This window comes from Pyrus communis, chromosome 10, assembly GCF_041283825.1.
Source record: "Pyrus communis isolate YQ-2024b chromosome 10, ASM4128382v1, whole genome shotgun sequence".
Lineage (NCBI taxonomy): Eukaryota > Viridiplantae > Streptophyta > Magnoliopsida > Rosales > Rosaceae > Pyrus > Pyrus communis.
Genome location: NC_142574.1, coordinates 22,714,233 through 22,846,140, shown reverse-complemented (window position 1 = coordinate 22,846,140; position 131,908 = coordinate 22,714,233). Strand labels below are relative to the sequence as shown.

At 37.0% G+C, this 131,908-nt stretch overlaps 16 protein-coding genes, 1 long non-coding RNA gene and 1 pseudogene across 44 annotated transcripts; 9 read left to right on the top strand and 9 right to left on the bottom strand.

Annotated features, from left to right (window-relative positions):
* Nucleotides 1-12,085: 12,085 nt before the first annotated feature.
* On the bottom strand, nt 12,086-15,978 carry LOC137728920 (uncharacterized). 12 transcript variants are annotated; one of them, XR_015952614.1, is made up of 7 exons: nt 15,510-15,949; nt 15,282-15,355; nt 14,894-14,975; nt 14,492-14,584; nt 13,572-14,259; nt 12,975-13,382; nt 12,086-12,864 (listed from the first exon to the last, which is right to left on the bottom strand). XR_015952614.1 is itself a non-coding variant. In XM_088678482.1 (5 exons), the coding sequence occupies exons 1-4, from the start codon at nt 15,607-15,609 to the stop codon at nt 14,505-14,507; spliced, it is 336 nt and encodes a 111-aa protein (XP_088534608.1). In that variant the 5' UTR covers nt 15,610-15,949; the 3' UTR covers nt 12,086-14,259; nt 14,492-14,504. The 12 variants fall into 12 exon arrangements, 3 of the variants coding, with proteins under 3 accessions (XP_088534608.1, XP_068323823.2, XP_088534607.1); XR_015952613.1 differs by having other exon boundaries at nt 12,086-12,855; XR_015952612.1 differs by having other exon boundaries at nt 12,975-14,259.
* Nucleotides 15,979-17,470: 1,492 nt separating this feature from the next.
* Nucleotides 17,471-22,156, top strand: LOC137728051 (putative methyltransferase PMT3). 6 transcript variants are annotated; one of them, XM_068466931.2, is made up of 8 exons: nt 17,471-18,002; nt 18,743-19,126; nt 19,243-19,407; nt 19,522-19,704; nt 19,819-20,413; nt 20,659-20,771; nt 20,884-21,104; nt 21,523-22,156. In XM_068466931.2, exons 2-8 carry the CDS (start codon nt 18,884-18,886, stop codon nt 21,839-21,841), a joined length of 1,839 nt encoding a protein of 612 aa, XP_068323032.2. In that variant the 5' UTR covers nt 17,471-18,002; nt 18,743-18,883; the 3' UTR covers nt 21,842-22,156. The 6 variants fall into 6 exon arrangements, with proteins under 6 accessions (XP_068323032.2, XP_068323029.2, XP_068323030.2 ...); XM_068466928.2 differs by having other exon boundaries at nt 17,482-17,768; XM_068466929.2 differs by having other exon boundaries at nt 17,483-18,204.
* A 4,319-nt stretch (nt 22,157-26,475) lies between these two features.
* Nucleotides 26,476-31,273, top strand: LOC137729751 (putative methyltransferase PMT3). 2 transcript variants are annotated; one of them, XM_068468769.2, is made up of 8 exons: nt 26,476-26,752; nt 27,698-28,064; nt 28,180-28,344; nt 28,457-28,639; nt 28,754-29,348; nt 29,796-29,908; nt 30,021-30,241; nt 30,641-31,273. In XM_068468769.2, exons 2-8 carry the CDS (start codon nt 27,822-27,824, stop codon nt 30,957-30,959), a joined length of 1,839 nt encoding a protein of 612 aa, XP_068324870.2. In that variant the 5' UTR covers nt 26,476-26,752; nt 27,698-27,821; the 3' UTR covers nt 30,960-31,273. The 2 variants fall into 2 exon arrangements, with proteins under 2 accessions (XP_068324870.2, XP_068324871.2); XM_068468770.2 differs by lacking the exon at nt 26,476-26,752 and having other exon boundaries at nt 26,768-28,064.
* Nucleotides 31,274-31,442: 169 nt separating this feature from the next.
* Nucleotides 31,443-38,596, bottom strand: LOC137729752 (dolichyl-diphosphooligosaccharide--protein glycosyltransferase subunit 2). Of its 2 annotated transcripts, none has more exons than XM_068468771.2 (20): nt 38,329-38,596; nt 38,067-38,217; nt 37,558-37,750; nt 37,356-37,445; nt 36,800-36,862; nt 36,471-36,540; nt 36,138-36,202; nt 35,578-35,632; nt 35,274-35,401; nt 35,046-35,161; nt 34,840-34,909; nt 34,249-34,353; nt 34,035-34,124; nt 33,801-33,949; nt 33,491-33,602; nt 33,330-33,413; nt 32,852-32,932; nt 32,544-32,768; nt 32,193-32,315; nt 31,443-31,848 (listed from the first exon to the last, which is right to left on the bottom strand). In XM_068468771.2, the coding sequence occupies exons 2-20, from the start codon at nt 38,213-38,215 to the stop codon at nt 31,732-31,734; spliced, it is 2,085 nt and encodes a 694-aa protein (XP_068324872.2). In that variant the 5' UTR covers nt 38,216-38,217; nt 38,329-38,596; the 3' UTR covers nt 31,443-31,731. The 2 variants fall into 2 exon arrangements, with proteins under 2 accessions (XP_068324872.2, XP_088533720.1); XM_088677594.1 differs by having other exon boundaries at nt 35,046-35,170; nt 38,329-38,527.
* Nucleotides 38,597-44,951: 6,355 nt separating this feature from the next.
* On the bottom strand, nt 44,952-46,417 carry LOC137729593 (H/ACA ribonucleoprotein complex subunit 3-like protein). 2 transcript variants are annotated; one of them, XM_068468573.2, is made up of 4 exons: nt 46,288-46,417; nt 45,932-46,010; nt 45,778-45,820; nt 44,952-45,264 (listed from the first exon to the last, which is right to left on the bottom strand). In XM_068468573.2, the coding sequence occupies exons 2-4, from the start codon at nt 45,983-45,985 to the stop codon at nt 45,167-45,169; spliced, it is 195 nt and encodes a 64-aa protein (XP_068324674.2). In that variant the 5' UTR covers nt 45,986-46,010; nt 46,288-46,417; the 3' UTR covers nt 44,952-45,166. The 2 variants fall into 2 exon arrangements, with proteins under 2 accessions (XP_068324674.2, XP_068324675.2); XM_068468574.2 differs by having other exon boundaries at nt 45,932-46,007; nt 46,288-46,351.
* A 387-nt stretch (nt 46,418-46,804) lies between these two features.
* On the top strand, nt 46,805-49,090 carry LOC137729026 (uncharacterized protein At1g03900-like). Its single transcript, XM_068467844.2, has 3 exons — nt 46,805-47,567; nt 47,645-47,908; nt 48,764-49,090. The coding sequence occupies exons 1-3, from the start codon at nt 47,076-47,078 to the stop codon at nt 48,830-48,832; spliced, it is 825 nt and encodes a 274-aa protein (XP_068323945.2). The 5' UTR covers nt 46,805-47,075; the 3' UTR covers nt 48,833-49,090.
* Nucleotides 49,091-50,110: 1,020 nt separating this feature from the next.
* On the bottom strand, nt 50,111-55,411 carry LOC137728388 (protein CHROMATIN REMODELING 8-like; annotated as a pseudogene). The gene is made up of 8 exons (XR_015952705.1): nt 55,213-55,411; nt 54,969-55,095; nt 54,283-54,816; nt 53,750-54,154; nt 52,708-53,551; nt 51,872-52,481; nt 51,141-51,611; nt 50,111-50,940 (listed from the first exon to the last, which is right to left on the bottom strand). The product of XR_015952705.1 is annotated as a protein CHROMATIN REMODELING 8-like (transcript).
* A 3,144-nt stretch (nt 55,412-58,555) lies between these two features.
* On the top strand, nt 58,556-63,169 carry LOC137729759 (uncharacterized). Its single transcript, XM_068468779.2, has 14 exons — nt 58,556-58,880; nt 59,007-59,306; nt 59,508-59,682; nt 59,942-60,025; nt 60,109-60,350; nt 60,460-60,676; nt 60,833-60,912; nt 61,276-61,360; nt 61,522-61,653; nt 61,749-61,862; nt 61,961-62,008; nt 62,172-62,256; nt 62,471-62,527; nt 62,625-63,169. Exons 2-14 carry the CDS (start codon nt 59,080-59,082, stop codon nt 62,753-62,755), a joined length of 1,677 nt encoding a protein of 558 aa, XP_068324880.1. The 5' UTR covers nt 58,556-58,880; nt 59,007-59,079; the 3' UTR covers nt 62,756-63,169.
* A 12,250-nt stretch (nt 63,170-75,419) lies between these two features.
* Nucleotides 75,420-77,621, top strand: LOC137729281 (scarecrow-like protein 23). The gene is made up of 2 exons (XM_068468156.2): nt 75,420-76,407; nt 76,618-77,621. Exons 1-2 carry the CDS (start codon nt 75,610-75,612, stop codon nt 77,362-77,364), a joined length of 1,545 nt encoding a protein of 514 aa, XP_068324257.2. The 5' UTR covers nt 75,420-75,609; the 3' UTR covers nt 77,365-77,621.
* A 324-nt stretch (nt 77,622-77,945) lies between these two features.
* On the bottom strand, nt 77,946-83,336 carry LOC137729282 (uncharacterized). Of its 2 annotated transcripts, none has more exons than XM_068468157.2 (12): nt 83,139-83,336; nt 82,552-82,727; nt 82,205-82,300; nt 81,796-81,899; nt 81,069-81,268; nt 80,418-80,540; nt 80,249-80,337; nt 79,282-79,387; nt 79,106-79,203; nt 78,684-78,929; nt 78,507-78,587; nt 77,946-78,277 (listed from the first exon to the last, which is right to left on the bottom strand). In XM_068468157.2, exons 2-12 carry the CDS (start codon nt 82,657-82,659, stop codon nt 78,263-78,265), a joined length of 1,266 nt encoding a protein of 421 aa, XP_068324258.2. In that variant the 5' UTR covers nt 82,660-82,727; nt 83,139-83,336; the 3' UTR covers nt 77,946-78,262. The 2 variants fall into 2 exon arrangements, with proteins under 2 accessions (XP_068324258.2, XP_088533707.1); XM_088677581.1 differs by having other exon boundaries at nt 80,249-80,286; nt 83,139-83,279.
* A 1,192-nt stretch (nt 83,337-84,528) lies between these two features.
* On the top strand, nt 84,529-86,191 carry LOC137729246 (large ribosomal subunit protein eL14z). The gene is made up of 4 exons (XM_068468115.2): nt 84,529-84,754; nt 85,052-85,181; nt 85,287-85,399; nt 85,935-86,191. The coding sequence occupies exons 1-4, from the start codon at nt 84,650-84,652 to the stop codon at nt 85,989-85,991; spliced, it is 405 nt and encodes a 134-aa protein (XP_068324216.2). The 5' UTR covers nt 84,529-84,649; the 3' UTR covers nt 85,992-86,191.
* Nucleotides 86,192-86,649: 458 nt separating this feature from the next.
* On the bottom strand, nt 86,650-92,575 carry LOC137727881 (serine/threonine protein phosphatase 2A regulatory subunit B''alpha). Its single transcript, XM_068466717.2, has 13 exons — nt 91,813-92,575; nt 91,230-91,472; nt 90,956-91,061; nt 90,704-90,803; nt 90,250-90,355; nt 89,996-90,086; nt 89,450-89,591; nt 88,991-89,138; nt 88,781-88,890; nt 87,939-88,095; nt 87,705-87,830; nt 87,462-87,612; nt 86,650-87,206 (listed from the first exon to the last, which is right to left on the bottom strand). Exons 1-12 carry the CDS (start codon nt 91,963-91,965, stop codon nt 87,472-87,474), a joined length of 1,623 nt encoding a protein of 540 aa, XP_068322818.2. The 5' UTR covers nt 91,966-92,575; the 3' UTR covers nt 86,650-87,206; nt 87,462-87,471.
* A 1,083-nt stretch (nt 92,576-93,658) lies between these two features.
* Nucleotides 93,659-96,521, top strand: LOC137727665 (vacuolar protein sorting-associated protein 2 homolog 3). The gene is made up of 11 exons (XM_068466486.2): nt 93,659-93,853; nt 94,023-94,067; nt 94,342-94,376; nt 94,464-94,514; nt 94,636-94,740; nt 94,845-94,916; nt 95,155-95,226; nt 95,323-95,403; nt 95,700-95,735; nt 95,833-95,888; nt 96,223-96,521. Exons 1-11 carry the CDS (start codon nt 93,820-93,822, stop codon nt 96,272-96,274), a joined length of 639 nt encoding a protein of 212 aa, XP_068322587.1. The 5' UTR covers nt 93,659-93,819; the 3' UTR covers nt 96,275-96,521.
* Nucleotides 96,522-96,912: 391 nt separating this feature from the next.
* LOC137727664 (casein kinase 1-like protein 6) lies at nt 96,913-102,497 on the bottom strand. Of its 4 annotated transcripts, none has more exons than XM_068466485.2 (14): nt 101,676-102,497; nt 101,540-101,580; nt 100,889-100,958; nt 100,652-100,800; nt 100,473-100,568; nt 100,204-100,274; nt 99,872-99,933; nt 99,692-99,755; nt 99,467-99,551; nt 98,892-99,018; nt 98,701-98,774; nt 98,559-98,622; nt 98,077-98,210; nt 96,913-97,542 (listed from the first exon to the last, which is right to left on the bottom strand). In XM_068466485.2, the coding sequence occupies exons 1-14, from the start codon at nt 101,749-101,751 to the stop codon at nt 97,294-97,296; spliced, it is 1,362 nt and encodes a 453-aa protein (XP_068322586.1). In that variant the 5' UTR covers nt 101,752-102,497; the 3' UTR covers nt 96,913-97,293. The 4 variants fall into 4 exon arrangements, with proteins under 4 accessions (XP_068322586.1, XP_068322585.1, XP_088533572.1 ...); XM_068466484.2 differs by having other exon boundaries at nt 99,686-99,755; nt 101,676-102,477; XM_088677446.1 differs by having other exon boundaries at nt 98,523-98,622; nt 99,686-99,755; nt 101,676-102,451.
* Nucleotides 102,498-104,660: 2,163 nt separating this feature from the next.
* On the top strand, nt 104,661-106,070 carry LOC137727454 (glycolipid transfer protein 1-like). Its single transcript, XM_068466311.2, has 6 exons — nt 104,661-104,846; nt 104,944-104,999; nt 105,116-105,246; nt 105,325-105,460; nt 105,597-105,731; nt 105,822-106,070. The coding sequence occupies exons 1-6, from the start codon at nt 104,723-104,725 to the stop codon at nt 105,852-105,854; spliced, it is 615 nt and encodes a 204-aa protein (XP_068322412.2). The 5' UTR covers nt 104,661-104,722; the 3' UTR covers nt 105,855-106,070.
* A 2,894-nt stretch (nt 106,071-108,964) lies between these two features.
* On the top strand, nt 108,965-110,622 carry LOC137727402 (uncharacterized). 4 transcript variants are annotated; one of them, XM_088678623.1, is made up of 5 exons: nt 108,965-109,148; nt 109,413-109,519; nt 109,609-109,715; nt 109,851-109,947; nt 110,043-110,602. In XM_088678623.1, the coding sequence occupies exons 2-5, from the start codon at nt 109,414-109,416 to the stop codon at nt 110,444-110,446; spliced, it is 714 nt and encodes a 237-aa protein (XP_088534749.1). In that variant the 5' UTR covers nt 108,965-109,148; nt 109,413; the 3' UTR covers nt 110,447-110,602. The 4 variants fall into 4 exon arrangements, with proteins under 4 accessions (XP_088534749.1, XP_068322371.2, XP_088534748.1 ...); XM_068466270.2 differs by having other exon boundaries at nt 108,969-109,148; nt 109,337-109,519; nt 109,612-109,715; nt 110,043-110,596; XM_088678622.1 differs by having other exon boundaries at nt 109,014-109,148; nt 109,337-109,519; nt 110,043-110,622.
* Nucleotides 110,623-111,907: 1,285 nt separating this feature from the next.
* On the bottom strand, nt 111,908-113,913 carry RIC7 (ROP-interactive CRIB motif-containing protein 7). Its single transcript, XM_068466332.2, has one exon. It carries the CDS (start codon nt 113,478-113,480, stop codon nt 112,083-112,085), a length of 1,398 nt encoding a protein of 465 aa, XP_068322433.2. The 5' UTR covers nt 113,481-113,913; the 3' UTR covers nt 111,908-112,082.
* Nucleotides 113,914-124,735: 10,822 nt separating this feature from the next.
* Nucleotides 124,736-125,949, bottom strand: LOC148693737 (uncharacterized). Its single transcript, XR_015952145.1, has 2 exons — nt 125,687-125,949; nt 124,736-125,477 (listed from the first exon to the last, which is right to left on the bottom strand). It is a non-coding gene; the product is annotated as an uncharacterized LOC148693737 (long non-coding RNA).
* Between the last annotated feature and the right edge of the window lie 5,959 nt (nt 125,950-131,908).

Genomic DNA, 131,908 nt, shown 5'->3' with positions numbered 1-131,908 from the left:
CAATGAAAAAGCATAATAGAAATACAAAAGGGTTTTTAGCTAGAATCGTCCTGAAATTGACATAACTCTTTACTGTGGTCCCTAACAATGAAAATTGGTAAAAGTGATCTCTGAGTTTGTCCACCGTAAATCATTTTGGTCATTCTTTGAAAATATGTCAAATCCTCGTTAAATAGAGGAGTTGATTTGACAAAAATACCCTTAAAATGTGACCACTTGGTCGTGACAATTTAACGAGAATATTGACAAATTTTCAATAAATAACTAAAATGATTTACAGTGAATAAATTTAAGGACCACTTCTATTGATTTTTATTGTCAAAGACTAAAGCGAAAAATTATGTTAATCTCAACCACTACAAAATTTGCAAATGCCAGTATACCCCCTGAATATCCTTTGGTTGCACATAGAAAAGTGGGCCTAACCCTAGTTTGTATCATTGTAGGTAAGGCTCAATCCAGTCACTAGTTTCCAATCACATCCCTTCCAAACGAGTTTCAGCTTTCAAGTGTGCATTGATGCACATGTGATGAATAATTAGATATATATTACTAATCAATACCATATCATTTCTTTGGCCTACAATGTAACATTTTAGGGTTATTATGCCATCGCTCATTGGTTAATTATAACAAAAATACTGTGAGAACATAATAGTCTTCGATCTCTTCCCTTCTTCGTCCATAATTTTCTCCTATAAAGTAAGGAAAAATACACACAGACATATATATATATATATAGGAACTGGATCTCCTCCGGATCCAAAGAAACTGAACTCATTAATCAATGAATCTGGGCCGTTGACTTTGATCCAACAGCTACAATTATTATAACTTTTAGAGAAGCCCCCTGTTTGTAGTTGTTGGATCAAATTTCAATAGCCCGAATTCATTGATTAGTGGGCTCAGTTTATTTGGATCTGAAGGGAATCTGGTATAGTTACTAATTGAAAGTCTAAAATGTTATTAGTTTTCAAATTTTTATTGAAGTTTTTTTTACTTTATACACATCAGCATTTTTGCATTTAAAACATATATATTGGCCAACCAATATTGGTGGCTAAAGATTGAATCCTAATTTATTCATATATTATATGAGAAAAATTAATTTTAGTTCAATTTTGTGAACTATTATTAGGTATAGTTCAATTTTACTTGATTATTGAGTTATGTGAGATGACTCATGGTCGACATCAGTTTATTTTTATCCTCTTGCCAAATTTATCACTAAATTGATAATATTATCCCTTATTGATAAGATTATCTTATGCTTAATGATAGGATTAATTATAAAAATTTAGATCTCTTTCATCTTCTTTCCTGCTCCAAAAAGTTTCTTATTTCTTCCTTCTCTATTTCTCCCTCACGATGTCTCCTTCTCCCTCAAGATATCTTCTTTTTTTCTTTCTCCTTCCTGCTCCCAATCAAAGATGTCCAAGAGAATTTTATAGGCTGTAGGAGTGGAGCTGTGCATGCTTCCGTAGTTGCAGCAGAAAAGTCGCTGTCTAAATATGGCAAGATGGTCAAGTGATGCTCAATTTTAGGAAATTGATTCTTCGACAACTTTACCTTTAATAAAATTTTTGAAAATTTTGTTGTTAGATTCCAGAACCAACCACCTTTTCGAAAGATAAGTATCCTTCCTTTACCCCCCTTCACTTTTTACACTTTAGAAAAAATTGCAATCTACGATGAGACCTGATGGGGCTAGCAATATATGACTAAAGTTTCCCACGTAAAATTTTTGCTTTTGGAAACATTGATTAATTTACAACTCAAGAAAGAGACCCCATCAATTGAATTTTAAAACAGTAATTCACAAACCAATTAACGGTTCCGGTTATTTCAGTTTGTTAAAGGATAAAGTACTGTTGTGTTGTTAACAAATCAAAGAAACATATGAACAATTTTTCCTATCCCAAATATAAAAATTATTAATACTGAATTCAGCCCTAGTGATTGCATCCGCTAAGAAATTTGCTTCCCTAAGCACATGCTTCCAGGAAATAGACTCATATGAAGACGCCAGCCATTTTCTGTCTTCAGTGACGTTTTTCAACCTCCATGGTATTGCACACATTTCTTAAATTGCATCAATGACCAGTCCTGAATCTCCCTTCCACATACACGTTCTTGAATCTCTTTCCTTTTGCAGTCCAGAGAGCATCCCTTAGAGCCAAAGCTTCAGCCACAAATGGTGTTCTCTCACAGGTTTCTTGCACCAGAAATAATGATTGGGTGCCCCTCTTCATTTCTGATCACAAACCCCGCAGCCGCTTTAAAATCCACCCCAAAAGCCATCAAAATTGATTTCAAAATATCTGCTTCTGGTGGTTCCCATCTTATCTTCAGTTGATTCTTCCTAGTAGCTTTTTTTTGAACTTTTACATGCAGAATCATTTCCAATATCCGCCCAAAATTGGAATGTACGTGTGGAGCATTTTTCAGGTTAATTTACCAGTAAAATTTGTGGTTAATTTAGAATCTTTGAAGGTTGATTTCTGTAATTAATGCTGAAAGGGCCGTATTGTCCTCACGCCCATTATTGGAATTGAGGATGATACACTTACACAATTTCAAAAAGGCACACACCTCATTTTACTTTTCACACACCCTTCTAATTTTCGATTGTCGGATCAGATGAATTAAAGAAAATCAATGAATATAAATTAACAAGGGTTGTGTAAGAAGTAAAATGGGGTGTGTTGATAGCACATCTCTTTCAGAAATATCAAAATTTAATCAAAAGTATTACCAATATTTTATTAGCTTGGAAAAATTTCTTTTATTTCTAACCCCAAAAGCTACGGCTTTACCCGTTATTGTAAAAAGTGCTTTCTCAAGAGCTTTCGTATGGAATTGCATGTTAGTTTAGTTATCATTAAGTACCTGATTTAACACGAGCTTCGACAACAAGCTAAATTCTAATTTTGCTCCTTGTCAAAAAAGTTAGCTAGCTAGCTATACATATTATATAGTCCTGTATATGAATATGATCTGGAATAAAATGGCAGTCTCAAGGTTTAATTATGTGATTAGTGTCAGATACACCCAATTAACACGGTATGTCTTTATCATAAAGAACTTTAAACAAATTAGAAAAATGGAACCATATCGAAAAGATTCTGATGCTTGAAAACGTGGATATTGTTTTCTACTAGTATAAGCAATTAAGTTTGACAAAAAAAAAAAAAAATGCAATTAAGCATCGTTTCACACATAGCTTGATGTGATTCGGAGTTAATTATATATAAATTACATTCTGATCGATGGGACACAATTAATCTTTTCTTCTTTTTTTTGTTTTTCTTTTTTTGAATTTGAGAGGATATTTATACTTGTTTAAACCAAAAGTACAGGGAGAAAGTTCGAACTTATTTAAATACAAACATGAGGTATATTGTTCTAACTAACTTGATTAAATGTAGGTATGTGGTCGAACAAGGTTCATCTAAAACCAATAAAGATGCGGAAATAATATTGAAGATCATGAATTACTTGTGAAGGTATGGAATATTTAGTTATGGTTAAACATGACTTGACCTTCACTGTTATTGACAAGGTTATAAATTAGATTCTTCAGCTTCCTAATAAAAAGCAAATACTTCAGTGCATGTTCATGTGTTGGAAATCAAAATAAGCATTTTAGCAATTTAGTTTATTTTTATGTTAGGGTATGTTATGTTATTAGGGTTTTAGATTGCTTTCCATTTTCTTTCATGATTACATCTTTATAAGTACATACACCATGTAACTTAATAGAAAATTTTAGTAAGATCTTGTTGTTTCGTGATGAAATCTTCTTGGTAATTTTGTAATATTTATCTTTAGTGTGTATAGAATAAGATTCAAAATTTTGAAATCAATTTGTCTTCTATTTCGTAAACTAACTCACCATCTGATCCAGGTTTTGAGTTGGTTTTCATGAGCTTCAGCATCGTGACTTCGTTTGTTCTGCAATAGTGTGCCAACTAGTCGACAACACCAATATAAATATGTTAACTTATTAATTAGTAATGTTATTGGGGGCAAAACTGTGGAGCCACAAAATAATTGTGCTTCTTTGGATGTGACTCAGAACGCATCTTCTAGCAACAGGTGGCAGCCGATATTTCTGATTTGTATACAGAAAAAGAAAGAGCAAGAAAGCGTGTGAGTGGAGGTTGAAATTTGAGGTGGAATAAGTTCGACCATTTGAGTTTAGGTTTATTTTATTGCAATTGATTAGCGCCGCCGAGTAAAAGAGCGAGCCCACGTATATGTCGACAGAGAAGCTATTGGAAGAGAAAAAAAAACCCATGCATATATAACTATCACATGAGGCAAAACTTTTGAACAAAACTATTTATAGCAATCATTACCGAATACCAAGCTTACAATATTTCATCCATTCTCGATATTTGATTAACAAAGTATCTACCAAAGATCGACATATATTGAAAGTATATCCATAAAGTCTTACGCAATATGTATTAACAATATATCAAATATTACTGTAAACATCAATCATTGAAGATGCACATTATCATATCAATGATATGTAAATCAAGTATAAAAACCCAAGCCACAGCTTGTCATCTAAGGGCTAGTTTGGGATTTTGGTACTTAAAAAAAAAAAAAAAACAACTTATTAAAAATCTCGAACATCAAATGTGTTTGGTAAAACAAAAAGAAAATACTTTTAAAAAAAAACCTGATGCCAATGCCAGTAGAAAAGCACAGAAAAACAAAAGCATAATCTACCATGCTTCTAAAAAAAGCTTTTTTTTTTTTTTTTTTTTTTCAAAGCATAATAATCAATGTCCATTTCATGAATTTTTCAAATGGCAAGTATACCCGCACATATTTTATAAAATTGCAATCATTACCCCTACATTATGTTGTTTAAAAATTATTATATCACATTAAATATCATATCATTTTTAGTCATTTAACATATTCACAGTAGTTTATATAAAAGTTTACCAAACATTTGGATACTTTTTTTTTTTTGTTAAAAGCACTTTTACCAAAAAAAAAAGAAGAAAGTTTATCAAACACTCAACAATTTTATTTTACAACTGTTTACTCTCACAGTACAGTTTTTTTTTAAAACACAACAATATCAAACTAGCCCTAAGTACGTAAAGGCTGATTGCTCCATGCATTATTTGCTTGGAAATCTAGATTTTCGTAGCTGTGGTCGGCCCCTCTCTTCAAACCCTAGCCTGTATGATCCCCGAGCTACGATGTGTGCTTGAACGTAGAAATATTTGAAAGCTCTAGTTCAACCAAACTTTCTTTGAAGTAGTGCAGATTGTTCTTTTCCTGATAAGGTAATATTGATCTTTGAAAACCTGACAAGGTAACATTGAACTTGGCCTTACTGATTAATTACTCATTGTTTGTTTCTCATTTTCCCCTTTTTACTTACCTTCCAATAATTGAGAGAAAGCAAACCAGTGCTGTCACCGTGATACCGATCCCTAGCTAGAGTCCGTGATCTTTAAGCTAAAAGCAGGCAGTAGACGTCGTAGAGAGATCCCATATATACTGTTTTGGAGCAAATGATAAACCTTTTTTTTTTTACCAGAGTAATTAAGCGTTATTCTACATTAAATTCATTTAAATTATTAAAAATGAGATTCAAACTTGGACATAGAAGCTTAAGTGTAGAGAAAGAACGCTCGACTCTGCGTTTATTATAATTAAGTTAGACAAACAATATGAAGAGAACCAGTTCTTTTATTTTCTTTTTTCGAACAAAAAAAAGAGAAACAATTCTATGTTAATTTTTGTGAGACAAAAAGACCCGTGTCTGCCTTTGGCTGTCATCCATGAAAAATGTGATTCACAGATTAAAAATTAATGTAAGACGTATACGTATTTATAATTGTCAATCATGTCCACGTATTTCTCCATCAATATTCTGAGATTCTACGTTTGATAGGTCACAGCCTCGTCCACATCAGGAGTGCAATTAATAATTCATGAGTGCAGATACTTGGGTGAATTGTTCAAGAGTACTTGCATGCCAATCGGCTCATAATTTACCAGGATTCGGTTTGGGGTTCGCACGTTGGCTGGCTGGAGAGCCACGTATATCACATATGCCTAAAAAAAAATTTCAGAAATTTTTTGTGTTCTACAAAGAGTTAGTAGTCTACTCATATTGTAACATATATTATTATTTATTCATCTTTATATTAAATTTATAAAATATCAGCGTTGTCCACTACATTATGACACGTAGATTAATAACAAATCATGAATATACAAACCACACGCCAATTTGTTTCCATGCATGTCACCAGAATGTTGTCGACCCCGTTTGTGTGGTGGGCATGGGTATAGCTAAGCTACTGCTAAATCGAGCACTTGCATCGCTATCAAGACCAAACTATTACTGTAACAGTATACTGTACACATGAACTTCATTATATCTTAGTCCATGCGCATGGGATTCCACTTGATAATACACACACACACACATATATATATATATATATATATATTCGAAGTTGTATGCTATATTCGAAGTCGTAACAACTGATGATGGTTAATTAACTATATTCGTTATTGTTGTGTTAGATATTTCTTCAATTGCTATATGTTCAAATATTAAAATGATAACTCCTTTTTTGAGTCAGTTGTTCTCAAAGATATTTTGTAACTGCGTACTGGTATGACAATGACAAAATTAGGGGCGACAGAAATTCGAGAGCCTCATATAATCGGGGTTTGTGCGGTAATACGGTACTACCTTCATTCCAAGGGTTGGCCCCCTAAGAGTCAAGTTCATTGAAATGGTAGTACATGTTAGGTCTGTATTTGATAGTTTAGGATCATTTGTTTGTAAATGAAATGTGTGTGTGTGTGTGTGTGTGTGTCTGCTTGGTCTTATATATATCACGTACAATATAATGTAGACCCAACAACAAATTAAACAGTTCGAGGACAACCTCCCATGCATGCATCAATCTAGCTAGCTAGCTAGCTAACTTATCCACTAATCATCGACTGTGTGATCCACATTTTTTATAAAGGCAAACAAAACACTGAAAAGGAGAAAAAGGATGATCGAATTATAAAGAAAAATACGTATTAGTTAACATCATGGTGTCTCTTTGCTAGCTAGCTACTCAATTATTGCCACCAAAGACGTTTCCATGTTAAGAAATAATGAGGTGGCTAACTAGATCAAGTAAATATACCATGTTTTATCATGTAAAATGCTACCATCTTGGTAGCTAGCTACTCAATTATTTCCTGCCCCACGCCGTCCCGCTAATTTTATGGACCTGCCCCATCTCGGTAATTTTGTGGTCCTGCCCCATACTCATCTCAAATCGCATGGACCGTCTCAACCTGCAGGTCCAAGACTCGTCCTGACCCGCAGGTCTAGGACTCGTTTTCCCAAACCTACCCAAAATGTGTAAACCAACAATATGTGTAAAATTGTAGTAAGAGAGCAGATCACATGCATATATATTGCACCTGTTACTTTGCTTGATATACCACCCTTAAAAGTCCTTTTGTAAACTGTGTGTTTGTTTTTTTGTTCCCTACTTCAGACAACTCCCTTCACATCAGTCCTGTCTGGAGGACTACAACGTCCATGCCTGCAGCTAGCTTCTCCACACCAAAATATTGTACCCCTCTTGGCCACTAACTAATTAATTAGTAGTAAACCCAATAATTCCTTGCCATGGCATCCTCTATTTATGACATTTACGTACCCTAAACCCTAATTAGCAAGGACTATTCAATTTAACTGGAATAATGTTTATCTTTTTAAATATTGGTGAGGCAATTAAGCTACATTAACTCGAGCAAACCATGAAAAGAGAAAGAAAAAGAAGAAGAAGAGAGGATCTAGATTCAAGTTGCGAAATCTAGTTATGTTAAGCTGTTAGAATTGACCAGTTAATTGAATTGATTCACAAATGAAGAAGACAATGTCGAAAACGTGTTTGGCTTTCCATCACGATGACAAACACTAACAAGCAAGGACAATAATGATTAAATTAAGTCAAAAATAAATCAAACACTCCTTTATTTAGGCAGGGCCGATTGCCAAATGATTAAACTTAACACATTATCATTTTGCACCACGATTTCTTGAGAGTGAGAAGTTTTTAGACTAAATTCTCGTAAACGAATTATTATAATTGTTGTATTGCGAGGTAACTGAAATTTCAAACTCCCTCAATATAAATATTATCATGTATGAATAAATAAATAAATAAAATAAACCACTGAACCCTAATTTCAACGTTACGGTCCTATACGCGGCTGAACTCACATCAACCTATAAAAAGGTTATAAAATACCTAATTAAAGTAAATGTTATCTGCCTAATAAATTAACCAAAGTTAAGCGTGATACTTAACTTTCACGAAAAGGATATAATCAATATGAAGTTCAACTCCAAGTCCGAGTTCAAAAGTGCCTGCATAACAATTAATGCAATCGACGTCGTTTCAACTATGTACGTAAATATTCTCTTCATTGGTTTCATTCGTGTTGACCCTACACTACCATTAAACTTGTTTGGACCAAAGTACATAATCGCTTCTGGACATATTATTAGAAGTAAATTGATTTTCATGGTCCAAAACCTTCTCCAGATAATTTACATATTTTTATAAAGTGGAAACTTCCTGGATGTTGTTCGCAATTCCTTTTGAACTGCTAGTGTTTTAATTTTTGTCTTTTCTTTAATAAAATTTGATTTTACAAAAAAGAGCTCAATCAAACAAGGATATCCAAACCTAGCTACCATGATACACATACCTGCATGGACTATAACATCCAAAATAATCAACTATATATCTACACCCAAAAGTATATCATTTAGTTGAGATCATGTTATTTGGGAGGAAGACTTAACATATGGGTGCCATGTCAACTGTATCCCAAGGCCACGTCACAATGACACAAGTCTATAAATGAGAGGTCAGAGATTGAAGGAGAGAGATCATATCATATGGACACTATCGTTACGTTATAGCCTCGAGAAACAACTAACATAAAGTATTGTATATTCACAAGTATTGAAATTATTTGATAATTTGTTTAGTCTTTCTCCCATATTGATTGTTTTATTTGCTTTTGTCACCCCTTTCCTTTTTTTATGGGACCAATTTGCCTTAATTTGCTATCATATTAGGCTTATCATGAACACTACCATAAAGTATTGTTATGTTTTTGATGTGGATATTTGATTACAGGATTGGTATCTATTAAATTATCATGCGTAAGTTGAACGAATAATATTTTTTTCATTGATGTAGATGGATATTACCATTAACCGATGAGGAATCTGTTACTCGGTGGGTATGGTTATGGATAATCCTTGATTATTAATTTGGGGTCATGGATGTGGTTAATTTTTATGATTATGGAGGTGGATATGTCATTTTCTTCCCAAACCGAACCGTTGCCTTCCCTATTTGGGAGGAAGACTTACCATGGGTGCCATGCCAATTGTATCCCAAGGCCACGTCACACCGACACATGTCCATAAATGAGAGATCAAAGATTGGAGGAGAGAGAGATCACATCAAATGGACACTATCGTTACGTTATAGTCTCGAGATACAACTAACATAACACCCTTGTTTTATGTAAATTATTGTTCATATTTGAATATCATTTTAAACGCAACAACTTGTCTGAAACAAGTTGAGCACACATTTGAAGGGAGAAGAAATAACAAGAGGGTTGCATGCGAAAGATCATGTTATCTTCTTTGAGCTAGCTAGTTCTAGGGTTGGTTAATAGCAATTATGTACTCTGAAATCTTAATCTATAAGAAATGTATAATATTACCCAAAAAGTGTCACATCCATGCCAAAGATCCATCTAAAGTTAAAGTGTCCGATTAGATATATATTTCGTTGTTAGTTTACTTGTATGACTAATTTTGCAGTTGAATAAGTTAGAATGTTGAGATTAATTAACAGATTAAATTGTGATTGAATATGGCCCACTGAAAATCATTTCTAAGTCCCTATTTATGTAACTTTGAGATTTTTAAATGGAACATTCTGAATGATCTAGGACTTGTTTAATATTACTTTTAAAATAACTGAAAGCGCATTATGTTGAAATATTTTTTAAATCAGTTTTTAATAAAAATACAAGTGAATCATGAAAAAACTTTTAAAGTATTTCCTACAATAAACACATAGCTGGTGTTTCTTGCAGGAAACATTTTAAGTGTTTTTGAAACTCAAAACCGTTTTTCTAAAAGCACTTTTTGTTGTTCTAAAAACAATTCCAAATAGTTCTTAATTAGTAATGTCAAGGCTTTTAGCTTTGTCGTTCGATTCTTTGAGTTGGCGTATTCCCCTTTAAGCTATATTTGGCCCATTTATTCTTGAATTTATTTCTTAGCATGTATGTCATTCTAATTTCAAAACATTAAGTTCATAAGAGTATTTTTTATTTTTTATTTTTTAATATAGAAAAGTGATATTGAGAGAGGAGAAGTCAGGGAACACCGAGTACACAGAACAATAAACTTAATCGACAGAATAACAAATTTTTTTATATAAGAAAAAATCAATACTAGTCAGAAATTATTTTCGCCTTAAAATTTTCACTAAGTGATTTATTTAATGTCCCTAAGATCTCCAAATCGTGGTTAGGCAAATAAATAATAATAACAATAATAATCTCCAAATCAACAGCAAGAAGAAGTAATTAGGATGTCGATCTGTAGTCCCAAACAATTTAGCTTGAGTGTTAATCTTCTAAGTTATATCCAGAAGGGAACAAATAGGATGACAAAAGAAGACAATGATCGGTTGGAGTCCAAGATTACGAGAAATTTTTAATTGTGACAGTAACACAAGTGATACACCACGTGTTTTAATAGAAGTTGTGGGAAATTTTATTTTTTAAGTTGTTAACTTTTTAACACATATATCTCATCATTTGTATAGTGACATATGGTATACCGTCAGTGTACCGGTCACACTGAAAAATCTCTCCAAGATTACCACTAAATCTGGCTGATTAGGTCCAAATCCATGGGCTGAAATCCAAACATAAATTCTTAAAGCAAGGATTAACCAAATAATTGCCTAGCTAGCCACAAGAAACCCAAAGATTCTGCTCGTGACTTAATTAAGGATATTTAATTAATTAAACATTGCACGGACACAATAGTAGAACTGGAACTTTATGCATGTCGATCCTTAAACACGATTACGACCAAAATTATAGAATTGACCCTCTCAGATTGCGTCGAAAATATCTCCATCCTTGAAGTTGAAGCAGCAACCGATGATAACATGAGAAATATTGATTTAACGAACCAACAACAGCACCAGAATACTCCAAGCTAGCAAGAACCCACCAAGACGTTCATGTTTGAGCACCAAACATGTATTAATAAGTACAAAAGACACACCTAACACTTCCAAATTTCACAATGATTAGACAAAGCTTGTTTCCTGAAAAATCTAAAGGCTCGTTTAGTGTCTAGGATAAGAATGGAGCCATGTTGAAGGAAGAAATGAAGAAATTTTGTCTAAGCTAAAAGTAAAAGATGAATCATTGATCATGAAGGAAATTGATCGCTTCTAATTCCGCAAAAAATAGTAGGATATAAGTAGCTTATAGATTATCCCCTTTAATCCCTATAAAAATGAAAATTTTCACACATCTGCCTCCATTTCTTACTTCAACAGACATGAATCTAATGATTTATCCTTCATTCCAAACGACTTTATCACCAAATGTCTCTTCCAATGCAATTGACCCAACACCTTCACCGCAGAAACATGCAAAGGTTTTGGGATGGTGGTGGGATTGCGGTACTGGTTAAATAATGATGCTTGTGCATTCAAGCATTTCTTGTGTATATCGATTGTCCCATTATGCATAACCAAATTGTAGTAAGCTAGGCCAAGTGGTTAGTACTTAAAAATACGAACTTTCAAATCATATTCTCTCAAAGATTGCAATAGTTTAGAATATCACATTGTAGGGGGGGAAATGGTAATATGAAAATATAGTATTTCTCACGTCAATAAGAGTTTAATCTTTTAGAACTAGGAATAATAGAAATTAAATAGCCACAATAGGGTGAATATGAATGTAATCAGAGAGTAATCTTCTAATATCGAATGTCAATCTACAGTACCTAATACATATTGCTCGTATTACTAACAACGAAGTAGGCTTGTACCTGGTACCCAACAATCTTTTCCCAATTTGATTTTGAAATTTTTAGATGTTTCTTTGGTCCTACAACTAATATTAGTCGTTGTCCATTTGTTATAATTCACATTCATGAGAAGAAGCCCAGATTCAATTCAATAAAAGCAGTATTATGGAAGGGCTATCAGTTCGTTGTATTTCTTTTGTCTCAAAGTCTTGTTGCACAGGCTCTCCACCAGCCCTCCTAAGTCTAGCATGCCACCAACTGTTGTATTTTGTAGTCGGACCAGTTGCTTTCAGATCATCCGTGACAGCTCCCCGCTGCCTCGAACATCCCACATACTCTGAAGAACTATGAGGTTTTGGTGAAATTCCAATAGCAGCTGTTGAGATTCAAAGACGCTAGCACAGCCTTTTTCTGGAAAAAATTGACTTGCACACCTGGTAGTTCTGTCCTCAACCTTCACCACTGAAATATGCAAGGTTGGGATGGTGGTGGCATTGCAGTGGTTTATGGTGGAATTCCATGGAGAGTGTGATGCAAAATTTCGATTGAGATTTGTTATAGCTCTCTGAAGGTTAATATAATGAACTACTGGGATAAAGCATCGTAGGTAGTAGTTCGGTGATAGCAGCGAGACGTCCAACAAAAGGAGCTCCGAGTGTACTCTACTGTAACTCATTTTCCTACCGTGCTTTCAACTACAACGTCTTACAAAAAATGGATAATCAAATCAGAAGAAATGAACTAAGCATGAATTCACATGGATGCTGTAGAACTGAAAAAATAAATATCAGTTATGAAATGAATAATACAAGACCTAGCAGATCTTCTATCCTTCATGCTCGTGCGGGTTGGCTGGTTTGCTGATACGATGACTTTGTTTGTTCGTCCACATTGGACGGCCTGCAAAACTTCTGGTCATGTACCTAGTAGAACGTATATTCAGCAGCGCTGGTATACCTATAATAAGATAGACAGCCAAGAGAAGCACAACAATCTTATGAATCCATGGGGCTGCTAGTACTATTCCTGTTTTTCAATCTTTTGAGACTCGAACAACTAAGCCTGTCAGTCTCTTGGCAGTTTTGAGATGACCTGAGCCTATTAGATCACAAAGGTGAAATCTCATAAGTGGAGAAAATCGAAGACCCGTCTTCTCTAAAGGAGCCATCATCATTTATTTGTATCTCCTGGGGTTTAGAAGAGAAAGAACTTGCTTTCTTCCCTGAACAAAGAGGATCTCGTGATTCAAAATTTAGACAATTTTTTCTGTTCAAGCTTTAAAAAATTGCAGTAAAATGCCAGAGAAAACTCAATCTCCGTAAGTGTCAAATGTCTAACATTTTGAATACCAAAAGCTATGTCTCTAATCTAGCAGCCTACAAGTTTACAAAGCTAACCTTTTATTATATACCTGAGAGAGGCCTTTTAGTACTGAACCAATATTTGGAATTGCAGACCAGTGAACATTTCGATAAATAAGTTGCCGAGTCTAGAAGTAGATTCCATAGTTAGAAAGCTGGACACCGTCAAAAAATTCAACAGGAACCCAATAAACAGAACTAAGGGGAAGCATTCCCCATAAAAGGAGCTGCATAAAATCTTTAAGAGGAAGGATTTAAATCAAATCATGTTCAGTGTGAACTTATTTCACTAGTTTCCAACGCCACAGACAAAATAACCATAGAATGTACCATATAATCAATGAGGGAATTCAAACAGCTGCAACATATTATACTAATGAATAAGTAAAAGTGCACTTACAAGAAAGCCAGAATTGATTAAGAGGGAGATGTGTTCATCCTTCACCCTTCCTCCACGAGATAATAATTTACACCGCTGCAAACCATTTTTCTGTTGGATTGTAATTGTATTGTATTGTATCTACATAGCGACTTGTTCAATCATTATCTTGTTAAGCGCATTAAACTGCCTTAAAAGAAACCTTCTCCGAGAAGTACACAGATACTCCCATCACTCACAAGTTCTTGATGTACAATACTGGGTTCCAGTTTCAAATAAATAACGTGTCATTTAAACCACTTAAAAACTTCAAGAATATCTTCGTCCTTTTCTTCGAATCTTTTCACAACCTTTTCCATCTACATATATATACAGACAGTAAGAAGTTCATCAATGTACTGCCATGTCCTAACAAAGTTTTGACAAGGCACAAAATTGGAGGAAGCACAGACCCAGAGCACGTTTAGTGGATATTCATTACTTCTTTTTACGACAAGATAGCAAGATGGAGAAGCATTTCTCCCTTAGAAAATATATGATAAAATGCAATCCTGCTTCTGAATAAACATCTAAATATTCTTGTAAACAAACCTGGCAAAGATAGTTATCCAAAAAGATTATTGCATGATCGTCTTGTCCAGTATTTAACTTGAAAACCCGTAGTACTTTCTCTCTTCTTAGACTCTGCAAAATAATAGTAACCTAGGTCAGTCATAAGAGACTCCTGAAGAACGAAGGTGCGAACTATCTTAAAGTGACATTGCACCTAATACCTAGAATCGAATTCCACTGTTGATGGAAAGAAACAAAAGTGTCAAGTTCTCACAAATTTTGGGATAAGTTCTATATGTACTGATCAGTAACTAAGATCATTGATTCAATTCTCAAGCAAAAAGGCTTCACAACAACATTACTACTCTTGTAAAAAGCAGATTAAAAATGTATTCAAAGTTCAAACAAATTTCTGTTATCTTCTTTCAAGTTCTCACAGACCTCTAAAATCTCGGTCCACCTGTGTTCTGTCGTCTACAATGCCATACAACTGTGACCGCAAAATGAAAAGCTGAACTGTTACCTGAAAAAGGCATGAATCAAACTAAGCATATTCAGAAAGATATCATTGACCAAGCCAAGTTGGCTAGAGCACCCAAGTTCGAATCGCTCCCCTATATAATTAGATTATAATATCGCTCAAATAAAACAAACAAAAATCAAATTGCTGCGACGAATACAACTGACTAACCACCACTTTAAACAGTAGCAAAAACTTAGGAAACAAGAAAAGCTACAAATTCACAACTATTCAATTAACTCAGCTGCTTGTGAACTCTGAAACGTTAAAAAAACAATCACATCAAAATCAAAAGTTTAGAATCCTAACCTTTTCGAAGTTCGGAAACTGAGCTCGCATCATCCGAAGCCCGACCAACGTGCTGCTGAATGTAAGATTTTCCTCTGCATTTGCCCAACAATTAATAATTGCTGATTAATATGAACTACCCAAATGCAATAAAAAATTTCCCAGATTTTCAAATCCCTAAAAATGATCAACTAAAAGTGAAAAAAATACAAATTTTAATTCTTTTTTATGAAAACAGTGAGGATATACCTAATCTTGGAATCTGATCGAAATCGCCGGTTGGGGCATCAATGTCCGCTTCTCGCGGGCGTTTTTTACCTTTCAAAGATTCTGAAATATTATTCGCCATCTTTTTGCTTGTGGGTAGGATCCGAAATTCGATTTGGGATTTTAGGTCAAATAAGAAAGAAAAAAAACCCTAAATCGAATTGTCTGATTTGGGGTTTTGGGAAAAGTTTGAAGCTTTTTGCTTTGCTTGTTCATGTCGGTTGGAGGAAACCGCGTAAATATTGTTTTTTTTTACCGCGCGATGTACAATTAAATTGACCAAAAACGACATGTTGTCTGAGTGGGACAGTCATGCTAAAAATACTTCAAGATATTCTTTAATACAAGAGATATTGGTGGAAGAGAAAAAAACCATTGATGAAAGATTTTGGTATTCACTTGTAAGGGAAGAGATCTCATTCGGATCTCTCCCATCAAGTTTTAAGGATCTAAATATTCGGACTTTTAAAATTTGAATTATTATAATTTTTAAAGAGGTTCTTTCTTTGTAGTCGTTGAATCAAATTTCAAAGGTCCGAATTTTCAAATTCTTAGGATTTGGTGAGAGAGATCGGGATGGGATCTCTTCCTCACTTTTAATATACAAATTCCTTAATGTTAAGGGTATAAGATAAAGTAATGGGGAATTCTAATTTAATAATACTTGACCTCTCTGAAATAGACCCAAAAACGCCATCTCATGCAATCACGTCGAAGTAGTTGCATCATAACCGATCCAATTCAATAGCTTAGTGACCTCCAATTTGATCCACTAGTAGACAAAGAATTATGTTGAAAATATCAATTGATAATTGCACATTAAATAAGAAATGTTTGGTGAGGACATGCTGACTTCAGTTTGACGCGATATAAGTTTACATGACAAATTCAAAAATGTTTAATGAAAACTATATATACAATATGAAAAAAGTTATCACGGCAAATTATATTGTTAAATTATAAATATATAAATTAATCACTTAAGAGTATATTAGTTTATTTGAAATAAAAAAAGTAACATGAAAGATACATGGTATGAGATTAACTCTTTGTGTCACTCTAATTCCTATTTTGCATGTAGTACATTATAAAGGAAGTCAAGAATTAGGCTAATTTGAACACTTACGTGTCGTAAAGATAAATAAGAACGTTGTGATTCTAATTCATTATTTTGCAGTTATTACATTACAAATTATAATACGTGTGTAACTAAACACAAAAGATTTGAGAATTAGACTAATTTAAATGCATATGTGCCATTAGACGTATATTGAAAAATCAAGAATAAGGACCTAATCGCAAAATAACTGTGATGTCTCGGATTAGAGGACTACTTTATATTGTTCCAAATATGAGTTTTCATGTGAGAACTCCTTGTTGATTGCATTCAATGGACTCACTTCCTATTGAGCACCTACATACTTGTCTTAATGTGATTCTAACCAATGCCTCCAAACCAGTTACTCTGACACTATCCATGGAGAGAAAACATAATATGTGTTAATCTATATGAATTAACCAATTTTCAATCTATAATATTTAATGAGACGACTTTAAACAATAATACTTACCTTTATGCTAAACCAAATTAATTTAATATGTGAAATGTTCATAAAGACTTGGTGAATGTGTAGATTTACACAATCAGCCTCTCACAATTAAGACTTTGGCACTTGACTTCACTTGTAAGTAAGAGGTTTTAGATTCAATTCTCAGCAAAGGTAAATTTGAATCATATTATTGATAGGTTATTGTGAGACCGAGTCCATCCCATGTAGATAATATCATTTGTCAAAAAAAAAAATAAAAACTGGACACTTCCCATCCCACTTGCCACCATTGCTTTGTCAAAAATAGTGAAAAAAGCTGAGGACTTTCACTTTCACGCGCCAAAATCTCCCATGGGACGTGTAAATGCCGCGTATTCACTCACTCGTCTCTCCAAACAACCACCTATATCTGTCGTGTTTTCTCACCGTCGCCGTCTCTCTCTCTCTCTCTCTCCTCTGTAGATCTCACTCTTTGTTTATTACTCGAATAGATCTCACTCTCTCTCTCTCTCTGAGTCAAATTCTCACATCACACATTCTTTTTCAAGATTCTCACTCCTCACTCATAAGAATTAAGGACCCCATCTCTCTCTCTCTCTCTCTCTCCCCCCCTCCCTCCTCCGAGAAAAATCCATCTCTACAAGGACCGTCCTCTGGTCAATACTCATCCAACAACGGACGCTATCTAACGGTTCAGATCCATCCCCACTCTCCAATCTCACTTACTCTGTTTATGGCCCATCTGCAATTTCGAGTCTCTATCCAATAAAGATCTGATTTTTTTACCGTTTTTCTAAAAATTTTCATCTGGGCAATTTCAAATCGGACGTTTTCAGCTTTGGGAATTAACACTGCCGACGATTTTTGCGATTTCACGAGCTGGGTCGTATCAATCTCTGTCAATTTTTGTTTACTGAAGTTGAAGGTCTCACGTTTATCATGTATATGGCAGCTGTCAACTGTCAACTGTCGGTGCTTTTGCGTTTGCTAATGCCTTGCATCTTATTTTTTGGGTTTCTTGTTTCCAGTTTTATCCTCCTTCCTCTTCACTCTTATGCTTTCTATTGGTATCATTCATTTTTATATGCCATTTATTTCAGCTGATTTAATCTGTGCAGACAAATCAGGTAGTGGTACTTTTTTTTTTTTTTTTCCAGATTTGTTCCTCTTTGAAGGAACTGGGTCAGACTGGAATTCGTTTTTTGATTGCTGGGATTCAATTGTTGTTGTTTTTTGTACTTGTTTCACTTGCTTTGGTTTGGTTGGTTTCGGTTTGTGAGTATCTAACATTACCTTTTCGCTGTTAGTTTCTGGTTTTCCTTTTCTGTTTTAATTAATGAGGTTTTCCTTTTCTGTTTTAAACTTTTAATCAATGACATTAGGTATTATCTCAAGTCACAAGTTAATATCTTCTTCTTTTTCGTATAATATGGATTGGATTAGGATGATTCATTGTGAATCTTTGCGATTTTACTAAATCGAGTTATGGAAATACAGTGGAGTCATAGAGAAACTTTCATATGGATTACTTGAAGTGATGAGTTGAATGTCTTAATCTTATATGTTAATTTTCAATGTTTGAATTCGTAGTATCGCAGATCATTTTCTTTATGTACTGGCATTGTATCTGTAATCGATGGAACTAACCAGTTTAATGTTGTTTAGGTGATTGAAGCTGTTTCTGAAGTGAAACATCGACTGATCTTCCTTTTGGAGTGAAACTGGAGCTGGCATCTTGTAGCTTGATTTTGAACTCTGCATGTTGAAGTCGAAGTAGAAGGGTGATTTTCTTGTTGGTTTCCAACAATGTCTCGGGGGAGGGCTGACGGGAGCCAAAAGAAACGTTTGGTCACCTCAGTTCTTGTTTTGGTGATCATTTGTGGTCTCCTATATTTGTATTCTAAGAAAAGTGGTTCCTCCGCTCTCGAGTATGGCAGTAAGATTAGAAAATTTGGTTCTACTTACTTGGGTGTGGATGAAGATGTTGACGAATCACCTCCCAAACTTGGTGACGATGAAGAGGATGGCGTTGTATTGAAGAGCATACCGGTGAGATGCCTTCGCTAATATTTACCATGTCGTTTCACTTCATGGTGTACTTATGAGTTATTTATCTGAGTTATATATATTTTTAGACTAATATAAGTATGTTTTCAATGATGAAGGTTTGTGATGATAGACACTCAGAACTGATTCCTTGCTTAGACAGAAACCTTATCTACGAAACAAGATTGAAATTGGATCTGTCTGTGATGGAGCACTACGAGAGACACTGCCCAGTGCCTGAAAGGCGATATAACTGTTTGATTCCACCTCCTCCTGGATATAAGGTGAGATCCTGCTTAAGTCTTTACATCAAATGGAATTGAACGAGGAAAGTTTGTATTAGAAGTTTCGCTTGAATAATATAGTCTGAAGCTTTTCTGCTGTTTTTATGTAAATAGATCCCAATCAAGTGGCCTAAAAGCCGAGACGAGGTATGGCAAGCAAATATACCTCATACCCACCTTGCAACTGAGAAGTCTGACCAAAAGTGGATGGTTGTCAAAGGTGAAAAGATTGGATTTCCTGGAGGAGGTACTCACTTCCATTATGGAGCTGACAAGTACATCGCATCAATGGCTAATGTAAGACAGTGGCCCTTCACAGGGTAAAAATTGAATTAGTCCGTAGAAATTTAGTAAATCTGTAATATTTTCTTTCATGATAAAACAGTGACTATTTTTGGTGTGGATTGGCAGATGCTCAACTTTCCTAAGAACATTTTAAATAATGGAGGAAGGCTCCGAACAGTCCTTGATGTTGGTTGTGGTGTTGCTAGTTTTGGAGGATACCTGCTGTCTTCTGATATTATTGCAATGTCCTTGGCACCTAATGATGTTCATCAAAATCAGATCCAGTTTGCATTGGAGAGAGGAATTCCTGCATATCTTGGTGTTTTAGGGACCAAGAGACTCCCTTACCCTAGTAGATCTTTCGAACTGGCTCATTGTTCTCGCTGTAGGATTGATTGGCTTCAAAGGGATGGGCTACTTCTCCTTGAGTTAGATAGGGTGCTTAGACCAGGAGGTTATTTTGCCTACTCATCTCCTGAAGCCTACGCACAGGATGAAGAGGATCTTAGAATTTGGAAAGCTATGAGTGCCCTTGTGGAACGGATGTGCTGGAAAATTGCTGCTAAAAAGAACCAAACTGTTATTTGGGTCAAGCCGTTGACTAATGATTGTTACATGGAAAGACCGCCTGGTACTCAACCACCTCTTTGCAGATCGGATGATGATCCAGATGCTGTCTATAATGTGAAAATGGAGGCTTGCATCACACCATACTCTGAGCGTGAGTCCTATTTCCTCCATTTTCTAAACGATTTCTATAATTTCTGTGCTTTGTTAGTTGTCTTGAGAAGTCTCAAAGTAACAAGTCAGAACCTTTTTTTGGTCTATTACATTGTTATTTGAGAAATACTAATGTAGAAAATGGACTCTCCCGGAACTATAGGTTGCTGATACTTTTGCAGTATCTAGTTGTTTAAATAGCAGAGTTGAGAAAGCATTTACATTTTGTTGGTGTGTTCTTTTCAGAAAACCATAGAGCAAGAGGAAGTGGTTTGGCTCCTTGGCCTGCTCGATTGACTACGCCTCCACCCCGTCTTGGTGATTTCGGATATTCCAGTGACATATTTGAAAAAGACATGGTAATTCTTAAAAAACCTGCATCTTTTTTACCTACTCTGCTATGGTAATATTCACTTATATAAATTACAAACATACAAATACTTGGTGTATGACAGTATTGATGTGTTGCAGGAAGTTTGGCAAAAAAGAGTTGAAAATTACTGGAATCTTTTGAGCCCAAAGATTAATTCCGACACAATAAGGAATGTGATGGACATGAAGGCAAACCTGGGTTCATTTGCAGGGGCTTTGAAGAACAAAGATGTTTGGGTTATGAATGTGGTGCCAGAAGACGGACCTAACACACTAAAAATAATATACGACAGAGGACTGATAGGCTCAGTACATAATTGGTACGTTGGACAATCTTTATGAGTTAATTTGCCTTTTGTTTTTGATATTCACTCCCTGTATGATTGCGACAAATGGAAAGATGACGATGAGGATGCTACTACTCACTGCTGGCAAGGCAAACTAGCCCATGAAAAGTTTTAATTGGAAACTTGTAGAACCTTGAACCGTTGAGGTAGTTGGTGTTTAGAACGAGAAATTCCCACCTATATAGTTATGCTGCCATGTATAGATTTGTTGTTACTCTTGAAATATTACTAGGCAAGATCTCAGGCTTACTTTCAATCTTAGGAACGAGAGAACCTTTCGTTCGATTGCATTAGGCATAAGTGCATGATGTATAAACATGATACTAATTTTTCTTTGCCATTGTAACATTGATCAAATATTGATATATTTGTGTGGTGCAACTTGTGACAGGTGTGAAGCCTACTCGACCTACCCACGAACTTATGATCTACTTCACGCTTGGACCCTCTTCTCCGATATTGAAAGGAAAGGATGTAGCGGAGTTGATTTGTTAATTGAGATGGATCGCATCCTGAGGCCCAAAGGTTTCATCATTGTGCGTGATAACCGAAAGGTGGTGGAGTTCATAAACAAATATATGAAGGCGTTACACTGGGAAGCAGTGGCTACCGCTGATGCAGAGGGAGGCACCGAGCAGGATGATGATGTGCTGTTTGTTATCCAGAAAAAGATTTGGCATACGAGCGAGAGCTTTAGAAATGTAGATTAGCGCAAAATGATCCCGGCATTTCACAGGGCTGAAGGTGCTGCTGGTTTTATTTATAATTTTGTTGCATTTGCTCAGGTTACATTTTTGTTTTCCTCAGCTTTTCCAATTTTCTTTGTTCCTCTAACTAATACAGAAAGGTCACAAAATATGTTTACATTCTATTTATAATTCATTGGGAAAGTGTAAGATAATCACTTTCTGCCATTGATTGGAGAAAAATAGAGGCATACCCCATCTGCCTATGAGAGGATTGAATCTGTAATCTTTAGCAATATATATGATACTAACGGAAAAGTATACGTGTGTTTTTCTCTATGCACTCGAGTTCAAATTTCATCCTGCTCTTTAATTTAACTGAAGATAATGTTTTTTGGAGTTAGGCCATTCTTGGAACTTGCAGAGGACGTCCTGATCTTTAAAACAAGACCATTTGGGTTGGATTTGGTGTTGGTTTGGTCCAAAAACGTGAAAGATATCTGACTGGGCATATTGTATTAGGATTGTAATTAAAGGTTATCATTTTGTTATTTTGTTTCCTAGTTTTCTGGAAGGCCTTATTTAGGCAGGATTAGGAATAAGGTGCTGTTTATAAGCGCCAACCAGCCACTAGGGTTCCACTACACGACTTGGCGAAACTCTGGTGAATTGCAAACTACAAACTACAAGGGTGATTTTCTTTTACTTAACTCTAATGGTGTTTGTGTGTGTATGTTTATGATTATGCGTAACTAATTCTTTTTGTTAGGACGATACCACAAGCCTCCACATGAATATGTAGTCTCTTATCAATTTACTTATAAAATTATGCATGTTTGCTTTGAATTATTAATCACTGCGTTTAAATTAGGAGTGTGATATCCACACATCATTTTTTACTTTTCCCACACCTTTTTGGTTTTCGGCTGTCAGATCGGATAAATTGAAGAAGATCAACGGACATAAATTAACAAGGGGTGTGTGAGAAGTAAAAAGGGGTGTATGGATAGTACACCCCTTAAATTATTATGTCTTAATGCTTAGCTACCATTAGGATATTTAAACAAGTACTTTAATGCAATTTTTGTTGAAACATCCCCCTAAAATTGAGGAAGGCTTCTTGTAATTGATAATTGTATTTCACTTAAGGCGAATATCACATTCTTAAGGGTTGCATGGTTTTTCAAAATGTTTTCGCAAAGCTTATTTGAGTCTTGTATATTTATATTTGATATAAATATTACAGATGGATTGCATGTTAAATATAAGTTATTGGTTGAACATCACGAGGAGAATATGCATTAGAAAAATCTAACTTTCAAAGCATGTATGTAGTAAATTCATAAGTAATTGATAGAACTGTATATGACTGTTAATGGCGACGACTAAACTCTAATGCCTTTTACATTTGATTTTTCCAAAAATTGTTTCCTTTTCCCTTTGCCGCCGAGTTCTTTACAAAAACAACTCCAATTATTTTATTTTCAGTTTCTTATTATTTTAATTCACAATTTCAAATCTTTACTAAATCTTGTGTTGAATAGTTAGCTAAAAATTGGTTTTAAATACGAATTATTCATATCAATCTTTGTAGAGAACGATCCTGTTTGAGCCATTTATACTACAATTATCTTGTTCTCTTACAAGTATTTTTCTTGTTCTCTTGCAAATATTTTTAAGTATTTTTCTTGTTCTCTTGCAAGTATTTTTAAGTATTTTTATTCTTACTTTTGCAGGTGATAAAACTCCTATTAGTGCATTTAATCAAGCATAGTATTCACTTTCACCTGATTAAAATTTCTAGTACAAATCACTTAAAATAATCCTGAACATAAGTACTGACTTATGTTGAATGAAAAACTTAACGGAGTTATGATAAGATGACAAATTAATGATTTTAGAAGGTTGATATGGCAAATCACTTAAAATTTTAGTTCTATAATATTTTAAAATTTTTCCTCATTGGTAAATAACCAACTCACTTATTATAATGAAAACTATGACATCCTACATCGCCCAGGGGAGTGATCCTTATATGTATATTCCTATCCCTACCTAGCAGGAGGCATTTTGGGAGCTCACTAGATTCAGGTTCCATGGGAACTCCGAAGTTAATCGAGTAGCGCGCAAGAGCACTCCCAGGAAGGGTGACCCATCGGGAAGTTCTCGTGTGAGTTCCCAGAAACAAAACCTTGAGGGCGTGGTCGGGGCCCAAAGCGGACAATATCGTGTTACGGTGGTGGAGCGGGCCCGGAAAGTGGTCCCCCCAGGCGGGATGTGACAAAAACTATATATACAATATGAGAAAAGTTTTCACAACAAATATTTATAGACTTTTTGGCCAAAATAATGTCTGAGATTAACGTAACTCTTCACTTTGGTCCTTTATATTTGAAATAAATAGAAGTGGTCATTAAGTTTGTTCACATCAATCATTTAGGTCATTTATTGAAAAATATATTAAATAAGCATAAAATGACAAAAATACTCTAATTTTTGTCAAAACATTTTGGCCAATTGTTTATTAAATTGAGAGTATTTTTGTCATTTTGGTCCTTATTTAACAAAAAATTTCACGAAAAGACTAAAATGATTGATGATGGACAAAGTCAAAAAATATTATATTGATTTCAAATCTTAGGAACTAAAGTGATGAGTTATGTCAATCTTAAAGATCATTTTGGCTAAAAAACCGTATTTATGTTGTTAGATTATAAATATGAATTAATCACATATAGTATATTAGTTTATTTGAAATAAATAAAGATGGAAACATGGAAGGTAACTCTCTCGTATCACTCTAATTCTTATTTTGCATGTAGTACATTACAAGCGAAGTCAATAATTAGGCTAATTTGAGTAATTACGTGTCGTAAACGTAAATAAGAACGTCATGACTCGTAATTCCAATTCATTATTTTGCAGTTATAACATTACAAATTACTGCATGACTCACTTTAATTTTGTGTGTGCAACAAAACACACAAAAAATCGAGAATTAAACTAATTTAAATACATATGTGTCATTAAACGCATATTAAAAGAATCAAGAATCATATTAATTTGGATACATATTACAGATAAGTAAGGCTATCTCCAACCGAAGGATCCACAGGGCCGAAAATAGTCCGAAAATCGTCTCCAACTAAGGGCTAGGCCAGAGGGCTCGTGGGCCCCACGAAATCTGAAAAGGCCAAAGGGTTGGCTGTAGCCAGCCAGCCTGGGATTGGCCAGAAATTAAAAAAATCATGTTGGTTATAACCAACAAGAATGCTTAAACAAAAATTTGAATCCAACGGCTAGTCAGCTAGTCGTTGGATTAAAAAAAAAATTGTTTTTTTTGGTTTTTTGGGCCAATTTTTTTTAATTCTTAAAAATTCTATTTTTTTTTTCTATAAATAACTAAACCATTAATTAAATTTACGTTTTAATTTTTTTGGTTTTTTGGGCCAGTTACCGTTGTAATATTTAAATATAAGTTGTAGTTTTTAAATTTAAGTTGTTGAATTTGAATTTAAGTTGTTGTAGTTTTTAAATTTAAATAATAAATTATGTTTGGCCCTATGACCCTCAGTTGAAGACGATTTTTTGTGACATGACTAAAACGAGCCCTAAGACCTTTGGTTGGAGACAAAGACAAATATGACCATATACTATTCATTAAAATATTAATATCCTAAAAAGTCAGATGGCTAAAACGAACTATCTGGCCAACCCTCAGTTGAAGATGACCTAAACGTGCCATGATGTAAAAATCAACCCGGTGAATGTCTAGATTTACAGAGTCAGCCTCTCACAATTAAGACTATTGCCACTTGACACTCCACTTTCGGCCAAGATTTGGACATTTCCAATCCCACTTGTCACCAACGATCTGTAAAAAAAAGTGAAAAACGTAAAGGGCTAGGGGTGGGCATAAAAACCGCCAAACCGCAAAACCGCATCGAACCGTAAGAAAAAAAAACCGAAAAAAACCGTGTTGACTGGAAAAGTCAACTTTGAGTGAAAAACCGAACCAAACCGTTCAAACCGGTTCCGGTTCCGGTTTCGAATGACCAAGAACCGGCCGAACCGAACCGAACCGTTTTATTAATAATAAATAAATAAATTATATATACACACACATGTCATGGTATAATAGGTTGAAAAATAGGTTGAAAAATAGGTTGAAAAATTGTGTACAGGAGCTGCTGCTTCTTGCTTGCTCTCTGAAGTCTGAAAACTTGCAATTTGTTTCATCATTTTTTTGTTTGTTGACTGATTGACCAATGCATATGTATTTTAGTTGTCTCTTTTTGTTGACTTGGTGCCACTACCAAAGACATTTGCATTAAAAAAGATGTGTTGTATGCAACTTTATGTAATCAGTTTTAGAAGATGTATTTGAATGCATAATGATTTGGTGTTCAAATAATTTATTATTAGGAACCGTAAACCGGCAAGAACCGAATCGGAACCGGTGTAGACCGAACCGTAATGTTCTAGTCATAAATTTAAGTGGAACCGCACCGAATCGAACCGTTAATATATTTCGGTTCCGATTCCAATTTAGGGGTGGAACCGCACCGAACCGCACCGTGCCCACCCCTATAAAGGGCTTTCACTTCCACGCGCCAAAATCTCCCATGTGACGTGCAATGCCGCGTATTCACGCGCTCGTCTCTCCAAACGACAACCTGTATCTACGTGTTTTTTCACCGTCACCGTCTCTCTCCCTCTCTCCCCTCTGTAGATCTCACTCTTTGTTTATTCTCTCTCTCTCTCTCTCTCTCTCTCTCTCTCTCAGTCAGAGTCAAAATCCTCCCATACTGTTTTTCAATTATATTGTTTCCATATTTATGCTTTTCACTGATCGGTCACAAGAACTAGGGACCCTCTCTCTCTCTCTCTCTCTCTCTCTCTCTCGCTCCTCTGAGAAAAACCCATCACAACCAGGTACGTCCTCTTCTCAATCCTCATTGAACAATAGACCCCATCTGACGGTTCAGATCCAACCCCACTCTCCAATCTCACTCACACTCTGTTTCTGCATTGGCCATCTGCAACTTCGAGTCGCTCTCCAAAAAAGATCTGATTTTTTTGCTGTTTTTCTTACAATTTTCATCTGGGCAAATTCAGATCGAACGTTTTCAGCTTTGGGAATTAACGTTGCCGACAATTTTTGCGATTTCACGAGTTGGGTCGTATCAATCTCTGTCAATTCTTGTTTGTTGAAGTTGGTCTCACATTTATTGTACATATGGCAACAGTCAATTGTCGGTGCTTTGCGTCTGTTAATGCTTGATCTTTTTTTAGGGGTCTTGTTTCTGATTTTACCCTCCTTCATCTTCACTCTTATGCTTTCTACTGGTACCATTCGTTTTTGTATGCCATTTATTGCAGACATTTAATGTGTGTAGACAAATCAGGTAGTGGTACTTCTTTTCCAGGTTTGCTCCTCTTTGAAGGAACTGGATCAGATTGGAATTCGTTTTTTTATTGCTGGAATTTATTTTTTGTTTTTAACAAATCAGGTAGTTGTTTCACTTGCTTTGGTCTGGTTGGGGTCGGCTTGTGAGTTTCTAACACTACCTTTTAGCTGTTAGTTTCTGGTTTTCCTTTTCTGTTTTGATTAATGACATTAAGATATCTAAAACCACAACTTAATAACTTTTTCTTTTTCGTATAATATTGATTGGATTAGGATGATTCATTGTTGAATCTTGCGATTTAGTAAGTTGTCATCTGGATTACTTGAAGTGATGCGTTGAATGGTCTTAATCTTATATGTTAATTTTTAATGTTTGAATTTGTAGTATGGTGGATCATTTTCTTTATGTACTGGCATTGTTTCTGTGGTCTATGGAACTAACCAGTTTAATCTTGTTTTGGTGATTGAAGCTGAAGTGAGACATTGACTGATCTTCCTTTAGGAGGAAACTGGAGCTGGTATCTTGTTGCTTGGTTTTGAACTCTGCATGTTGAAGTCGAAGTAGAAGGGCGATTATCTTGTTGGTTTGCAAGAATGTCGAAGGGAAGGGCTGACGGGAGCCCAAGGAAACGTTTCGTCACCACAATTCTTGTTTTGGTGATCATTTGTGGTCTCCTGTACTTGTATTCTAAGAAAAATGATTCCTCCACTCTTGAGTATGGCAGTAAGATAAGAAAATTCCGTTCTACTTACTTGGGTGCGGATGAAGATGTTGATGAATCACATCCCAAACTTGGTGAAGATGAAGAGGATGGTGTTATATTGAAGAGCATACCAGTGAGTTACCTTCGCTAACATTTACTATGTCGTTTCACTTCATAGGGTACTTCTGAGTAATTTATCTGAGTTATCTATTTTTTAGGCTAATATAAGTATGTTCTCAATGATGAAGGTTTGTGATGATAGACATTCAGAACTGATTCCTTGCTTAGACAGAAACCTTATCTACGAAAGAAGGTTGAAGTTGGATCTGTCTGTGATGGAGCATTACGAGAGACACTGCCCAGTGCCTGAAAGACGATATAACTGTTTGATTCCACCTCCTCCTGGATATAAGGTGAGATCCTCTTAAATCATTACATCAAATGGAATGAGCGAGGAAAGTTTGTACTAGAAGTTTCACTTGAATTGAATAGTCTGAAGCTTTTCTGCTGTTTTTATGTAAATAGATCCCAATCAAGTGGCCTAAAAGCCGAGACGAGGTATGGAAAGCAAATATACCTCATACGCACCTTGCGACCGAGAAGTCTGACCAAAAGTGGATGGTTGTCAAAGGTGAAAAGATTGGATTTCCTGGAGGAGGTACTCACTTCCATTATGGAGCTGGCAAGTACATCGCATCAATGGCTAATGTAAGACAGTGGCCCTTCACAGGGTAAAAATTGAATTAGTCAGTAGAAATTTAGTAAATCTGTAATTTTTTCGTTCATGATAAAACACTGACTATTTTTAGTTTGGATTGGCAGATGCTCAACTTTCCTAAGAACATTTTAAATAATGGAGGAAGGCTCCGAACAGTTCTTGATGTTGGTTGTGGTGTTGCTAGTTTTGGAGGATACCTGCTGTCTTCTGATATTATCGCAATGTCCTTGGCACCTAATGATGTTCATCAAAATCAGATCCAGTTTGCATTGGAGAGAGGAATTCCTGCATATCTTGGTGTTTTAGGGACCAAGAGACTCCCTTACCCAAGTAGATCTTTTGAACTGGCTCATTGTTCTCGCTGTAGGATTGATTGGCTTCAAAGGGATGGGATACTTCTCCTTGAGTTAGATAGGGTACTTAGACCAGGAGGTTATTTTGCCTACTCATCTCCTGAAGCCTATGCACAGGATGAAGAGGACCTTAGAATTTGGAAAGCGATGAGTGCCCTTGTGGAGCGGATGTGCTGGAAAATTGCTGCTAAAAGGAACCAAACTGTTATTTGGGTCAAGCCGCTGACTAATGATTGTTACATGGAAAGACCGCCTGGTACTCAACCACCACTTTGCAGATCGGATGATGATCCAGATGCAGTCTATAATGTGAAAATGGAGGCTTGCATCACGCCGTACTCTGAGCGTGAGTACTATTTCCTCCATTTTCTAAATGATTTCTTAATTTTCGTGCTTTGTTAGTTGTCTTGAGAAGTCTCAAAGTAACATGCCAGAACCTTTTTCTGGTTGATTACATTGTTATTTGAGAATTACTTGTTGGAATACCTATTATCCCACATTGGCCAGGAGGGAAGAAGGAAAGCAGTTTAAATAGAAATACCCCTCCCTAACGAACACCGAGGCCTTTTGTGATAAAACCCCACACCTGAGGATTGTGCAGGTGGTTAAGTGGGGACAATATCGGTGTTGTTGGAGTGGGCCCTCGGCCCGTCGATCTGAAAAATTCTACATTACTAATGTAGAAAATGGACTCACCTGGAACTATAGATTGCTGATACTTTTGCAGTAGCTAGTTGTTTAAATAGCAGAGAGTTGAGAAAGCACTTACATTTTGTTGGTGTGTTCTTTTCAGAAAACCATAGAGCAAGAGGAAGTGGTTTGGCTCCTTGGCCTACTCGATTGACTACACCTCCACCCCGTCTTGGTGATTTCGGCTATTCCAGCGACATATTTGAAAAGGACATGGTAATTCTCAAAAAACCTGCATTTTTTTTACCTACTCTGCCGTGGTTATATTCACATATATAAATTACCAACATACAAATACTTGGTGTATGACAGTATTGATGTGGTGCAGGAAGCTTGGCAACGAAGAGTTGAAAATTACTGGAATCTTTTGAGCCCAAAGATTAGTTCCGACACAATAAGGAATGTGATGGACATGAAGGCAAACCTGGGTTCATTTGCAGGGGCTTTGAAGAACAAAGATGTTTGGGTTATGAATGTGGTGCCAGAAGACGGACCTAACACACTTAAAATAATATACGACAGAGGACTGATAGGCTCAGTACACAACTGGTACGTTGAACAATCTTTGTGAGTTAATTTGCTTTTTATTTTTGACATTCACTCCCCGTATGGTTGGGGCAAACGGAAAGATGACGGAGAGGATGGTACTTAATACTGGTTAGGCAAACTAGCCAATGAAAAATTCAATTAGAAACTTGTAGAACCTTGAACCATTAATGGCGGTTGGTGTTTAGAATGAGAAATTCTCTTGCCATACATAGACTTGTTACTCTTAAAATATTACTAGGCAAGATCTCAGGCTTACTTTCGATATGGGAACGAGAGAACCTTTTGTTGGATTGCATTAGGCATAAGTGCATAATGTATTAACAACATGATATCAACTTTCGTTGCCACCGTAACACTGCATCAGATATTGATATATCTGTTTGGTGCAACTTGTGACAGGTGTGAAGCCTACTCAACCTACCCACGAACTTATGATCTACTTCATGCCTGGACCATCTTCTCCGACATTGAAAGGAAAGGATGTAGCGGTGTTGACTTGTTAATTGAGATGGATCGCATCTTGAGGCCCAAAGGTTTCATCATTGTGCGTGATAACCGAAAGGTGGTGGAGTTCATAAACAAACATATGAAGGCGTTACACTGGGAAGCAGTGGCTACCGCTGATGCGGAGGGAGGCACCGAGAAAGATGATGATGTGGTGTTTATTATCCAGAAAAAGATTTGGCGTACGAGCGAGAGCTTTAGAAATGTAGAATAGTGCGACATGATCCCGGCATTTCACAGCGCTTGAGGTGGTGCTGATTTTATCCATAATTTTGTTGCATTTGGTCAAGTTACATTTTTGTTTTCCACAGCTTTCCCAATTTTCTTTGTTCCTCTAATTGATACAGAAAGGTCACAATTTTTACGTTCTTATTTATAATTCATTGGGAAATTGTAAAATAATCACTCTCTGCTATTGATTGGAGAAAAGTGGAGGCATACGCCATCTGCCTATGAGAGGATTGAATCTGTAATCTTTAGCAATATATATGAGTACTAAAACAGAAAAGTATATGTGCGTTTTCCCTATGCACTCGAGTTCAAAATCCCCTCTCGAGGAAATGCTCGCCCCTTGGCCCCTTGAGTGGTTTAAATTCGACTACGAGTCTTTAACACGTCAAAATTTTCGACTACAAAGTCACGAAAGAGTGGGGAAAGGAAAAACTGATGAGACTAATGATGTAATCGACGCAGTTCCTTGCAAAGTTATGTACTTTTGATATGTCGAAGTTACACTAATGATGTGAAAGATGAAACCCGTCCCGTGGGTACAACTTTCTTTTTCGATAAATATGATTTATGGGTAAATAAAATTCTGAAGTTAAAGAGGAACATGTATAACATAACAAAGAGCCCTACAAAATTTGTTCTATAAACTCCCACGCTCTGTTCGTCTCTAAACGAAAGTTTCCTCACCCTTTCGATATCTCTTTCAAGGCCGAAAATTCTTTTGACCTCTCTAAATGTGAGATTGCTTGATTGCCATTTCAAGCAGATTTCAACTTGGATGACGTAGAGGCCAGGTGGGAAAGAATCCGGTGTCCGACAAACAGCAAGAAGGCTCCCAACAATCCAAGCGTTTTGAGAGTCGTAAATAGATCCAACTGTACATGGAACAAACAAGTAGACAAAGCTTAATCCATGTGCAGGGAAACTAAAATGACGTTTACTAGTATGCCTAATCTTAAACATCTTTGTATGGTTGCCTCAGAAACTGCATTCAAAAGCCAAAATCATCTTCAATAAGCGTGCCCTGTGTTGCGAACAAAATATGGAATCTTACTTTGAAACCGAACCGTGAATACTCGTATATATTAGTGTTATTTTTTGGGTTCTAGAACAGGTCACCCTATAAATATTAAAATGCGATCGTCCAGATCATTGGGGATATGAAGCAGATGGGAACCTTCCTGACTGAAAGTGCAAGTAAACAGAATTAATGGCATACCTTCAACCAGAAGAGCACATAGAGCAAAAGAACTGCAGCGATGCCAACATGGAATAGTATACCGAAGGTGGCGGGTACTGCTGAAGTGGGGAAGTTCTTCAGATTCACCCCCAAGCGTAATAGCTGTTTAATACATAAAATACAGTTAATTAGAATACAAAACGGGTAAAAACTTCAGAATGTTGACAGCAACCAAATCTCTTTCGGCCCCTTCATACCCTAGAGAATGTCAGTTTATAAACAGGTCACCTCAAACCAACTTGGACTTTCCAAGGGTATTCGAGCATGAACTGTTAATAAATTTCAGAGCCAAATGACAACAGATCAAGGATTCACTTAAGAAAGACTCACTCCAATCAAAAATCCAATCAATGGCAAAAGCACGAGGCCCAAGAAAATGAGAGAGAGCTCCTGAGAAGGACGCTTTTCTGGAACCCTAAAGATATGGGTTATCTCAGCTTTGGGCCCGTACTTTGAGTAAGGATCAACAGCTGGAGAAGGAGGGCGGGAGGCCTTCTCAGGCGCTTCTGGTAGATCCAAATCAATCTGGCCAATAGCCCGTAAGAAAGAGTTTTCCTGTAAAGGAAAGAAGTTCGCTTAGACAACAGCTCCTAAAAACTAAAAACAATTTTAAAAACTTGAGGAAAGCTCACGCTTACCATTACAGCATCGCCAACAGTTAGTTGAATATCATAACTACCAGACAGATAGTAAAACTTCTCAACTAATCCGAGAAAATCCTGTAAGAAGATACCAAAACCAATCAAAACAAAGAAATTAAAGAGCTCTCCTTGGGGTAAATCCATGACCTAAGATGGTGAAAACTGCACTTTTATATTATTCAGGTATCCAGACATTAATCATGGGTTTATTTATCACAGTATCACCTAAATAGATAAATTAAAAAAAGAAAAATCTAAAGATCTACATTTCTAAAAGAGCGCTGCATGGCTCCACATAGTGTTCGCAAAAATCAGGCCCATTTGACTGCACATTCATGCATAGTGCATCTATGCGGGGAAAAAAAAAATCACATGTGAGTTGTGAAGTATGCTTTCAACTGACATTCTTGAAAAAAAAAAAAAAAAAAAAAAAAAAGAAGCCAAAAGTTAGGGGATGAAATCAAAGAAACTTTACCAGTATTTTCTCAAACTTTTGGCCAGAGATTCCCACCACAAAGATATGTTCAACCTTGGTCTCATGTGTTAACTTAAGAAATACCTGCGGCCCAACAAACGCCTAAGAGAACTGAACGGAGAGCATTTACTTAAGAATACAAATAGACACAGAATACAAACCTGATGAGGCTTAAAAGCTTGCCCAGAAGGAGTGGTCAATTGAAAGGATAGACGCAGCTTTTGGAGGTGGTTAGCTGATAGCGAGACAGTACTTCCTCTGGCTAAATCTAGTCTGGTAAATCGACGACATATAAGTAACAAAAAGTTTATATATTTCAGAAGTGAATAAGCACGGCCTTTGTCATATAACAATTATAAAAAAAAAAATCCACGTTGACCATGTGATTACAAGCATCAACTTGCAGACAAAAATTCAGAAGAAGAAATGATAGAGCAGGAAATATAAACCAAATAAACTTTGAGTACGTACTTTTTCTGGGTTTCTATGCTCCCAATGTCACTATCCAGTACTGCAATCTCTGCATTTTCAATTTTGATAACTCCTGTGATAAATATCTGTACTTGAGTAGACCCTCCAGTTGCATAAACATTTTCTTCTTCAGAATCATGCAGAACCACCTACAAAAATTTGGTAAACTCAGTACAAATTGAGGCCACATGGAAGTTAGTCCAAAAGAATTAACCAAATGAAAGAGAAGGGTACCTCAAAGACAAATGTGTAACTTCCAACATCGATACTTTCTGGCAAAACATCCAAGAAATGGGACCCACTTTCTTTGTCAAACTTGAGTTCCTACATCACACACATGATAAAGCAGTGAACCAAACGCCATTCATGCAATAATCTTGTAAAAAAGGGATATCCAAAACTAATTTTGTGATAGGAAGAAAACAAGGGAAAAAAAGTTATTACCCACCTGGCTTGCAATTTTAGACGCAGCTTTTGAACCAGGACTGAATGCTTTCACCAACTTAACTGTCAGAGGTGGTGCACTTGAACCAAGCACGGTATTCACTTTCACCTGATTCAAATTTCCAGTACAAATAACACACTCGAATTAACCAGAGTATGTTATTAGGCATAAGCAACATTAATTTGTAACTATATCTTTTCCTCAGCAAAAAAATTAATCCACAGCCGGGTGATATAACATTGATTCTGTGCAGGTCAATTAAAAGCAGTACACTTTAGAAAATAATATGAGCATAACTTAGTACAGGAGTTTGACTTTTGAAAAAGAGAACAAAAACAAAAATGGCAGATTGAGGAAAAAGGTAAACAGTGCAGATTTCAAAAAACAATACATACTATATATGTATAGATATATATCAAAGAAAAGGCATATCCTTCTATTGTAACCTAGGAGATATATATATATATGTGTGTGTGTGTGTGTGTGTGTGTAACTGTGTACATATATATATATATATATATATATATATAATACGGTAATACCTCACAGCAATCAGTTTCAAAGAAGAAATGCTGTGTTGATAAATTGACAAACCTGGAGCTGGTCTTTCTTGGTCAATGAAAGCACTGTAGCTGGAAGTGATAATACCAAAGGAATAGAGACCCTGCACCAGAAAAGAAAGAAAAAAAAAAAAACACACACAAATTAGGGCACAAAAAAGAAAATTCTTGCACTGCACGGTTAGAAATGCAAAATAATTGGAGATGCTATTCAAAAAAAGAAAAGGGTTTAGCACTTGCTTATTGCTTTCCAAAGACGCTAATGAATCTATTTGGTTGAAAAAGTCTTTAGAATTGCCAGGAATGCCAATTCCAAGGAAAAATTTTGCTAGACCCAATATCTTGTCCCCTGGAATCTGCAAACTCTAAGCTAAAGCATTAGTATGCATACAATACCAACCCCCTCATTCCCCAAAAAGAAACTGCATTGCACGGAAGAGCAGGAAAGAAAGTGGCACTGAGTATCACCTTTATGTTTCCAGATGTCACAGTTGCAAATGCTGTTAATCCTCGAATAACTGATGCAGTAGTTGAAAGAGGACTCTGATGCTCACGCAGATCAACAACTTTTTCATCAAAGTAAATGGTCCCATCATCTAGAAAACATAGTTATATTATTTCACATGAATAACAAATATACCAGACAATTAAATGACAAAACCAAACTGAAAGCAGGATTAAATAAAATAGTAGGATTGAATAATTCATGAAAATAAAACAAATACCCTTATAAGGAGACATCTGTTGGAAAATGATACATAGATACACATACCATATTTCTCAATACTGTCAAAAAGCTTCAAAATATCACTTTTCAATGTACCAATCTGCCCAGAGACAACATCATCGAGTATTAATAAAATGAAATATATAATAAAAAAGGACAAAAAATTTACAATAACAGAGTAGAAGCACATTATACAAATAAGATTTATACAACTGATTACACATCTATATAAAAAAAGACTAAATGGCACTGACAAATAAGTCCACTGATATTGGTAATTATTTGGTCAGTGTGTAAAGATATAACAATTCTGAGATATTGTATTAATTTACACTTCGTCTGTTTAAACATCCAATATACTATTAAATTAATGACATGCAATATATGAGACGTGTTTCTATGCTGATCGTATAAACCACACTTGCATGCACAGTTAAACATAATGTGGCCAGTGGCCACATGTGCACCTTAAGCTATTTTCCAATGAATATAGTACGCAACTCTTCTAGAGAAAATGAGTTCTTAGCATCAGTTCACTTTAGTTAAACATAACAAGAATATGTTTGATTGGTGCCTGTATAAGCAAGAGAAAGAATGTATACTACCTTAGACTGATCAACTTCGGAAGATGCTAATGCGATAACTCCAGAAAGTGCTTCAAGAGCTAATCCTGGAAGAGGGGTAGCAAGCTCAAATAGTGAGTATAAGCCACTTACAGTTACTAAATATCTATACCATGTTCCGCAAAGATATAAAATCAATGGTAAAATAAATATTGGTCACCATAACAAAGTGCTGCTAAATCCCCTCTATTTGAATAAAGATCTAAGGGGAGCAAAGGAATTTAGGTGTCTAGAGCGAAAGTTCCCACTTTACATCACCAATTGATCGGAAAAAGTTCTCCAAGAAAAAATATGCAGCATAACAAAAGTCATTACCAGCAGCATAGGTACTAGCCTCAGGATTATCCGAACTGAAGCGCCACCTTCCATCACTCTGGCTGAGAGACTGCAACAATATTTCACTATCATTCATAAATTCAAAACAGAAATATATTCTTATGCGAGACTTCAAAAAAAGTGAATGCAAAAGAGGGAAAATGATTGAGAGTTCAAAATCCAAACAACCCATTCACATTACAAGGAAAATAAAGTTGTGACCAGATGCTAAGAATTATCTGACATAGCAAGTTCTGTCAGGACCTGGAGATAGCAAAAAACTGAAAATATTTCATCCAAGAAATACCACTAGTTGTTGTGGGAACTACCTTGATAGAATGGAAAACTCCACCAGCATCAGCAAGAAGTACATCGACTTCAGGACTTTGATCCTGCAGCAAGAAAGACAAAAGACAAGAATTAGGAAAATAATTCATAATCTAAAGACGTGGCTGGTTTGGTATTGTTGTGCTTTGAAAAAAAACTGCTTCTGCTGTGCTGTGAGAATAAGCTCATTATTGCTGCTTCACGTTTTCAGCTTTTTTTCACCCAAAACTGTGAAAATAAGCTGTTTTTAAGTGCTTACCAAACACCTTTTTAAGCTCAGCTTTTTTTGATACCCACTTTTTATAAAAGCACCTTAGTACCAAACCAGTACGTAGGGCCTCAAAGAAACACAGAAAAGAGGCCCTTGCACAATAGTTCAAACAATTAAAATAGTAACATTATTCAAAATATTTGCTTTTTCCCTGCATAGAGTTGATCTTATTTTCATAAATCACCATTCCTACATTTTGAATCTGCAGCAAAACTAAGACCTCAAACCAAAAAGAAGATGTAAACCTGAGTTGGAAAGTGCTGCCAAAAGGTAGATCAACAATTTACCTTAATAAGTACCAAGCTTCCAATTGAGTAGTAGAACTCGAGCAATGAACTTGCACCATTGACATTAGTTTGAAGTCTTGAAGCAATGCCCTAGACAAGGAATTAAGAATTAGTCACCAACTTCATTATTCTTCCACATAACTCATAAATAATTACTTTCATGTCGAGAACAAAGAAAAGGGTGCTAAAGACTTAACAGTACCTCAAATACTTCATTTATAACCGTGCATTCCAAAATGCCGTTAACCTTTAAGGCATAGAACAAATACTTTGGGGCAGACGACGATGACCTGAGTTTTTCAACAACAGACTGACAAGTAGTGGTCCGTATATCGGACTTCTTATTAATCCCAAGAACCTCGAACGATCTTAAGGCTTCATATGCCTCTTCTAAACTGTCAACAATTTATCGAAATCGAATAATTAAAATCAAATTTGAAAGCAATATCCAAAATAAACTACTCTAATCACGCAAATGAAAATAAATTCCACCAGAATTAAACGCTAACCGCGCATTATAGTAAAATGCAGGGAAAAAATCGAAACCTTAACCTCAAATCGCAGAATTCTCAGCGGTGACGTCATATAAAAGTGAAATAAATACCTTTTTAATTGATCAATCGGATCATCCAAAGCATTTCATTTTCTCAGAAACCAAACGGAAAATACAAAATTAAACAAAAAGACTAATCATTTCGAGGTTTGAATTACCTCCCGAACGATCCATCGACGGGCGCAAATAGCTCCGCAGCCGCGGACCGGTGAGAGTCGGAAATCGGGTGGAAGACAGAAGCAGCAGCATGGCAGATCGAAACCGCCAAAACCAGCACCAGAAATCCGCCGTTGCTTCCGGAAGCCATTCCTGCAACAGTAACGAAACCAACAGGTTCAGATACGTAAAATTCACTCGCGCATTTGTGTACGAATGCGATTCGGAAGACGCTAGGGTTTTAGATCGAGAGGAGGAACGTACTGAGAGCGTTGGACAGAGAGAGGGAGAGATGGTCAGCGGAGGTGAAGTTCCAGGGCGCGAGGACTACCGGGCGAGTGAGTACTGAGGAGAGAGAGTCAAGACTCTGGGGCAGCTACGAACGAGGCCTTCTGATTGACCGCGGCCCGCGCGTGTACTTACCTTATTTTTACTTCTTTTTTTCCTTCTTTTTCTGTACTTTGTTGCGCATGTCCCTGTATTTCGATTAAATATGGAAAAATCAATTTGCCTTTACGTGCCACATTGTGATGGACACTAATTTTATCGCCAACCGAAGTACCTAGAGGATCAGAGGGCTGAAAATAGTCTGAAAATCATATTTAACCAAAGGTTAGCCCAGAGGACTCGTGAGTCCCACGGAATCTGAAAGGGTCAAAGGGCCAACTCGCTGGCCCAAAGGAGTCAGCCAGCCAGCCCGGAGTTATTAATCATGTCGGTTATATCAAACATGAATTTTTAAACAAAATTTTGAATCCAATGGCTAGCTGATCTAAAGTTACCGTTGTATTCTTTTTTTCTTTTTGTTTTTTTGGTATTTTGGGCCTTTTTTTAAAAAAAAAAAAAAAAATTCTTAAAAATTCTAATTTTTTTTTTCCTATAAATACCTAAACAATTCATTCACCATTCCTCACAAATTTTTCACCATTCCTACACCATTTCAATTCTCATATTTTCTTACCTCTTTCAAAAATATTTCCTTCAATTATTTCAATAATTTTCAAATGGCCTCGTTTGCAACAAAAGGTAGGGTTTGGACCCGAAAAGAAGATGAAGTTCTTTGCAGGTCTCATAGATGGGTGTCGAAAGATAGTGTGAGGAAGAGTTCTCAAACAAGTGAAGGTGTTTGGACTCGTGTGTCCAAAAATACTTAGAGTTCTACGAAGGCACTACTCCACTGAATGTTCGAAATCACGAGAGTTGTTCTTCAAGATGGAAGAAACATCTTCACCCAAGTTTGAACAAATGGCATCAAGCACTGTTAGCAGCCGCAAGTAGACAAGAAATCAGCGCTAACTACTACGATGAAGTAAGTGTTTTCACAATTTATTTTAAATATTTAATTATATTACATTTAATTTCATGAATTACTTTCCTTTATTGTTTGTAAATACATTTAATTATAGGGTAAATTACACTTTACCACCTTAGGTTTGGGGTCGATTTCAATTCCTTACAACATCTTTAAAACATTTCACTTTCATAACTCAAGTACTATTTTATTTCAATATAATACATCCGTTACATTTTTCATCCATTGATCTGTTAAGAGCTGACATGGCTGCCACATTTGTGCCACATGGCAAAAAAAATAATTTTTTAATTTTTTTTAAAAACCTGAATCTTCTGAAAAAAAAAAAAAAGAAAAAAAAACTAAAACTGAAATTGAAACTGAAACCCACCTCTCCAGAACCCCCACCCTCGCAAAACAAACCCATAAACCTTATTCCCCCCTCCCACACGACCCACCTCACCCAAAAACGTTATCCCCCTGACCCATGCACAGGCAAGCTCCATGAATCCATGGCTACCTAGTTGCCTTCCGCCCGCGAATCTCGGAACCAAGTTCATCACTGTCGACGTCGACGATTGAATCGAGAGGATTGTGAATCACGGTTTAGCATAGCAAAGCCGCGGGGAATCGGAAACAAGAGAGACCCAATTGGCGGCGGTGAAATCAATGGAAGAATGAAAGTGGCTCGGGTTCGGGTACTCCTTTGATGACTGACCAGATGAGTTCGTACGGACGAAGATGGAGTCTCTACGGATGGCTTGCGAGAGTGAGATTCCGATCCACCAACAAGATTTAAATGCCTTCACACCAGAAACCCTGCAGTCCCAAAGTCCAGCTTCTCATTGAACTCTTTGACTTACTCAATTTTTCAAAAATTACTTCAATTTAGGGTTTGTATCTATGCTTTGTTTTTTCTTACAAACAACTTCCTCCCTTTCTCCCTCTCCTCGCTTCTCTTCTCTCTCCTTGCTTAGGTTAGGGGGATAAGATTTCTAGGTTTCTTTGCTGAGAGGGGTTTTAATTTTATTTATTTATTTTGAGAAGATTCAGGTTAAAAAAATAAAAAAATAAAAAATTGCCACGTGGCACACATTTGGCAGCCACGTGGCACACATTTGGCAGCCACGTGACACAAATGTGGCAGACACATCAGCTCTTAACGGATTAATAGATGGAAAATGTAACGGATGTATTATATTGAAAGAAAATAGTACTTGAGGTATGAAAGTGAAATGTTTTAAAGATGTTGTAAGGAATTGAAATCGACCACAAATTTGAGGTGGTAAAGTGTAATTTACCCTTAATTATATTACATTTAATTTCATAAATTAATTTCCTTTAATTTTTGTAATTATATTTTCTAGGTACGCCAAATGGAAGAATTGTATATGGAGAGCAACTCGAAACCCTTTTAGTTTCATAGTTGTTAGGAAATTTGTAAAGGGTGGGTGTTATTTGAAGATCCACCTCAACATAGAGTAGGTCCTACACCGGTGTTCAGAACTGCATCCTCATCTGCAAATATAGATGAAGATGGATGTCCTACCGTTCAACAAACAAGGGTAGAAAATCTGTCTTTAGGTGAAGGTTCCATATCTAGGGTTATGGGACGAAACAAGGCACAAAGGTTGAAGAAAAAGGGTAAGGCAAATGATGATTACGCCGCTCAACAGGAAGTTGCTGCCTCATTGCGATTAATGGCGGAGCAAACTGCCTTTGAGGCGGAAGAAATGAACCGTAGGCATAAAGAATGGGCCAAACAAATACAAGAAGAGATGGATGATAAGTGACACACCCCGATCGAGATCAGGGCATGCTGGCCGTCACACGAAGGTGACGTAGCCATGTGCACGTGCGAAAGCTAATAAAGTAGTAATATAAAAGTACGAATAATTAAAAACTAGCATACAAAGTACTAATACAAGTGCTAGCGAAAGTGAAACACAAATTCAGAGCAAGTCTACAGCAGTCCAAACGACAAGGATGCGACAATAGTACACCCGAAGGTGACCCTACAATGGTGAGTGTCTGTCAGAAATGCCGGGACGCCCTCTGGGAAACCACCGAAAGTGCTAATCAACTAGAACCTGGAGGGGCGCAAAACAAACGCGTGAGTGGGCAAAAACAAAGCTCTTTGCAAACCGTTTAGTAAAATACATTCTAACCCCTCGCTCGCCGTAAAACCTGTATACTTCCCAGAAAATAACATATATACATATGTATAGATATGTCAAACATGCTCAAGGGTATGCCAATCATGCTCAATAATATGCCATGTCGGAACCTCATAATGAAATGCAAGTGCTCAGGTATAAATCATATCAATCATATGTAATCTGACAGCCGGAGTCACCTAACGTGACCTGTACGGCTGCATATAGAGCTCAAATCTCATACTCAATAACTGAACCTGCCCACAAGTCGGAACCACCTAAAGTGGTATGTACGACAGGCCTGGGTGTAATACATATATGTACGCTCTAGTGCTACGATCACGTGAAGGCTGTGCGAATAATCGCGGGTCACCTACGAGTCGGAACCACCTAAAGTGGTCTGTACGACAGGACTGTGCACCTAACTTGGATCCAAGCTGAGCGTGTGGTGCGGGAGGTGAACATCACGTGAAGGACTGTGCCCTACTCTGGGCGGGATCACTAACATCGGGGGTGCAGGTTATGAGCTCTCTAAGCATCTCAAACCACTACTGAATATAAACATGTATACCACTTACCTGGCACTTACCTGTGCGTCCACAGCACAAAATATGCATATGTAAATGTATACCACCACTAATGTATGCAATGATGCATAAACGATAATAATATGGTGCATGACATAAAACACTTAACCCTTTTTAAACAATTTCTGGGAAAATAAATGTATATAGGTATATACGGAAAACAAAAGCCCACTCACTGGTATGTGGAAGGGTCGTAGCCCCCCTGCCTCGAGTGACCACGCTCGTCCTCGGGGTACGTATCACCTATATGCGAAATAACTATAAAAACGTCAATTTAAAAGCACATAACCAACTTCTCGTAATAACTTCTCATACATTGCTCAAATTGGATAATTGAATATACCAACGTGCTCTACACAACCTCAGAATCACAACCATAATTTTAGAAAAATTTTCCTCCGCCGCACGCGCCCCCACGCGCCGGCCACGCGCAGGCACGTGCCTGGCACGCTGACGGCGTCAACTGACGCCGTTAGGAATATTCCGTCAGTTTTGACAGATTCCGTTAACGGTGTCAGGAATATTCCGTCAGACTTGACGGAATATTCCGTCACCTTCTCCGGCGAGGCTCCGGCGCCGGAAAACTGGAAAAACTTCCCACCTTGATATCTCGGTCATTTCTCGTCCAAATTCCACGATTTTTGCACCAAAATGACACTTAGGACTAGGAGAACATAAATATACAACTTTTAAGGGTTGAAAACCACTAGATTTTACCTGTCCAAATCTCCAAAATCCGGCCAACTCCACAACCAACGATCCCGACGTCCAAATTCACCAAATGAACCACTCCGAGACTCTTCGTGACACCACCAAGCTACCTACGAGCTTAGAAATCCCAAAAACGTGATGAATAATTTTTGCATGAACAGTACACAATTTGGAGCTTCACGAATCGACGTGAAAACGTTAGGATTCTCACCTGAAAATGGTACGATCGTGCTCCTCTCAACCTCACGAGTTCGACAGTGTTCTTGGTTCCCTCGATCTGCTAAGGTTTAGGGTGCTTGTGGGTGTGTCCGTACATGAATAGTGAGAGGGGAAGGGAAATGGGAAGAAAGGGAACTCGGGAGAGAGAGATAGGGAGAAGACAGAGGGAGAGGGAGAGTGTGTGTGTGTGTGTGTGTGGCCCAACACATGCCAACACCACACAAAACAGCCAAACAACATGACGGAAATGAACTAGGGGCAAATTCGTAATTTCACACGTACGTTAATATGAATTTTGGGACGGGATGTCACAATAAGAATATGGAAAGAAACGCTTCGAATTACACTCCAATGAGTAAGGCCTATTTTGATAGGAAAAAAAAAAAAAGAAATTATGACCCGACGACAGTTGTTTGCCTCTGACTATACTCCTACAATGGCGGATGATGAAGATGATGTTGATTATGGATATTAAATTTAAGTTGTTGTAGTTTTTAAATTTAAGTTAATGTTGTTTTTAAATTTAATTTGTCGTTTTTAAATTTAAATGATAAATTATGTTTGGCCATATGGCACTTTGGCCTTCGGTTGGAGACGGTTTTTTGTGACAGGGCTAAAACGAGCCCTATGGCCCTTTGACTCTCGATTGGAGATGGAAGCAAATATGACCATGTACTGTTCATTAAAATATTAATTTCTTGCAGGGTCAGAGGGCTAAAACGAGCCCTCTAGCCAGCCTTCGGTTGACGATGACCTAAGACCATCTCTAACCGAATGAGGGCCAGAGGGATTCTCCAAGAAGTTAATATTTTAATAAATAGTGCAGGGCTATATTTCTTATCATCTCCAACCGAGAGCCAAAAGGCCATATGGCTCGTTTTAGCCCTATCACAAAAAACCGCATCCAATTGAAGGCCAAAGAGCTATAGTATGGAATGTGAAGAATTGAAATAAAATGAGGTAAGATAGTATGGAATGGTAAAAAATATATGAGAAATGGTGTAGGAAAAAATTAGGGGCAAAAAAAAAGTGGGATGGGAATAAAAAACAAAAAATGGCCTGGAACCAAAAAAAACCCTAAGCCCTAAACCCTAAAATGGGCTGGGCAAATGGAAAAAAAAAATAATAATAATAATAATAATAATGGGCTAGCCAGCGGGCTGGTTGAACATGGCCACCCGATTGGCTCTTTGGCCATTTTTTGTCCCGTAGGGCACATGAGCCATTTCGCCTAACTCTCTGTTGGAGACAATTTTCGAGATGTTTTCGGCCCTCTAGACCTTTTGGTTGGAGATGGTCTAAGACAATGTAATTTGTGTCACTAATATTACAGACGGGTTGCGTACTATTCATTAAAATATTAATTTCTTGGAGGGCCAGAGGGCTAAAGGGCTATAGACTACAGTATGAAATGTAAAGAATTGAAATAAAATAAAGTAAGATAGTATGAAATGGTGAAAAATATATGAGAAATGATGTAGAAAAAAAAATTAGAAATTAAAAAAAAAAAAGAGAGAGAGTGGGCTAACTAGCTGAAGATAGTCGGTTGGTTTTTTGGCCTTTTTTTATTCCGTAGAATCCACGAGCCCTTTGCCCTTGCCCTCAATTAGAGATGATTTTCGGACCATTTTCGACTCTCTAACCCTTTGAACTTTTGATTGGAGATGATCTTACCTTTGGCACCTGGCTTTCTCCGGCACCCTTGTGTTGCGGAAAAAGCCTCAATATTTTTTAAAGCAATTTTTTGTAGAACTTTGGTGTTAAACGAGGTTGTCAAACATTGGCTAGTAAAGATGAACCCTCGGTATGCCCCTCCCCACACTTTAGATTGGTTAAAATGAACTCCGAAATTGGATTAAGGTGCGATTCAAATACATGGTTGTATATGTACCTTAACTTCGGTAGATAAAGGCTGAAACTATATTCGCAAATCGCAACGCATATTAATAGAAATCTACGACACTCGCAAAACCTTAACAGATAATCAGTCCACAATCATTTGTGGTGCCGCTACATACCGGTGGTAGACATTCAGTTACAGTCCCGAAAAGGTTCAACTAGATAACACACCTATTAGAACTTCAAGCTCCGAGACACATCAAACGACGACATGAAAGCAGCTGAAACATGTGAAGTAGTCAGTACTTTAGAGGTGACTGCTGGGTTGGCAACAATCCAAAGCGCTTCTTCAGAAGATACCTTTGCCTTGAATATTTGTCATCTGGGGAGAAGCGGGCTGCAGTTAATCACGGGAACGAAACAGTTTAGTAACAAAAAAGAACTGGAACGCTTTTCGCACGGAACATTAAGAAGAGTAACAGACAATAGATCATCACAGAACTCACAACTTGTACACACATAACACAACCATTCAGAGCACAACATCGAGAATTCAGAAACAATCAGGCAACAGAGAAGACGTAAGTTACAGCAATCCATCTTATACTTTTGCATTTACAATAGCAACGATCGGAAAAATCTCGTGAAAGATTACAACCCCAAGCATCTAGAAATATCCAAAGGATTCGTAGTAAACAACCAGCCGGGAACTTAGGACTACTTTTGATTTCATCCGTCTCCTACCATTGCGATAGCAGTAAACAGTGAAGATCCCAAATAACATACTATATCAACAACAGGGTACAATACCCTCACTAATCACAACATAACAATCAATGCAACCACCGATTCAGACAACAATCAAAGCAGAAAAGCTTATAACAAGCTCAAAAAGACACAAACATCTTACCGGGATGGGCAGATTGCGTAGCATGCCCAAGTGGTGATTCCCTCTGCATTCACAAAAGCAAATGAAAAGTTCAGTAAGTACCTCAAAAATCGATACACCGGCAAGTCACTACGTGTTCTAACAACAACCCAAAACACTCATCATCATCACATACCTTGGTGGTGTACACTTTGTTGCCATTCTCGTTTATGTAGTACTGAAGATACATGCTGCCTGCTTTTTTCTTCAAACTACTGAAAATTAAAAGCAATTCTCCATGAAACCCTCACAGAAATCCTTATTAAAAAAAACCCCCACTGAAAATTTTCCGATTGAAATCAACCCATTAACTCCAACTGGTAAAATCCCTAGAAAATTTCTCGATATTTATTTTTTGGCGCTAAAAAATCTCGAATTTTATCAAAAAATGGTTAAGTAATCTTGAACTTGGAGGTTTTAAAACATGAAAATTATGAATTATTAAGGAGTAAAGATAAGAAATTGTTCAGAAAAAACATATTAAATTCGTACCTGAGAGCTCCAAAATGTAGGCGGATGAGAAAGTGCTTGGCGTCCGCGCTAGGGTTTAAGGTCAGTGAAGGCTCGCGGAGATATAGGCTGGATTAGTTTCCGAAATTACCCCTCTACTGTTGCTTATTGCCAAAACGAAACCCAAACTCTTGGCCCAGATAACAAAGCCCAAACTCCGACCACTTTGCTTTTATTGAAATTTCCTAAAATCTGAAGCCCAATAGGCCCAATTCAATAGTAAGTAAGAGATTGAGAGTCATATTTTTATGAAATTGTTATTGATACTCTGAAATGTAATCAGATCTCTCGTAACTTGTTAGTTTTATGTTACAATCATCAGGTACTTGATTCGATTGACACCAAGGTAGATGAGCGTCTCGTAATTTCTTGTAACTTGTTGGCCTTGTGGATCAGCTAAACGTCAGCACGTCTTGAGTTCGATTTACTTCACAATCGAGTTTGAGGTAAAAGGGTAATATCACATCATCTACTTTAGACAAAATCCAGTTGACCATTCAAGCAAACTGTGTCATTCACCTTCGAACCCACGACTCGCTGCAAACTCTTCTCATTTGAAACCTGCCGCCCACCATTTCCCCATTACTTCGAGTTCACGTCAAAATTCATCTCAAATTCTCCCCAAATCCAAATCACTAACTCCCTCACCAAAAATTTGATCCCCAAAAAAAAAAAATTTTTTTTGTAATTTACTCGAATTATCAGCCGCATTGCTCGATCAGAATCCGGAAAAGCTCGAAGCTTTCTGCCCCCAGTTCGATCCCGAAACGATGTCGTTCGACGAGGAGGAGGAGGCGTTCGAGCACACGCTGCTCGTGGTCCGGGAGGTCGCAGTCTTCAAAATCCCGCCGCGGAGCACTTCCGGCGGATACAAGTGCGGCGAGTGGCTCCAGTCTGATAAGATCTGGTCGGGTCGGCTCCGGGTCGTGTCGTGCAAGGACCGGTGCGAGATCCGGCTGGAGGATCCGAACTCCAGCGAGCTCTTCGCCGCCTGCTTTGTCCACCCGGGCCAGCGCGAGACCTCCGTCGAGACCGTCCTCGACTCGTCGCGCTACTTCGTACTCAAGATCGAGGACGGCACCGGGAAGCACGCCTTCATCGGGCTAGGGTTCGCGGAGCGGAACGAAGCGTTCGATTTCAACGTGGCGCTTTCGGACCACGAGAAGTACGTGAAGAGGGAGCACGAGAAGGAGAGCAACGGCGGCGAAACCAGCGACGAGGGCCACATCGATATTCATCCCGCCCTCAATCATAGATTGAAAGTATGAAAATTTTTACTTTAATTTCACATTTCTAGTGAGCAATTTCGTTTATTTATGTCAGTTTTGGGGATCTGAAGGAAGGTGAAACGATAAGGATAAATGTGAAGCCGAAGCCGACGAGTGGGGCCGGGATGCTGTCCGCCGCCGGGCTATCCGGGACGGCGAAGGCAAAACCTATTAGTTTGGGGTTGGCTCCGCCACCTGGGTCCGGGAAAGTTAGGTCGGCTCTGCCACCACCGCCCAATGACCCTGTTGCTGCTAGAATCAGCTCTGGTGTTGTCAAGTCGCCGGATAACACAAGACGTGGATCGGACCCGTTATCGGATCTTTCCCAGATTGAGGTATGCAAATGTTAGTCATTGTTGTTTTGGCACTACATTTCTTGTTCAGCTGTAATTGTTCTTCATCTTGAATTTGGAATTCGAAGTTCAAAATCAAATGGAATGTGTCTTTGAGTTTCAGTAAATATTAGCTACAGCATTTGTCATCGAACTTAGCCGACTAAAATGCTAGAATTCCACCTTCAGCATTTGCGTTTTGATTTGTTTAATGCTCTAATCTAGTCTAAACTATGGAACTTGAGTGCATAGGAAGGCACAAATTGTTTGATCGTATCTGTGTTGATTTTATGGAGACCTTCAGTATCGATTGTTTGTTGATAGACTGATCTCTGTTGTCTATGCGTATTATTGAATTTTGATTGTATCCGTGTTGTTTGAATGGTAATGTCGAAGTATGTCTTGAGTGGCTTGCTGCTTCTGACCATCTATGGCGCATGTTTGTCATCAATGTCCCTAACTTATTTGATACAGGCCTTACCTGCCCTTCAATTCCTGATTGACCTGAAAAGTTGGTTCCGAGTCCCATTCTGAGAACGGCAAGCTCAGAATGAGTAGCTAGCCAACTTTAGTTTATGTCCACACCTTATTGTCAAGTGCGTTCAAAGTTTGAACATGTAGGAAGTGATTGCAATCAGAAAGCTTAGTTCTAGCAAATTTGGTATTGTTTTTCCTTTTGTTTCAGTTGCTTTCTTCTGCGTCCTTTGTTTTTATGTCGATCGATGCATTTCTTCTCCCACAAAGGAAAAAGATGCAAACTCTGTCAGTGCTATGGACATTTTACTTATCGTTGCCTCTTGAAGAACCCTTTTTCCATAATTCTGATTACTTATGCATTTTCTTATGATTCATTTCCAGAGGAATCTTCCCCCCGCGACCGGATCAGGCTCGACAAAGACAAGTGCAGCAGGATGGGCGGCTTTCTGATTGTGTGAGTATCTGTTAATTATCATCGAGGTCTTCATTTGATTTTTTTTTTACCTTTTTTGAGGAAAAAGGAGTGAGAGGAAGGAATATGTGAGAAAGGAAAGAAAGCACGAGGTACCAAATACTTCCATATGTGTGTTTCCCCGCAATATATTTTCGAGCTTCTTTTGTTCATTGTGCCGGCTCTTTGTCAACTTACAGTTTCATGTTTTGGCTTCTATATAATAGAGAAATGTGCCTTATCTATTTCATTTGCTATTTTCTCTGTTGTTTGTTCCTGCATGGATTTTAGTACTTGCATTATGCAATTTGACACTCTGGTCGACTAAAATAAGTTAGTTGGTCATTTTTGGTTCATTAATTTTGTAATAACAGCGCCGTCTGCCCATTAACGAAGGGGAGGAGTGCAAAAGAGAGAACGGACGTGTGAAAATCACTCCCCTGTCATTTTCGTAGAAAACTTGAAACATATGTTGCCAAAACTCAAAGTAATTGTCTTTTTCTTTACTGTATCAAGTGGTTTTTGTTGTGGCCTCCTTTCCACTAGAGTTGAGGGATAATTATCTCAGAGTGCCTTGCGGGTTACCACTAGAATAAAAGTCCATAATTTTTCCATGGCTCTTTCGGGGGAACAGTCTTTTTCACAGCGCAATATTCTAAACTAGAGTAAATTGTAGTAACGGTCCTCTAACTTTAACTTAATTGGAATAATAATCCCTTAACTGAAAATCTATTACCATTGGTCATTGGTTTCTTAATTTATCAAAACATGCAGCTATGGTTTCTCAACTAAAAATCCATTACCACTGATCCCTCAACTTTAATCCAATTAGAGAAATGGTTTCTCAATTATAATCCAATTGTAGCAATGATCCCTCAATTTTAACCCAATTGTAGCAATGGTTCTTCCAACATAACTCATTTTGATAAATGTCTAACGAAGTTGACGAAAAGGACCATAGCTAAACGTTTTAATGAGTTGAGGGATCCCAATTGTAGCAATTGTCCTTCCGACATAACTCATTTTGACAAAATTTTAATGAAGTTGACGGAAATGATCATAGCTACACATTTTGATGAGTTGAGAGACTAATAGTAATGGATTTTTAGTTGAGAGATCATTGCTCCAATTTGATTAAAGTTGAGGAACCATTGCTACAATTTACTCTCTAAACTATTTCAATTTACGGAAGGAAGATTCAAACTCGAAACGTGGCTAGTTGACCTAACATTGTTAAATGGAACGAGTAAATTATCAACAATAATAACAACAAACTCTTATCCCACTAAGTGGGGTCGGTTGTATGAATTCTAGAACGTCTCAGTGGAACGAGTAAATTATCAGAACTCTACAAATTACTGTACAGATAAAATATATCCTACAAAAGATATTAACAATGGTAAAGGTTGAAATTAATCAGCACTTTCGAGCGATGAACTGACGGTTGAGATTACTGATGATCAAACTCTGGCTTAAGAACCCAAACTGCTCCGTTTTGGTTTTTCTCCAGTTTGGCTATATCCTTCAGAAGATTCTTAAACAAGGGAAGATCCCTTGATGGTATTCTGTCCTTGAAATGCTGCACAATGGTTGAAGAATCGGTACTTCCGCCTCTTTGTTGGATGAATGTACAAATCTGACGAATCACTACTTCAGGCTGCACTCCGCCTAAGTTCTGAGCCGTCCTAGAAGTTCCAACACCGAAGGATTTTGCTATGTTAAACTGATGCTCAATTCTGGCTTCCACGGCTCCTTCTTGGTTTCCTCGAATTTTTGCCAGTAATTCAGCAAAAGATAATGCCTTTCCAGCAGGTGCCCCAGCCACAAAGCCATTTCTGCTGCTGCTGGGGACTTCGTCTGACCGTTTGGTGTTCTTGATCAACTGGGAATTCACAGCAGACCCAAATTTCCCACGGACAGCTGATGGTGCACCTGCCATTCCTGATTTCCCAGTCCATGTGGGCACAGACACACCGTCAAGGCTTCGAAGCATCCGTGACTAGCACAACACTTCCGCTGCTCTTTGTGCAACTCGGGAAGCTTGCTCATCAAGCTTCATCTTCTCTTCATCATGGGCATTCATGATTACATCATGGTTCATAGCACTCTGAAGTCAAAATTTGAACAGCATGTAAAATAATAAATAACGGGAACAGGAAGAAACCGAACAATTTCTTGATTGTTTCCGACAAAAATAATAAGTTTATTTCAATTTAAGTTCCACAGCTGGAGATAAATCCTAACATGCCCACAGTTACAGTACTATAAAAAAAATGTGTATACGTTAAACAAAGTGAAGAAACTTACATGTATCCCTTGGGCGTCAAAAAGGCACCTCAAAATATTTGTCTCTTCATCTACTTCACCGTTACTCTGGTCAGCCTTTTCTTTCCCATTCCTCCTCGATGGTCCAGCCTCTGAGTTATTCGACTTGTCAGCCACAGCACCATTGGTAGACAGTACAGAACCTCTCTGAGATTCTTGCTTATCCGGCTTATCATTCTGCGCACCAACGACTTTGGCATCTTCAGATAATTGACCAAACAGATATGCTGTTTCGGTAGACCCATTCTCTCTGTCGTCACTCCGAGTGAAAAGATCCTTCATGTCTCTAGCTTTAAAGAACCTTCTCTGCTGTGGGTTCTTCAATATCTTATTGGTCAGGAAATGCGTCTAAATTTGTCTATGATATACCTTCTCCTCTATGGTTCCACGGGTGATCAATCTATATATAGTTACATCCCTCTTCTGACCAATACGCTAAGCATGCTCCCTTGCCTGTTAAAAACACCCAGATTACAAGGTTTAACAAAGCACAAATCAACTATTCTAAACAAGGTTTAACGAAAATCCTGTAGGTATTACTTCAATAAGAAATATAATAGAAGGATCCATCCTCCTAAAATGTTCATAATTTTGCAAGGGGGACATATCTATGATTCTATCGTAAAATTTTACAGAGGAGAAGACAAGTTTCCAAGTTCAAACATTTGCATCCAACTGAAAACTAGAAGAATAGTAAGTCCACAATCATATACCTGCACGTCAGTTGAAGGGTTCCAGTCAGGATCAAAGATGATCACCCTATTTGCACCTGTCAGATTTGTTCCTAAACCACCCACCTTAGTTGTTAAAAGGAAAACAACCACATCACTTGAGTTGTTAAATTCATCTATTAAGGCCATCCTCTGTTTGATGGGAGTAAGACCATCCATCCTCCGGTAACTATAACCATCAGCAACCAGAAACCTTTCAATAATGTCAAGCATTTGCTGAGTTTGCGAAAAAAGAAGAACACGATGCCTTTGATCCTTCCAAACTTTAAGCACTTGTGAAACAACTTTTAATTTCCCACTGCGTTCAAGATTCCCATAATCTGGATTCTGGCCACAATGTTCCCTCTCAAGCAGTTCAGGCTGGTTGCAGATCTTATGCATGACATCAATTCCATAAAGAGAATTCCTATTAGCATCCATAATCTGTTCTACATCAGAACTAGCAAGAAATGCTCTATAAGCAGATCTTTGTTCATCAGTGAGGCTACAAAAGATGACATGTTCAATCTTCTTAGGAAGCTGGGCATTCACATCAGCCTTCATGCGCAGAAGAAGATACGGCATGATCAAGTCTCGCAAAACCACAGCACACCTGCACAATGAAAATAGTTTAGACTGAAAATACGAGAAGTTTGAGGAGTAATCTATTTTATATTTTTTTTTTCCTTTAGGATGAACCTGTAAGATAGTTAAGGAATTTCTAAAATTTGAAGTTACACATTCAAAGTTACACAAAATAATACATAAGTACTCTGAACGAATCTTGACATATATATATGAGTTGGGCCATTTGGATATTTGAAAATATCAATGCAAACCTGTATGCAGTAGATACTTGTAATGGTGAAGCATTCGCACAACCACCAACAGATATGGGAACTGCAAACTCAGCCTCAAATATGGGCAAGACTCCCAACTTTCCAGGGAAAACAAAATCAAACTAGGACCACAGTTCAGTCAGCTTGTTCTGAATTGGTGCACCCATCATTATAATACGGTGTACTGTTTGTAACTGCTTACAAACTAGAGTAATTTCTGCATTTGGGTTCCTGATTCGGTGTCCTTCATCCAAAACTGCATAACCCCAATCAACATCGAGCAAACTTTTCCCTACAATACGGAGTTGCTCATAAGTTGTAATAGCAACCCGGATTCTGACCTCAAAACACGGTTGACCAAGGAATCCCATTTTTTGATGCTTTTAGACGATTCTGGTCTCACATAATCACTGTCGGATGAACCTTCACTATCAGAATCACTTTCATCAGACTTTGATCCTTTTTTTTTCAGTAGCAGGCTCTCGAGCTGAGTCGTGAAGTAACTCCACATGAAAGCTTGGGTACCATTTTTTAGCTTCCCTTTTCCATTGGCACAAAAGTGTAACTGGGCAGATAATAATGCTCAGTTTATACATTCGACTGAAATGCAATGCACCGAGGAAAGACAGAACCTGGATGGTTTTACCAAGACCCATCTCATCTCCAATAGTTCCGCCTGCTCTTTGGCAATGCAGCTCCCATAGCCACCGGACCCCTACCTTCTGATAGTCAAAGAGTTGGTTAAAAATGTACTCCGGAATTTTCAGCCCCCCTTCTAGGGTAACATGCGGATACTCATCATCATCATCATCTTGGTTTTCTTCTTCACAGCTGGGAGTGTCGTCTGCAAGAAAAATAACACGTCTCATTACTTTGCAGATTTCTATTGTCAAGCAAGGAAAATAGATATTAAGCAACATACTTGATAATATCTTGTAAAGAATAAATATACACTATTAAAACAACTTCTGTTTTACAAAACACTTAACTGTACCATACATCTGCCTAACACCACCATAAGCAATGACAACACTGAACATACCACTTTCATGCAAATTATTTTCCTCAAAATAAATGCGCTTTCTCCATCTTTTGTCAGGCAAAGGACGCTTCCTTTTCTTTCCTGAACTTTTATTCCTCTGTGTACCATTTTCTAAGGATTAAGGAATTTTAAGTGGTTTCCTTAGCCTCTAAAAGGATAAGTTGGTGGATCAAACTTTGGTAGAGCTTCTGGATCAAGCAGCTCTGTAGCTGGGCGAGCTTGAGCAGCCTCTGAAAGCGACTGCACTGCTCTAGCAACACTGGCTGAAACAAAATCATCACTCCTGCCTTCTTCTGCAAGAACACTACGCCTCTGAGATGGCCCTTGTTCTTGAAGGCTACGCCCAAAGCCCTTTAGCTTATGGAAAGGAGTCAAAATTCCTTTCCGAACTAATTCATCCCTTTCCTGGCATATCAAAAGCATCAACTTTGTTATCCTTGTTATTAGGTAATCCATCTTACACATCAAAATTTACAAAGCAGAACAAGGTGAGAGATTAAAGAACCATGTTCAGTCCAAGGGTGTCAACTCACCGTTTCAACAAAGCCTGCAGATGCTGCATCCAACACGGCATCAAGGTCGTCATCCTCATCAAATGAGACCGTTTTAATCCTTTTTTCTTGATTTTCTCCGGATTTCTGAACTTGTTTCAACTTCCTCTTGGGTGCAGGCTTGTCCTTGACAATATCTAATAAGACTCTGCTGCGCACAATACCCTTGGATGGTCTTCCCTTGCCTAAATCCGAAAGCTCCTTCTCAAGTTGCACCTTTGTTTTCTTTAGAATTCTTAGCCGGTCAGTAGCCAGGGCATGCTGGAGGTTATGCTCTTTATTTCCCGGCTCTGCGCCATCACCACCATCATGATCACCATCTTCACTCCCTGCTTGTTCTGGTTCAACAGTGGACTCAACAGCATCGATTTCAAACTCACCTGCCCTCAATTTGTTATACAATTTGACCTCGCTGGCCACCAATGGATAAACACCATCCACTTTCTCAAGTCGTTCCTCCTCCTCATTACTCTCTCCAACTTCACTTACATTACTACCATTGCCATTGTTGTGCACCTGCAGTTCAACTCGTAAGATCCAATTAACTATTCCATCACTCTCCCCATCTTTTCGGAGCTTAAAAACACGATTTTGAAAATTTCGATCATCTACTTGCAATGCAATATATAATCCAGATTAAAACAACGAATTCAAGCAATTCCACATACCCCTGATAAAATGTCCCTCTCGATATCCTCCGGAATCGCCGCCGTTGCTCCTTTCAAACTGTTGAGCAAAATTGCACCTTCGTCTTCCACCATGCTATTGCAAACGTGAAATTTGAGGCAATTTTTTCTGATAATTTCAATTAGCAACAGCATTTAAGCATGCATTCGAATTCAATTAAGCAGAAAATCCCCAAAAATCCAACACAAAACATCAAACAGAAATCGAATTCGATAAATTACGTACCGAATTCAGATATTATTGGTTCACAGAAGTGAAATCCTCTCTCTTCTCTCTTTCTCTTTCTCTTTCCTACTGTGAGAGGGTTTTGAACCTACTGTTCGGTTGCTGTTTCTATGGCTCGCGAGGGGCACACGATCATTAACCTGCGCACCCTCTCCGTCGCATCCGAGAAGTAAACTTCCACGGCTTTCTCACTTATCGCGGCAAAGGCGTGGCTCCGGTCCTGCGGTTCTTAATCGAAACTAATCAAAAATGATTTGAACTTTAAGTTTTAATCAAAAAAAAAGAAAAAAAAAAAATTATAAGTAAATAGTAACATAAGTAATTTTTTAAGATAAAATTTTTATGCATAGTAAAGACATGACATATCGTTCACGTAATCTTCAAATTTAAAATATCAACGCATGTTACAACAGCTCCACTCCCTTGTTTCTACGCGCCCTCCCGCGGTTCTTGAACGGCTTGATATAGATCTGCAACGAAGAATGCGATCAGGCAATGAATGACTTTATTTACTTTCATAAATGGGGAGAAACTGTGTACGTCATTTCACCTGGAAAAATTATATTATGTTTTTTGCTTCAAGTACTATCCAGGATCGACATTGTGATCATGCAATTTCTGATTGTCTGGTTAAATCATTTGAATACCGGTATATACTTTCTTCATTGGACCTGCTTTCTCGCTTGTAATTATCGCTCGTATTTCATACGCAAATTATAGAGAGGAGCTATCTAGAAAAAGAATATGTGGCTGATCAAAGTATATTTCATTGATACGTGAATAAGTATATATACAATTATATTCCTTGCATAGCAAGGACTCTTCTTACAAGTTAGGAATACAATCATAATTTAATTCTAACTATTTTTCTATTTGTCTAACACTCCCCCTCAAGTTGGAGAGTGGATGTCAGGAACTCTCAACTTGTGCAACATAGTCGAAAACTTTTCCTTTTCGAGAGGCTTCGTGAATAGATCTGCCAACCAACATACTTGCTCATTATAATGCCATCTACAATCTTATCTCGTATAAAGTGACAATTCATCTCAATGTGATGAGTTCGCTCATGGAAAACGGGATTATCGGCTATATGCAACGCCGCTTGATTATCACCAGTGTTCTAAAAATCGGCCTAGGCGCTGGGCGGTGGAGCTCAGACCCAATTTAGACCAAAACGTTCAATTAGGCGGCCGTCTAGACGGTTTGAATCTGGTTGCAATTTTTGCAACTGGATCTACAACTTCCGATCTCGTACATAGCAGCAGAGCTCCGGCGAATTTCTGCGACTTTGTGAAGATGAGAGAGAGAGAGAGAGAGAGAGAGAGAGAGAGAGTATTAAACATTTCAATCTGTGGTGGCGCAAGTTGGATTTGAGATCCAATTTTGAGGTTTTGAAAGTGAAAGGCCGAAGAAGAAGAACGAAGATGAGGCATGAGGGAAGAGAGTGCCAGATGGTATGGGTTCTTGGGTGATGTGAAATAGTGGTTTTAATTATGAAACCACCCACTCATCAGATGATTTTAAATATGAAAGCACCCACTTGCGTGGGTTTTTTTTGTAGTTTTAAAAGTTTGGGATGTATATTATATGTATATAAATGTTATATAAATTATAAATTATAAATCATTTAGATAATATTTTGTTTTTTTTTTTCCTAGGCAAGCATATTAGATATGCACATAAAACATTCACATATGCATGTTCTTCTATAAGAAATAACATATTATTCAATAATTATTTACATCTGATATAGTAAATTTAATTAATTCATATAATATATAAGAAATTTATCTAAATCCGCCTAGCGCCCGCCTAGCTGCCTAGGCGCTAGGCGCTAGCCCACTGCCCGACTAGTGCCTAGTGTTTTTTAGAACCTTGATTATCACAAAATAAAACGGAAATGGTCAATTAAAGGAATGTTCAAATCCTTCAACAAAAACCAGAGCCAAATTACCTCACAATAAGCACCTGCCATAGCCCTATATTCCGCTTTAGCTGAAGAGAGCGAAACAATTTTCTGTCGCTTTGTCCACTATGAAATCAAAGAATTTCCCAATAATACACAATACCCAACAGTCGACTGGCTAGTAATAAGACAACTCGCCCAATCAAAGTCGCAAAATGCAGTTAACTTAATTTGGTTGTCTGAACGGAAGAGTAAGCCTTGACTTACAGTGGACTTCAAATAACGAACAACTCGAAGCGCAACATCCATATGAGGTATCTGTGGCTCGTGCATAAAACAACTTATAACATGTACATGACAGGTAATATCCGGCTGGGTTATAGTGAGGTAGATCAACCAACCTACTAAACGCCAATACTTTTTAGGATCATTGAGAAGTTATCCTACTAAACGCCATTTTTCATCCATTTTTCATCCTTTATCAAATAATTTTGGATCAAGAAACCTCAATACCCAGAAAATATTTTAAATCACCAAGGTCCTTAATCCGAAAATTATTACGGAGAAAAAAATTCAGAGAATCAATGGCACCCATGTCGTTGCTTGTAATCACAATATCATCCACATAAATGAGCAAGGTTGTGAAACAAGTACTTAAATTTTTTGTAAACAATGAATAGTCAGCTTTGGATTGTTAGAATTTTTTTTATATACCTAATTATTAGAATTTTTTTTTCTAATAATCCAATGTATTATCATAAATATAATTTTTTTTATATACCTAATTATTAGAAATTTTTTTTTGGGTGCCCCTTTCAAATTTGGGTCCTGGACAACCGCACTAGTGGCATTGGGCCTGGACTGGGCCTACTCATGGCAACAACTTGCCCTTTTCGTATGTTGGGGTTTGTCGTTCTTTTCATAAATGGTCCTACTTTTTATGATAATACATTGGATTATTACTCGATATTGACAACAAAACAAAAATAATGAATGCTAATGATTAGTCGTCCACACGCGTGACTGGCCATTTGTGCAACTAAGAACCACTAGTGCATATTAATTTCACAATACATCAACTACTTGTGGTTATAACTCGCTCGAGCCTTGCATGAGAAAATAAAAGGGAGAATATTTTCCCAAGATTTTGTAACTTACGACGAATATTCAATTTCAAAGTCTAAAGGGTAATACGTGCATTACACATGATTCTAAAAAACAAGTGTGTGATATTTCAAACGTCAAAATATACTTTTGAAAAGAGTTATATATGAATTATTTAAAACTTTTCAAATTAAAAAAAAAAAAAATGTAAAAAGCAAATATTTTCGACCAACTGGGCTACAAAACTTTTCCTATTCATATCATTGGCCTTCTTTATTTTAAATTAAGAGAATAATTGGGAAAGAAAGGATACGCAACCCGCGGGAAAACTTTGAACATAAACACATGGAAGTGGAAGAACCCGGCCACCCACGCGAATCTTCGCCGATCAGTTTCTAGCCAGATCCAACGCACCAAAAAATAAAATTAAATAAATAAAAGTTTGTTAAATCATTAATTATTTTTCAAAATCCAAGAGGAAAATTCGAAGGAAGATGGGGAGCTATATATGCCAATATACAAATGGAGGGAAGATGTGTCTCCCTCTGCTGCCCACAACACGCAGAAGAGAGAGAAAGTGAGGAGAGAGAGAGAGTTTATTTAGGGTTCTCGCGGATCGCATTGTCTTTTCTTTTCTGCCCGTCGCTAAGTTTACGCGGTAATCCGAATTCTCAGCCCCAAATTTTCAATTTCCTTTTTCTCCAAAAATTTTCATTCCTACAATGCTCGATTTGCATGCAATCGATTGCATTCGATGTGTTTCGTGATCGGAATTACAATGCAGATGGCTCGCGATTGAGAAATTCACGTTGCGATTTTGGCATGGTGGTGGGCTGCATTGCTAGGAGGAGGAGGCAATGGATTCGGCAAGGAGTTGGCTGCAGAAGCTTCAGCCGCGCGACAAGATGAGGAACTCGACGAGGAGGAAGGAGCCGTGCGCCGGCGGCGATGGAGGCGGAGACGAGTCGAATATGGACGAGGAGGCACTTTCCAATGTTACGAAGCAGAAGGCTGCGGCGGCGAAGCAGTATATTGAGAACCATTACAAGGAGCAGATGAAGAACCTCCTGGAGCGAAAGGAACGGTATATATACATTGAATTGATGAATTTGGATTTTTGTTTTGGGAAATTGGGAAAATTGTAGAATTTAGCAATTGTAACGCTAAATAATGCAGCTTTGTGATAATTTCTTGTTGGATTTACTCATATCAGCACAGAAATTTAAACCAGCTTTTTTGAGTTTCTTTCGATTTCAATTTAGTAAATTATGATTCTTTACGGCAGACGAAATATGTTAGAGAAAAAGTTGGCTGATGCCGACGTCTCTGAGGAAGATCAAAGCAACCTTCTGAAGTTCTTGGAGAAGAAAGAAACCGAATACATGCGCCTTCAGAGGCATAAAATGGGTGTTGATGATTTTGAGTTGTTGACTATGATCGGCAAGGGAGCATTTGGTGAGGTATATGTTTTCCATCAAGATCTTGTACTTGTATCGTCTTCTTCAGTTTGAATAGCTTTAGAAGTGTTTTTGGTCTCTGTATATGGGGAATGCGGAGTTAGTGAATACATGTTTGGCTACTAAAAGAAAAATGTTACATGAAGTAGAGACCGTTAATGAAACAAAAAGTTCAGTTTCAGCGTCCCAGCACAGCGTGGAGTCTTTGTCTTATGGGGCTGATATAAGTGTTTGACCAGTAAAATGTTACTTCATGGTGCAGGTTCGTGTATGCAGGGAAAAGACGACTGGTTCTGTATATGCCATGAAAAAGCTAAAGAAATCAGAGATGCTTCGTAGAGGCCAGGTAATTGGTTTATTGTTCTTCCATTCAAATTACTGAGGTAATTACAACTGTATTTAATGCCACTTGCTTTATATTATGTTTAGGTAGAGCATGTCAAGGCTGAAAGGAACTTACTTGCTGAGGTGGACAGCAATTGCATTGTCAAGCTGTACTGTTCGTTTCAAGATGATGACTATCTTTATCTTATAATGGAATACTTACCGGGAGGAGATATGATGACTTTGCTTATGAGAAAGGATATTTTGACTGATGATGAAGCTAGATTCTATGTTGCCGAAACAGTTTTGGCTATTGAATCTATCCATAAACACAATTACATTCATAGGTTTGTTGTACAAATTCACAATTCACACTGATTTTTCTGACAAATTTGGCAACAGAATTTTATGGGACTGTGAAATGGAGGTTAACCTAGTCTCTTTTGCATATAACAGGGATATTAAGCCTGACAATTTGCTACTCGATAGATATGGACACTTGAGACTGTCAGATTTTGGGTTGTGTAAACCTTTAGACTGCAGTACTATCCGAGAAGATTTTTCAGTAGCACCCAATGCTAATGGCGCTGCACAGAATGATGAACGTCCTGCAGCTCCAAAACGAACACAACAAGAGCAACTGCAACATTGGCAGAAGAATAGGAGAATGCTTGTAAGTTATATACCACTATGCAATCTAATATCTGCTTGAGAGTAGACAAAAGATGAAGTGATTCTTTGTGGATGCACAACGTTGTCATTTATGATCTTTTTTGTAGAATGTTGAAAATGTGTCATTCCTTAAATTGTTGATATATGCCTATTGCAGGCTTATTCGACTGTTGGTACCCCTGACTATATTGCTCCAGAAGTTCTGTTGAAAAAAGGTTATGGGATGGAATGCGATTGGTGAGTATTATGCATTTTAGCAATAGGATGTTTGAATGTTTAACACCGATGAATTAATTCCAATATGTTTTAAATATCAATTGAGATCTCTTTACATAGACTCCATTTTTGTTAATCAACAATCAGTTGGAGAATCATGTGGCATACGATCACTATTTTTACCATATACTTCATTTTTGTTAAATCAACAATCAATTGGAGAATCATGTGGCATAACAATCACTACTTTTACTGCCTTTTATATTTTAATGGGACCATTTTTGAAATTGGTGTACCATATCACTTTTATGGACCATAAACTGAAGAGCGACCTTGTTTTTCGATGCCTGGATTGACCGAGTTGTGATTTTTGTTGATACACAGGTGGTCACTTGGTGCTATTATGTATGAAATGCTTGTGGGTTACCCACCCTTCTATTCTGACGATCCAATGTCAACATGCAGGAAGGTAAAGTTTAGAAATATTGAAAGTCAGATTGTTCTCTTTTAAAAAGTCTCAACCATAATTCCCTTGGGCTTTTTTGTGTGTGGCTTGTGATGTCTTATTTCACCATTTATCCTATCCTATCCTATTTTCCTGACGTTTTCTGTCTTGCTCATCTCTTGTAGATTGTAAACTGGAAAACTCATTTGAAATTTCCAGAAGAAGCAATGCTATCTCCAGGGGCAAAAGATCTTATTAGTAAACTTTTGTGTAATGTCAACCTAAGGTTGGGAACAAATGGCTCAGATGAAATAAAGGTGTTGTATGGTGTGTCCTGTTCTAAGTTTGTTTGATTTGCTCATGAACTTGTTGCATATAATGGGAATTACCTTGCTGCTGATTCCTATTTCAGGTTCATCATTGGTTCGATGGGACTGAGTGGGATAAGCTTTATCAAATGGATGCTGCATTTATTCCTGAGGTCAATGATGATTTGGATACTCAAAATTTTGAAAAGTTCGATGAGGTATAGATGTCCCTCAGTTTTTGTGCATTTTGTCACGCTATTTGTGGTGAGCATATCATGTTGCTCATAGTTTGATGAATACCTATTTCCGTATGCAGGCTGACCATCAAACTCAGAGTTCATCCAAAACTGGTCCCTGGAGAAAGGTAAAATTATGATTTTTATTCTTTTCACTCAGCTATTGTCACCGATTTATGTATCGAATTTGTCACCATTGTTTGTTAGATAACTCGCCCTACAAGCTACCCCTACCACACCCCTAAATCTTTCCAAATTTTCCCCTAATATTTTTCTCTCCCCATTTTGCAGATGCTCTCTTCTAAGGACATTAATTTTGTGGGCTATACCTATAAAAACTTCGAAATTGTTAACGATTATCAAGGGCCTGGGATGGGTATACCTCTTTCTATCTTCCATGAACTTGCTGGAGAACCTTATCGTTCGTTATATATTGGTATCAGTTTCGAAGTTTTCTACATACGTGGCATATACATGGATTTTTTTTTATGGTTCATGTCACGCAATGTGTGAGTAAACCCGAAAACGTGTGGTCTTGGGTATGGCAATTTTCTGTTTTATGTAAACTTGGGTGTCTTCTTTCTATGTAGCCTCGTTGAAGAAGAAAAACGCCAAATCGAAAAGACCATCTGTAAAAACACTCTTTGGTAAGTACATATATTGCTGCCCAGCATTTAAAGTTTTAATCCAGGATTGGGCAAATGTCTTTTACATTTCTCACCCTTTTGTGCTCACTTGATGCAGATGAAGAGTCAGAGAAGTCTGAGACATCAGAAACATCCGATAGCGGAAGCAGTCATCATGTGCAAGGGAGCTTTTTGAACCTCTTGCCTCCCCAATTAGAAGTATCTCAAAACCGGGAGGAGTCTTCCTGACCTGACCAATCCATCACACGGACTAGGAGCTTGTTCTCAATTGCATTTCGGCTTTCAAGTGGCAAAGGATACAATTCTCAGACGCTGCCTTCTACGCCTGTATTTTTCCGTGGCTATACCGGCTGGAGCTTCGAGGTTTCGAACAAAAACTCAAGAGGCTCTTGAGGCCCGAAGAAAGGTAGTGCAGTTTGAAGCCACTAATTCTAATTGAGCCTTTTTCTTGGACAAAGCATCCTGTAAGTTTTCTCTGTCTTGAAAGATGAAAGTAAAACTGAAGAGTAAATACTACCCAAATTCAATTTACCACAACTAACGTGTAATTCTTGATGTAATTCTACCAAAATATTCTACAAACACACTCGAATTTGTTTGCAGTATACATGTGCTATTCACTTTATTAACTAATTACACCAATGTACGCGTGTTTTTTACTTATCAGCAATTAATGTCAATGAAATTTGAACTCAGAACCTCATCTAACATGATGGAAATTAAGTTGTCAGACCAAACGGTTATTAAGTTAATCTTTCTCTTCTTTGAATTTTGTGCTTCTAGTCTTTTACTTTATAAATCAATCTATCAAATAGGAAAAAGCACCAACTGAATTGGTTACGAATTTCAGTTGGTTGCGAACTTTTAATCATAAGTAGTATTGGAAGAATTTGTAGTTGGTTTTATTTGAATGTATCTTTCCGATCAAATTTATTTGAACGAATGATGCCACCTTATGTCATGCTTACTGTGACTATGTCGTGTACTGTATATTATATTTTTCATTTATTTAATTTATTTTTATCTTTCAGTCGAAAACATAGAGAGTATGACGATTTCGTAGAATGCACGTCGACTGGGAATCTCATTGGAGGCCAAATGAATTTAGGGCGTAATTTGAAAATTTCTCCAATTACGGATAATATTATTATTCTTCCTGGTGGGGCTGTGTTTGCTCCAAGTTTGCCGTATGGCGACTATATAGACCATAGGGGCCGTTTGGTACGCAGACGGGATGAGACAGAACGGGATGGGACGGGACGGGACAAGACGGGACGGAATAGTGGTTCTATATGATGTTTGATATGCACATGACATAACGAGAGAGTTGTTCCGTTTTGCGTTTGGTAAACGCAGGACGGAACGGAACCAAAACATTAAAATGACTAACTTACCCCTTTTCCGTCTGTTGTTTGGAACAATGTTTGGGACGGGACGGAACACTTTTTTTTTTTTCCTTCTTCTTGCTGCTACTTATCTATGATATATTTTGTACACTATACTTGGATGTGTTCATATTTCGTACCGCATATAACAGAAAACAAGAGACATATATTTGTACTTTGTTGCTCATATAATTAATTTAGTGGGATAATACGTCAATTAATTTTATGTGATTTAAAAAAATAATAGGGTGAGAGCATGCCATTCGCTTGGCACTTGGCACATGGCAGTGTAGCCACAATATGTATATGGTTATGTATTACATATGAAGAGGTTGGCGTGATAGAATAACCGTTGATGCAATGACTATGTTGGAATCTTTGACACAATCTGCTTTCATCTCTTCGTCATCACATTGAAGTGCAAATTATGTCAAACAATCTGTATATTATAGGTTGAGCTGTGAGACAATTGGATGTCTATGGCATTGGTTGTCAAACAAGGATGAAAAATATATAAGTTTAATGATATTATCTTGCTAAAGCAATAAACATGAAATATCCAGAACTTAAACATGAAATCCCAAATTAAACATTCGTCCTGACTTCAGAAGAAAAAAAAAAAAAAAAAAAAAAAAAAGATAATGTCTTACTAAACCCCAAAAGTTGATGTAGTTCATATCATACTAAACCCCCTAATGCTCAGATGCCATCCATATACATTTTAATGAAATCTGCCTTGTGAGAGTCATCTAGGGTACACCAAATACTCATCATATCAGTATCTTTCACTAATTTCATTAAATTCTCAGCACCTGATCATATGGGAGACCCATGGCCTGAAGCTGAGAAAGTAACCTGGCTTTCGCTTCTCTCAAAGTAAAACTTTCACCTAAATTCTTCATTTCAGTAATTGCTTTATCCCAACCTTCACGGATAACAGCTACAATATTTGCATCAGCATCATTCTTATTCCTCTTCCTAATAGGTTGAGATGCACTAGATGTACCAACAGAAAGAGATGGGGTAGGTGAAGTCAGAGGCATCTCGAATGTCTCATCGCCATCCTCATTTTTCAATCCCATGTTTTCGATTGCATATGCTGCTGATTCAGCCATACTACCCGTGACTCGGTCTCTCCCAAACACCGTACACAAGGATACAACGGAAATGGCTTATTTGGTTTGTAAGATGCATTAGGATGTTTCTACAATAAGAACCCAAAGAAATCAAAGTTATACTTTTAAAGCAACTAATTGAAAAAGAATAAGAAACAAAATGTACCTTTACGCACAACTAAAGTACATCGTCACTATCCACAACAACACATTTTTTTCGTCATCCCAACCAAATCCAGAGGTATTCATCATGTCATATGCAGAGGAACACTTTTCTTTTAGACGCTTCAACTTGTTTTGTATATGCTTTGGCTCTATATTAATGCCCGAAATCATCTCCCCCATCTTCATGGCAACCATTACAAATGTACCAGCCTTAAAACTGTTGGTCTCACACCTAACACCATCAACTACCATCTCCTCGAGGATGGTAAGCAATACATCCTCGTCATGATCATTCCAATTACGTGAGGCGGCCATATAATCCATCAAAGAAGCCATAATATTACATATGTAAAACAAAGAAACATATTGTTAGTGGAGCAAACATGATGCAATTAAGTTAATATCTGCCTACAACTTTTTACAAAGCTAAATTACTTCCTAGTGGAAAAGGTAATTCAGTGAACAATATATATGATCAATTAAAAAGCAAATCCAGTGAACAATATATATGTTTTTTTTTCACTGTTGTTTTGGGCAGTATTGCAACTCTTTGGTTTTCATATACAGCATCAGGAGGTGCAGCATCAGTAGGCTGAAAGCATTAGTGATACATCATTAGTAGGTGCAGCATTAGTATTACCTAGTAAGACAACTTACGACGAGTAAGAAGGGACTAAAACGAAGAAATGAAAAAGCCATTGTAACCAGCGTTTTTTTGTCTTTTATATTCATACGCTTGATTCTACAATATGAAGAAATGAAAAGGCCATTGCAATCAATTTGCTGCAATTTATTTTGCTAAATGTTTATTCTCTGTCTTTTACTTTATTGTTAGTATTTTCTTCTTGCTGATAATTTAAGCAATAAAAAACAAACATCTCAATAGTCTTCAAACAATAAAAAAACAATTACAGCAATCATCTCAGTAAAATGTCATCAAACAATAAAAGACAATTACAACAACTACCATGTCAACCAATTTTCAAGCCCTCCTTTCTCTCCACTCATCATATATTTCTCTTGCAAGATCATCCCTCTATTGAGTCCATGTTAGGCTTGACTCAACGGTTTCAATGTAGGCTAATACTTCTGGTAAATCTTCCCCTATAGGCAATTCATCAAATGCAAGCCTTGCATTTTCCTCAGGATCAACCGCCATATACATTCTAATAAAATTATAAAGTAAACTACATGATGTGATCATTCATCCCTGAATCTTGATTAGATAGTAGGAAGGACTTCGCAAGATAGCCCAACGTCTTTTGAGGAGGCCAAAACATCTCTCAATGACATTCCTAGCACGTGAGTGTTTCATATTAAAATATTCTTCATGATTCCTAGGTGCACGTGAATTGTCTTCCCACTCTTGCAAATGGTATCTAGTGCCTCTATACAGTACCAGAAAACCCTCACTATTCGTATATCCGGAATCAACCAAATAATATGTACCTATATTAGTTGATAGTAAATTTTAGTTCTTGGCCAACAAAGGTGAGGAAGAATACTAGCTACTTGTCTATCTTACCGGTTGGGACCTTGAGACCATTAGCTCTAGTACCAGCGTCACCAAGAACTCTCGAATCAGTAGTTGATACATCCCAACCAGATAACACATATACGAATTTGAGGTCATGTGTGCATACACCTAACACATTAGTTGCTATATGACCCTTCCTTGTTCTATATCTTGGTCTATCGACCTCAGGCACAGTGACCTCTATGTATGTTCCATCTAGCGCTCCTAAGCAACCCTAGACAAAAGAAAAACTTATATTAATTACCAACTACAAATAATTTTGTTATTAATGATTTTACTATGATACTTACCTTAAAACATTTCCATCTCGATTCCGTGCAATCCTTTGGGATAGGGTTTGGTTTTGCAAACAACACGTCTTGCAAATTGAGCAACGCACACAATACTCTGTGAATATACCGACTAATAGTTTCACTAGACCTAATGAATCTAACTTGCATTGACTTGTTTTTATTGTGGTGGGCTAATATGTTAACAAAAGTAGCTACTTGCTCCTCTGTTGTAACATAACCATCATCTACCAACCCACCACGAATTTGTAGTAAATCACATAAAACTGCAAATGCATTCTTATCCATTCGCAACTTCCACAAACAGTTAGTATCACTCAATCGCATGATACGATTTATTTCCTCTCTCCTAACATGAAGTCCAACAAATGTCCTCAGCTCTAAACTAGCTCCTTCACGTTGTCTCATTTGTTGATGTCTATACCTCAACAATTGTGCATTCATAGTAAAGATTTGTGCCATTATAATCCAAACGTTCAAAAGAACAAAGAATTGAGTCTCATATTCATCCATACCTTCACATGCAAAAAAACAACACATGAATGAATGGAGCATCAACATAAGCCGGATTCAATTACAAACGTATGATTAAATGGTAAAATAAAGTGGAGCTTCATATCCTAATTGCAATTCTTAAAGTGTAGCATCAACTTTGTCATGCACTGAAAATCTGAGTGCAACATCAGTGATGTTGCTGATGCAGCATCACTGATGCAACATCAGTAGGCTGAAAGCAGCAGTAGGTGCAACATCAGTATTAGCTTGTAATGTAATTAATGAAGTTTCTAATTTGTGATTACCTAAAAATTAAGTTAATTAACATATATAGTTTAATCACTGTCAGAACAAGCAAACAAATTAGAAGTCACAAAGATGCTTGGATTTCACATATGGATGGGGTTGCAAATTGTAAAATTTTGCTAAATTATCTTTGAGCAATTTCTTTGCCATTCAAGATCATGTTATGTTTGTGTTGGTCTCTCTAAAATTTCTTCATTAAACATGTTATAAAGAAAATGGATGAAGATGAAACAAAGTCTCGTCTTTCTTTGCATTCTACAATTGCTCCTGATAAATTAAGAATTGGATATATCCATGAAATTTTCTAGTTGGAGCTAACGTTACCCTTTATTGCTAACAAATAGTACCTGCATTTTTACCCCTTTAATATGTTCATGCATTTATAATGCAGATTGGAGTTCACTATGGTGGAAAGTTTTATGAATTAGTAAGCAATTATTTGTTTACAAATTCGAAAACGATTGATTCACTTAAGTTCCTAATCAAAATAACATAAACATTCACACTAATAAAGAACTTGGAAAATGGTATGAACCTCCAACTGTTTACATCTTCCCATCTTATGTAAAAATAAACATCACGTATGGGTTCTTCCACTGGATGATATCCATTTTTAGACCTACCACTTCACCCAACAGATGGGTTCCTCCACTAACAGTATAAAAAAGTTTTAAATTACAATTAAACTTACTATTTTGTATCTTCATCTCCCATTTCGTGTTCTCTCTTTCTCATGACAAACCAAAAACACAAACTTCCTAAAATTGGAGTCATTTCATTCCTCCTTGAAACAATTTTTAATTTTTTTGTTGCTGCAGTAGAGCAACCTCCCTTATCACAAAACCTCAAATAAATAAAAATAAAAATAAAAAATTAGTACAAAAGACCCCATCCATTTTTCTCTTCCACCCTTGCTCTCTTGTTTCTCTCTCCCCCCATGAAACTCTAGCTTTTTCCCCTTCCTAAAAGTCAAAAACTTTTAACCCAAGCAATTATCCTCAACAATCATATACATTGGTGAGGGGAATCAGAATCGAGCACTACGATTCTTTGTTCAATTAAAATAGTCACTATGTTTTTTGTTTAACATTTAGAAGGTCAATGTACAGAAAACTAGATATAAAATGACTATATTTTGAGCAGCAATGAACCAACAGAGGAAAATCCAACAGAGAACCCAATCCAACATATGAAAATCCAAAACATGTAACCCAATCCAATCCAACAGAACCCAAAGACATCATATTTATAGATTTCAGCACATAAAAATCGAAACTTGAACATTGAAAAAATGAATCTAGATAGAGAGATACCTTTGAATGCAGTACTGCTCAATAGGGGGAATGGAAGCAGATAAACAAAGGCAGATCTTTGGTTGCAGATGCAATATTGGGAAGATCGAAGCACTACAGAATACAAAGAAATCAAAACAAGCAAATCAGAAAAGAATACAAAGAAATTGAAGCACTACAAAATACAAAGAAATTCAACAAAATTAGGAACTAGGTGTTAATGAAATCGAAACAAACAAATCAAAAAAGAATAATAATGCCACTTCAAATTTACATCAAAATTAATTAAATTTAAGATTGGAGGATTTGTAAGAGTATGGGGTTTAGTTTCAACAGTTGTCGCATGGATGGTATGGGGTTTAGTTTCAATTCGTCCAAGTGGGTAGGGTTTCCGACTGCAAGCCTCCAAAAAGTGGTACGAGGGCTGAAAGCTACGTAGATACTCAAAGCAATAGTAAACATCAAACCAAGAGAGAAACAAAAAGTACTACAAAATACAAGGAAAGAGAAACCGAGAGGCTACGCAATCACAATCAGATTGAACCTGGAACGGAGATGCAGAGCTGAAATTCACGGATAAGAGGATGAGGAGGAAGGTTGCGAAGGGGAGATGCAGGGATGAAGAAGTTCACAGCGGCAGAGAAGAGAAGATGATAGTTAAGGTTTGTTGTATAATTTAGATGGTGTAAATATTGAAAAAGCTAAGGGGTATTTTTGTCTTAAAATTTTATGATTTTTGTGTTCCACGGGACGGAACGACCCGTTCTAAGGGGGGAGGTGCAACGAAAATTTAACCTATTTTTGTTCCGTAGGACAGCACGTTTCACATAATTTAGCGCACCAAACATGGGACGGAACGCGTCCGTCCCACTCCGTTCCGTCCCATCCCACGTACCAAACGCGCCCATGAAGTCACCATTAGTCAGCAACCATTCCTGTATTAAATAATACGATAATTTTCACTTTACTATACTAAAGTATCGTGGTTTTTTAACTTTTACACACTAAGTTTTTTTCATCCCAATCTCATACCTAACATGAAAATTGTGGGACACTTTCATACTTCTGTGAGTTTGATTTTTAACTTTTCTGTTAATTGATGACATGGTAGAATTTGACACACAAGTTCATGCCATGTAGGCTCACAGATTAATTAAATATTAAAAATTAACTTTACAATAATTTGAGAATTAAAATGCTTGTAAATACAAAAATGAGAGCAACGATGCTCATCTATCTTACACCAAAAAAGGAAAGTTGCAGTTGGCCTAGGAAAAAGAAGGAAGACTTAGCTATTATGTGAGAAGCCTAGAGATGCCCTAAGAAAACCTGCAAAGAGAACCCATCACCTACAAACGAAGGTTCAACTCAAGATAGGGGGACATAACGTTACTGAGAGGAGGAAAGGAGCTCAAGGATACATCACACCAAACAAGGGAAATCATTCCCCAAGTGCAAGCATACTTGAATCTTACAAATAGCCATCTTCTTACAATCTTAGGAATCCCTCCCAGCTTCCTTCGATCTTCCTCAATCAGTAGAAGCTCTCTTAGAACACTAGAAATCTAGATTACTCAACCCAAAACATCATGCAACCATGCAAAGTTCTCTCTCATGCTAAACTGACAAACTTCTAGCTTCCACGCCACACTTTGCTTAGGCAAGTCATTATTTGTCTAATCATGTTATCTTTGGGCCATTAACCTAACCGAGACACACTAATTCTTTCGAGGTATCCCGAACTTTGTATTCAAACGGACCAGAGAAAGTAAAGAGTATCCGTCAAAGCTCAAGTTCAGCTCGGCCCAAAAGTCCACCAACAGAAGTCAACAACAGTATTCAATTCCCTGTAAATATACTTAAAAGTTAAACAACACTCATCGAACCTTCGACGAATAGGCCTGCATTGACTAAGAAGCACAAGCATAAGGTGAGAATGTTCCCATTGTCCCTACAGGCACACACAAAACTAACTCTACCACACATTTTTTCTCTCAATATTTTATGTTAGTTGTAGCATGAAAATGGTGACAGAAGTCAAATTTTGAACATGTTAAAAACATTTTAACTTTACCACACAAGGGAAAAGTGAAACATATTTCTTTCATCATCTTGTCGATTTTAGATGGGGAAAGCTAAATATGGAAATATATTATTTAAAATGCTCAACTATTTCCTTAGTTTGATATGCAAAAACAAACAAAACCCTAATTGTAATTTTATTCCCTCCAACAAAGAAAATAGAACTAGGATCCAAACTGGTTGACTGGGACTTGGACCACCATGGATCTTGACAAGTTTGATGGCTTCTGCTTCTCTCTCTCTCTCCCCCTCTCTCTCTCTGTTTGTCTGAAAACAATAGGTTGACGATATGACCTCACAGAAGATGTGCTCCCATAAATCTGTGGGTTGGTTTTCTGTACCACCAGAAGGTCGTATCTGAGGAAGATTTGGCTGGCTGAATAGGAGGAAAATGATATATCATGACCAAATGGTTTGAAACAGGATTTTCAAGAATAAAATTTGGGTTTAGCCAAATAATGAATAAGTTAATAATGATTTTTTTAATTAATACTGTTTTTTTGGGTAAGGTTATGTTTTTTTTATATTTAAAATTAAATTATCGTGGAGTTAAATAATAAGTTTTATTTTCAAGGAACAAACTTACTAAGCATACACTTACAAGATATACAAAATGAAAAATATATTTGTGAATAGTTATCATCCTTGCCCTTGCGCTTCTTAAACAGATGGATTTGCACAAAGACAATTATATTTAGAGTGAATAATAAGGGCAATCTTACTGCCCTTGCCCTTGCCCTTGCCTTGCCTTGTCCTTGATCTCTTAAACGGGTGGACTTGCTCTATCATGAAATTAGTTATGATCTTATCTATTTCATCTTAAGCCTATACATAGACACTCTAAAGAGAAGGAAGGATACTCTAATTTCTCCACCTAATCTCTCTTGTTTCTGGTTATAAAAAAAAAAAATCTCCCTTGTTTGTCTCTTTTCTCTATATTTTATTCTAATAAATTAAACATTTTGTTTACATTAATTCTCAATTGACTAGAGAGAACATAGCACACGAATACATTTTTATTTTCCTGGTGAAGTGGCGTGGAAGCGAAACAAACTACAATTTTACAATTCTAAACGTAAAAAGGTCGATCTTATTATTTATTTAAGAGAATTGTTATTTGCACTTCAACTTTTTATATTTAAAAAAAAATATATACTCATGACTAGTGCAGAATGAGATTTTTATAGTGCCAATAACAATTCCATTTTAATAATATTTTATCCAGTATTTACAAAGACCGCGATAAATTTAAATTTTTGGATTATTTGTCCTCAAATGTAGAAAGATTAGACGAGATTAGCTCTTGGACAATGATCGCGTGCGACGCACCTATCTTGAGTAAGGATTTAACCCTAGAAAACACCTCCTGCTGCCCGTCCCTTCTCCACCATTTTTATTAATAATAAATGAAAGTAAACAAAAATAAAAAATAAAAAATGCGGGGGAACTATCCAAGTGAATCTTGGAAAGCGCTTTGGAACAAAAATATTTTCTTTAAATGTGTTTTCAATCAGTTTAAAAACACTTTCAAATAAGTCCAAAAACTTTTAAACTTTACCACATACGGGAAAAGTTAAACATATATCTTTCATCATTTTGTAGATTTTAGATACAAAAAGCTAAATATGGAAATATAATATTTAAAATGCTCAACTAATTCCTTAGTTTGATTCTGCAAAAACAAACAAAACCCTAATCGAATTTTTCTCCCCTCCAACAAAGAAAATAGAGCTAGGATGGATCCAAACTGGCTGACTAGGACTTGCACCCTGGATCTTGACAAGCTTGATGGCTTCCGATTCACTCTCTACTTGTTGTGTCTGAAAACAAAAGGTTGACGAATGACTTCAGAGAAGATGCGCTCCATGAACTGTGGGTTGGTTTTCTATGCCTCCCAAAGGTGGCATCAGAGGAAGATTTTGCTGGCCGAATTTCTGGAGGAAAATTGGATATCATGACTCAATGGTTTGAAACACGATATTTCAAGAACGAGATGTATTTAAGTTACGTAATAATTCAATTATAACTATGAATCAGACTCGTTATTTGTAAGAGTCAAACATGAGTATTCTTATCCAAGGAATTTTTAATAAGTAATCAAATTTAATACGTTAAGGATTTTCAGACTTATTTGCTTTTGTTATTTTTCAAATTTTAACCACTTGAAAGGTGCGAGCACTTCAAACGCTGTTCAAAGATTGACTGAGGGGTTTCGAGAAAATTTGAGCATTGGTTGAAGGGTTTCGAGCTCGGGTGACTATTTCTGAATCTTAAAATAACAGGCTGAAAGGTTTTAACGTACGCCAAAGAAAAATTAGTCTCTCAAATTTGGACAAATCTCTAAAGTATGGTGCTGTCAATCAAGAAATCGTCATATGAGTACTTTTTTATATGCATAATTAGTAATTTATTAGTACTGAAGGATATGGTCCAATCCAACCCAGAAAAGCAAACAAAATTTTGGAAATAATTTATTTAGGTCTGTCGCAAAAAATGTCTTATCCTGTGGGCCAATATTTTTAAAATAAAGGAAATTTTTTTTATTATTAAAGAGATAAACGGGGAATTCGATATCATTGTCAAAAAATGAGAAGTTTCAAACTCATAAGCATTGGAAGAATTCAACTCTCTATCTATTAAGATATTAAAAACAATTAGAAGCAAAAAGTTTCAAACATACCTCTAAAATCTCAGGACCGGCAGTTGAGACAATCCAATTATTTGATGAAATATATTAAAACAATTAAAATGAAAAAAATAAATTAAGAGCAGCCATCGATCATTAACGACTGCTTGATGTGTTTAGCGGGTTAGTTGTTTCTTTCCTCACCTTCTTGATTTGCAATTTCATCTCCATTATATTATAAGGAACTTAATTAAGCACATCATCACTTGTATAAGAAAATAATATGAGTTTTATAGCTCAATGACAAGCAATTTTTCATGCTTACCTACATAATTCAAAACATATAACGTTTGCGATGTAAGGAACAGAACTACTATAGGGTTGCCCAGCAGTTGGGGTGAATTTCAAGCCTATATTTCACTTGTGTTGGGTTTGATTCCTAACGCTGGTAAATCATACGATGATGGCAGGAAGAGGTTAAAATGCCTATGTGAATCTTTCGGACTCTCAAAAAAATAGCACTGTCGTGGCTTCGCCACCAACTGATCATCGATTTGAAAAGAAAGGAAAAAAAGATGCAAGTAACAGAACTAAGTAATTTAGGTTACATACATGGATAGTGAGAGTGACATAGATTCAATATATATAACTAGAACATCTTAATTAAATATATACATTTGCCAAATCATTTAACTTGTAAATAAAGCAATAACATGTAATGTTCTAAGAGTGACATTCTAATATTTTATAAACTAACTCTTAATCTGGTATATTGTTTCTCTTTTCATTGTTAGAAGAGACCTTAAAGTCCGAATTCGTCCTCCCCATTGATTAGTTAAAGACCAGAATCTTTTATACTAAAGCTAAAATATCAAATCTATCAAATGCATAGCTAGAGTATATTTTTTCCTATTTTGCACTGAAATTTGAATATTTATCCTTAATTTTTATATTCAGATATTGAATAAATAGGAATGTACATAAGAAAAAAAAGAGTGTACAATAATTTATTTCTTAAAACGCATATTGATTATTGTTTTTAAACAAATTTGAAAACACATAATATTATTAATGAATTTATTATTGTTTTTACACAAATCTGAAGGTATCATCATGCATGATGAATCAAAATACTTAACAACCAAATAGACATGTAAAAAAAAAAAAAAAAATTGTATACGTTCAACGATAAATTAGGTTCTCATGCCTCATTTTTTTTATTTTCATTAATTGAAATCTTTTTTTCTTCCTCATGTTTTATTCCTCATGTTTTATTAAGGTCTTTTGATTTTGGTTCATGTCATTATTTAAACATAAATTATTTACATGTCATCATATGTCAATTTTAAAACTAAAAAACTTATTAATCATTTCCAAATATATCTTTTTAGTATTTTTGATATATTTCTATCTTAATTCGTACTCTTTTTTTTTTTCACCAATATTATTTTTAGTTTTAATTTGTACCTATAATTTTAAATTTTAATATGTACCCATATTTTAAAATTTAATCTGTACCGATTTTCTTTTTCTGAATGACCCTATATTCTATCAATTTGTATAATTAATATATAAGAAAAATCACTACCTGGGTTACGTAGGTCTTGGCTTGTAGCATGTTAACCTCTTCTGTATGTCTTGGATATGCCGGCCATCCCTTCCATGCCAAAATTCTGCTATGTCATCGCCCACGACTTTTTCTTTTGGCTACCACCTTTAAAAATAAACTCCATCTCCTTACCACCACCTCCCCTTCATTATTTTCTTCCTGCCCAGCTTTGCAATCTTAATGAAAGCAGAATTTGAAATGGCTCACGGGACTGTCAACATAATCCAATCCCACGAATCCTGGATTAATTATCCCAACTCTAATGTTACTGGCTTCGAAAATAATCCCATCTCCAATCCCAAGCCCGTCGAAAACCGGTTTATAAACTTGGAGAGGAGTGAGCTCTCTCAGTGGGTGGAGCACATCACGAAACAGCTCATCGACGACTTGCCTGAACCCGCCACCACCAACACGGCCTCCGCCGACACGTTACAGACGTCTGAGGACTATTTTGTCCCGTCATCACTTTCCACCGATTTAATTAGTCCGAGGAAAGTACCACGGAGAAGCTATGGCGAGCATGAGCATCATGAGCTCCAATGGGGCAATGAACTTCAACTCCATGCAGATAATAACGACGTAAGAGCAAGAGGAGGGAATAATATGAGTAAGCTCGATGAGCATGGCTTAACCCTAATCACCCTCCTCTTCGAATGCGCGGTTGCCATCTCCGTTGACAACCTCCCCGAGGCCCATCGGATGCTCCTCGAGCTAACCCATATGGCCTCGCCGTACGGGCCATCATGCGCTGAGCGAGTGGTGGCCTATTTCGCCAAGGCCATGGCTAGTAGGGTTGTCAACTCATGGTTAGGCATTTGCTCCCCATTGGTCAACTACAAAAGCGTTCATAGTGCTTTTCAAGTCTTCAACACCATCTCCCCTTTCGTCAAATTTGCCCACTTCACTTCCAACCAAGCCATCCTCGAGGCCTTTCACCACCGCGATAGGGTTCACATTCTTGACCTCGACATCATGCAGGTATATATGGTTCGAAATTTCGATAGTACCGTACGGATAATACTTGCGTCCTTCCATTAGAATTAGACATTAATTCCAATACAGTCCGGCCAATCATGTTTAATCTCATATGTATTTAATGAGTTATTTTTTTATATTTGTCAAACTGTGATTTTGCATGAACGAGTTGTTTCCCTCATGTTAGCTAACATCGATATATATTGTTTGCAGGGTTTGCAATGGCCAGCCTTGTTTCACATTCTCGCCACACGCATGGAGGGTCCTCCACACCTGAGAATGACCGGTGTGGGCACATCATCGGAAATTCTTTTGGAGACCGGAAAGCAGCTCTCAAATTTTGCTAAGCGGCTTGGACTATCATTCGAATTTCTTCCCATTGTAAGGACAGTTGGCGAGGTAGATGCTTCCATGGTGCAAGTACAGCGAGGGGAGACCCTCGCCGTGCACTGGCTGCAACATTCGTTGTATGATGCGACCGGCTCCGACTGGAAAACGTTGAGACTCATCGAAGAACTAGCACCAAGAATTGTCACATTGGTAGAGCAAGATATGTCACATAGTGGCTCATTTTTGGACCGTTTTGTTGGGTCGTTACATTACTATTCGACAATGTTTGATTCACTAGAATCATACTTGCCTAGTGACAACCCTAGCAGGCACAAGGTGGAGCATGGTATGTTTTATAGAGAAATCAACAACATATTGGCGATTGGAGGCCCGGCAAGAAGCGGCGAGGACAAGTTCCGGCAGTGGAGGAGTGAACTTGGGGCAAGAAGTGAGTTCATGCAAGTAGAGATGAGTGGGAATTCAATGGCACAAGCACAGTTGATATTGAATATGTTTCCTCCTACACATGGGTACAGCCTTGTGCAAGGAGATGGGACTATTAGGCTTGGGTGGAAGGATACTAGTTTGTATGTTGCTTCTGCATGGACTTGCTCTCATGCTTCAAGATAGCTAGCCAGTTTTTTATACAAGCGATATTGGAAAGGGGCCTAAGGGAATATCGAACTTTAGATTTAGGCTGTAGGAGCAAAAGCTCTTTACTGCTTGAATTAGAGGCTACTCGCACAATTACTAGGTCTTTTTTTGTTGGGTTTATATGGTTTGTTTTTTTCCTTCTTCTCGTGAAATGGTTGGTCATTGATTGTACTAATTTGGGGTTTGGAATGTTTAATTACCCTTTGACACTCAATACAACTTCAAATTAACAAGCGTACGTGTACTTTTGTTGTTGTGTAACTACTTAGTTGCATATGACATTTTTTGTACTAGTGTTACAAATTAGCATGTAGTCCAATATCCCAGTAGATAGAGTGTAAAGTTTTACCCATGCGTCCCAAGTTCAAAACTCACCCTTCCCCTAAATCCTTTAACAATTTTGTCAAAATTCTACTTTCTAATTTGGTAAACAATTAAGCTCCTTCCTTGTAAACCAAGATGCCCACATTACCCCAATTAAGTTTCCAATGTCCATACGAAAAAAAGTTAAATGCAAAGCACCATATTATCATGCATTGAATTTTAGACCACCTCTCTTCCGAAGTATTCTTTTATAAAGAGCAGAGTCTGTGCCTACGCACCCAAAACAACCAAAACTCCATCAACGATCGATCGAATTCCTGTTATTAGGCCGAAAATGTCGTCTTCAAGAATTGCCCCTTGCATGTTCTTGTTGCTAGAGAGAGAGAGAGAGAGAGAGAGAGAGAGAGAGAGAGAGAGAGAGAGACCTAACTAGAAGGAAAACATAACGAAAAAAGTGACCAGAAAATTGTAGCTGGTTGCCCGTGTCACCAATTCACCATCACTTGGGTGCAAAATTTCGATAAACAAAGTTGATAGCCCGGGAAAACATCTATGACTTCACGGTCTGCAAGAGTAAAAGGCGAAGAAATCCTTCAGTTTATAAATTAATGAAAGAGCCTCCTCTACCATGCTCACTCTTCTCTATAAATCTTTTGAAGAAGCATTTATCTGGAATTTATTTATGTGTTTTCTTTATCTGGAAAAGAGGAATTATAATCAAGTTTTCGAAAATCTCACAATCCCTAAATTTAAAAAAGTGCCCTGCTTATGCTTTGCTTTAGATGGATACATACCTTCAGGTACTTTTTGTGAATCCTCAATGCCTCGTTACATGCCTTTTTAGCATCCAGATTTCCGGTTATGTCACCTAAGATCTGGAGACCAATACGAGATTAGTGAACACAAAAAAGTAACATGAATTGCATTGGAACATGAGAGAGAGAGAGAGAGAGAGAGAGAGAGAGAGAGACCGAGACAACATCATCTAGACCCTTAGCTTCCTTTAGAAGTTGCTTATTTTTGGTCTCAAGAACACTTGCAACAAGAAAGACAGAAAGTGCACCATGCTGTTCCGTGTATCCTGTCTTCACAATGTTTCTCTCGAACTTTCCATATTGCTTTAGTTCTTTGTCATTTACATTTGGTGGTGTAGCACCACCACTCGGAACTTCATACGATGAGAAAATGTTTGGGTTGTATTCCATGGCCCACATCAGCTGAAACCAATCTATTACTGTCTTAAAACAAGCTTATGAAGAAAAGCAAAGAAAAAAAAATACCCCTTAATACATTGATTACATTGAGATTCACAAGACATACAGTTTGAATTCACATCAGAAATTGACAGCATGAATCCACAGTATGGCAAATAGGTAAAGTTTTTCCTACTCACCTCCCAAAGATACAATGAATCCACAAAGGAAAACTCTCTTCGGAACAGGACCATTAGCATGCGAAAAGCAAATAAATACTCCCCGCCATCTAGATCATCTGTCAATAAGATTGAAATGGAACTTTAGCTGAGTATGAAGGACCTGCGTCACTGGACATGCACAGAGCAAGTATTACCAAGGTGCTGATGAAGTTTAGGATCAATAGTTCTGATTACTTGGGAGAGTGTACCCAGCTGAGATTGCACCCCTATCGAACTCGCACTGCACCTAAAATTCTCTCTCTGTTTTCGAAACAAAAGCAGGAATCTGAATTATACCCTAACAGAAGCATATCACAAGCACAAATCATCTAACAAATCATATAAAATAAAATTTGTCAGCGGTAAATAATAAAAAAGAACAAGATAAATAATCAGCCCCAAGGCTCCCAATAGACAACTTAACACTTCGTATCTTCTTGTTATGCATGATCTCTATCAGAAGGGAATTAAACACACCGTCGATGAAACTAGATGATCATGTTGGAATCCAATCCAGTTCAGCAGAACAAACTTAAAAACTCCTTACCAGTATAATCTAAGGCTAATTATGCCACATTTAACTTGACTATAAGTTTAAGAGTTGATTTAACCATTGAAACTTGACTACTTGATCTGACTTTTGATGCCTAATGCTGAATCATGTTGCCTTTATTTACTAGTGCAGCGCCTGACAGATTCAGCACAGCCAACGTTCATGTACCCGCTGACTAGAGAACCTCAGCTAATTATATCGTTAAGCAATCCATTTACAATGTTTTATGGGAAACAATTTCCAAGATACCTTCTAGGTCTGCCAATCATCCATCTTGATTCTTAAAACCCTCACATCCATTATTGGTACACCTTTCTCAACTGTCCATTCTAGTCTACATGATGAATTTGAGCAGTCAGGACTCAGTCTACAGGAAGAATAAAGACAACCAATATTGCTCATGCTAGTCAAATACTAGATCCCAGTTTAAACTGTTCACAATATACTACCTGTTCGGAATCACTCATAACAAGTTCATGGACAATGAACAGCAACAAGAGGCAGTCAACACTGTTCTATCAAAACAAGCAACCAATAATAGTATCATCAAGGTAAGAAGGAAAACATACCAGCCTTCGCATGGTACGTTCGAAACACCAATAGGCATCTGCTTCATTTTCAATAAGAATTACCATTGGCGAGCATATATCATTCATTCCTGTCAAATGTGCCCATTATAAATGTCGCTTAATACTGTTCAACTTTAATGGAATATCACTGAGATTCAGAAACATTCACCTTGAACATAACCAATATCATTGTCCACCCAAGCATAAACTGAAAGAATGTCCCAAAGTTTTGCCTGATTAGCTTGACTCTCATAAAAGACAAGTGTTCGATCCATGCGAGCAACATCCAAACCTACAAGCCAAATCCCCCAGTTGAGTAATCACTTCTAATAGTTAACATAAGTAAAAATAACCATAAGATACCGAAATAGATAAAGGTTCAGAGCTTATAGTAGTGAAAAAGAACAAAAAAATATAATCGTGAGCACATGGTAAAATAGCCATAAGATAATCAAATGTGTATGGTTCATAATTTGAGCAATGAAAACAGTTAAAAAAATCATTGAAAATATCATAATAATCAAATATACATGCTGCGCATTCGTACATGAATAAAAAGTGTAAAGTATTTTCCTCGAGAAAAGAAAAACAAGTGTCAAGTTAAGGTAGTTTTCTGGGTTTTCTTCCTTGTGCGTAATAAGTTAAAAGTGATTTGTTAATCATTTTTATTGAAAGAAAACAGCCACAAACAGTGAGAACAACTGTACCATGAGAGCAACAGAAAAGTGAGATTGTGTCGAGTGGTAAAGGGTAGGTTGGGTCTTCAGTTTACAATTTATCCAAATAATATAGTTTTGCAACACATGGAACAGATATGTACCAATTTGATGCAAGAAAAGCTTCCACTGAATCACTTTCTTGTCTGAAGAAGCATGGTTTGAAGCCTCTCTGATATTGCCATTTGCTGATTCTTCTATGGGTTGGCCATCATCCGTGATGATTGGTGTTGTAAGAAATTTTCCACTGCCAATAACTGGAACCATCTCCTGGCATTCAGCTTTCAATCTGTTATACTGCTCCCTAAAATGGCACGTTAAATATTAAGTCACCATATTAAATCAAAATAAAGAATGTAAGATGGAGTCGATGGACAGCATGCCAATAGGACTTTTTTGTTTAGGGAAATAATGTAAGAGGAAATTAGAATACGAAAAACAACCTAGCAATGCCAACTTGACTAGAAATAAAATCTTTACCCCTTCCAAGCCTCGCTAACCTCACATTTCACCAGCACCCCTCTTTATCTACCCAAAAACTACAGCACAAGCTTAGGTCTAACACCAAAAACCAAGCGAAGAAAAAGAAAAAAAAAACGTAAAACCCCATCTCGTAACCATCCATGCCCCCAAAAGATATTACTCTAGAGCAATCCAAAACTTAAAGAACCAGGATCTTTGCATCGCTCCAGCATCATGAGGTTATGTTCATATTGAAAATATCTATGTGGATTGAAGTAAGAGGAGTTTCATGGGTGCTCCATTGATTTTGATGACGATTAAATTAGAGCCATCCTCTACATACTAGATTGCAATAAAAAAATGTATTACCTCCGGCACTGCCTGAGCTGATTTCGTTCATCGAAGGTGCTATTTGGATCAAAGCAACCTAACAAGAACTCCCAAACTACACCTTTGATTGCAGGATGGACACCCTAGTATAACAAATGAAGTTAGAAGATATATACTAAATATGTTACGCATACAATTTGAATTTTGAGTGCACCAAAAGGAGCAGCATTACATGGTGTATCTAACCCCAGCAAGGCTAAAAATCATCTATGATGTGTTTGCTGTATCCTACATGCATTAAAATTTAACGTCTACATTTTTTTTTCTATTGTTGGGGACACAACTCAATAACACAAGTGACGAAACACACACAGAAACACAAAACAACCCCCCAGCTCCAACAATAGATCCTAACGAAAAAAGAAGTTACAAATAAACGAATGGTTACCCCTCGTTGGATTCGTCTAAGCACTTTAGCTATATCCAAATGACCATCTTCAGAGAAGGCAGCATGCCATCTTCTTTCACTAAGAGTTTTCCCCGCCTGCAAAAGTTGATACTTATAAGCAGGGATCACACATGCTTAGCAGGAGCATGACACACCGGTAAAAGTACAAGAAAGTAATCATGTTGCAATTCAGCATTGGTGGTGCAAAACCATATCTTTTCAATGGAAAAACTCTAGAAATTATCTTAGCAGCAATAATTAAACTGTTCCATAAGGTGATTGAAATCAACTGTGTTAGACAGAACTAAAAGATAAATTAGCAACAAAATGAAGTGAAAAGGGCGTACCCTGAGCCTAAAGTGTGTCTTCGGGATGTCAACTTGGCATTCTGGTCTAACAGGATAGAAAGCATCCAACTCAGCTGTTGAAGCTTTCTTCATAAAAAACAATGCCATTCTCCCTCACAACCAAGCATCCAAGATACACCAATTCAATCGCCTTTGCCTTTTCTTTGTCCAGACTCCTAATTTCAAGTACAGCGTCAGTATTATCACTTAAACATAAACACTAAGAAGATCACATATACTCGAAAACGAAACGAAACAAACATACGGGATCATCCCACAATACATCACCACCGTTTATCACATACCCAAAATACCAGATTTCCCCAACATTATATCATCTTACATAATCTCCATCTCCAATGCAAAGTTTTCACATTTCAATATCTCAAGACAATCTAACAGATAAACCCAAAATCCCCTTTGCGTTCAATGATTTAAACATTTAAACATCCCAAGATTAAAACTTTATGACAAAAATCCCAGATACAAGAGAACCCCAGATTCACATATCTTGTTTATGCTCATCACGTCGTTTCTGCACATCAAATGCATTCAAAACATTCTAAAAAAATGTATATTTCTAATACCTTCAGTAACTGTGGTAGAAATTCAAATTAGGATTGTAATTGCTGCAACCCCTTTGAGCTTTTCTTCGAGATGGTGAAAAAAAGTTCACACAGATTGGAGAGAAAGAGAGGTGGGAGCGAAGAAAACGCAGGAATATTATAGGAAAGGAAGAAAGATTGGCATCCATTTTTGCTTTAACGGTAAATTAGTTTTTTCTTTTATACGAGCCCTTTTTTGGATTATAGTTATAGCCGGAAGCGGCGACACACACACGGGGACCCCCACCATTCCAATGGACGGAAAGGAAACCGTCTAATTTTTTAAGAGTACCAATTTGCCTTTATGTCAAATTTTCCGTCAAATCGGACGTTGTTTTGTAACTTTGCTCATCTAGGTGGTGAAAACTATAAAAAATAAAAAATAAATGGATATAAATTTGACGGTTCAAGTTAATCAATGTACGAGGTTCAAAACTAAATTGAAAGTTGATAGTACAAATAGAAATATGGTTATGAAATTTACAATGTCTTGTTAAATCTTTCCCTTAAACAAGTTACTAAAGTGTACAAAAAAATGTTAAAAGATTTTACAAACCAAAGAAAATTGATACATTTTAAAATTTTACATACCAAAGAAAATGGTTACATTTTAAAATATTAGGGAACCGACCTAGAAATCGAGGGGTACAAATGAAAAAAGATGTTTTCAACTCAGGGTTTTTTGAAGAAAGTACTTCAAAAGTTTTTGGAGTCCAAGTTTTTTCTTCTTTTTTCTAAAAGCGTTTTTTAATCATTTTAAAAGTAAAATGAGTCATTTTTAAAAATTTCTCTTCAACTAGTTATTAAAAATTAAGTATAAAGAAGCACTGCCACTAGTATGACCACAAGCCATTTCAAAAAAGAAAAAAAAAACATTAAAATTTCTCTAAAATAATACTCTATAATGAAATAACCTCCTTAAAATCTAGAATATTTTGATGACAACTTTAAACCAGTAATGTATTGGAATAAACTCTATATTATAAATGTTATAATTTTTCTTAGTCCCACGGCTCCACATAGTCTTGTTACCCAAGAAATCCTATTTAGTAAGTACAACGTTCAATAAAGACAACATAATTATAATTGTCAATGAGAACAAAAATATGCAAGAAATAAAATACATGGCGTCCAATCCTATTTAGAAAATATAAAATTCATTAAGGATAAATAAATCGATATATAATAATTTTTAATTACACCACTGTCAAATAATAACATTCCTAAAAATTGGTTTGGACCCAACTCAACTGTGTGAAGGAGGACTTCATTGTAAAAAGAGGAACATATAAGGGTACAACAGAAAAGATAAATTTTTCAAACATGGTAACCAACAAAATTCACGATTGTAGAAATTTCCTCGACCGCAGCGGATTCCCGCTCAGCTTGAACAAAAGCCTATTTCTTCACAACCCAAACCCTAGCTCTCTACTCTTGCCTCTCACTCATCTTCTCAGACTCCTCTGCCGGATATTTTCAGATCCTCTGGAAAAATGCCGTTCAAGAGATACGTGGAGATCGGACGAGTTGCTCTCGTCAACTACGGCAAAGACTACGGTAGGCTCGTCGTCATCGTCGATGTCATCGACCAAAACAGGGTATGTTCTGGCTTTTATTTACGCACAATGCCAGTTTTCCTCAATGCACTTTGCTTCAAAGCTTTCTGCTTTACGATTACAACGCCGAGTAAAATAATGGGTATGTGTTTGTTTAATCAGATTTTTCATGAAAATATTGTAAGAAATTAATCAGATATTGTGACATATTATATGAAATTAAGCAGAGTTCTGATGAAATTTTACAAGAAAATAAGCAGATTTTGAGTTTATGTAAGTAGATTATTCTGTATTAATTATTTTTGCAAGGATTTGACAGACTTGCTGTTTGTTTTGCAGGCTCTGGTTGATGCACCTGACATGGTGAGGACACAATTGAACTTCAAAAGGCTTTCGCTCACCGATATCAAAATCGACATCAAAAGGGTTCCGAACAAGAAGACTCTGATTTCTGCAATGGAGGCTGCTGGTGAGTTTCGACTATTGAGTGAATATGGAAAGATGAGGATTTGAGGCGTATCCAATTATATTTTGTTACCAACTGAATGGAGTTTTTCCGTAATGTGGTTGGCAGACGTAAAGAACAAATGGGAGAAGAGCTCATGGGGCAGGAAGCTGATTGTGCAGAAGAGAAGAGCTGCACTTAACGATTTCGATAGGTTTAAGCTCATGTTGGCAAAGATCAAGGTGCGTTATTAATCTCTCATTTTTCTTTTCTAAAAACTGAACCTCTTGTGTGTTTAATTTCTAGTTTTGTATGTTCATAAGATTTTTATTCCATGTGTGAGAAGTTGACAAAAACCGTTGAGGGTTAGGCTTTCGGTCCTTACCTTCCCTTTTTCACACCAAATGCCGTACATGCTTTTTGGCTGGCAGTGAAAAATTCATCGAAGTTAAGACACTGCCAATTAGGTATCACTAGCTTCTAAAATCTGGAAAGTTTATGCCGGGCTTGGCCTTTGCAATTTCTACCGGCAGCTAAAATCATTTTTTCAGTTCTGTTATGCATGATTTACAGCTTTCAATGGGAAAAAATTGCATCCTAGCTCCTAGTTTGTAAGAGCATGAATCTTTTGATACAAAGTGAATAATTGAAGTTTTGAAAAACCCCATCTGATGACTGCCTGAGCCTCGTCTTCTTTCTTTACGTGTCTATGTTGGTAATTCGTTCACTGGTTAATTTGTCTTTGTAAAATGTTGTTTTATTTTTTTGTATGTACAGAGGGCCGGAATCATCAGGCAGGAGCTGACGAAGCTCAAAAAGGAGAGTGCATTCTGAACGCAGTCCTGTTAACTTATTTCGGCGAGTTTATGTTTTGATTCGTAGAGGCGACGGTAGCTTGGTATTTTGGTTAGTCACAGCTACGCGTGGAAACCAGCCGCAAAAGATTATCTTTGTAAACCATGTGGGGATTTTTGTTGAAATGAAACACCTTGTGGGGATTTTTGTTATGTGAAATCCTAGTTTTGGTTTTGTAAGACTTGCTTGATCTGTGAAATTGCCGCTGATCTGAATGTGAAATTTCCAAATCAGTGAATTCTACTTCGTCGTTGGATAAACCCCCGACTATATTCGGAACACCGCTTGGCTCCTTACCTTATGTGACGTATCGTTCCTCCTCCCAAAATGGACCCTTTCTCATAATTAGAATGTATATAATCCTATTCCGGTCTAGTCTGGTATGGGATGAACTTATAATCATGGAATCGACTCGATCATTAGATTATAGATTATAAGTTCATCCCATACCAGACTAGACCGGAATAGGATTATATACAAGGGGTCATTCAAGCGTATCTAAATAGGTACTATGTTTAGGATCACATTTTGACACTTGAACACTTACCTTGGCAAATTGTGATTTGTCTGCAATGCGGAGTAATGAACATCGAGTACTTCCTTCAAATTATCTCATCTAATGACATGACTAATCATATGAAAAACCATAAAATACCCATATTATAAGCATGTTTTGCTAAACCTTGCAAAAAGCCTCCAACTTGTAGGTAACATTACACAGCCTACGCCTTGTTTCTTTTCTCAATTCTTTAATTTAAATAAAAATCCAATAAAATAAATCTATAGACAAAGGTATGAAGCAAGAGAAGCAAAGAAAATAAAATGGTGGGGGGATGTTGGACCAAAACAGAGCATCTGAACAAATGTTACAAGGCACTTAGGAAGTTTACAACACCATAAGAAAAGCAACCGGCTCGGTCGAGCTGCTCGCAGGACAGCATGGACTAACGTTACCTAGACGACGATTGGTTTGTACAACTCCATACTCATCCTCCTTGAGGTTCATGGAAGTGCAAAATGAGCGCCAATCCTGCTTGAAATTTACCATTGATGAATGTTGCACGACCAAGCATGAAATTTAATGTTGAACAGGCCTAGATCCACTGATCAGTGCCACGGAGCATCTTGACAAAAATGATTCTTTTCACTGGACGAGCGACTTTGACGAAGGATCTGAAGCTATCTCGTACGCAGCTGGATGAACATAAAAGGGTCAAACAAATCAGTTAACACGCATGATTTTGCTGATCCTACATAGCAGATGCTCCATGTTTGAATTCAGTAAGTAATGCTATGGTTGGATTCACATTAGAACCTTATTTTGAGTTCGGAACAAAATATTTTTCGTTCTATAATTACAAAAGTACGATGGCGCATTTGATTTCATGATGAACATAGCACTTTCAGATATTTACACTCTTTTCCACTGGAACTCCATCTAAACCTCACCTTCTTGAACTTAAAAAGGAGCCTCGAGTGATTCATCCCAAACTTCTACACTTCCATTAGAGGCATTCTCTCCATCTTCTTCCATTGACAGCCGTATATATTCTCTGTGTGCAAAGCGGTCCCACTCAGTCAAAGTTGGATCCTCACGTTCCTGCACGCATCAAAATGCCAGAACACCATTATTGTACCAGAGAATTAAACCAGTATTTCTCAATTTCTCATATGTAACCCGTGCAAAAATACCTGACGAATAAGAAATGGATCGCGACTTTCAAAAGCTATGAATTTATTAAGGTTGAAAAGGATATTGAAGACATTTCCTGAAAGTTTGCAACCTTTCAAGTCAGCTGGAGTGATATAATCTTCCCTCTGCAGGAACAATGTCAAAATTAGTCATTCCTAATGAGTGACTGAAAGTAAGATATGGAATTTAGTAATATAATAACAATAACAATGATGACGATTATGATATTTGACCTCTGGTGCAATCATGTCAACTATTTGGCACAAAATATCCTCGAATAGAACAGGCTCTTGGGCCATGCATTCCATACGATGCAGCTGCTCCTCATAAAAAAACTGCAACTCATTGGGTGTAAGAACTCCATTTCCATCCAGATCTATACATCTGAACCTACAAAATGAGATTTGAGTAAATAAAAAGGAAAAAAAAGCAGACAAAGTAAAAGATGAATCACTAAAGGCATAGCATCAGAAAAACAGGTTGTTGAATCAAGGCTTGTCCTCACAGCAATGAGTGTGGCTACACTACAGTATATGCATGACTTATCTTTGAGACTCCACTATCGTGAGTTATTGGCAGTCCAGAAACGTCATCCTGCACTTCTATAAAAAAAATTCCTTGTCTTTTTGTAAATTTGGAGTGCAAGATGACTTTTTCGGGGTCCTAATAACAGCTCCAAAATGAAAAAGTGATTCATAATCTTTGAACTCAAATGCATCCGATAATTTCCACAAATAGACTGGGAGGTTACAATTCAAGTGCATGAGATTTTCACAAAATCGGGCAAGTTTATTTTTCAATTTACAATTTTAATCTTTCAATACTGATGAGTTTATTTTAAATATATTGCGGAAGAGGACGTTTCAGGGAGTTAGAATATTACACCAACTTCCAAGTTTTGGATTAACGTATTAAAATATAGATTTCACACTTTTCATGGTTACATGCATCTAACAATGGCTACATCCACTAGAAAACAGGAACATTGACTGCACTTGTAAAAAATAAGAATTCCATGACATAAAATTACTGAATGTCAGAAAGGAAAAAGAACAAAGAAACAAGAAACGTATACCAATACTCAAGGCTAGGCTCACACGACTTATCCTCCTCTGACAACATGAAGTAAGCAAAATCTTCATAACCCATCTTCCCTTCAACCTTGCTAGTAAATTTCCTCGGAATCTGGAGTGGAATGAGCAAATACGCAATCAACTCAGAAACCTCATTTAAATAAATAATTTGTTCAAGAAGTTTTAAAGAGGAAACTATAATATGCACCAACCTGTGAAAATATTCTATCAACGATCCTGTAGGTAAGGGCATGATTACCATATCTAATAAGATTCTCTTTGTCGATCAAGAAATCGTGGTCTGTGTCCAGCTCCCAAAATTTGCAGTATATGACATAAAAATGTTCATATGAGAAGTACCTAATATTTGGCAAGAAAGAAAATATCAATAACATAGTTTAGTAGTTTAACACAATTTAGTAAAGAAAATGAATCTGGTTTCCCTTTGGGCAATCTAAGAAAAAACGCTGATAGGCTGTTCTTATGTTCCTTCTAATCTTTCATCCACTACAACTTCTTTCATGTCAACTTCAACAGTCAAACCATTAAAACAAACCAGAAAACCCACATCATATACATAACTATACAAGTAGGGGAATACGTGAAAGTAAAGCACAAGGAAAGTAACGTTAATTGGTACTTAAAGATTCATGTTCCAGTGATAATCCAACCTTAGAACTTTGTTAATGTCCTCTTCCTCATCTGCATGTTGCATGGCAGCAATTAGATTTCCTCGTTTTAGCTCCCTCAGGGTAAGGCGACCATTTCCTGATCTGTTTATGTAGTAAAATATTCTGTATATTACAGTTTCAGCTGGGGCATTGAAAATGAAGCTTATGTAAGCAAATAGTAGTATGAAAAAAAAGGCGAGCTCAGTCAAAATATTCACTTGGAAAACACATGGTCATCTCAAAATACCCAAAAAAAAAAAAAAAAAAAAAAAAGTGCCTTAGGTAACAATATATGCCTAAGATAATAACTAAATGAGTCAACCATATATTTCGCGACAAATCTGATAAAACCCTATTGTCACTTTTCATATTCCTATCCTTACAATCTTAACTTGACATCACAGTTCATTCAGAAATTGCCTATTCTGTAACCAACAGAACCATGCAATCAGTTCTGATATGTGAATTAGAAACCTTACTTCTGCATAGAATATACTAAAACGAACAATAATTATTGTCACGAACTTAGCAGTATGAAACACATACCATATCTTTCTTGAAATTCAGGAGTTCCATGTAAAAATTCCAATCCTGGATGAGTTGCCACAAGCTCTAGAAGAATGGGTTTGAAGTCTACCTGCATTGAGAATGTGGACAAAAATTGAGAAGCTAGAATGCAGAACCAAAAAGTCTGAAAACATTAGCACATAACTGACAGAAATAGGCATTTAAGTAAGCAGAAAGGACTTCAATCAAATGGCAATTCTCATAGACTAGAGAAAAATAGTATTAAATCAAACCTGAGAAAGGTAATTATGATCAGACTGCTTTAAAATTTTAAATATTTGAGTTGCTGTATCCATTGTGAGCATGTTTCCATCAACCCAATATTTGATGAATGCATCCCTACAAACCAATTATGTATATCAGCAAATAATAAGAATATATAGAACAACAAGAATAAAAGTAAAAGATAGATAAAATGTATACAGCTTGTTGAGTCATGGTTCTATAAGTAACATAAGCTATTCTACTAATGAACAAAAGAAATACAGTAAAAGGTAGAAGGATCACAATTCACAGATAAAATATATACTGGATATGTGTGATACAGCTAGCTGAATGATATAACTTCCCAACAACAAACACATGACGAAGCATTTCATAGACCTTTTCTTTTTCAACTGACATATTGAGGTCTCATTAAAACGAGATCTAGTTGCTTTTAGTAAGCTTAGTTACTTTTTTGCATACCTGGTCACTATCCCACTGCAGCTAGTATCTATCTTTCTAAAGATGGCAGAGGAGAAAAATGTTGGCAGCTTGCATAACTCCTTTGTAACCAACTTAAACTCTGCATAATCATAAAAATAACATAAACTCCTTGCTTTCAAAATATTCAGTTTCACTAATCTCTGGCAGTGGATGGGTAAGGGGTGAGAAAGAGAGGGACTTCTTGTCTTTCGCATTTCTAAAGGTGAATTACAGATCAGATACACATCTCACCATGCAGTTGCAATCCATCCATCTGACCACTGAAAAGGTCATCAATTCTAGAAAGACATTGCTCCTTAAGTTCCTTTGGTGGTGGTGGACCATTATGAAAATAGAACTGCAAAGCATATTGAAACATGCAAAACTATGAGAAGTAATTCTTCAATCTTGACAGCGTGAAAAGAACCCAGTATTCAAGTTCACAACTAAATTTCTACCTCACAATATTTACAAAAATAATAATGGATGTAGTAGTAGTAGTAGGGCAATTAGGACTGAGTTTGACCTGAGGAATGGCTTCTCGCACTGGTTCACTAGCCAATTTTAGTGGAGAGCGAAGAGAAGAAGGACTAGTCTTCAGCTTTGAAAAACGCGGAGAACCAGGGGAACTTCTTGGTGAAAGTGGAGGTGTACTTCCAGCCGGAAACATGGAAGGTAACACATTGCTCCCAGCAGTATTTGCACTTGACGTGCTCCCAGGTGCAGTGATAGGAATTCCTGCTATTGCATCATCTACTAGAGACTTCACCTGTCAAAACAAACCGCAAAACATCAACTTTTTTCAACACCTGAAATTACCGAATATACAGTTCTTCTGGTAATTACGTCTACCCGAATCATACATAAATACTACATAAAAGCAAATCCTTTACTTTAATGACAAGATCAACTATTAGTAAGCGAAAAATAATTACATACTTGAGGCAGTAACCGATAGAGACAGCTCTCCCATATATAAGGTATTAAGCTAACAATAGAAACCCTATAATTATCCAAACAAGAAAACATACAAACTATAGCTTTGAGTCCAGAAATGCACATTGATAACAACGAATTGTACATGAACAGAGAAAAGTGAGCAAATTTACCAAACGACGGGTCTGCGGGAGCGAAAGCCACTGTGCAAACAAATCCTCAGCAATTTGGGGACTGGTTTTAAGTGCAAACGGTGACAATTCCGGCAGCTGTAAAAGCTCAGGATCCAAAGAACCAACATCCCCTGCTACTGTGTCTATATCCATCGAGAATTCACCCCTTCAATTCCCAAAATCATCACAATCGGCTACGCCTCACCCCCTACCGCAATCCCAACCCACTCGCTTTCGATCAATTTTCAAGATGAAAATTTGAAAAAACCCTAGGTCGGAACCGAAACGGAATGAAACTAACAGTCGGAAACAGCCACTGAGCTTTTGCTCTGAATTGAGACGGAAAACCTAGGCCGGAATCCCAATTGAGATAGAAAGATTGTAGAAGCAGTACCAGTTCTATCGCCTTCGCCGATGCTCTGCGAGTACGAACGCACGCTTTCTTCCGACTCCGATTTCCCACTGGTCCCTGCGGGTGAACTCAGACGCCGCCGGGAAACCTCGCGGTTTTGGGCGGTTCTGGGAAATCGGAAAACCGCGCTCTGAAGAATTCGTGTCTGAAGTGAAAGACTTGGAAAGACCGAGGGGGTCTATTTTGGTCAGGGGGAGAGAGAGAGAAGAGAGAGATTGTAAAAAGAGAGCGAAAAGGCTAAAATATAGAGGGTGGGGAGGGCGGCGAGGAGCGAGAGGATGGGCGCCACGTGGGATTTTAAGTGAACGGAAACTGCCGCCGGAGCCCGGAGACATGCTTGTCAAGAGTCCCTTTTGACAATCTAACTTGGTGAACATTGTATATATTCTTTGTCAATTTTTTGAGTTTTTTGTAACGTTTAAGGAAAACTAGAAGTATAAGAAACATATAAGAATCTAGAAATGAAAAGAAGTAGTATTAGCAATTTGTTTGTACTAGATTAGCAGCGCCGATTTCAGTTGTTTAACCAGACTTCCAGAAGAGTGGTAGAAAATTTAAAAGAGAATTCGAAGTGGAGAAGATAAGAGGCGGTACCAATCTGGTTCTTAAGTGGTTCTGTGTTTATATTGGTGTACTACTAATACAATGTTAATATCGTAAAAAATGTAGAGCACAAAGACAAGGGATAAGCATTGTAACACGAGAATAGCACGTTAGTCAAGCTAGCAATTTAAAACATGGAACATGAATTACGACAGTGTAATATGATTTGGTTCTTATCAGTTGAAAGAACTGTGTTTTCATAGAAAGACATAACGAGCGAAATACAAAATTTGATTAAATATCGAGAATTTTCATAAATAAAGAAGTTAATAGTGGAGTTATCAATCTTCCCAATTATAATCGATTTATTTCTATATAAATATGGATAAGCATATAATAATTTGTATATGAATGGCACCTCTACATTAATATAGAATGATAGGCACAATTATACAAGTAAAGGAAAAACATAAATCGGTTACATTGAGAGTTATCTTATCCTTAAAAAGAAATCCGAAAAGAGTTTCTTTCGTTATCTCTCATCTCTCACGTTTTTTTTCATTTTAAAAACATGAAAAGAAACTTCAAACTTAAAGTTTCACGTGACATACATTAAATTATTATTTATTTTTTATCAATAGTGAGAGGAAAGGTTAGGAAATGTCACATGCATACCCAGATTTAATAATCTTGTCGTGGAAATAGTTAAATTCAAGTCTATTCTCCAATCATTATCATTCTGCCACTAATCCCCCATTCCCCATTTGAGTCAATGGCCCTTCAAAAATGTAAATTACAAAAAAATCCCAAATATTAAGTTAATTAAAATAAATAAAATATGAAAAAGCCCCCATTCAATATGATTGAAATTTCAGAAACCATGGAGGGTCTACCGCGATATTTACCGCCAAGTCCCTGCCTATATGAAAAATAGGAAAACACCCCAGAGACACCTTCTCCTCCCTACTTGGACCTCTCTCTCTCTCTCTCTCTCTCTCTAAAATCTGCAACTCGAAGAAGAAATCTCTGCGATTCCTGCAGCTGTCTGCACCATGAACATGTTCAGTAAGAAACCCACGGCCAAAGGTTCGCGCTTTCTTAATCTCCTGCCCAATTTTTGTTTTTGATTTCCTTGCTTAGGATTAAGCTGAAATTCAATTATCCAACCGCTCTTAATTTTCGTATTAGATCTGAATTATGGGTTTAATTCAAATTCTCTTAATTTCTTCATGTGGGTTTGCATTTTTAATCGCAGAGGCTCTTCGGGAGAGCAAGAGAGAAATGGCTAATGCTACTAGAGGTAATAAACATATATTTATGCCCCTTTTGGACTAGCTGAGGCATTGGGGCTTAGTTTTGACATTGCACTGTTTGAATAGACACTATAGATGGGATTAGACGGGTTACCGCTCACTAGTAATCTTTACTTTGTCCAGCTGACCTGTAATTTTACACCGGAATCTGATTGTGTGCGTGTATGGAGGTCTCACCTTGTCATGGATTAGCATTTCCTTGGTTTTGAATTTTTGATTTTGGTCCTTTTATTCATGTTTTTCATCCACATTTTACTTCAGGGATAGAGAAGGAAATTGGAGCATTGCAGTTAGAAGTATGTCGAGAGGCTCCAGTCGACGGTCCCATTTCATTTTTGTGTATTTATAAACTTGTCATTTGATATATTATACTGTCATGTCAGGAAAAGAAGCTTGTCGCTGAGATAAAGAGAACAGCTAAAACCGGAAACGAGGTATGTTTTGCGTATTCGACCATTCTCGTCAGTCCATGAATGTTCGAGTGACTGCTGCCATTGAATCTTATAAGAGGTAGTCAATTTGTATTCCCTCAGGCCTTTGTCTTGTATTCTGCAGGGAGCAACTAAAATACTAGCCAGGCAGCTAGTCAGGCTTAGGCAACAGATAGCTAACTTACAAGGAAGTCGAGCTCAAATGAGAGGAATAGCAACTCATACGCAGGTGGACTGCCAAATTTTTATCTCTATACGAGATTTCTTCTATTTGAACTTTATTTTTCGCATTTGCGTTATGTTCTTGGTTGTTAACGTTATTCTATCATGCAGGCAATGCATGCTCAGTCCTCAGTTGCTGTTGGCATGAAAGGTGCTAGTAAGGCAATGGCAGCTATGAATAAGGTTTGATTGTAACGTTGAAACATTATTTTTGTGCAGTTTTCATATTATAAAGAAGAAAATTTTGAGATTGCATCTTATGATGAGCTTTAGTTTAAAAGGCGTTCTGTCAACAACACTGGGCACTTCTGTTAAATGTAAATAAATTCTGATAGACGTATACTCTGTTACATTGCTTCATATTTTCATAGTTAGGAAATTCAAGGTATTTTTAGTAGCTGATTTTGTGTTTATGTTGCAGCAAATGGCTCCTGCAAAGCAAGCAAAGGTGATACGCGAGTTTCAGAAGCAATCTGCGCAGATGGATATGACTGTAAGATTTTCTATCTTTCAGTATACTGGCACAGAATTAAATTTCTCTATGCTTTGTTGCATACACGGATCATAATTTAGAGATTTGTTTATGCAGACTGAAATGATGTCCGATGCCATAGATGATGCCTTGGATAATGATGAGGCGGAAGAGGAAACTGACGAGCTGACAGACCAGGTAGGTCCTACTTGCATTATATACTACTTTATTGTTGAGATGGATCTTTTCACAGATGATGCCAAAGAAACGGAAAAGAAATCTATTTTATGGAGTAATACATACTATGCATCTTTGATTAGGTTAATTCTTATAGTTGAAGTTTGATTGAGAAGGATTTGTGTTAGATGCTGTGGAACGAGTTCATATGAAACTGAGAAATAGTTTATGATCTCATTCTTCATAGATATTGTTTGACTATTGGTCTTCGGTACCAGGAATTAACAGAATTTCTTTTGTTAAACTTACTCAAACAGGTGCTGGATGAAATTGGCGTTGATGTCGCCTCACAGGTTGGTATCAATGGTTTTGCATTTTTGAGTTTTTGTTAGCATGTACTCTATTCCTTGTCATTTGATCTGGTGTGCTTTGTATTTTATCTACTGACAGCTTTCAGCAGCTCCCAAAGGAAAAATTGCATCAAAGAACGCTGAGGGTGTTAGCAGGTACAGCCTCTGATCGCTTTGTCATTGTAATTAACTGTCTGAATATTTTCACAATACATTACGAAATGGTTGATGGTTTGCTATACTTGCACGTAAAATTACAATGGTGACTGCATGATTTATTTATACACACTGGCGGAAAGAGCACCCAAACAATAAACTTGTTTGCAGAAAGAGCACCTCAAACAAGATACGCATTCATTGTTTGCGGAAAGAGCACCTCAAAACAAATTGATATGTCATTCGTGATACGCATTCATCATTGCAGTTGTTGCTTCTTTTTGTTTTTAATTTGGTTACAACTTCTAACTAAAGAGTTTTCAACTTTTTGCAGTTCCAGCGTTGCTGATCTTGAGAAAAGATTGGCAGCTCTTAGAAATCCATGAGCCGAGGATTGGAAAGCAGAGAATCTCTTTCTTTCTTTTTTTCTTTTCTTTCCCAGAGTCGAATATTGACTTCGTGCAAGGATGCACATTGTAAATATTTTGTTAGTGATGTTGTCCTCAGCGATCATCCATTTCAGCGTCGCTGCATATATAGAAGCTAAGGTTATACGCTCTATGACTTTGAAAGTGCGACGATGCTAATGTATGAATTTCTTCTTCTATCATGAACGGAGGACAGATTTTTGAATTTACTGGACCAGACAGTTTCGAACTTTCGCTAACTGCCCCCCAACTCTATTTTGATGTTGCCGAACAATGAAACATTGGTTTTTAGAGCATCATATTTCATACATAAAAGAGTCTTACTATACATCGGTGTATGCATTCTACATTGCAATTCAAGTGGCCGAGATTTACTGCTAATTCCTTGGAATCTCGAGCGCAAATACATCGATGCATTCTAGAATTTTTGTTTTTCGACACATAGCAAGTTGCCACGAGCTCTCAAGTAAATACGGTCAAACTAGTAAACAAGGTTGTTGAACAAGCAGAAACATCTGTGCATTCTTGATTGTGGAAGAAATTGAACTGCAACAAATTTCCGACCATTCGAGCTCAGGCGAACATTGTTGAACAAGTTTTTGAAGCTCAGGCTAACATTGTTGAACAAGTTTTTGAAATGATGTCCATTACAAACAAACACCAACTGGTCTCAGAGCACGTGTATATTCAAGAAATAGGAATTATTACAGCTAAGCATAAGAAAAATGTATGTTTCTGATACAGTTACAATGCCCGGAACCTCTAGGGAGAGGAGAAAAAAGGTGGGAGGAAAAGCCTGGAGATGCCGTCGTTAGAGACATGCAACAGGGTCTGTAACCGCGGTGCTCAAGAGATGTCCCATGTACAGAAGCGAGCGAATTTTGTCTTTGTTTTTCGGTTTTTTTAGTACTCATCGAATAGGCTGAGTATTACCCATTACTTCTTGATTGAAAATATCTGTAGTGAGATACTGTCCATTACTTCTTGATTGAAAGGAGCTCAAAGCTCCGGAGAGGATCATCTCGGGTGCCTCTTGCAGCTGCAGGGCGCTTGGGTTCGTAACCTCTGTTCCCGGTAGAAGGGCGGCTACTGCTTGAGACTAATCTGCTTGTGCGACCGTCACTGGGAGTGTGATCACCTGAGGAGCTTGGCTTACTGCTAGCAATAGCTTTTCTTGAAGTGCTGCCATATCGAGAGGAATTGCGTCCCCTGTCAGAATCCTGGTGCTGAAAATGCAACAACAGCTCTCAATAAGAATTTTAATTACAACAAATTGCACGATTTCAACTTGAATACTTGGGATGAATAACATGCAGAATTAAGGGTGAAAAGCGTATCATACAAGTGAGAAGAGATGACACACTCAAACATAAACCAGGACCATAAATGAAGTAGTAAATTGTATAGTTTGCAATTCTTCTATTCTTGGACTTTTCACCTAACTAGGCCAGGATTCAACTTTGCTTTTGTTAAAATTTTTAAACAAAGCAAGGACGTAACAACAAGGTCGTAGACAATTCTTAAAAAATAAGTGTACGGGTCATAATTAGGAAAATCAAGATATTAACTTTCACTTTTGGACTTTAAAATTGACAAAATTTTGAATACAGCAGGGCTGAAGTCCTTTTACTTAGTGACTTCTCAAGATCCAATTTTCAGAAAGCAAATCGGCAAGATTAAATTCATGTAGCTTAACATACTCGCAAACTGTCCATGCCCAAAGCAACATAGGAATAATTAACAGTCAGAGAAAACTTTACCGCATCTCTGGATGAAGGTACATCCTCAAAAGACTTGTGTTTCAAATGATCCTGGCGTGGACTAGAACCTGAGGTGTTTCTCCTTGAGAATGCTTCAACTGCACCCGAGAATCTTTCTCGAATCTCTTTCCCAACTGGATAAGCCAATTGCATAAAAGGGTTTAATAATTGTGGGAATCCAAAAAGGAGACTACTGAGCGTAAAATTGTAGTGGAAAGTTAAATAACAAGCTGAAGAAAGGAAACTACACTGAAAAATTTATAGAAAACTAAGTCCTCAAATACTCGATAAATCTTCAAAATTAAGAGGGTAACTGGCATCAAAGCTTAGGACTTATTAGTAGTAAGTTTGGGATATAGGAAACTAAACAGGACATCAAAGTCAAAAGCATACATCAAATCCATAACTTTTTATTGAAATCAAGGTCAATTAATCTGATTCGGCACCTAAATGAAATATATTCTTTGAAGAGAGAGCAACACCTGATCCTCTATCAGGTCTTTCCATAGATGGCCCTGCGCTTAAACCCGCTTTCCCACTGGCATGCTAGAAACAGAGAAAGGAAGTAAGTAAATAACATTCTTATAAGATCAACACTTCAACATAACATTTCCAAACACTAACCCATCCTTTAGAGCTGCCACCAATCTGAGGGTACTTCAACACGGTCCAGTCAAATACATAGTCAAATTGATAACCTGCAAGTAATCATAAAATTATTATCCTGAACCCAAACAGAAAAAGGAAAACACTAACAATTAAAAGAAAAAAAGTTTGTAAATCTAATACAAAATAACCTAATTTGTGAAGATTACCTTCTCGAATAAACAAGTCTCGGAAAAGCCTCTTTAAATAAGAATAATCTGGCTTGTCTTCAAACCGCAATGATCGGCAGTAATGAAAGTAGGATACAAATTCAGCTGGATGAGATCTGCACAGCACCTGTTAAACATATCTGTGGCTATATTATCCATGTTGCAACATTAACAAGAATTCCCAGAACTAGGTGAGAGTCAATAGCAGCAGCATGTAGTGTGTGAGCGGGAGTGTGCATGGAAACATATGCTTGAATACATATCAAGTTATGAACAAACATAAAGCACAGAATTATCTGACTAGGCTTGGTTGAAACAGCCTCTAAACACATTCATTGTCAAAACCCATGCAAATATTGAGCCAGTCAAGAACCCAACCAAAATCAATGGAAGTGCCAGTCTTCCTAGTCGAGACCTTTTTCCATATATGTCCCCATTTCTAATCTTTGGTCGATCTCACCCAAATAAATAAATATATTATATATATATATATATATAATATTACACGTGTAAAATGTCCATTCTTGGAACATATGAAGTTGCTAGCAATAAGAATGCATGGAGAAAGTTGTTACCTCTATAGGAGTAGACATTTTCTTTTCACTAATTTTATCGTACTTTTGCTTCTTTGTACCAGCTTTTAAACCTTGCCAGGGAAGGCTGATTGGAGGCAAAAGACAAAAAAGAAAGGAATAAAAAAGTAGAGTAAGATACAATGTAGCATCAAATACTCAAAATCAGATAGCAAATGCCCAAAAAACAAAACACATGAAGAACAAGTGCAAGAACTATACCCTAACCTTCCCCTTAGGAAATACATCAGCACATAACCAAGAGATTCCAAATCATCTCTTCTGCTTTGCTCTAAAAGTGAAATAAAACACAATGAGAATAAGTAGAGCATAGCATGTTGGATCTTTGATTATCCATTTACTGTTATAATTTACATAGTAAATAAAAAGACATAAAATATCTCTCACCAATTCCAAGGTGGGTGTTAACACTTGCATAGCGAGCAGTTCCTGTGAGGTTCTTGTTCTCCCTAACAAATGAAAAAGAAACAAATTTAACTTTCAAAGCAACCACATCAAATCCAACGCTGGCACAAAAGGATCAAAAGTACAAGATTAAACATTAAAGTCAAAATCTAATACAAATGGAAGCAGCACAGAGATATGTTGATAATACATTGACAGACAATCCACAGAAACATATTTAACATGAGCAGCGACTTTACAAAAAAAAAAAAAAAAAAAAAAAAATCTTTACGAAAAAATTTATCATAATTTGTCACTTTCCAAGTAAAATTTACCTGTATGGTATGTGCTTATGAGTCTGAAGATCCCTATACTTCTTTGCAAGACCAAAATCAATAGCATACACCTGTGACAAATAATGTCCGATATATTACACTTCTAAATAAAAAAGCGTGATTGAAGTGTTAATAAAAAAAGATTTGAAATCCCGCCCCTAATACCATATGAGATCCCCAATAACGAAAATGTTTCAAGCAAAAGTGTTCCATTAATGCGCTAAGTGCTATAATTCGCATAGCAACTGCAGTTAAACAAGAAAAGATACCTGATTGGCTTTACGCCCTAGGCCCATTAAAAAGTTGTCAGGCTTAATATCACGGTGAAGAAAACCTTTCGAGTGCATGTATTCAACTCTGTTAATCTGAAAGATGAAATTGAAAATGTAAAAACAATTATCCTGGCCAACTTAGACAAATTAGATGAAGGATAGTAATTAGTACTTACCAATTGATCTGCAAGCATCAACACTGTTTTCAATGTGAATTTCCTATTGCAGTAGTTGAACAAATCTTCCAAACTTGGTCCAAGAAGGTCAATAACCATGATATTGTAGTCAACCTCAACTCCAAACCACTTGAGGTGGGGTATTCCGGCTTCATCATAAAATGACAATGGTTAGTTGTTTACTATCGGTTATTGGTAAAAAAACTTATCTGTGAGAGAGTGAAAAGAGAGACTTACTTCCTCCTTGAAGAAGCATATACAATTTTGACTCATAATGAAGCTGGGGATGCTTCGTCTTCACAGGTTCCTGGAATTTGGAAAGTAAACTAGCTCAAATGCATGCAATTATAGACTATTGAATTATATGTAGATGGTACAATAAGGAAATGTAACAAGGTTGTACTAGACTCGAACTTTGTGATATCAAAACGCATCCATGACAAATCTTAAATAGAATAAAAGGTTGGCTTCACATACAGAATTTTCGTTGATAACATAACTGAAAAGAAATGAAGAATATAAAGCATGAAGCTTCGAATGTAACTCGCATAGAGCTTGTCGAGTATGAAATCTAAAGTGCCATTCCTACTCTTATTCTCAAAGATTCAAAAGTGAGTATTCATTTTGTTCTTCTTCGACTTCCTCTAGTGACTAAAGAAATGTTGGACAAAACATGATTTTATTCAACACGTTCGTTAAACTGGATAATTCATACGGCTTTCCTGAACCCAAAGTATTGAATTACCAGAAGCTCACAGTCAACGTAACCAAGTACATTGATGAAGCTACCCATTTATAGCTCAAGCACAAACTATAGAATGTTTAGAAACATTTAGCCAAAAACCAAACATCAGAACTGAATCTACGATTCAAGGATCGATCACATACCAGCTTAACAGCCACCTCTTCTCCGGTTTGTACATTTACACCTAACACCAGAACAGGAATTTTTACAAAACACACGAAATTAACATAACGAATAACTTTCGGCGAAAAAACAGGTAGCAAGCACTGATTATCATACCTAAATAGAGTTCTCCGAAAGAACCACTCCCAATCTTCCTCCCCAACTTAAACTTTCCAGCAATCACATGCTCCATGATGCAACAATATCCGATACGATTCGATCAACAAGCTCAAACCGGCTTTATTTCACAGCAATTTGTGCAAAATTCAGCCTTTATTGTTTGCATAACCCAAAAAGGCCAAACAATAAACCCCCAAATCTCCAACAAAAAATTAAAATTAAAAGATTTTCCTCCGATCAAAACCTTCGATTTTCTCCCAATAACCCCGCCTACGGACCACACGATCACAATCCCAACATTAAATTACCATTAAATGGAAAATAAATACGAAACCCCAGAAAATCCAATTGGGAAATCCGGCTTTATCGACAATACCGACAAAAAAGAGGGCAACTTTTTGGAAAATCAAAGGACCCCTTTTTCTCCAGCTACATATCCAGAACGCCCCAAATCCCAAATCGACGATTGCAGACGACGAATTCGAATCCTGAATCACAAGAACACTGACCTACATTGACCTCGATTCAGAAGCCAAAACAAAACAAAATCTTCAAAAATTTGAAATCTGCTGCGAAAATGTACAAATACCAAATCAAACGAGGATCAATTGGGAGGATTTTTGTTGGGATCGGACAGAGCTAGAGACAAATCGTTTTTTGCAATATGAACGGGAAAGGGAAATTGGCGGAGGAAAATGATGCCTAGAGAGAGAGAGAGAGATGGGGGAGGGGCGGAATAAGAGGAAGGAGCCTGGAGACGATTATATTTGTTTGTTTTTTAGTTGTAATTTTTTTTTTTTTAATGTTTTTGGAAATTGCAATTTCCTTTTCGATTTTATTTATGAAAATAAATAGGAATTAATCAATTAATTATAAGATAAAAAGGAAATAAAATATGAGGGGTGAAGCGATATCTTCTGAGATTCTGAGCTGCAGCCTAACTCGTTTGGGCTGTCTCTTTGGAACGGGTCACCTCAGGTCAAAAGCAAACTTCAAAAAATAAAAATAAACAATTACTAGACGCACGTAATGTTATTACTTGTTAACAATACTTTTGAAAATTCTTTTAATTTTTTTTTAATAGTAAATATTTGGTCAATAGATGCTTTCGGTTCAACCTACCGCTCCTCAAGTTCAAACTCTCATTTTCATTTGGTCTAGAATAATTTAGTGTAAAATTCTTTAGTTTGTAAAAATAATCTCTAATTTTCGACAAAACTTGTGTTTTACAATAATATTAAAACAAATAAAAAAAGAAAAAGAAAATTAATTTACAAAAACATGCCCGCATTTTCTTATCTTGGTCTGTAATTTTTTTTTTTTTTTTTTTTTTTTGGTATTTTAGGTAAAAATTAGTTAAAATTTAGATATGTGAGGATCTTCCTGGTCCTGAGTGGGATATTCTCAATATTTTTCTCTCCCTGTCTGTCTTTTTTCTGACCTGGAAGAAGGCCTGTCTGATCTGTTTTTTTCACTATTTTGATAGGAAGTGGGACTTTGTCTCAGGCTCCCAGATACGGAGTTTTGGGCCATCTTTTTTGGGTCAGAGTCTTTGTCAAATTTGGAATGACAACTTACATAAAACGTTCGACGGTAAGGTCGCATTCTGATATGTGAGTGAAAACAATATATACGATGTATCGAACACAAATATAAGTGAAAGATGCTATTTTGACGTTTAAAAGTAGGACCTTGTCTCACGGGTTTATGGCCTTTTTTTTGGGTCAAAATTTTAGCCCAATTTGGTTTTGGATTTGTGCATCTTTCTCTGTCGCATCTCCAACTCCATTACCCAAAAAAAAATAAAAAAACAAAACCAATTGGTTGAAAATTTGAATGAAAATAATGTCCAATAAATTGTATTATTACATTTAATGTATTAGGTCAGTGTTATCGGAATATAAAAAAATTTCTCAGCCAAAAGGAGTAGGGTAAGACCTACGAAGGCTTGCAAAGAGACTTTAAGAAAAAATATGGAATACTTGGGGCTAACGGAAAACTTGGTGTGAAATTGAACACAATAACATTATGAGGTTCATACAGCCAACCTTATTTAATAAAATTAAGCTCGTTGTTTTAGTATAAATAAATTCTAAAATGATTAATTGCTTACAAATTACAATTAATTTGGAAAGCAAGTGGAATGCTAAAGAGACTCGAGACTCTTACACTATGTTTGGATGAAGAGATTTAAGATTACTAATGAATTTTAAAATAACGGAAATTGAAATGACAGAATTTTATTTTCTATAATTTGTGAATTTTCTTGTTTGGTTAACCTAAAAGAACAATGGAATTGAATACGGAATTTATTATTTTTAAACTCTCAATCATAGAAATTGGGAAATGAAACCTATTTACATGGAATTTAAATTTGGGAATTGGAGGTCCTAAATTCCAAGTTCTTTTTCCATGCAGAAATTCTAAATTTCTATGTTTATGAATCCAAACAAGGGAATTGATGCATGTCAATTTATAAATTCTCACTTTTATCTAAATTCCAAGTTTATTTTCCTCATTCAAATATAATATTATGTGCCACCCGTTAATATTGTATCAAAAGTATCAGGTGGCTGAGAGTCCACATAGAACCCCGCTTTAAGAGAGTGTCTTACCAGAAAACAATAACTGCCCGGCTTCATCATCTCTATGCCGCCTAGTACTTGGAATTGACATATCTGATTTTTGGGATCTGCTCGTTTGTCTGTCGTTTTCCAGGTTCGTGTTCATTTACCATTTCACGTTTCTCATCTTCTCTCTACGCTTTCCCGTTCAATCCATTAATTTATTTGGGAAATTTTAATTTGATTAATTCTAAACTTTTCACGTCTGTTTAAATTCGAATAATTTTTAATTTTTTAAAATTTCATGAGATCGTAATACTTGTAGCTTCAATCGTACAGCACTTTTTTAAATCATCTAAGTTCTTAACTTGCACGCATTGAATTATGACAGCAAACACAAACATAAATTGCCATGCTGACCAAAATATTCAGATTACCAAATCCGGCTTGTGATGCTTTTGCAGATAGTTAAGCACAAAAATGGCAGGAACAGGAACTGTTTTCGCTTCTGCTCTGGAAGGGATGAACCACGTTAAATCCGACTCCAGCGAGATGCTTGCCAAGCCTTTCTTGGATGTCTGCAACCACTTGCTGCCTGTTTTAGGTATGAGGGTTTGATTTTTAACCCGAAAGCGGATTGAATCAATGTGTTTTGATGCTGACAAGACCGTGTTTCTCTCGATTCATTGTTTCGATTCCAGATAAGTTTGGAGCTGCCTTCGCACCTGTGAAATCTGATATTGGTAATAACATATCGGTAAGTTGCTCCTTTTAACTTTTTTATAGGTACAATAATGTGACTTTCTGTACAAGCAATCTGTTCTAGGTTTTCTAATGTTTGCAAAGTTTTTGATGTTCTTCTCTACATTGCAGAGGTTGGATTCGAAGTATTCGTCGAGCCCGTCAGAGTTTAACCACTTGTACAGCATAATTCGAGTTGAGATTGAAGCGAAAACTGCGAAATCCTCATCTAGTTGCACGAATGCTCTACTCTGGCTAACAAGGTATGTCGTGTTCGTGTTGCATGTTTTCCACCTGCAAGCCAAACCTTGTTTCTTTGAGAACTGAATGTGCTTGATTAGGGCTATGGATTACTTGGTGGAGCTGTTTCGCAATCTGCATGATAATCCGGACTGGCCAATGTCGAAGGCTTGTAATGAAGCGTACGGCAAGACGCTGAAGAAATGGCATAACTGGCTGGCTAGCTCAAGTTTTAGTGTAAGAACTCTCATTCCCTTTTCAATTAGATATGCATGCTCTTCGTCATTCTTCGGTGCGATTAACTGCACTTCTTAAGTTTTTAGGCGACATATGCAGAAGCGTAATTTTTTCGAGTTGTTTGATTGAAATGCAGGTTGGGATTAAGCTTGCTCCGGAGAGGAAGAAATTCATGGACATATTAGGTGGTGAAACTCCTGAATTAAACTCTGATATGGGGAAATTCTGCGCGAACTTCTCTCCGCTCCTCGAAGAGAATCATAGGTTCTTGGTAAGGTTTTTCGTGTTCGGGCAACATGGTTTGGTTCGAATTTGCGTAATCGGGTTCTGATTAAGTTTTGTGTTCTTAATCTTTTTGCAGGACTCTGTTGGATTGGACAGTTTGCAAGCTTGATGCATGTTCTAAATGAATGTTGATTATAAGTTGTATGTGTAATTTATATATGAAAAAATTGCATTTGCTACCAATTATAGCGTTGCAAATGGTTTGTAATTAAAGTGGTTAAAAATATTTATTCTTACAATAGTGGTCGTAGGTTCGATTTCCTCTCTCAATTGTCGCTTGTACAGAAAAAATTACAATGTATTTAATTAACCTAATTTACCACTAAGCTCCAATGGGACAACAATTTGATTCATTTATTTCTGTTCGATGACAATGATATAAGCCAAAAGATCAAGATATTAAAAGGTTTTTTAAGCCTAACTAAAGTAAGAATTCTATACCAATTGAGTTATAAGTTAGGGTAAAGTACAAAAAACTACCTTAACTATTAGTATCACGACACTTTCATATCTCATCTTTTAAAATTGACAATGTCATACCTCATCTTACGAATTTGTGTCAATGTTATACCTTCCGTTAGTTTGACTGTTTATTTCTCAGTTAAATGTTGATGTGTCTTGATTGTGACCCATTTTTTATTAAAAATTTATTAAAAGCTAAAAAAAATCATTTAATATTTTTTAAATATTAAAATAATAAAGAAAAGTTATTTAAAAAAAAAAAAAAAAAAAAAAAACCAACATCACAACATCAGTTCGTTCCCTTCCCCCCCTTCTCTCTCTTCTCCCATCTTCATCTTCTTCCCCCTTTCTGCAACTGCAACCCAGAAACAAAAAAAAAAAAAAAACCAATTTGTTTTCCCCCCTCCCCACCCAACCTCCCCACCTTTGCACCCACCCTCTGCACCCAACCTCACACCCATTACCTGCAACCCAAAAAAAAAAACCTAGATCCCGTTGAGGTGGAATCGGGAAACCTTCGCCAGGCCGATTTCGAAGGTTGAGAACCTGGGCGCGAAGAAAACGGGGGGGGGGGGGGAATGGGTGTGGAGGGAAGAGGGTGGGTGCGGGGGGACGGACAAACTGGGTTTTTTTTTTTAATTTTTTTTTTTCCTTCCTTCTCTCTTCTTCTTCTTGTTTTTCTTTTGCAGGGCCCACCCCGGGGGGGGGGGGGGGCCGGAGGGAGGACGAGAGTTTCCCCTTTTTTTTTTTTTTTTGACCTTCTTCGGGTTGGGTTGAGGTTGGTTTTTTGTTTTGTTTTTGCCTTCCTTCTCTCTTCTTCTTCTTGTTTTTCTTTTGCAGGGTGGGTCTTCTTTTTTCTTCTTCTTCCTCTTCTTCTTCCTCCTTCGGGTTGGGTTGAGGTTGGTTTTTTTTTTTCCTTCCTTCTCTCTTCTTCTTCTTGTTTTTCTTTTGTAGGGTGGGTTGGTGGGTGGGTATTTTTTTTGTTTTTTGGGGGGGGGGGGGGGGGGGGGGTGGTGGTGGTGCAGGAAGATGAGGACGAGAGTTTCTCTTCTTTTTTTTCTTTTTTTTTTTTTTTTTTTTTTGTTTCTTCTTCTTCTTCTTCCTCCTTCGGGTTGGGTTGGGGTTGGTTTTTTTTTTTTTTTTTTTTTTATCTTCTTCTTCCTCCTCCTTCTTTCTGGGTTGTAGGGGGTTGGGTTTGTGGTGGGGGGAGGGGGGACGAACTGGGTTTGATTTGGGGTTTTTTTTTTTTTTTTTTTTTTTTCTGCTCTTCTTCTTCCTCCTTCTCCTTCTTTCTGGGTTGCAGGAAGATGGGGGAGAGAGAGAGAGGAGGGAGGGACAAAAGGAGAGGTTTATTTTATATTTTTTTATGTACTTTTTATTTATTTATTTAATATTTAAATAATACTAAATGATTTTTTTGTTTTTAATAATATTTTATTAATTTTTTAATAAAAAATAAGTCCCGGATCAAGCCACATCAGCATTTAACTGAGAAATAAACGACCAAACCAACGGAAGGTATAACATTGACACAATTTCTAAAGATGAGGTATGACATTATTTTTAAAAGATGAGGTATGAAAGTGTCGTGACACCAATAGTTGATGTAGTTTTTTGTACTTTACCCTATAAGTTATAACTAACGATATTGTCACATAAAACTTCCTGGTGCAACTTAACTTGGGTCAATCCGAAAGCTTCCAAATCTGCCCGTGTAGACGTTACTCTATTTACAATGATTGTAATTTCTAAGGGGTGTGTTATCTATACACCCCATTTTACTTTTCACACACCCATTGATAATTTATGTCCGTTAATCTTCTTTAATTCATCTGATCTGATGATTGAAAATTAAAAAAATGTGTAAGAAATAAAATGAGGTGTGGACAACATAAGAAAAGTGTTATTGTGAGGAGAAATTCTTTGATTCGAATACCAGATCAGATGAACATAAAGCCACACACAAAAAAACATCCCTACGCCACCAGCCCCCTGATTTTTCACTCAAATCCGGTCCCATTATGTACCAATGAGCTCACAAACAACGGCGGCCGCACCCAAAACCTTCTCCATTATAAAGGTACAGTGGACCAATTTTCACTTTTCGGTAAGACCTAGGGCAATGAAATAAAGGGATAGGTACAACGTTTTGGGGGCTCAATGCTCACAACGTCTGTGGTACCAATTTTACTGCTGCATTCATAACTACACTGTGACTCAAAAAAAGAAACACAAAAACATGCCATCTCATTCTTATTGTTAATGTATTATGGGTCTGACATACATTAATGATCAAAATCAATTATCGAACGCATACTTATCTGACCGAAGCACTTATCTTGCTCCAATATCCTACAACCCGCTACGTGAAATCCGACTCATGTAGCCAGGGATCCAAATGCATGTGCTACATCTAGAAGTACGTAGCCATTTTCTCTTCAAGTAATTTCCACCCAAGAAAATAGCCAACCAACAATACAAGTTCATAAGCATCTACCATTCATTACAGCCTCTAAAACGACAACTCCACCCCCCCCCCCCCCCCAACCCCATATTTAGCATGTCAAAGATTTTATTTTCACTCGAACTTTCGCACCGGAAAATTCGACGTACTTCTGGTTGACAATTATAGGGTTAGGGAAAAAAGAAGAATGCATTACCATCGAATTAACGAGATAAGCGATGGGTTTACCTTAATTAAGCATAATTTGTTTTTCAGTTCATCCCTTTTCTCATCACTGCCACCCTCAATGCCACATTTGTCAAAAGCTGTTGTTCGTTTTTGAACACCTTTTTCCTTTTCTTCTAAAGTTCTCCCCATCTCGAGTGCAAATTAATAGAAGAAAGTGAATGTTCTTAGTTTCTTAGGGAGAACTAAAAATTATAGTTCTGAATGTCGCCTCCTCGCATATGGGCCTATAAAATACGGCCTTGCATCAAGGTATTGATATCGAAATGCAGAGGAATATCATTTTTTGTTGTCGTTTCTTTTATCAACAAACTGTCGTCTATGAGATTTGAATTTGAAACAGAATGACGGATTTCAGTCCTGTTTGCATTAGCCCCTTTGTGTTGTTTCTTTTGATTTTCGATTATTAACATCTTCTTTCTCTATTGTGAATTTTATAGAATTGGAGGACAAATTTTGGATTCTAAATCTAATAGGGATTTCCCAAGAGTAGTTTTAATTGGTTTGTTTAATTAGAATGGCGGCGAAAGATGCAAATAATGGCAAGATGGTGGTGAAAGATGCAAATAATAACAAGATGAAGGGCCTCTTGAAGGGACTAAGATACATTTCTCAAATATTTGGTACGTATAAAATTGGAAGAAGGTTGCAATTAGAGTGATTTTTAGGTGCACTTCGATAATTTTCTCAAAGAAATTGCCATTCCTTTTAGCAGATGAAAACAAAGACCAAGAAATGCAGATTGGACTTCCTACGGATGTAAAGCATGTGGCTCATATAGGATGGGATGGCCCTTCAACTGCTAGTTCACCAAGCTGGGTAATTAACTATTTTTCTTTTTATTATCAACAATTATCGTCTACAAGATTTGAACTCCGCTCCTGACATTCTTTCTGGCAAAGTGGAGACTGGGAGCCGCTAGACGAGATCATCATGTGTTTTTTTTTCATGCAGATGAATGAGTTTCAAGCTCCACCCGGATTTGAACAATCACCACCTTTAGCCAATGGAGAGACGAAAGAAGATTCTAGGGTCAAATGGGTCTCCGAAGGTACATTTTTTTTTTTTTTTTGGTGTGTTTAAAATCACAAACTATGAAAATGTAGGTGGTTTTGGTTGGCATGTTAATGTCGTAAACGTACGTAGATTCGAGCCGGAAAGGTTCAAGGGGTGCAAGGTCACCAGGGCATGACGTGCCGGATTTACCCAAGTCGTCAAGGCGGCATTCATCAAACGGGCACGGAGGTGGTGGACCGGATTCTCCCAGGAGGGGAAAATCAGATAAACCGAAGCAAACAAAGCGGTCTTCTAAGAATAGGGACACATCGGATAGTAGTATTAGAGGCATCCGGCAATCCACGGATCCAAGTCAAGGCAGCGAATCGCCGCAAAACCTACCGGACATCCCTAAGAAAACGCAGCGGAAGAAGTCGAAGGACTCATCCGTTGGGGGGACATCAGGGTCAAGAAGATCTAAACACCATGCTAGTTCAGAAGCATGTACTTCTCCTGGACACCAATCTGCAACCATTTCTCAGAATTCTTTTTAAGTGTGGGAAAACAAGGGATTTACATGAATTTCTTCACAGTGTTGATTATTGTTGTAGCTAGAATCTTTAATCAGGCTAGCTATATAAAATGTATCACGGAAGTGAAGCCAAAGAATTGTAATTTTCAGCCAAATAATATTTTACTTCATTTTTTTTTCGTAAAAAATGAATTTCGTTTGAAATCCAGACAGCATTATCAAATCATCCTTACATCACCTCTCAGAAAAGTAAGGGCCTGTTTGGTATTGGATTTGGATCCAATATTTTTAACTCAAAAATAAGTTTTGAGTCACAAATTAAAATCTTTGTTTGGTATTTGATTTGAAAACAATTCTCAAAATTCCAACTCAAAAATATTTGAAAACAAAGCCTATTTGTTGAAAACACAAAATGTGTGTTTTTTAGACTTTTTCTTTGGAGATTCAGCCACTCCCGTCTCTCTCTCTCTAACCATATCATAGGGCCTGCACTGTAGTCTGCTTGATTTCTTAACAAAGCTCCACCCCAACTCCTCAAATTTCCAATTGTTGCAGATCTCCAAAGACCAAGTCTACCGTGTCCTGCCGCCAACCTACTACAAGAACTACACTCGTCAGAACCCTTCTTCTACGGTCTTCGGCCTCATTCCACCCTCATCCCCCTCCCCACCGACATCTTCTACCTCGTGGTTTGCCTTGAATCCCCCAACAATTCAATCGAGAGCATCGTGTTTAGAGGATTCAACTTGACGGCGTTGTCTCCTTCTCCGTCATCTCGCCGAACATCCATGCCACTATTTGAACTCAAAACCCCAACAAGAAGATCGGAATTTACTGCGAGAAAAAAGCCCCTGTCAAACCCTTCAACTTAACTTTTTTTTTTTTTTTTGGATTAGTTTAGAGAAGTTGCATACCAAACAAGGTTTTGGATTTAAAATTTTTAAATCAAAACATGAGTTTTTAGAAAAAAATCAAAATTTTGAGTTTTGTTCTCAAGTTGAATACTAAACAAGCTTTAAGAGTTTTCTGTATTTTAGTCAAATCCAACCCCACAATGATCCAATCCGATAAATAAAAATTGACCTAGTCAGACGATGAGCTCAACCTATGTTAGCAATTACTGTAACTATTGCTTTCCAGCCTAAAATCATCACTGTCCAACACAATACGAGGGTGATATGCTTTTGTCTCTCTCTCTCTCTCTGTCCCCCGTGATTTTGAGATCAATTTTGCCCTAAATTAGACAACATTTCAAAACATGTTTGAGACTGTAAACACCAACCATTTAGGGAAACTTTCACCTTCTCTCTCCTCCAGCAGTTGCTTGCTCCCCACTCAAAAAACCCTTTTCGTGAAACGGCTGCAGAGTCACAGTTGCAATACAGCAAACAGTTGACCCTTCCATTTTTTTCACCCATGGATAGATAAATTCAGGAAAATGTGGTAAAAAGTAAAAAATAAATAATAATAACATGATTAAGGATAATGATATAATAATTTATATGCACTTTCCATTGACAAAAAGTCCATAATTACATTAATCTCCCCTTTAAATCCCAGTCAAAAATTCATACTCCACGTCAGTAATTATAAACTGTTTTTTTTCTCCGTTACAAGACCCAATCCCAGTCAAAAACTCTCAAATCTCTAGCTTAATCCTAATTAAGCAAGATTAACACAAACAAAACCCATGTGCCAAAAATAATCACAGAGTTAGGAAGAACAACAACCTGCACTGAAGAATCCAGAGTAAGAGGGGCAGAATTGGGTTTCTGGGTTTTGTTGCAGACCTTCAACTGGGTCTTGGAGGAGAGGATCAAAGCCTTATCATCGGCACAAAGATTAGGGTTTCCAGCCAGTTTCAAATTTTGCCCAAATTTTGCTGAAAATTTACCACCTCCAAATGAAACTCTGCCACTGAGGTTATTGTTCTGCAAATTAATCACACTCACAGATTCCAAGAGCCCTAACTCCTCAGGCACTGTCCCTTCAAGCTTGTTGTTATCAAGCCCTAAATACCTTAGATTCTTCAAATGCAGCCCCATTGAAGCTGGAATTTCACCAACCAGCCCCATTTCTGAAAACCCAATTCCCAGAATACCCCCAAGCTTGTCCCAAATTTTAGGAATCTGCCCTCCCAACAAGTTCCCACTCAAATCTAATTGCTTCAGCTTTGGCATCTCACCCAGAAACAGAGGAACCCCGGTGTTAGTGAAATTATTGGAGCTCAGGTCCAGAAGCTCCAAAGTTTTCAAGTTCTTCATGCTCTCTGGGATTTTACCATTAAACCCATTGGATCTCAGGTCCAGCTTCACCAGCTCCGAGAGATTTCCCACCGATTCAGGGACATTTCCGGAAAAATAATTGTAACCCAGATCAAGAACCTTCAGCTTCTTCAGCTTCGAGAAGCTCAGGGGGATTTCGCCGCCGAGTTGGTTCCGAGACAGAGTCAGCTCCTCCAGGTTAACCAGGTCGGCGACGCCATCCGGGATGTTCCCGTAAATCCCATTTCCGGTCAGAACCACCCTTCTCAAGTCGGTGAAATTACGGATTATTCCACTGAGGGAGCCCACCAGAGACGGGTTGTCGATAAAAACGAGCTCCTCCAAACCGGACCCGAAACTCTTGGGGATTTCGGGGAACGAAACGCGCGTTCCGGTGAAGCAGTGGTAGAAGAAGAGCTTGCGGAGGTACTTGAAGGAGGTGAAGAGGAGGGGGCTGAGGGTGGCGTTGGCGGAGCACGGCGGGTTCGGGGTGTAGTCCGAAACGTACCCGAAATTCATCTCGGTCACGTGAGCCACCGGGTCGGGGGACGAAACGTTGTCGTAGAAGAAGTCGCATACGACGCCGTGAGGGGCGGAGAGGCAGAGGTCGTCGGGGAAGAGAGAGCGCCAGGAGATGTCGGGGTTGACGGAGCCGAGGACAGTGTAGACGGCGTCTTGCTCTGCGGGGGTGAGGAGTGGTTGGGGTTGTGAAATGACGGCTGTGGACAGGAGGGTTGTGAGGAGGAGGAGGAGGAGGAGGGTAAGTTTGGAAAATGGATGAAACAGAGCCATTGGAGAGGAGGGGAAGGTGGTGGGTGTGAAGAGGAAAAGAAGTGGGATTTGGGAGGAGGGTATATGGAGAGTGAGGTGGGTATACTGAGGAGGAAAATGAGGGTGTAGGTTAAGTTATGGTGAGGACTCTCTCACGCATTTTATTCTGGTGAGGGTGGGAGCGGTTGGCTCATGGTGTTTAAGTGGGGGTGGGAGGGAGGGGAAGATGCTGGCTTTTCCGCTGCTTCCTGATTGCGTAGCAGGTTTTGATGAATTTACTAATTTGGCCTTGTTTTTGGACTGGTGTGGGAGACCAAGCGATGACCAACTCAATTTAAAATTAGATATATACAATAATTTTGGTGACCCATAAAATTACTGAAATATTGTCATGGTGTGTCGGCAACGCAGACCCAGCACTTATCCCCCTCAGTACACCCAGCACTGCACACCAAACACGGCAGCGCAGACCCAGCACTTATCCCCCTCAGTACACCCAGCACTGCACACCAAACACGGCAGCGCAGACCCAGCACGGCAGAGAGATACCCACTGAAAACCTTGACCCGAATAAACCTCGAACACATCAACCTCATCGCTCCGCTTCTTCAACGACCACGATCTAAACCCGCTCGAACTTTAACCGGCACAAACAAAAGCGACCGGAAAAGTTCTGGAAAAAATAAAGGTTGTGAGCGGGCGGAGGAGCCGACAGGAACCTGCGGACTGTAGCAGCCGCGAGGCGACAGAGACGCGCCGCACCCGCCGACTTGCTGTCTCGTGTTGTCAGCTGCACCATGAAAGCGACGGCTAACCCTCTCGAAACGGGGCGAGCAAGGGCACGACACGTGGAGTTGTACGGAGGATCCGTTTCCGGAAACGTGAGAGCATGCGAATGTGGTGTCGTTTGGTGGCAGATGGGAGTTAAAAAGAGCGGGAAAGCGGGACCCGCCAAGTCAGACAAACCTGGAGCACGAAAAATGCGTTTTTGCTGTTTGTTTTGCTTTTTGACCTTTTGCCGGGTTTTGGAGTGGATAGGAAGTGAACGGAGGCGGAGGAACAGCAAAAACGCATTTTTCACTTCAATAATTGAGGAGGAACCGATTAATAAGCAATCCCAATTGGGCAAGAGAGAGCGCGGTCCTCTTCAATAATTTCCACGAAACACGTTACCAGAATAATGAATATTCTGAGCCATTAATTCAAAATGAAACTGTTATTAGGATTTTAAAATTTTTATTCTACATTTCTTACAAGTGTATTTTTCTTTCTAATTATAAAAAATTTGAAATGCAAAATAAAATTTTTGGAATGCCAATAACAATTTTCAATTCAAAATTATATATATATATATATATATTTCAAATACTCTTAATCAGAGGTTTGGAATGCCAACATAACGAAAAATCCGTTCTATGAAAATCATGTTTGTCCTTATTTCGTGCAACTTTTGAATGTTGGATTGCACAATATAACAAGGAAAGGTGGAGAGACAAAAGTGGTGTCATTCGGATTCAAAGTAAAAGCTGAGCTTTGTTTGCATACCCAGATTAATCTTTGGATGGATGCTCCTTCATTTTGGTCTAGGTCTGATGAAATTGAGTAGAATATAAGGGGTATCCTACTCAACAAAATTTATAATTCTTAAAATCAACTCAGACGAACTTCTCTTAAGAATACTTTTTTCAACAACCCGAAAACTTGTTTGGTTTTTAACTTGGAAACTATTTAAATCTTGAAGGATTTAAGCTATATAACCCAAAATCTTGTTTGTTGAAGGAGTAGGATTCTCTTCCCACTTTTTTCCCCTTCCTTTCCATTCCCTTCTATTTGAACGGTTACAGTTAAGCCACATCAACATCTTGTATTAATTTTTTTTTTTTTTTTTAATAGAAAGAGAAAGACAAAATAGATAATATAAGAGGAAATGATGGAAGGGATGGAAAGATGAGGGGAGAAAATTCTAGTCTGAAAATCATTAGGTGGCGTTGGCTGAGGGATGATATCGAGGTCGGGTCGGGATCCGAGAAACGACCTAGACAATACTCACCAAGGCCCAATATCTTGACGACTTGATTTGGAATTCCCAATTTCCCATTTCATAAAATGAAATCATGTTGTGTTCAGGTGGGTTTTGTTCACATATATGGTGGCAGGTTGCTAATTTCAAATGTTGCCATTGAAATTGAGCAAACTAAGCTTGAAGTAAAGCTTTGGTATTGGCGGAAAGGTGAAGTTGGGGCTTGTGGGGTGATTAGAGTGAAAGGATGGTAGGTCGAGCATGGTGGGAAGAAAATATCTTGGTCACCAGAAAATCCATGACGGTCACCAGAGCCTCTCTCAGTCGCCCGGAAACATCTCTCATCACCATCGGTGACTCTCAGTTGATGTTTGGTATCATTGGTCTCGATGCTAAGGTCTTGCAGACGTCGCGAAGAAAGAAACAAAAGGGGTCAAAACAGACTCTTGTTGTTCTCAAATTTAGGCTAGTTTTTAAATTATTTTTTAATTTAAATTTCGCAAAACAAGTTTACCAAACAAGTTTTTATAGGCTCTAAATGGTTTAGCCATCAATACCACATCCCAAAGTCAAGTGATGGAATGATGATATGACGTTTTTTTATATGTTAAAAAAAGGAGTTTTAACAAAACACTTCAGTACTGTTCATTTTTAACGAAAAAGACATTTTTACTCTAAAAAGTCACTCTTGATATTATTCACTTACAACACATTTTTGTCATTTTGATTAAAACTCAAAGTTTTCAAATCATTTTCATTAGTTTTCCTCAAAAAAAAAAAATTGGCTAGACATTGAATAATAACTTGTTTATCATAATGACGTTAATGTGTTGGTATTTCAATCTAATCAACATTATTATATGCTTTTACTGAACCTATTAAGTGTTGAATTAATTTGGGATATAGTCATATTGTTCCAAGAATGCATGGAGCATATATGCTAATTAACAAACAAAACTTTTACAATTACTTATCTATAAGCAACAAGTTCTCAACTTGTTTATCTTTTTCTGCAATAAAATTTTAAGAAACAGAGAAAGAGATAGAACCCGAAACGAAACACAGGTAACAGTCGTTTTTATTTTTGTTCAATATCTTGGTCATCCAAACTGCCATCTGATTAGGGTTTCATTTATCATATTTTATTTATTTATTATCAACAATTTAATTAGATTTTTCATTTATAATTTTTTTCTGCGGTTTTCAGTTTCTTTACATTAACAATTTGATTTTGGTAGCGTACTCAGCGACTTAACATGGCGGACAACCAGTCGAAGTTGAACCGCTGCTTCGAGGACGCATTCAGAGAAATTAAAAAAAAAAAAAAAACGCATTTTCTCAACCAAACATTTCCAATCCATGCAGTTGGCAGCATTGTTGAGCTTCAAAACCAGAAGTGCCTGTTATGGGTTGTAGTAGACAAACCGGAAGCGGCAGAGAGCAGCCTATACGTAGTTATGATTTACCAAGTTGGTGCAAACATATGTGCATCGACATTGTCGGCCCTTGCAATGGCTTGGTATGTTTCAAAGAGTACGAGGCCAAGGCAACCTTCTCGAACCTAGTACCAGAAATATCCGGCCTCAAGAACAAGAATCATATGTTTTGATTTGGGAAATGAGAAACGTGGACTTTTCAGGTCGACGGGTTGAGGGTTCCTACAACAACACCGATATTGTCCTTACTTAACCACTTAGGTTTTATCACAAAAGGCCTAGGTGTTAGTTAGAGTGGGGTATTTCTATTTAAAGTGTCACAAAAGGCCTAGGTGTTAGTTAGAGTGGGGTATTTCTATTTAAAGTGCTTTCTTTTCTTCCCTGCTAGCCAATGTGGGACACTGGGATACAAACACTACCCCGCACGTGAGACCCCATTTTATGGGTCACATGTGAAATTCCACACATCGATAACCACGTGGAGCCATGTCGGGACTCACCTAATTGCACGGGGCCAATGGGGACCCACCCCCAATCACGTGGCAGTACGGACCCGTCCTCTGGCTCGGATACCATGTGGAATTTTTCAGGTCGACGGGCCGAAGGCCCACTCCAACAACACCGATATTGTCCCCACTTAACCATCTGCACAATCCTCAGGTGTGGGGTTTTATCATAAAAATTCTCGGTGCTAGTTAGAGTGAGATATTTCTATTTAAAGTGATTTCTTTCTTCCCTCCTAACCGATGTGGGACATTGGGGTTCCAACAAGAAACTTGATGACAATAACGGATCAACCAGCCGGTTGAAATACAATTAGGCTTGGACGAACTTGGCCCCAATGGCCCGAAGACATAACGATTCGCCTAAATTCAAGTATTCAATTCAACCAACGATGAACTTGTAGCTTATTTAGTTAAGTATTCAACATCTTGAGTTTATTGTCACCCTTAAATATCGCCCGTCTCGATCTCCATCTCTCCCTCTCAACCATGGCTGCTGAATAATTACTGGAGAATATTGAGACGTAAAGAAAAGAGGAGAAGGGAAACATATAGGAAACTTACATGTAAAAGAAAAAAATTATATATCAATTTTAACTTTAAATATTAAATTATGACCATGGGATCTTTATCAAACGGGTAAGAACAGAAGCTCAGGTAAGTGTGCGAGGAAGAAAATTAGGACTAAACAATTCTTTCCACATTCTTTCCCTATATTGTATTCGTTGTACCACAATCAATCTTTAATGTTTCACACTGCAATGTACTGTATTTGATTTATGGCGCTGGTGTATGCTGGTATATCATACAATGGTGATTAAGAAAGCTAAAATGCATCTATGAGTTTTTCCGATCCTTCCTCCCCCCCCCCCCCAACCCCTCTTTCAAAAAAAAAAAAAAAAAAAAAAAAAAAGTTGCTGTGCGAAAGCACCATATGCTTCATTTTTTGTTTTTAATAAAAAAACAAAAATGTACATCTTTTTAATTTTCCTATTTATGTCCCATCCTTTAATAAAATAGAGATTTGCATATAACTTACATTTATATTATTTACCTTTTTTGACAAATAAGAGGATACCTACATTAAACTATTGGGATGGCAATTCGAACACTGAACTTAACCAATTAAGCTACAAGTCACTTGCCATTAATTTTGTTAACCTCATTTACCACAACCACACCAACAATGTTTAAAACATGGTGCAGTTTAACTATCAGTGATGGGAAAAGTCCATATATTGCTTCGTGCCTAACTCTCAAGAAATTCCACAACCAAGTGATCACAAAAAGCACTTTTTCTTCCTCCCTATTTCTAATGATTTTGTCACAGCAAACCGTGGCAATATTCTTCACAGAATAAACAGAATGGTGGGATTCAACGACAAGAAAAGCCAACAAATTTCCATGGCTAATGGGTTTTACAAACGACCTCTTCCTTCTCCTCCCCCCATTGAGTTTTACTCTTCTGAAGGCAGGGTCAATGTGCCTTAATTAATTCCTATTTCTTGCATAGATCATGTTTTCGTGATTGGCATTTGCATTATGCATGCTTCGACATATCATGTAGCTCTCGTTATGGTTAAGAGTTTAGCATTGCACGGAGGTTTTTTGTTCAATTTCTTCCTCCGCAAGAATATAGCTTGTTTCAAAAGAAATCGGGTTAATTAGTAGGTTGTTTGTTTTAAAACACATTAGGGTTTTTGTGTTAAAATACATTAGGGTTTGGGTTCATTATTATAATGGCCTTTCATTAATAACCTTAGTGCAAGTATAAGCTAGTGTTTGTGTGTTAAAACTACTGTTCTAATAATCCATGCCTAGCCCTGCTTAGGTGCTAAGCGGTTGGCCACTGCCCCAATTAACTTAGATAAAAAATAGATAACTTTCATTTTGCATTTTATTTTTAAAAAAAATTGTAAGAGACTTGTTGAATACTTTGATGAAGACCCATTGTTCTCCAAGTTTTTAATATTAATACTTTATAATCTATATGTTATTCTATTTTGCAATTTTTTTTAAGTATAAGTAGGCATATAAGCACTAGGCCCCTGTCGGCAGTTCGAGTAACGCCTTTTAGAATATTGATTAAGACACATTAATGTTTATATTTGTATATGTAGAGTGCTAATAGAAAAATTCATGATTTTTTTTCAACATAAACTTTTTGCAATTTTCCATTTCTGGTTCCACTAAAAAATTAAATCATTCATTTGTATACATAGAGAGATTACATCAACCGAAGATCTCAAAACGTATTAGACGCACGTAATTCCTTTGACTTAATGAACATAATAATTTTAATCAATGTTTAATTTTTTTGGAAGTCAAATAAAATCACATTACGTATTCTTCACTGCGTAGTAGGGTTTATCAAGTTTGCAATAGCATCCCCTTTCCACGAAACGACAATCTTATCCCTGCCGTTCGGATTGTTGATTGGGAGACTTAAAAGCCCTGGCGTTTGAAATAGTTAATTACTCGGGTTCCCTTTCCTAATCAAACGCAACAGAGAATTGTCCCACCGAGACGACGCCGACCCGAACCATAAACCCGAAACCCTTTCACTTGGACACTTCAATTTTCTCAGTCCTACCCAGATCAGATTTTCTTCCTCAATTATTTTCTTGGGTTTTATTTGTTTCATTTTTAGAAAAAAAAAAAAAAAAAAAGTAAAAAAAAAAAGAAGAGAAAAATGGCTATGGCGGGGCTGTGCAGACGAATCCTTCCTTCTCCTCCTGCAGTCGAATTTGCTTCCTTACAAGGGAAAGGTACAACCTTTAGATGCAGCTTCCTCACTCCGTCATTTACTTTTTCTTCAGATTTATTATTTTTTAATTTTCCCCAATTTTTTTATTTTTTTTGTGATACCCTTTTCATAATACAATGTGAATTTGTCTTTTCCCCCAATTTTTGTTTGCGGGTAAGAATTTTGAGTTCAGTTTATTAATGACCCAACATTTATTTGCTGCCTGTGTTTTTGGGAATGTTGCAAATTATTCATAAGTCAAATTATATGGTGTTTTTCTTGGGAGTGAGTTATTTTTGTGCTTGTGATGTGTTGCTGTTCAGAACCATTGTTTTTGGGTTACTAAATTTGATGGTTTTCGAATTTGCAGGAGCTTTTTCTTGAAGCCATTCAGAGTGGAATTATGGAAAACTTCTATAGGTTGACTTCTTCTAACATCTCACATTCACCAACGGAAAGGGGGTGATGTGCCTTATATGTACATGCTCATCTCCATATAGCGCGATGCCTTTTGGGAACTCACTGGCTTTGAATTCCATCGGAACTACGAAGTTAAACGAGTTCGGACGAGAGCATTCCCAGGATGGATGACCCATTGAGAAATTCTCGTGTGAGTTCCCAGAAACAAAACTGTGATGGCGTAGTCAGGGCCCAAAGCAGACAATATCGTGCTATGATGAAGCCGGTCTGGGATGTGACAGAAATTGTAACATCCCACATCGACCAACGAAGTGGAGGTGATGTGCCTTATATGTACATGCCCACCTCCATATAGCACGAGACATTTTGGGAACTCACTGGCTTTGGATTCCATTGGAACTTCGAAGTTAAATGAGTTCGGGCAAGAGCATTCCCAGGATGGGTGACCCACTGGGAAGTTCTCGTGTAAATTCCCAGAAACAAAACCGTGAGAGCATAGCCGGATCCCAAAGCGGACAAGACCGTGTTACGGCAGAGCCGATCTAGGATGTGACATATAGGCACTAGGCTCCTGTTCGCAGTTTGAGTAAAGCCTTTTAGAACCTTGATTAACACACATTAATGTTTGTATTTGTATACGTAGAGTGGTAATAGAAAAATTTTCAACATAAACATTTTGCTATTTTCCATTTCCGGTTCCGGTTCCACCTAAAAATTAAATCATTCATTTGTATACATAGAGAGATTACATCAACCGAAGATCTCAAAACGTATTAGACATCATGTAATTCCTTTGACTTAATTAACATATTAATTCTAATCATATGTTTAAGTTGTTTGGAAGTCAAATAAAATCACATTACGTATTCTCCACTGCATCGTAGGGTTTATAAAGTTTGCAATAGCAACCCCTTTCCAACGAAACAACAATCTTATCCCCTGTCGTTTGGTGTTAAGATCAATTCTCCAGCTCCTTAGCTCAACCTGCAAGCAGCTAGTAGCAATGGCATAGAGTATGGAGGAAGGAGACGATAGAGATAGAACTGAATATTTTTTGTAATTTTGTTTTTTAATCAAATAACCGTTACAAGGACTCGCAGACTATTGGTGCTTATATTCCCTTTCCCAAACAACCATTGCCAGTTGGCCACTCACTAATTAAACTAATTTAACTAAGTAAAACAACTTAAGTTCACTAATAATGCTTAACAGTCATATAATTGTGATCAAGTAAACCACAATCCTAACATTACTTCCCCCTTCAAAAAGAAACCTTGTCCTTAAGGTTGGGACTAAAACTTGAAATCTGGGAACCTTGCAGTGAAATCGTCAAAGTCTTCCCAAGTTGAATATGCATCAGAGCCAAATTTCCATTTCACCAGCTGCTGAACTCCTGCTGCATTGCCCTTTTTATAGACTCTCCTTTTTCAGCACAGTCTCAGGTTCCTTGACACACACTTCTTTATCTGGCAACATTGGCAGTAGTGGAATTGGAGTGACCTTTGGGCCTAAATGCTTCTTGAGGCAATTCACGTGAAAGACGGTGAATTTTAGACTCCAAATGCAGCTTTAACTTATAAGCTACTTAGACCTGGTTTGGTATTGAGGTGATTCTGAAAAAAGCTGCTATCAAAAAAAGCTGGGAGCTGTTTTTGTGTTTGGTAAACACTTAGCTTCAGCTTTTTTTCACAGTTTCGGATGAAAAAAAGCTAAAAACAAGAAGCTGCAAAACCTAGCTTTGAAAAACTGGCTTTTTTTCACATCTGTTTTACATAAAAGTTTATCAAACACTCTAATACTGCTTTTTTTTTTTCAAAAGCACTTTTACAAAAAAGTTTACCAAACACTATGCTGCTTTATTTCACAGCTGCTTATTCTCACAGCACAGCAGAAGCAGCTTTTTTTCAAAGCACAGCAATACCAAACCAGCCCTTAGTTACGCCCCGGACCTGAGGTCAACGAAAAAAAAAAAAAAAAAAAAAAACTAAATTCCTCTTATTAAAATAACTTCAAAACCTTACAGGGTGTACAAAAGTAATAAATTAAAATCCTTAAATTTCTCCTCAATCACAACCTCAGCTCTTCTAACACCTATCTTGCCAAATAACACGTCTTGCCAAATAACTCATCTGTAAAATAATAGGTGAGGGGTGAGCAAGTGAGTAAAATATGTAATATGTAGTCAAGCATGCCTTTTTACACACTCTAGAAAATACAATAATAATATCAAAGCTTTACCCACATAATTCCATATCACATCATCCCTTTATTTGTCCATTATATCCTTCATAAATTGTAACTCACCACGTGACCCCTAATGGTCATCTGCCCTAATGTCCCAGTGTGCAGTTGACATTTATCCCTCGGATTAATGCAACACAAAAGTTCTCATGATCCATGAACATCTCAAACAATTCATTGATCAAATTTATAGTAACTCTGAAAGTACTTCACAAAATCCAACATGCTTGACTTGAAATAGAGAAATATTTAAAAACAGCTCAAAACCCATGATATCTCATGGTTTTCATTTATAAAAAAATAAGAATGTTTTAAACACATTACATAAACCACTCACCTCGATAACTCGAATCTTGGCAAGACAACTCACTAACAATCTCCCGCAACAAACCCTATCTCTCTCTCTCTCTCTCCATGTAACATTCATGCTTTGCATGATGCCTTCTTTTTATGCTCCACAAACAATGGAGCAAAGCTCCTATTTATACTAGTAGGAGACGGTCAACTATGACCTCCAATTGGTTGGCTTGGAGGCTAACGTGAGATATTATGCATGGATAGAATTACACTAATGCATGCTAGGTTGACAAGTGGATTGAAGATGACTGTAAGAAATGGGCAAAGGTGAGATGAACAAGTGGCTATCAAGTGTAAAAACTAGGTCAAGACACACGGTCATAAAATCACGATGATGATGAAAGTAACATTCTTATCCTATGGAAAGAAAATGAGAAAAATGGTGGAGCTCTATTATCTACAAAATTTGCATGCAATCGATATGCCACCTCCTGCTAATCTTTATACCTCCATGCCATGGGTTTGACAACTGCCAACCTTATTTGCCAATTGCTCCAAATTATGCCACGTCCAAAAAATAGTAAGGACACCTCTCACTATTAGGTTTAACACGTGAACAATTATGTAAAAAGCTTATCTTAGGTTTATTCTAATTAGAAATAATAATAATATCCACAATTACAACTTAAAATACGGGACGTTACTATCCACTCTCCTTAAAGAAATTTCGTCCTCGAAATTTACTAAACCTTACTCCCGAAAGTCTACTCTTAAAATTCTATGTCAGTAACTCAATTCAATTCAACCTAACTAGCTCCACAGTAACCCAAGGGTATCTAATCCCTGGAGCTCTGATACCATTTTGTCACGCCTCGAACCCGAGTCGGTAATAAAAATAACTCCAAATCCGAAACGTGAGCTAAAAACTAAATAAATAAAATAAAACTGAAATAACGGAGTGTGAATTTCATATAAAAAGAAATCGAGAATTCTTTACAATACTAAAATAAATAAATACAAAATTCTATCCTCACACTTAATCCGATCTCATCTCGTCTACACTCTTAGACTGTTTAGTTCGTAAACCTGCATAACAAGAGAGGGGTAAGCTTTTCCAAAGCTCAGTAGGGACATAACCTTATCACAGTAACTGACAATACTAAATTACGTGTTATAAAATCATGTAATTAAGTACCAAATCATTATCAATAACAATGCATAAGTGCAATGCAATACTCTTCATCTCTACCCGTTAATTCATATAATAAAACATGCGGACCTGCACGTCCCATACCGTGCATTTTACCTCTGCAGTGGTGGTTTGAATGTTTTAATATACAAATTAAACCCCCTCTAACTCAATCATCCCAAATTCCCCTTTTGTTAGTCATCTTGCCAAAACCCTTCATCGCCAATCCTGAATTACCCAAAAGAAATTGTGCACTGTGGGCTCGCCTGAGACTTGGTACCTATTAAGAGTTTGACTCAATTACACAAAAGATCCTTTCCATTACCCTCATTTCCATTCATTTCTCCACATCAAAAGCTCCAACCACATGACACATGAGTGATGCATAAATAATGTCATTTCATCTTTCACATGTCTCACAGTATATTCTCAACCAATAGTATTTCACCGATAATTCCATAAACAATAACAAGAAAACACGCAAGAGCAGTATTTGTCCAATTAGTAAATTAGATCACATTAATCAACCAACAAGATCGATAATAATAATATAATGCTTCACAAAATTTAATAAAACCAATCTCCATCAAAGTCTACCGTATTTTCCCTACCTGAAGTCCAAAACAAACAAGCAATGTCCCTTACCAACGCCTCGATTAAACACAACCGTCGCGGTAACTGGAGTTCCTCATCCAACAAATAAACTATATCACTATATAATCCATATACATAGCAACTGTTATAAAATTCTTTATTTTGAAATTTCGATGTTATGCTTAACATCAATTTATCTCAATTGGACCCTCAAACCGTTTTTCTTTCTCATTTGCGTCCTTAAACATTTCTAAATTATACGCATACTGCCTTGATGGACAATCAGAAAGTTTCAGCCCCAAAATAATATTTGTAGATTACAGTTTTGTCCCAAACTTCCGGGTAATTACAAAACTGCTCCAAACTTTCAGAGAACTATAGAATGGCCCCGAATGTGAAACTTATATCTCAGTTTGGTCCCTGCTGCAGAAACAGTACAATCAAAGCTATTTTCCAGATCCATTCTTCCTTTCTTTCAGTCCAATTTATGTGCAAATCCATTTATCATGATTTCCAAGTACCAAATCAGCATTAAGGTTCACCAAGTTCTCTTCCTTCATTATCGCACAACCCTAAAATATGCAGAACCCAATAATAATTGGAATTTGAATCCCAACTACAGTACAGTACACCTTAACAGCCATAAACCCTGTATATATTTATTTACTTAAAGCCAAATCACTATAGGTGTGATCAAAATGAAAAAAATGCATATAACTAATTTGAATAACAGTTACTAATCTAAGGATGGAAAGGATAAATAAAATATAAAGATCATTACCTCTATAAATAGCATGCTGTTGATTAAACACTACAAGCCATCTCTCAGTTTGCAGCTTCTTACTCATTTCCCTTATTTATAAAAACCTTCTACTCTATCATCTGATCTCTATCAAATACTCATGGTAGTTTTACCCCCTCGTTTCAGTTCTGAAGCTCTCTCTCTCTATATATATATGAACTAAACCATTTGCGGGCTCCATGCAAATTCTATACGTTTGCGTTTGGAAACCGAAGGATAACTACCCTATTTATAGTTGAAAAGGTCGGCTGCAGCACTTAGAGACCATGAATAATATTAATAAAGTATGAATAGATATATAGGAGTTGGGGCTTCGGATTGGTTCTCAAACCAAAGAGGGATAATTTTTTTTTCTTCTTATGTCGACAGCTCCTGCTTCTAAAACCATGAATCATACATCTCTTTTGCTTCGGCGTTGTAGTTTGAACTACACGCTAAGGACACCTGTTCACATACTTGCCACCTCAAGCTAAAAAATGAAATCTTAGATAGTGAGAATGCCACCACGTAGACACAGCTCCATCATACTCTTCCTCCTACTAACACCTCATGCTAAGCCAATATGGTGAGTCAACAGCATATGTACCGAAACTTCAATATGATAAATATACATAAATCGATTGTAACTTAATGGCTAAGTTGGGGAAATTCTATACCAAAATTAGGTGAATAATAGTATATACATTTTATAAAATACAGGTTCTCACAATCTACCTTCCTTAGAAAAAATTTCGTCCTCGAAATTTATCCAACCCGTTAAAATTTCCAACTATCCTAGCTTAAGCTCATAAGTCAATCATTAAATATAAGAACGTAAATCATTTAGAACCCCCGAAAATTGATTCTTAAAACCAGTCAACTCAAATCCGCATATATGAAGATCCTACATCCAGCACTGTAGTCATTCAAACAAAATCAAATAATCAAATCCTTGAAGTCCATGTCTCAAAAATTGTCTAAGTTCACCCGATGATTCGTACATTACTCTTATAAAATCTCCTAGAACTCGTCAAGTATTAAACCTTATATTCCAATACTCATACAACTTGTACTGTGGAAAGTATTTCAAACACTATTTCCAGGTTACAGACTAAAAAGACCAACATATAACTGTAATCCAAGTACTTCTCTTGACTGTAAAATATCATCAAGCCCATGCTACCACAAAAATACATCTTATAACCTTCAAATTCTGACCTCATAATATTTCTCTTCAGAAGTCAAATTTGAAAATTCAGCTTATTAATCCTTAATTGATAACTCTTCTTCCCTTGAAACTTATAAACATTCCATTATCATTTCTTTTAGAAATTTCACCATTTGTGTTCCTCCAATATGCAATATTCACTCAGCAATATCATTAAACCTCAAAGATATTTGTGTACGAGACACTCTTAGCTCCAATGATTACTTCCCTTAGTCATATAAACTTGTACATATCAATCACTACTTAGCTTCCAAAACAAAGAGAGAAAAAGTACTATGCATCATAAGCCCTTTGTTTTGTATTCTAATACTAATTAAACACTGAAATGAGATCTTCCAACTCCAAAAAGTCAATGACTTCAATACATGTCAAGCCAATAAGAATTCTCTAATAGTCTTATTTTCACCACACAAAATTCAAATACCTAACTAATATTAAAAACCTCGTCAATTTGTTCCCATTATTTCCTTTGGTTCAATAGTAAGTCTTAACTCTATTTTTCCTTCGACTCATTTTTTTTTCTTCCATTTGAATTCTTTCACAAGACAACATAATCACAAATCTCATAATTGCATCCCTAGTAAAGTAGTTCACGTCCAAATTTAATAGGCCAATCTTCTATTCAATCCTATGAAAATTTCAAGTCACCAAATTATGGCACTCCCATCTTCCCTTTCTCTGTTGACTTTCACTTTCACTTTATACATAGAACACCAAAAGTGTATAACTGGAACTTTTATTCTCTCTAGGTCCCTTGCTCATGTTTTCATCACGATGCATCCTCGAAAAGAAGCTTTTATTTCTTCCAGAGATATGCAACCTTTCATAATACCATCAATTTCCACAATCAAAATCGTAGTTTTCTATATTCTATCAATATGTAGTTTTCAACATTACACAAATTCAAGCCTAAAACTTATTCACGTAAAGATGTATGCTCATTCTTAAACCTTGTTCATAGTTTGCTGCCAAACTATCCAATCGATATGTCTGCCAAATCATATTTCCATTGAGAAATCCTTTGGTAGATATACTACTTCCTCTATGATCATACTATGACCTCTAATGACGACCGACCACAACTCAATCAAATTAACTTGACCTCTTTTCGTTGCATCATTGTTTGCCTGCTCCACGCATGTATCATGTTATTCTCTTAAAATCAATGCCATTATATTGTAGCACCTTATGAATAAAATGTCGGTCTGCTGCATTATGCACTTACTGTACAAACTTCAAGTACAAATATTAATCCGCAAATGAACCTATCGGACTTTCTTACAGCCAACAAATTGTGATTACTGACTTCATTTCCGACTGCAAAGTTATTCAAACCTAAAACCTTATTTGTAATATTTACTCTTACCTAAACCACAAGTAGAAATATCCAAGTCTAAGGTTTCAATCTCTTATCTAATCAAAATCCAACATCTTAAAACACATATTATATGAATTCCTTGGAAAATTTCCAATATTACATCATAACCCTTTTTTTTTTTTGTTTTTTTTTTTTAGTACCACTACAAACCTTGCCATTTACTTGATCACTATTCAAAGACTAATGTAGCACCAGATAGTATGAAACTCCATACCAAGTCCAACTATCATCCTGCTCAACTTTCTAATGCCCAACTAGCTGTCAATATTATCCACAGAAATTCCCTTCACAGAAACTATTTAAACTTCCCCACTTTTCGGTGCTCCTAAAAGCCTCCTATTTTTCATTGCAACACCCTAACTTACAAACTACAGTAATCTTATCCCCTCTTCTCACGCACTAGCAAACAACTCCTCCCACTCAAGTCCACAATTCAAGCTGTCTCTTGTCTCTTAGTAATTCTTTCCCAAACACATTTGATTTGAGGAAGTCAATAAAACTCAAATTTACATATGATCTAGTACTTAACGTTCCTCATTTCTCTTTTCTTCAATTAAACCAACTTATTTGTTACAACCACATCACTCCCTCTTAAAAAGGACAAAACTAAGAGAGTTTGATTCATTTCTGTGTCGTCATTTGCTGTTTGACTATCATTATCTCTCTTATAGCCTTCTCTGTCTTTGAAGATACTTCATCTAAGTAAACCAATTACCAATTCTTAAAGTGAAGCACATAACACATACTTAATGATCACATATAAAAATATAACCGAACCCATTACAGCTAATAAAATAAGGTCAGTATCCATATCCTCTTACCTATCCCAGTCTCTGAGCTTTCAGAGTTGAAAGATACATAGAAATTAATTCCACTCAAAACATAGTGATCTGTTATGCTCCCACAATTAACTTATCAACAACAATTCAATTTCCAATCCTCAAAGATGAAGCTTTTCCAAAACAATTAATTTTAATTCCAACTTTTCAATAGCCAAAATAAAGAGCCAATTTAATCAAATCGAACTACCATCAATTTCATGGATCATCTTTAGCTAGCAAAACATGTCTTTGAAACGTCCACTTCCCTTTTCTGCGTTGTAACCCAACTCAAACTCTTCTGCAGTACTTCTATGTTCTTTCTTTTATCCCAACTGTCTTTAAAATCAAGGAACCCCAAGACGAAAAATTTCTTTCCTCTTATTTCCTATTCATTTAAAGACAAGAACAACAATTTTTATACCTAATGCCCTGGTTCAAATAAGTCTACAGACTCCACAACTTAATCTTTTCAAAGGAAACAAAATCAGACCCAATGAATTTGCCAAGTCACCTAATTCGTTTCTCCAGCTTTTCTCTTCCTTACAGAATTTGAGGAGAGTAGTTTAAACTCTTGTCTCAAAACAAACTTCCTCTGAGAAATATCCAGAAATTTGAAGGAAGATTTTCTTCTTACTACAAGAGTCACCTTACTTTGATTCTCAATTTATTATTCTGATCTTCCTTTCCTTACTTTTTGCAACCATATAACCAAAATTTAACTCCAACTCCTCATACTTCTCTCTAACACCAAATCAAATTATGAGTTAAACCGCACTGCTTATCCTTCTAAGATAAAACTAAAAGAGTTGGCTAATTAATACCCTTGTCTCTTATTTTGCTCTTTGACTACCATAATCACTACTTCAGCTGAGAAAGTCAAATCAAAGTCGAATAGATATGCATCCATTACATAACTTTTAATCCTTCTTCTTCAACCACAACAACTTAACTTTCTTTCTCAAAGTATCCACATATAAATGTAATAGCCAAAATTGCATGCAAACACTAACTTTATATATAACCTATTTCATACACACTGCGTATCACTAGAAGCCAATCAAAATCTTCTTCTAAAAACCCAAGTCACAAACTATTTTAAACTCAAACTTATCTAGCATATGATAATCTTCTCCTCCTCTTTCTTCCCAAGGCTATCTAATCCCTATGCTCTGATACCATTCTGTCACACCCCGAACCCAAGGTCAGCGAAAAAAAAAAAAAAAACCCGCACCCGTTGCACGAAGAAATGTAAAAATAAAAACGAAAAAAAAAAAGAAAAAAGAAAACTAAACTCCTCATATTAAAATAACTCCAAAACCTTACAGGTTGTACAAAAGTAATAAATTAAAATCCTTAAATTTCTCCTCAATCACAACCTCAGCTCTTCTAACACCTGTCTTGCCAAATAACATGTCTTGCCAAATAAATCATCTGTAAAATAATAGGTGAGGGGTGAGCAACAACCACCGTCGCTCAGTGAGTAGAATATGTAATATGCAGTCAAGCATGCCTTTTTACTCACTCTAGAAAATACAAAAATAATATCAAAGCTTTAGCCATATAATTCCATATGACATCATCCCTTTATGTGTCCATTACATCCTTCATAAATTGTAACTCACCATGCGACCCCTAATAGCCATCTGCCTTAATGTCCCTGTGTGCAGTTTACATTTATCCCTCGGATTAATGCAACACTAAAATTCTCATGCTCCATGAACAAATCAAACAATTCACTGATCAGATATATAGTAACTCTGAAAGTACTTCACAAAATCCAACATGCTTGACTTGAAATAGAGAGATTTTAAAAAACAGCTTAAAACCCATGATATCTCATGGTTTTTATTTATAAAAAAATAAGAATATTTTAAACACATTACACAAACTACTCACCTCGATAACTCAAATCTTGGCAAGACAACTCACTAACAATCTCCCCGCAACAAACCCTAGCTCACACTCTCTCTCTCCGTGTAACATGCATGCTCTGCATGCTGCCTTCTTTTTATGCTCCAAAAACAATGGAGCAAAGCTCCTATTTATACTAGTATGAGACGGTCAACTATGACCTCCAATTGGTTGGCTTGGCGGCTAACGTGAGATAATATGCATGGATAAAATTACACTAATGCATGCTAGGTTGACAAGTGGATTGAAGATGACTGTAAGAAATGGGCAAAGGTGAGATGAACAAGTGACTATCAAGTGTAAAAACTAGGTCAAGACACATGGTCATAAAATCAGGATGATGATGAAAGTAACATTTTTATCCTACGGAAAGAAAATGGGAAAAATGGTGGAGCTCTATTATCTACAAAATTTGCATGCAATCAATATGCCACCTCCTGCTAATCTTTATACCTCTATGCCATGAGTTTGACAACTGCCAACCTTATTTGCCAATTGCTCCAAATTATGCCACATCCCAAAAATAGTAAAGACACCTCTCACTATTAGGTTTAACATGTGAACAGTAATGTAAAAGCTTATCTTAGGTTCATTCTAATTAGAAATAATAATAATATTCCCAAATACAACTTAAAAGACGGGACGTTACACTACTGAGCCAACCCTTTCTAATATCTCAAATGGTCCATAGACCCTAGGATGAAGTTTGTGGTGAGTATGGATAACAAATGATTGAAGTTGATTAGGGATTAGCTTCAAACCAACTGCAAATTCTTTTTCCCTTCGATGCTTGTCAGCTTGAGCCTTCATACGATTTTGAGCAACCAACAAATTAGTCTTAAGCATGGAGAGCAAATGTCTCTTTCCAAAAACTCTTGTTCCAC

Coding starts and splice junctions, on each gene's coding strand:
- LOC137728920 (XM_068467722.2), bottom strand. CDS start 15,609: ATGGCGAATAATATTTCAGAATCTTTGAAAGGTAAAAAACGCCCGCGA. Junction 15,356..15,509: donor CGATCAGATTCCAAGATTAG/GTATATCCTCAC, acceptor GGGCAAATGCAG/AGGAAAATCTTACATTCAGC. Junction 14,585..15,281: donor AGTTTCCGAACTTCGAAAAG/GTTAGGATTCTA, acceptor ATTATTTTGCAG/AGTCTAAGAAGAGAGAAAGT.
- LOC137728051 (XM_068466931.2), top strand. CDS start 18,884: ATGTCTCGGGGGAGGGCTGACGGGAGCCAAAAGAAACGTTTGGTCACC. Junction 19,408..19,521: donor CACCTCCTCCTGGATATAAG/GTGAGATCCTGC, acceptor TTATGTAAATAG/ATCCCAATCAAGTGGCCTAA. Junction 19,705..19,818: donor ACATCGCATCAATGGCTAAT/GTAAGACAGTGG, acceptor GTGGATTGGCAG/ATGCTCAACTTTCCTAAGAA.
- LOC137729751 (XM_068468769.2), top strand. CDS start 27,822: ATGTCGAAGGGAAGGGCTGACGGGAGCCCAAGGAAACGTTTCGTCACC. Junction 28,345..28,456: donor CACCTCCTCCTGGATATAAG/GTGAGATCCTCT, acceptor TTATGTAAATAG/ATCCCAATCAAGTGGCCTAA. Junction 29,349..29,795: donor CATCACGCCGTACTCTGAGC/GTGAGTACTATT, acceptor TGTTCTTTTCAG/AAAACCATAGAGCAAGAGGA.
- LOC137729752 (XM_088677594.1), bottom strand. CDS start 38,215: ATGGCTTCCGGAAGCAACGGCGGATTTCTGGTGCTGGTTTTGGCGGTT. Junction 36,203..36,470: donor GGCTAGTACCTATGCTGCTG/GTAATGACTTTT, acceptor CCCCTCTTCCAG/GATTAGCTCTTGAAGCACTT. Junction 34,354..34,839: donor CCAAGAAAGACCAGCTCCAG/GTTTGTCAATTT, acceptor AATTTGAATCAG/GTGAAAGTGAATACCGTGCT.
- LOC137729593 (XM_068468573.2), bottom strand. CDS start 45,985: ATGTATCTTCAGTACTACATAAACGAGAATGGCAACAAAGTGTACACC. Junction 45,821..45,931: donor ACAAAGTGTACACCACCAAG/GTATGTGATGAT, acceptor TTGTGAATGCAG/AGGGAATCACCACTTGGGCA. Junction 45,265..45,777: donor TACGCAATCTGCCCATCCCG/GTAAGATGTTTG, acceptor GATTAACTGCAG/CCCGCTTCTCCCCAGATGAC.
- LOC137729026 (XM_068467844.2), top strand. CDS start 47,076: ATGTCGTTCGACGAGGAGGAGGAGGCGTTCGAGCACACGCTGCTCGTG. Junction 47,568..47,644: donor CCCTCAATCATAGATTGAAA/GTATGAAAATTT, acceptor GGGGATCTGAAG/GAAGGTGAAACGATAAGGAT. Junction 47,909..48,763: donor CGGATCTTTCCCAGATTGAG/GTATGCAAATGT, acceptor ATTCATTTCCAG/AGGAATCTTCCCCCCGCGAC.
- LOC137729759 (XM_068468779.2), top strand. CDS start 59,080: ATGGATTCGGCAAGGAGTTGGCTGCAGAAGCTTCAGCCGCGCGACAAG. Junction 62,009..62,171: donor AAACTGGTCCCTGGAGAAAG/GTAAAATTATGA, acceptor CCCATTTTGCAG/ATGCTCTCTTCTAAGGACAT. Junction 62,257..62,470: donor TTATCAAGGGCCTGGGATGG/GTATACCTCTTT, acceptor CTTTCTATGTAG/CCTCGTTGAAGAAGAAAAAC.
- LOC137729281 (XM_068468156.2), top strand. CDS start 75,610: ATGAAAGCAGAATTTGAAATGGCTCACGGGACTGTCAACATAATCCAA. Junction 76,408..76,617: donor TTGACCTCGACATCATGCAG/GTATATATGGTT, acceptor TATTGTTTGCAG/GGTTTGCAATGGCCAGCCTT.
- LOC137729282 (XM_068468157.2), bottom strand. CDS start 82,659: ATGGCATTGTTTTTTATGAAGAAAGCTTCAACAGCTGAGTTGGATGCT. Junction 81,900..82,204: donor TTAGACGAATCCAACGAGGG/GTAACCATTCGT, acceptor TTGTTATACTAG/GGTGTCCATCCTGCAATCAA. Junction 81,269..81,795: donor CAGCTCAGGCAGTGCCGGAG/GTAATACATTTT, acceptor GTGCCATTTTAG/GGAGCAGTATAACAGATTGA.
- LOC137729246 (XM_068468115.2), top strand. CDS start 84,650: ATGCCGTTCAAGAGATACGTGGAGATCGGACGAGTTGCTCTCGTCAAC. Junction 84,755..85,051: donor ATGTCATCGACCAAAACAGG/GTATGTTCTGGC, acceptor TTTGTTTTGCAG/GCTCTGGTTGATGCACCTGA. Junction 85,182..85,286: donor TTCTGCAATGGAGGCTGCTG/GTGAGTTTCGAC, acceptor TGTGGTTGGCAG/ACGTAAAGAACAAATGGGAG.
- LOC137727881 (XM_068466717.2), bottom strand. CDS start 91,965: ATGGATATAGACACAGTAGCAGGGGATGTTGGTTCTTTGGATCCTGAG. Junction 90,804..90,955: donor GGATGGATTGCAACTGCATG/GTGAGATGTGTA, acceptor ATGATTATGCAG/AGTTTAAGTTGGTTACAAAG. Junction 87,831..87,938: donor TTGACATGATTGCACCAGAG/GTCAAATATCAT, acceptor TTGTTCCTGCAG/AGGGAAGATTATATCACTCC.
- LOC137727665 (XM_068466486.2), top strand. CDS start 93,820: ATGAACATGTTCAGTAAGAAACCCACGGCCAAAG. Junction 94,515..94,635: donor CAGCTAAAACCGGAAACGAG/GTATGTTTTGCG, acceptor TGTATTCTGCAG/GGAGCAACTAAAATACTAGC. Junction 94,741..94,844: donor GAATAGCAACTCATACGCAG/GTGGACTGCCAA, acceptor TCTATCATGCAG/GCAATGCATGCTCAGTCCTC.
- LOC137727664 (XM_088677446.1), bottom strand. CDS start 101,751: ATGGAGCATGTGATTGCTGGAAAGTTTAAGTTGGGGAGGAAGATTGGG. Junction 99,756..99,871: donor TAACACCCACCTTGGAATTG/GTGAGAGATATT, acceptor TTTCACTTTTAG/AGCAAAGCAGAAGAGATGAT. Junction 98,211..98,522: donor AAAGAATATATTTCATTTAG/GTGCCGAATCAG, acceptor TGGCTTATCCAG/TTGGGAAAGAGATTCGAGAA.
- LOC137727454 (XM_068466311.2), top strand. CDS start 104,723: ATGGCAGGAACAGGAACTGTTTTCGCTTCTGCTCTGGAAGGGATGAAC. Junction 104,847..104,943: donor CCACTTGCTGCCTGTTTTAG/GTATGAGGGTTT, acceptor TTTCGATTCCAG/ATAAGTTTGGAGCTGCCTTC. Junction 105,461..105,596: donor TGGCTAGCTCAAGTTTTAGT/GTAAGAACTCTC, acceptor ATTGAAATGCAG/GTTGGGATTAAGCTTGCTCC.
- LOC137727402 (XM_088678622.1), top strand. CDS start 109,414: ATGGCGGCGAAAGATGCAAATAATGGCAAGATGGTGGTGAAAGATGCA. Junction 109,520..109,608: donor ATACATTTCTCAAATATTTG/GTACGTATAAAA, acceptor CATTCCTTTTAG/CAGATGAAAACAAAGACCAA. Junction 109,716..109,850: donor CTGCTAGTTCACCAAGCTGG/GTAATTAACTAT, acceptor TTTTTCATGCAG/ATGAATGAGTTTCAAGCTCC.
- RIC7 (XM_068466332.2), bottom strand. CDS start 113,480: ATGGCTCTGTTTCATCCATTTTCCAAACTTACCCTCCTCCTCCTCCTC.